The sequence below is a fragment of the Lissotriton vulgaris genome, chromosome 2_2 (assembly GCF_964263255.1).
Source record: "Lissotriton vulgaris chromosome 2_2, aLisVul1.2, whole genome shotgun sequence".
Classification (NCBI taxonomy): Eukaryota; Metazoa; Chordata; class Amphibia; order Caudata; family Salamandridae; genus Lissotriton; species Lissotriton vulgaris.
In genome coordinates this window covers 303,124,653-303,268,831 of record NC_141688.1, presented here as the reverse complement: position 1 = coordinate 303,268,831, position 144,179 = coordinate 303,124,653, and the positions used below count along the sequence as shown (strand labels likewise).

Genomic DNA, 144,179 nt, shown 5'->3' with positions numbered 1-144,179 from the left:
AGGTGGGCAGTTTGTGATTTCTTAAAATTGAATTTTTACCTTTCAGAAGCGAACCCAAGTATTATGGTGTTCACTCTTTTCAGTGCACGTCCAAATCATCGTCTGTAAGATAGATGTCATCGACATAAGATAATGCCTCATCATCGTACATTTGTAGTAACTCTGTTGCTCTGGCTGAAAATAAACCTGGACTATTCTTGAATCCCTGGGGGAGACGGCAAAATTGTTGCTGTGTCCCCATTATTGAGAAAGCGGTCAAGTACCTACTTTCTAGTGCAATGTTTTGACAGAAGAAAACGTTAGAAATATCTAATGTGGTTTTATATTTTTTCCACACGATGTTATTCATCAGTGCTGCACTGTGTGCATTTTGTACTGCAAAAGTTTTGCAACAAGAGTATAAGTGTCTGTAGTCGAAAACTAGACGATATGAATTGTCTGGTTTGGAGACAGGAAACAAAGGATTGTTCATAGATGAGGTGCATGTGTCAATCACCCCTTGGTATTCAAGTTGATCTAAGATCTCCCTGACCTGTTTTTTGCTTCTTGCTTAACTGGACACTGCCTCTGTGCAGTAGGTTTATTTTTTAGCTAGATTTTATGGTGCGGAGAGTGCTCATCCCATCTTATGTGATTTTTTAATAATGCTGTACCTTGGGCTACTGCCCATTTTCGGGCATATGTGTATTTTTTATGAATTACAATGTGATTTGAGAAGGTAGCATAATTATCTCTTCGCCATGTGGGCACTCCCTGACAAATTCAGGTGGCCAGTCTTTTTCAGCTAGAAGGATGTCATAACCTATAGATAAATGTTCCCAAAAGAGTGCTTTTATTTTTATAGTTATGTCCCCTTCTATTCAGAGTGTTACTTCATATAACTTATGGGGTACACTAACACTGGTGTCGGCAGTTTTAACCTGAATGCATTCATTAAGATCCACTGTCCCAGATGATCATTCAGGATCCTGCGAGCTATGGTGACCTCTGCCTTGCTGTCCAGCATTGTCTGGGCCCACTCCCCGTTTTTGAGTTGTGTCCTCAAGATCCTCCACATGTCTGATTTTAATACTTGCTACCTTCTTTTTGGTTAATTGAGTTTTCTTATTTTTTGGAACGTGTTGGTCGTCTTTGGAATTCACACGTTCTTTTTTTTGTTCTGATCTCTTCTTTCGGATTTCTGCGAGGAAGTCTGAAAGGTTTTAGAGGATCATGTATCAGTATCTTGATATCTATCAGGTTTTCTCAAAATTTTCCCTATTTCTGAGGTTATACCTCTTTTCAGAGGGCTCCTTTTGAGGAGACCTACCTCTGGACTGGGGGGCGCTTTTCTTTAGGAAACATCTGTTTGCTATTTCCCACTTCTTTTTAGGAGTAGTGAGGTTATTTTTAATAAAAACCTTTTCAGGATTTTTTGCTAGTTCGGATTCTACTGGTTTCCCTCCCAAACTATCTCTTCCTAATTCTTCATAGAATTTTTCAATAATTCTTGCAAGTTCATATGGTTGCTCTGTTATGTCAGTTTCTTTTAGTTTTGGCGGATTGCCACGGATGCTGCTTAACCTTTGATATTAGCTAATAGTATAGCCGAGACCTGTTTGACATCTTTTAGTAACTTCATACCAAGATTAAAGGCAGGTTCTGGTCCATATTCATTTTGAATCTGTCTTAGGACGTCTGGTATTACCGCCATAGACGGAACACCATGTGTTTTTGTGTAGATTGAAGCAAAAACTGTACCCCAAGTGTTGCAGTCCTCTACGTGTGGTGCAATCCCCATTGGTAAACAAATTGTCAGAATCCTGTGTTTCTCACGAGGTGTACTATCGGGAAATACTGCCTCTATGTGAGTAATTTTTTGAGCTAATCAGAACGAAATTTGTTCCCTTTTTGCGGGCAATCTACCAATGACTGATTGTGTAATCTGTGGTATAATTTTGTTTGTGTTCCCCTGATGAGGGGTGTGCTGTGGAATTCTTATAGCAGGTTGGACTGTTAAAGTCCGCATGACATATTGAACCAATTGTCTATGTATTTTAATTAATTGTTTTAGCTGACCTAATAGTTCTGGACCTGTCATATGTTCAATGGCAGGATGTGGTGTATAACTGGCTAATACCGGCGATGTTGCTCCTAGTCTACCTAGTGGACCGAGCCTGGTAATGTGATTTTGATGTTGTAGGGCGCCTTTAAACCAGAGCTGATGCTCTTCTTAAGTTAGAGGAATTTCAACGTCCTCGAAAGGAACGTATTCTGCTGGAGGTTCCTCTACTTTGTAGTAGTGGAACTCGTGTGTTACTGGATTTGCTGCAGGAAACAGAATCCATGAATAGAATATCTCTGTCTGCTGATATTCATGTGCCTCTATTACAAAGATTACTTTACCACCTCTCGATGATACTCCATTATTTATAAGCTTTATAGTGATTGTTTTCCTTATATTTACTGGGATGAGTATAACCTCTGGGTCATTTTGTTGGAGACTTGTGTCGTCTAAGACTGCCTGAGCTGCTGCTGCAACTCTCTCCCTTTCTTCGTCACTCCCTGACATTTTGTTGACTGAAAGTTTGCGGAGCAAGTTTAAAGGAAACAAAGATAAGGTGCCCAATATGTTTGGAACACTGTATCCTTCAACGTTGAACAAACCAAAAACGAATACATAGGATTTTCGTCCTACTCAGTTATTGCGGATATTATATCCTTTTACCAACTCCAGACGTCTATTGGAGTATTTTACAGGAAAAAGGGGTCTGTGTGAAAAGCACGACTAAGTTACTCTAGTATCTAGCTTTAAATTATCGCCTTACCAAACATTGGACGCCATGTAGTGTAGTTCCTATATTCCCAATAGGCTCTGCGCATTGGAATAAAATATACTATAGATTTGACATAGGACTGAGGTCAACTAGGTCTCTATTGAATATATTAGACTTAATTGTGAGTGCCAGCGAGCTCAGAGGTCACTAGAAACTTTCTCGAATAGACAAGAAGGGATTAGTTTATGACAACTGCATAAACATGACAACTTTGTTTCCCAAGAATAAGTCACTAGAGTCGCGGAGACAATAGATAGTTATTTCACTCAGTCAATCGTGCATGCTTCGTTTCACCAGAGGTACAGAGAAATAGAGAGACGGGTGTTTTCAATAAAAAGGTATTTATTGAACAGTCTTCTTTCTCATGCAGAGGAAATGAACTGCTACAATTGTAATACTGGTTGCAAAGTACAATGAGTACTGTACGAAGAGTATTATAAAATAATACTGTAAAAGCATGATATGGTTTCTAAGCCATAAAATATATAGAATACATACATTAATAAATAAAGACTAAAAAGTACTCAACTGGTGCTTCTAAAATACGCCTACCCCGGTGTACCTAACTTAGGTCTATTACAAGGGAAGAAGTAAGTGAGGTGTAGCTTAGTTTCAGTATTCTTTTGCCAAGAACCTATCCAAGAATTCTCTAAGAGTCTAATCAGCTTCGTACCTTGATTTTAGAATGAAGGAGGTCTGTTATCTCTCTCTATCAGAACTCGATTTCCCAACAACCCGCAAAGGTAGCTTGGAAAAACTGGAGCTGGATTTCTCGGCAAGAGAAAAGACAGCTTCTCTCTCAGTGCGTCTGCTGGAGGGTCGGGTTCCTTCGGCCCTTGCTGCGGCGAGCTGTGTTATGTAGGTAGATAGTCTAACTGCTCCAAACCACTGTGTGTTTGACTGGGCAAGTGTGGACATATTTATACCTAGAAGGTGCCGACTTTGATGTAAGGTTGGACATAATAACATCATCAAAGACTCAGTTCTTTGAAAACTCTTGGTTAAATCAATATTCAAGCAAGGGGAAGTCCCTAACTGCTGAAGGCAGGTTTTTCCAAGAAATCGTTGTGGATTTTCAGAACTAGTGGAAGTAGCCCTGCCGTATTTGGACTGCATAGGCTAAGCCTAAATATGGCTATGATTTCTATGCCTATATAAGGATAGGGTGATTTATACCTATATATGGGTATACATCGGGAATATTACTCTAGGGTCATAAATTCATATATAACAGCTAGACAATTAGGAATACCTAACATTCTTCCTACAATAATTATATCACTACATACTGCAACATGGTTTAGAATACAAATGGGGAGAGAAAAAGGACTTACCCAACTAATAGCTACACTGAATGGATTAAAACAAGGTTGTCTTTTAGCACCCCTTTTATTTTATTTTTAAATAAGTGACCTCCAGGATTCCTTTTTAAAAATTAACAATTTCTCCCCAAAATTATCATCCAGTAATATTTATATTTTGATGTACGCCAATGACGTTGTTATATTAGATCTTACACCAATCGACCTACAAAGAAATTACATGTGCTAACCAGCTACATAGAGGAAATTGTTTTGTGCCAAATATATCTGAAACAAAAGTTGTTCCTCTTCGAATAAGAAAGCCATTTACTAATTTTAACTGGACACTTGGGGGCAGACCCGTAGAGGTCGTTAAAGAATATTCATATCTGGAGCCAATCTTTACACAAACATTACATAATTCCTTCCATCTCCAGCAGAAGGGGCTTAAAGCAGACACCCATGTTGTCTCACTGCAGCGTTTATGTTCCTCATCCGGATATAGACATTTTCTCTCCCTTTTAGAGGTTTATAGTTTGAAAATATCTTGTATCCTACCATATGCCCTGGAATACATCCCAATTAACAATTGGCAATCAGTAAAAATAAGAGAAGGGAATATCCTTTGAAAATTGATCAAAGTCAACCAAGCAGTCCCAGTTCAAGTTTTACGTCCCGAGCTAGCCATATTCAGCTCTCATGCCAGAGTCATCTCTGTTTTTAGCAGAATGTATCTCATATAATTTGTTGACCTACGTAGAAGGCTAAAGAAAATTAAATAAAAAATCTTGAATCTTGAATCTTGATGTCGGGCAGGCAGGAGTGGAAAAAGAAACACATTGCACCTTTGAGACAGGAGGCAGGGGACTTGGGCATGCACAGGGACAACCGAGTGAAGCCGGGAGTTGGGCTTGCAGCAAATTGACAATGCAGGACACGTAGGAGAGGCAATGTCAGCATAACAGGCCTTGAAGGGCAGGCAGGCAGGGCAATGATCATTGAGGGCAGGAGGAAGGGGCAGCATGATGGACCAAAGAGGGCAGGAGGGAGGAGATACTGGCATAGGCTTGGACAATAGAAGACAGGAGGGAAGAGCCAGGGAGAGGGTCAAAGCTGATCATACGGGGCAGGCATAAGGAGCAGTTGCATCACAACAGACAACACAGTGCAGGCCGGAGGGCCAGCAACAGCTCAATGGACCATGGAGGGTAGTAGGGAGGAGTCAGGGACATGCATACAGACAGTGAAGGGCATGGGGGAGCAGTGATGTATTCTGAAATGTCATGAGTGATGTCATGAGTGATGTCATTGAACATGTCATGAGTAATATAATATGTGAGGTCATATGCAGTGTGTGGCAAGGGCTCAAGATATAGTTAGCTCAGTTAACAATAAATGGTAAATGTTCATATTTTTTTAAAGTTTCAAATTGTATGCTTTAACTGAATATTTGTCCTAACCCTAAGGCCACTTTAATTTTTGTTTTTTCCACTGCATGTCTATGGATTAATGTTTAACATAAATTAAGATACCATTATCAGACCTAGTATATATAATGATATGAATATATCTTTCCATTCCGCAAAAAAAAAATCCCGCATACCATCACTCCGCATTTTTAAGTCCGCAAAAACCATTACTCCTCAAGCCATAATTCCGCAAATATTCACAACGCATATGACTTCACTCCGTATGCAATTATAACACAAATGCATGTGTGGTGAAGTCATATACTTTGTAAAAGTACTTTATTTAAAAAAATATATATATAAATATTTATATATAAATATATATATATATATATAAATATATATATATACACACATATATATTTATTTTTAAATAAAATGAAGCATTATTTCTTTAAAATGTGAACTATAGTAATAATACACACACATATATATATATATATATATAAACACCCTAAAAACTAATTCCACCCTAGTCCCTTTAAATACCCCAGCACCCTTAAACACTAACCCATCCTGACCCTAAAGATACCCCTGTACCCCTAAACAACCCCTGAACCCTAAAAATACCCCTGTACCCCAAAACCCAAAACAACCCCTGAATCCTAAAAATACCCCTGTACCCCAAAACCCAAAACAACCCCTGAACCCTAAAAATACCCCTGTACCCCAAAACTCAAAACAACCCCTGAACCCTAAAAATACCCCTGTACCCCAAAACACAAAACAACCCCTGAACCCTAAAAATACCCCTGTACCCCAAAACCCAAAACAACCCCTGAACCCTAAAAATACCCCTGTACCCCAAAACACAAAACAACCCCTGAACCCTAAAAATACCCCTCTACTCCAAACCCCAAAACAACCCCTGAACCCATAAAATACCCCTGTACCCCAAAACCCAAAACAATCCCTGAACCCTAAAAATACCCCTGTACCCCAAAACTCAAACCTACCCCTGAACCCTAAAAATACCCCTGTACCCCAAAACCCAAAACAACCCCTGAACTCTAAAAATACCCCTGTACCTCAAAACCCAAACCTACCACTGAACCCTAAAAATACCCCTGTACCCCAAAACCCAAAACAACCCCTGAACTCTAAAAATACCCCTGTACCCCAAAACCCAAAACAACCCCTGAACCCTAAAAATACCCCTGTACCCCAAAACCCAAAACAACTCCTGAACACTAAAAATACACCTGTACCCCAAAACCCAAAACAACCCCTGAACCCTAAAAATACCCCTGTACCCCAAAACCCAAAACAATCCCTGAACCCTAAAAATACCCCTGTACCCCAAAACCCAAAACAACCCCTGAACCCTAAAAATACCCCTGTACCCCAAAACGCAAACCTACCCCTGAACCCTAAAAATACCCCTGTACCCCAAAACCCAAAACAACCCCTGAACCCTAAAAATACCCCTGTACCCCAAAACCCAAAACAACCCCTGAACCCTAAAAATACCCCTGTACCCCAAAACGCAAACCTACCCCTGAACCCTAAAAATACCCCTGTACCCCTTAACCCAAACCCACCCTTAAAATACCCCTAAACCCAAAAAAAAACCACATACTTACCTTACAACTTACCTTAAAACATATACTTTTACCAATCATGCTTTTACAATGATTTTCGTCATAAAAGCATGCGAGATAAAAGCATATAATATATAAAGGCATGCGTTATAAAAAAATGCGGAGTAAAGGTACCTGCGTTATAATGGTATGAGGAGTGAAAGTATGCGGAGTAAAAAATGCGGAGTGACGATATTTTACCAATGATATATGCATAAGCTGAAACCTGCACTGAGGAAAGTGATTCTCCTGAAACGTGTCTGCCAAAATGTTTCCGTTCTGACTGCTATTTTACTTCCGCCTTGCAAATAAACCAACTACACAACGTGCCTTCGCAGCAGAGACGGCATGACACATTTTGACAATAGTGCCTTAATCATAAGCCTAATCATCTTGGTAACTGGCACCAGTCACTTTTCAAGTATTTCATCTAAACTCCCATTGGTGGGAGTCCAGCTATGTCGAAAATTACGTAGGACCCTATTCGTAGCCTCACTCTCCAGACTATGGTTCCCAGAAGGCACCATCTCAGCCTGCAAGTAAGCTTCCATCGGGGTGTAACAAACGCCCCCGCAGGCCACGCAGTGCGGGGGGGCCCCACTCTCTTCAGTAAATGCAGGGGGCCCCGGTCCCCCCCTTAGCTCTTTGGTGAGAGCTGTGAGAGAGAGGCTTGCGCTGAAGCAAGCCTCTCTCCCTCTAAAGAAGGTGCAGGTTGTCTGCAGTCTGCTCTGAGCCCCTCACCCCCTCCCGCTGACTGAAGAGAAACAAAGTCAGAGATGTCAGGCCCGGAAAGAGGAGGGGTGGAAGCCCAGAAACGACATTCCCCACAGGGCTCTGCTCCTCTGAGAAGGGCCAAGGACAAGAATGGGGGTGGGGGCCCCAGAGAGTAGGAGGCAGCACAGAGCACTGCTCAGGACCCTGACAAGGAGGGGGGGCCTGGGGGCCCCAGAGAGAGAGAGGAGGCAGCACAGAGCACTGCTCATGACACTGACCAGGATGGGGGTGGGGGCCCCAGAGAGAGAGCAGGAGGCAGCACAGAGCACTGCTCGGGACCCTGACGAGGTGGGAGTAGTGGCCCCCAGAGAGAGCATTCTCCAGGGCGAAGCTCATATGAGAAGGGATGAGGCAGCAAATTGGTGCCCTCAGGTAAGCACTCTTGTTAGAAGAACCATGTGGGCGTCCTCAGGGGGGCAAAGGGGGCAGAGAAGGGTGCAAGGCAGAGGGGAGAAGGTTGCAAGGCAGAGGGGAGAAGGGTGCAAGGCAGAGGGGAGAAGAGTGCAAGGAAGAGGGGAGAAGGGTGCAAGGTAGAGAGGGGAGAAGGGTGCAAGGCAGAGGGGAGAAGGGTGCAAGGCAGAGGGAAGAAGGGTGCAAGGTGGAGGGGAGAAGGGTGCAAGGTGGAGGGGAGAAGGGTGCAAGGCGGAGAGGCAGAGGGGAGAAGGGTGCAAGGCAGAGGGGAGAAGGGTGCAAGATAGAGAGGAGAAGGGTGCAAGGTAGAGATGAGAAGGGAGCAAGGCGGAGGGGAGAAGGGTACAAGGCGTAGAGGGAGTGGGGAGAAGGGAGAAGGGTGCAAGGCAGAGGGGAAAGGGTGCAAGATAGAGAGGAGAAGGGTGCAAGGTAGAGAGGAGAAGGGTGCAAGGCGGAGGGGAGAAGGGTGCAAGGCATAGAGGCAGTGGGGAGAAGGGTGCAAGGCAGAGGGGAGAAGGGTGCAAGCTAGAAGGGAGACGGGTGCAAAGGTAGAGAGGAGATGGGTGTAAGGTAGAGAGGAGAAGGGTGCAAGGTGGAGGGGAGAAGGGTGCAAGGCAGAGAGGAGATGGGTGCAAGGTAGAGAGGAGAAGAGTGCAAGGTAAAGAGGAGATGGGTGCAAGGCAGAGAGGAGATGGGTGCAAGGCTGAGAGGAGATGGGTGCAAGGCGAAGAGGAGATGGGTGCAAGGCAGAGGTGCAAGTCGAAGAGGAGATGGGTGCAAGGCAGAGGGGAGAAGGGTGCAAGGTAGAGGGGAGAAGGGTGCAAGGCAGAGGGGAGAAGGGTGCAAGGCGGAGGGGGAGAAGGGTGCAAGGCGGAGGGGGAGAAGGGTGCAAGGCAGAGGGGAGAAGGGTGCAAGGCAGAGGGGAGAAGGGTGCAAGGTAGAAAAGGGTGCAAGGCGGAGGGGGAGAAGGGTGCAAGGGGGAGTGGGAGAAGGGTACAAGGGAGAGGGCAAGAAGGGTGCAAAACAGAGGGGAGAAGAGTGCAAAGGGGATGGTGATGAAGTAAAAAATGTGCACCACCCTGGAAACATTTCTGCGGACGCCCATGGCAACGCACACTACTTTGTGAGAGAGAGTGGAGAGAGAGTACAGTGAGAGAGAGAGTACAGTGAGAGAGAGAGTAGAGTGAGAGAGAGAGTGAAGTGGGAGAATGAGTGAAGTGAGAGAGAGTGGAGCAAGAGAGAGAGTTGAGCAAGAGAGAGTTGAGCAAGAGAGAGAGTGGGACAAGAGAGAGAGAGAGTGGAGCAAGAGAGATAGTGGCGAGAGAGAGGGGAGATCGAGAGTGGAGAGAGAGTGGAGAGAGAGTGGAGAGAGAGAGAGTAAAGAGAGAGTAGAGAGAGAGGGTAGAGAGAGAGAGTGGAGAGCGAGAGGAGAGCGAGAGTGGAGAGAGACACAGTGGAGAGAGAGAGAGTGGAGAGAGACAGTGAAGAGAGAGAGAGTGGAGAGAGAGAGAGTGGAGAGAGAGAGAGTGGAGAGAGAGTGGAGAGAGAGAGTGGAGAGTGAGAGTGGAGAGTGAGTGGAGAGTGAGAGTGGAGAGTGAGTGGAGAGAGTGAGTGGAGAGAGTGAGTGGAGAGAGTGAGTGGGGAGTGTGAGTGGAGAGAGAGTGGAGAGAATGGAGAGAGTGGAGAGTGGAGAGAGAAAAGAGAGAGAGAGGGTGGAGATAGAGAGTGGAGAGAGAGAGAGTGGAGAGAAAGAGTGGAGAGAGAGAATGGAGAGAGAGAGTAGAGAGAAAGAGTAGAGACAGAGAGACAGAGAGAAAGAGAGAGAGAGTGGAGAGAGAGTGGAGAGAGAGAGAGTGGAGAGAGAGAAGGGAGAGTAGAGAGAGAAGGGAGAGAGAGAGAAGGGAGATAGTGAGTGGAGAGAGAGTGGAGGGAGAGTAGAGAGAGTGAGAGACAGAGGAGAAAGATGCAGTGGAGAGAGAGCCAGTGGAGAAAGAGAGAGTGCAGAGAGAGTGGAGAGAGAGAGAGAGAGTGGAGAGACAGTGGAGAGACAGTGGAGAGAGAGAGAGTGGAGAGAGAGAGAGTGGAGAGAGAGAGAGTGGAGAGCGAGAGAGGGAGAGAGGAGAGAGGAGAGAGGAGAGAGGAGTGAGAGTGGAGAGAGAGTGGAGAGAGAGTGGAGAGAGAGTGGAGAGAGAGTGGAGAGAGAGTAGAGAGAGAGAAGGGAGAGTACAGAGAGAGAAGGGAGAGAGAGAGTGGAGAGAGAGTAGAGAGAGTGAGAGACAGTGGAGAGAGAGACAGTGGAAAGAGACTGGAGAGACAGTAGAGAGAGTGAGAGAGTGGAGATACAGTGGAGGGAGAGACAGTGGAGAGAGAGAGAGACAGTGGAATGAGTGGACAGAGTTGAGAGAGAGAATGGAGGGAGAGAGAGATAGAGTGGAGAGAGAGTAGAGCCTGACTGACTCAGAGTCTGAATACTGACTGACGGAGAGACTGACTGGCTGAGAAACTGACAGAGAGAGAGAAAGAGAAACTGACAGAGAGAGAGACCGAATGACTGACAGACTGACAGAGAGAGAGACTGAATGACAGAGAGAGATATACTGACTGACTCATTGAGAGAGAGAGAGACTGTGATGGAATTGGGGTCCCAGTGTGCATGAAGCTATGCAATGCCTCTTCAGATGGCTATTGCCTACTAATAAAAATGTATTATCAAAATGTGCTCTTTGTAGTTACATCTGCTTTTGAAATACTGCAGTGTCGCTTTGTCTGATGTTTTAAAACGGAAACCAGAAGGAGCAGTGGATGCACTTTTGTTAAAACTGAACGATGAGTGGTCCCGATGTTGCATATCATGACAGAAGTCTGCATCAGGAAACCCACCTAAAATTCTAAAATTGGGCAACCTTCCCTGATGTACTGCTGGCAGGGACCCTTTAATGAATGGACCAACACCTATGATAGCCTGCTGCAGACTAAGCCCAACCTTTAACTCCACCAACCAGTGTTACTTATAACGGCTGTATTGGTGACAGTGGTGTAACAATCGCCCGGCATCCACTGCATGCAGCATGGCGGGTCGCTGGCCTGAGAGCTTTTGACTGGCATGGAGGATCGGAGGGGGGCCCCCTCCATGTAGTTTGCAGGGGGGCCCCCTCAAGTTTCGTTACGCCACTGATTAAAACCCAAAGTGAGTGCTTGGGATTCTCTGACAAAGTGTGGATGGGTGCAGATTAAAATAATGTCCTGATGTTCGCTGCCGCACAAATACTTCTCCTTGGTCCCCAGACGCCTAAACTACATGTTACCAACGTCCTGCTGTGCCGGAGACTCCAATACAGTGATCCGACTGGTCTCTTTTTGTAATCACAAACTGTGGATAACACAGTGGCATTCCTCTGTCCTTGGATGCGGTGGGCTGGTGCAGATCCAATACCTTGGCACAAACAAAGGGAAACCTTTTGCCCTTGATGCTCCGGCCGCTTGTTAGACTGGTCCCTCTTTGCACCCCATGGGCTTAGCATGCCAAATATCAAAACAAAGATAACTTCAGCCAGAAGAAACAAGAGGGACTCAGCGGGGTGGTCAGGAAGCTTTATTTGTAGCTGCAGAGATGGCATGGCGCGTTTCAGCAATAGTGCCTTAATCATATGCCTAATCATTTCGGTTGTAGGCATCAGCCACTTTTCAAGTATTCCATCTCACTCCCACCAATGGGAGTCCAGCTATGTCGAATATTACGTAGGAGCCTCATCAAAGCCTCACTCTCCAGACTATGGTTGTTTTTATTTTTGATAATCACATTATTCTTGAAGTTTCAACATAAAGAAGTACATTTGTAGCAAGTCACATAATCCATTAAAACACCCCTGTCCCTCCCCCATGACAACACTGAGCATATCAACCTTTGCAGAATAAATTGCTGGTACCCTTCAGGCATAATGATGTATTGAGGTAGGGCCCATCAAGATGGTAACAAGCCAAACCATTTGCCCCATACTTTACGAAACAGCTCCGGGCAGCCCCGGGCCTCAAAGACGGCCTCCTCCTGTATCCCACACCAATCCACCCCCCTCCTCCACCTCTGCCGAGCTGGTGCTTCCTCCTGAGACCATTTAGCTGCAATGTCTCGTTTCGCCACTGCCAGTGCCGTTCCCAAGAAGCGCTTATCGGCTCGAGAGCCGTCCAGTCCATCAAACACTCCCCGAAGCAGCTGTCTCGGGTCATGGGGAACCACCCAACCCAGAGCATTCGTAAGCTCCCTTTCAACCCCTCTCCAGAATGGTTCCAAGGCCGGGCACAGCCACACCATATGGTAAAAGTCGGCCAGAGTGCCTGCACATCGGGCACAGGCCGTGGAGGATCTTGCACCGGCTCTAAAGAGACAGGCCAGCGTCAAATAGGCCGCGTGGAGGAAGTAAAGCTGGACCAGGCGTAATTTTGAAGATGTGGTTAGGGTTTTAGGTGTCATAAGGGCATCACGCCAATCTGCTTCATCTAAAGGGCCCACCCAGCCCTCCCATCGCTCTTTAAGGCGATCTAAGGATGTAGGGGAATTATTAATCAAGGCCCTATATTTTTGGGAAACCCCCCCCCCACCCCAGATTCCCCATCAGGACTTGGGCCTCCAGAGAACTTAACTCCGTAAGAGAAGTAGGTACAGGGAGGTGAATGTGGTGGGCGTGGCGGAGTTCTAAGTATCTGTATACTGGGAGTGTAGGAGTGCGTGTTGTAGGGGAGAGAAAGAAACGTATGTGGTCCCCTTCCCACATGTCTCCTAGTAGGGATATCCTCACCAGGTCCCAGCTGCGAAACCCCTCCAGGGAAGTGGTCTCCCCTAACCAGGTGCCACACCAGAGGGACGTTTGCCAAGTCAGCTTCCGATCCCAGCGCGCCATACGAAGGGCAGCGCGCCAAGCCATAAGGACCGATCTGGTGATTGAGGGCATGGATTGTGGCACCGGGAAGCCATACAGGAAGCCCTGCATTTGTGCGAAATTGAGGACAGTGAGATCTACCCGGTTGGTGAGGTCGGACCAACCGCCCGCGAACCAATCGTGGATCACAATGAGTTTGGTGGGCAGGTAATAGGCATAGAGGTTGGTGACTCCCATACCACCGTCAAAGGGGGAAACTCGGCAGTGGGACAGGGACAGCCGTGAAAGCCCTCTCCCCCACAGAAACCGGATGAGCATACTATCAAGTTCCCGGAACCAACCACTTGTGAGAGGGATCGAGGTGTTCTGTAAAATATAAAGGAAGCGGGGAAGGACCATCATTTTAAAAAGGGCGCTTCATCCCAGCGGATTAAGGAGGAGGGACTGCCAATTCCGAAGATCGGTTTTCATCCGGGTGACTAGGGGGGCGACGTTGAGTGCCCACTCTAGTTCAGGCAGGAGGGTCGCCCATACACCCAGATACTTGAATGACTGCCTCTGGAGGGGGATCACCGCCTGCCAGTCAAAGCAGGCATGTGAGGGGTGGAGGGGGACCAGTGTGGATTTTGCCGGATTAAGGCGGAGACCAGAGATTTGCTGAAAGGCAGAAAGGGCTCTCAGAGACCTAGGGCTGGAGCAAATAGAGCAAAACGTCATCCGCATATAGAGCAATTTTGTCCACCTGGCTCTGATCCCACTGCCAGCCTCGGATTAGGGGGTCTTGTCGTATTAACGCCGCCAGGGGCTCCATCACCAGCGTGAATAGGAGTGGGGAGAGGGGGCAGCCCTGGCGGGTACCTCTCCGGATCCGGAACGTATGGAGAATCTGCCGTTGACAAGCACACAGGCTCTAGGGCTGTTGTTTAGGACCTGGACCAGGCGGCAAAAGGGGAGGCCAAAACCCATCCTCTCCAGAACGTCTACCAGGTATCCGCAGTCCACCGTGTCAAAGGCCTTCTCAAAGTCGACAAGGAGAAGGGCCAGGTAGGGAAGAGCCGATTGAGATGGGCCATGGCGAGGGTGAGACGGCGGATACAGTGTCGGGTACCCCTGGCCGGCATAAACCGCATTGATCAGGGTGGACCAGGTCCTGCAGGAGGGGCCGTAGCCTTTGGGCAATGGCTGCGGCGAAGATCTTAATTTCAGTGTTTATCAGGGAGATGGGCCTATAGTCAGAACAGTCCAGGGATGGTGGTTGTGTCTTTGGGATGACCACGATAGTCGCCACGTCTGATTCAGACGGGAAGGACCCGTCGTCCACCACATGGCGGAAGAGCTCCGTCAGATGGGGAACCAGATCCTCACGGAACACAGAGTAGTATTTCTGGGGGAATCCATCCAGTCCTGGCGTTTTGCTGGGGTGTAGCAGGGTGATGGCTCTGTGTATTTCCTCCGGAGTGAGCGGCCCGTTAAAGGCATCCGCTGTCTCTCTGGGGAGACACTGAAGGCATAATCCGGATTCCGCCATCAAGTCCATGAGGGAAGCGACGGGGGGCGTGCGGTATAAAGGGCTTCGTGATATTTTGCAAAGGTTTGCGCGATGGCCTGAGATGTCACCTGGTGTGTCCCGTGGACCATGAAGATTTCAGGGATAATGCAGTGGATTCTAGGGTAGGAGACCAGATTGTGGAGCAGTTTCCATTTCTTGTCGCCCTATCCATAGATACGGGCTACTGAGGATCGCCAGAGCATTTTGGCCGACTCCAGGGAAAGCCGCCGAATCTCGTCCCGGCCAGCTGTCTGGAGGAATCAGCAGCATCGAGAGCAAGCTGCGCCCGTTCTATGCAAACAGCTCTGGATTCCAGCTGGGCGGACTGGGCCGCACTCTTTGCATGTACGAGCCCCCTGGCGACTCCACGAAGCACTGCTTTGCCCGCTTCCCAAAGTGTTCCCTGCGAAGGGACAGACCCCACATTGGCGGAGAAGTAATGTCGGAGCTCCTGACCGAGGGATTCTACCAGTTCGGGGTCCTGTAAATACCACGCATTGAGGCACCGGGTAGTCCTGGGGCCAGTGGATGGGGACCCAATGCGGATGGCGACAGGGGAGTGGCCAGAGATCCCCCGAGGGAGAATCTCCTCCCCTGACACCAGTTGGCAGTCTGTGGCGGACAACAGAATTAAGCCTATACGCGAGTGGGTGTGGTGGGCGAAGGACGTATGGGTATATTGTTCCTTTCAGGGGTTCCATACTTTCCATACATCGCAGCGACCCAGTGCCGAAACCCAGCCCAATAGGCTCTTCTCAGAGGCAAGCCGCTGCGCCGAGGAAGGGCCCGACACGTCCCAGGAGGGTTGGAGGACAGCGTTTAAGTCTCCCCTGACAACTGTGAGGCCTTGGGGAAGGGAGGAATCTACCTGTGTGAGGTGCCGAAGAGTGGAGGACAGGAGTGCCGGGGGTCCATAGGCGCAGAGGAGGTTCAAGGGGTCGCCCCAAACCAAGCCCGACACAGCCACGTACGTACCCTGTGTGTCAGTGACGGCGTGGATTATGGTGAAGGGAAGCCCTCGCTTCAGAAGAATGGCTACCCCACCCGAGCCCCTAGTAAAGCCGGAGTGCCAAGAAGTGGCATTGGGAACCCAGAAGGTGCATCTCCTGGAGGAGCAGGGCATCAGGCATGTGTCGGCGGGCTGCACGCAGCACCGCAGTTCGTTTGATGTGATCAAGTAGGCCGTTCACATTCCAGGAGAGGATGCGGAGAGGCGTGTCATAAGTATAGGTAATATGTAGGAGCGGAGTCTGGTATGCAGCAACTGGGCCTCGGGGGTCTCCCCCCACCAGGGGGAAGGATCCAGCAAAATCTGGGGCTTGGGCCTAGTTAAGGAAGACAGGGGCATATATGACAATTGCAGAGGATAGTAGGACTTGCGACTACTCATATGAACAGAACAAGGCAGCCCGCAGGCGGCCAACAACCAACTCTCGAGAGACAACGGTCTCTCCCCCCACCCTCGCCTCCCAAACCCCCCCACGCCTCCCAAACCCCCCCACCCTATACTTCAGAACAGGAAGCAACTTTCGCCCTAGAACAAGTCACTAATGCCTCGCAAGGAGGCAAACAGCTAAACTAAAACGGTTAGCAACCACGAGATCGGGACATGGCTGAGTTAGACCCCCTCCATGTGTATGGATAGTGTTAACAGCAAATTAGAGGAAGAAAGATAACCAGTGTCTGTGGACCAAGGTGCCTGAAGACAGAAGTGCAGCGCTATAAATATCCCAACCAACTAGTTCGGCAAGCTACGCGTGAGTCTGTTAGAGCCGTTCGGGGTATAAGCATCCGTGGATAGTTCCAGATTGGAGCTGTGGGCCCCGGCAGCAGCGTCGATCAGGGTCCGGTGTCCACATCCGAGCCACGGATCACAGGGCTTCCGGATAGATCTGAGTCCGACACAGCCCGTCTCAGAGTCTCACTAGGGCCGGGGACACTGCCCATGTCAATCAGGGAGGAGGCCAATGGCTGGGGATCGGGTCTCCGCTCCTGAGGTCGAGACGGGGAGTGTCGGAGCCGTGCCATCGGTGATTGGGATCCACCACCCCGGCGGCCGGCCCTCCTCCGGGATCCGGTCCTGCGTCTCTTGGGCCGCGACGCGGTCCGGGTCAGTCGCTCCGGGGCCCGCTGGGGTGGCGGGGGAGAAGCCCTTGGCATGAGGGGTCGTTCCTCCGTGAGCTAAGTCCAAGCAGCTTGAGGGGAATCGAAAAAGACGGTCTTATTCTGGAAAATTACCTTCAGTCGGGCCGGGAAGAGGAGACCATAGCGCAGACCGAGTGCCCTAGTTTTTGCTTGACCTATTCGTAAGATTTGCGCTGTGACTGAACCTCCCTCGAGTAGTCCGGAAAGACCATTATCTTGGGGGCTTGGTAGTGCAGCGGTCCCAGTTCTCTGGTCGCCCCCAACACGGCATCCCTGTGGCAGAAATTAAGGACCCAGAGGATGATGGGACGGGGTGCGCCAGGCGGTGGATTAGGGGCGAGGGAGCAGTGGGCCTGCTCCACCTCAAACCAAGGGGAAAGTTTGCCCTCGGGCATCCAAGAACGGATCCAGGTTTCCGCAAAGGTGGCGGTGTTGGTCTTCTCCACCCCTTCCGGAAAGCCCAGGAGGCACAGGTTGTTGCGTCGCTCCCTGTTTTCGGCATCTTCGGTTCGGCGGTGGAGCTCCGAGGTCTGCGATCGAAGACGGGCCATTTGTGACTTGAGGGATCAGCCTCCCTGATGCGCTCTGTGACCTTGCGAAGATCCTGCCGAATTAGGGCCATGTCAATCCGGACCTCCCTTATCTTATTCTCCACGGACACCTGGGACGCGTTGATCACCTGTAAGATGGTCGAGATGAAGTATTTCGGGGTTCCCAAGGCCTACACGCTCCAGAGATTACCCACTTACACAAGAACTGTTGGCACGGAAACTGTAAAATGCAAAGAACAAGTTTATTAGGACCCCATGGGGTGGTGGTACACTCAAACAGCACCCTTCGGTAATGCAAGAGGTATCACACCGAACACCGGTGTGACCCCGTTTATATACAATTTTGGGGCAATAAAAGATAGGCGGCATAAGTTAAGACACAGTTTTAGAGACATATATGGTCATGTATTGGAATACTGCCAGCTCATTGGAGAGTTTCAAACCCACTGGTCAGTTAGCGGCACATTCCTGAAGGTTTACGGGTCAGTGAGAACTGCGCATGTGTGGCTTGACCAGTACTAAAAATAGCCTGTTGCTGGGCAGATGAGAGTGGTCAGTGGAACGGACAAAGGACTAAAGGGCACGTCGGCCACGAGGCCGCTCATGGTCTAAGATGGCCGCTGCAACATTCAAAATGGCGTTTATCGTATATAGCCAAGTTAAAAAGCGAAACGTGTAGGTTCAGCTAATCGCTAATCCGATCGGGCCAATTACGACAGACGACCCTTTTAGCGTTTAGCTGAATCTACCTCATAATGAACATAGTCTGGATGTTCGTCCTCGATGTCTATTAACATAATTTTTGTCACCTCTGTGTGTAGCATCATTTTATCCTGAGCAAGAGCTCGTCTCGATGGTAAACAAGCTGATAGACACATTGAACATAAGGCAGGGCCACATTGGATACACAAACATATAAAGAACATTGCTCCCACAAGTATGCAAAGAATTGTCAACAGTTTCCAGCCCCAAGTTGCAATCATGGACCAGAACCATCCAGAAAGCGTCCAAGTTCCACTGTCCGGGTGTATTTCGGCAGCGATTTTATGCAGCTTGGAAATCGCATCATACACAGATGGAGAATTGTCAGGGACATAGACACAACAGCTGCTTCCGATGATTCTACATGCCCCCCCACGATCAGCCAAAACAACATCCAGCACCATCCGGTTTTGGAGGGTGACAATTCTAGAAATCTGCAGTTCTTCGGTAATATTCCCCAGGGCAACAGCAGTGTCATTCGCAACAGCCTCGACAACGCGAGTCAGCCGTCTGATTTTCCGGCTGTTCAATGCAGCCCCCACAAAGGAGAATAGTCCCAGATTGAAATCCACATATTGTTGTAATGCAGTGTCCGTTTGATCAATATCCTCTAGAGCAACAGTTCGCTTAACTCTATTCAGAACAAAATCGTGGTACAGAGTATAGTCGTTGTGGTACATCGGAGGGGCAATGAATACAGGAGGTAGCACAAACGATACATAACATGTGCCCAACCACCCCACTGGAAGCTGATGGTACCCCTTCGTTCCACAGATGAAGTAGGTGTTTCGGGATGCAACAAATGAAATGCCATTTGGGCTATCAAACGTGAGAGTAATATTACATTCGCTTTTCCCCACTGCAATCGTGCCCTTGTTTCGGATACATAAATCGGCTTTTGTGGCAATGACGTTTATGACATGAGCACTGGATACATTCACATTTCGCTGATTGCTATATATTCGTGGAGCGGATGCATTATCAGGCCTGTACTCTTCCCATTCAAAACGTGTACCCTCAGCCCGGGGAAACCCATCCTTGTCATGGGAACATACTTTATTCAAACGAAAAAGCACCCCCCCTTTGGTTGGCCATCTCAGAGTAAAGAGGAGGGTGTACCAGGCATTGCATGACCCATTGTGCGAAAACGGGAGTGGAATAAGTGGGGTGCCCCCTCTCTTCTGGTGCCCAGGCAACATTCCACACACCCAGCAGTTAGAGGTATTGGTCATATTATGCATGTGGTGAAGAATCTGAATGAAGCTGTTATTTAAGTACGTTTGGCGATGGCGTTCTTCATGGAATGGCAATGTAAAATGGAAATGTTCAGACGGTGCCGGGGTAGTCGGCAGCAAATGTTCTCGTACGGGCACCACAAGTTCAACTACCCAAGCTATAACAGCTATCACCACAATCGTGAAAACAAAAAGAAAGGCACCCAGTATTTTCTTATCACGCGATGCCGTTGATGCCATAGTTCAAGGAAGTCTGTGCAAAGTCTCAAACGACACAAATTGTTCACAGTTTTTCACAAATAGTCTCTGATACACGTACGTGTATACCCTAAAAAAAGAAAAATACGGTGCTGAACTCCGAGGTAGCCGTTGTTTTCTTCTCCGGGCCAAGACGGGTGTCGCTACTCTGGCAGAACTGATCCCCCCCCCTTGGAATTCCCGGTTTCCGTTTCACAAACCTGGAGCGGTTACCAACCAGTCTAAAAAGGAACAAAAAAATCTTCTTTATCGCGGTCGTAGATTGTAGCGCTCTCTTCCAGTAGTAGGTTGGTCCGGGAAGACTCCCTCCACTTCGGCCGACGTCACAGCTGGGCTCTTTTCTTTCTCCAAGATCTCTTTGTAATCAGTCAGCACAGCAGGAGTCACCAGGTCCGGAGAGACACGGCGACAATGGGTCGAATGCACCCACCGCTTTCTGTTCGTCACTCGTACTGCGGTGTGGGTCGCCAAGAGGACCTGCTCGGGGCCTTTCCACCTGGGCTCCAAACTGCTTGCTCTCTCAAACGAGCGGATCATCACATGATCCCCAGGACGAAGATCGTGGCCTTCTCCAGTGGAGTTATCAGGGAGCGCTTCTCGAACCTGTTGATGAATAGAGAGCAAATCATTTGTTAATCGTGCCAAATAATCATTCATCATAACACAAGGCACATCATGTATTAATCGCGGCTTGGGCACCCCCCAGATATTCATGGGGCGGCCAAACACCACCTCATAGGGCGTAAGGCCTGTTCGTGAGTGGGGTACTGATCTAAGAGAGAGCAGTGCTAGCGGCAATGCATCTGGCCACTTCAACGATGTAGACGCCACGATTTTGGCCAGCTTAAGCTTCAAGGTGGCATTGTACCGCTCGACCAAACCTGCTGACTGAGGGTGGAATACAGCGTGGAACTTTTGCTGAATCCCTAACCCCTTCAGTACATATTCCACAATCTTTCCAACAAAATGGGGCCCATTATCGCTCCACAAAAATTTGCAAACTCCAAAGCGAGGAAAGAATTCCTTAAGCAACACCTTAGCTGTTGTTAAAGCCGTATTGTCTTTCGTGGGGTAGGCCTCAACCCATTTGCTAAAAGCACACACCACCACTAAGACGTACTTCAAGTTATTGCAGCGCTCGAGTTGGATGTAATCCATTTGAAGCACTTCAAACGGTGCAGAAGGTGGAACGAACCCTCCTTTCGGAGTATAGGCCCCCTTTCCAGGATTGTGTTGCAAACATACCAGGCAGGTCTGCACTACTCTCTTTGCGGTGTTCGCAATCTCGGGATGTTCCCAAACTCGTGTTAAAAGCCGAGTTATTGCAAGAGCTCCGACGTGGGCCAGTCCATGAGTCATCTGGACCATCGCCTGTAAGTAAGCCGCAGGCAATTTCCACTTCTCCATGTCTTTGCTTCTCCAACAACCTTCGTCATCTAGCACCCCATCTGCTGCCCAAGCCGCAAACTCAGATTCTGTAGCTGATTTTTGAATATCCCGTATCTCTGCTCTAGCATCACTCCATCTCTCGGCCTGTGATTGTACCACGTACATAGGGGAGCTAGTTCGGGACATGGCCGTCTGCCTTGCTATGTTGTCTGCAAAGGCGTTTCCTTGACCCACTTTATCCGTGATCTTTTTATGGGCACTGCACTTCACTATTGCTACTTTCTTGGGGCAAAGCAACGCGTTTAAGAGATCACGCACTAACTCTCCGTGCATAATGTGCTCTCCATGTGATGTCAGAAACCCGCGTTCCCTCCAGAGAAGTCCGAAGTCATGGGCCACTCCAAAGGCGTACCGGCTGTCTGTGTATATGTTCACACATAGGCCAGCACTCAATTCGCAGGCTCTTGTTAAGGCTATCAGCTCTGCTGCCTGAGCCGATTTTTGTGGTATTCTAGCTGTTTCAACCACCGTCTTAAGAGTCGTGATCGCATATGCTGCAGAAGTCGTACCATCCGGCAGCCTCAAACACGATCCATCAACCCACAGTTCCCCATCCACATCAGGAAGTGGCACATCCTGTAAGTCAACACGACCCTTTGTCTGTTCCTCAGTCAGGAAAACACAGTCATGATGTTTTTCTTCCTGACTTTCCTCGGCCGGATAGGGCAATAAAGTCGCGGGGTTCAAAGTAGCGCATCTTTTCAATGTTATGTGAGGCGCTAAAAGCGTCAGCTCATATCCTGTAAGTCGTGCGCTCGTAAGATATTGGGTCTTTGTTTGGTTTAACAGGGCATCTACTGCGTGGGGAACTAACACCAATAGTTTGTGTGATAACACTATGCCCTCACTCTGTCGTATGGCTACTGCTGTTGCCGCTACCGCCTGAAAACACCCAGGCAACCCTCGTGCTACAGGATCCAAAATGGCAGAGAAGTATGCACATGGTCTCTGCTTATCCCCGTGTAACTGCACTAACACTGACAATGCGCACCCATCATTCTCGTGCACGTACAGTGTGAAAAGTTTCGTATAATCTGGTGTTCCTAACACAGGTGCAGAACAAAGAGCCTGTCTCAACTGCTCAAAGGCTTTCCGACATTCGTCTGTCCACTCAAGAGGCATCGGTGTAGTTTTGGACAACAATGCTAGCAAAGGTTTTATGATATGTGAAAAACCCATGATCCATTGTCTACAAAAAGATGTCAACCCTATGAAGGCACGCACATCTCTCTGCGTGCGGGGGACTGGTGTGTCTAAAATTGCCTGAATTCGATCAGATGTTAATGCCCGCCCCTCCTTAGACAACAGATGACCGAGGTAGGTCACCTGGGGTCTACAGTATTGAAGCTTTTTCTTGGAAACCTTGTGATTGTTGTGTGCCAAAAAGGAAAGCAACGCAAGCGTACTCTGTTCACATTGTGCATAGGAGTCGGCGGCGAGCAGAAGGTCATCCACATACTGGATGAGTGCCACGCCAGACTGCAATGTAAAGGAATCTAGTTGACGTTTCAAAGCCTGGCTGTAGATGCTAGGGCTCTCAGTATAACCTTGGGGAACACGACAAAATCTATACGATTTATTATTGAGCGTAAAACCAAACAGATATCTGCTATCCGGGTGAACAGGGATGGAAAAGAACGCATTCTTTAAGTCAATAACACTAAAGGTGGTGGCTGTCGGTGGAACCAAGGTAAGCAAGGTCGTAATATCAGACACCACCGGGTATTGGGGAATGACAATTTTATTTATTTCACGCAAATCAATAATAAATCGATAGATCTTGCCATCTGAGTCTCTTTTAAGAATCGGTAGAATAGGGCTGTTACAAACATTATAAGGGACCTCCTCCACCACCCCTGCGGAAATCAAATCCTGAACAATATGTGTCAGTGCAATTTCACCTTCCTTCGAGATCTTATACTGTGGCACTCGTGGTAGGGGGGCCCCCTCCTTAACAGTAATGTGTATTGGTGGAATGCGCATCTCTCCCACATCCGTATCTAACGCCGCCCACAACGTGTGCGGCAGAGAGGCCAGAGCAGGAATATCTAAAATGACACAAAATCTGTCAGGGTCGGGGCAATCGTCAGGGTCAGGGTAGTTGTCATTCAGAATAACCCGCACTCCTTCTGGAGCGCAGCGTATTGTTGCTCGAAAATATTTAAGCAAGTCAATGCCCAAGATATTATCTGGGGTATGGGGCGATAACAAAAATTGGCCAAAACTAAAATATTTGTCAATGCATAGTGCAAGGGGCTTGGACAATGGGCTGGGGGAGGGTGTGCCATCAAACCCTACACACGTAATCATTTCGCCAGACAGGGGAGCCCTCGGAACCAAGTTTTTCGACAGAGCGCTGCGAGTAGCTCCTGTGTCGACTAGAAACTGATCAGTAGAACCCAAAATACCCGCTGTTACATATGGACCTTGCTGATCTACTGACACTTCAACTGATTCCTTACCCCATCCTACGCAATCCTATGCATGCACATAATCCTGATGTTCCACGTTCTCTCCTTCCGAAATCTGATATTGATTCCGTCTATCAAACGTATTTCGTTCGTCCTGGCCACGGCCCCTCTCCTCAGCCTGTCTACGATCACCTCCACCACCTCTCGTTCCAGTATAACCTCCTCTTGACCTTCCACTACCTCGACCACGCTGACTACGCTGTTCACGAAGTACCGGACAATCGTCGGCCCAATGCCCAAACTCCTTACAATAAGCACATTGATCCTCCGCAATGTCCGTACGACCATATGATGCGTTACCTCCCCCTCGTCTACCTCTCTCATTCCCTCTACCCTGTGTTCCCCGAACCTGCGCCAACATCACCTTCGTTTTCAATTCCTTCGTCTTTTTCTCTACACTTTCTTTAGCCTCCACTTCCTGCTGCTCATAATACTGAGCCATAGTTAACAAGGACGCAGGGGTCGCCGTGGCCCAGGAACTCTCACTCGACTTCAATCGCTTTGCAATCTCTGGTAGGAGATTAGCCACATACTTATCTACAAACAAATGCCGACCCGTATCGTCAGTTAAAGATTGACCACTGTAATCATGAAATGCCTCCTCGAAGCGGGTAAAGAAATCTGAGACCGTTTCATCGGGTTTCTGTTTGCACGACGTTAACATGGTCCAATCTATCTTTTTGGCGGGAACAAGCGTTTTCAATTTATGCAAAATAGCTGCCGGAAGATCTAGAATTAGCTGACAAGGCTTACATGCTGGTTCTCTATCTAAATCTGCAGCATTTATCTCTTTCCATGTCCCCCCCCAAAATCGTTTCGTCATTATTTTTACGAATTTGCCTCCACATATCAGGTGGTAAAATTAGCCCAAAAAACAAATCTATATCTACAAGAGTCATCACACAAGACGATATAGCCCCCTCCACCCCCTCATAAAATGCCGCTGGGTTCTTTCGGAGATCAGGTAAAGAATTTTTCAGTGCCATGACATCTGCCCTATTCCATGGCGTATATACCCAATTATACACAAAATACCCTTTCGCATCCTTCGACAACTTATCATCATCCGTACCTTCCCCTTTTGGTGGAACATACAAAGGCGCGGCTTCACGCATAGGCATAACATGCAACGCAGAGCTCTTATCTGAACCACGGAGAGAACACTCCTTAACCGCCCCGTCATTTCCCGGCTCGGACTCCTTTTGCCTCCGCTTCCGTTCCTGCCTCAAATGGGTTGTCTCATCCCGCAGCTTGATCAATTGCTTGAACAGGTCGTCAACATCTGAAAGATCAAAGTCGCCTTTAGCTAAATTTTCACGGTACACCGACAACACTTTTGGCTCTAACGTATCAGAAAGATCTCGATATGCGCTTACAACCTCATCAGCCAAGGAAGACAAAAAATACATCACTTCAAGATCCGTCCACCCTGCTTTCTCTGATATCAATTGATCCTGAGTAACACTATGCTTATTCACTTTGCGAGCCCAACTACGTAAATGAGCGGACCTCTCCGCAGTAAACCTGAGAGCCGATACACCCTTCTTGCCCGACTTATCCCGTCCGTTATCGTCAGAGTCCACAGCTGGAGCCGTCGGCGTAACATACGGAGGCGGTGACCGATCTAACAAAGAAAAATCATCAACTTCATTATTAAGGACAGGATAAAGTGGTCGGCGAATAGGAAACTGACCAGCAGTTTGCAAATTACGTTCCCGTTCCTCCCTTTCTTTCTTCTCCTGAGCCTCCTTTTCCTCAAGCTGTAAAGCCTTATCCCGAGCAGCCTTGCGCTGCTCTTTGTCCGCCAAGGCAACCTCACGCTTCATTCGTTCACGCGCCGCTTTCTCCCACATTCGCACACAATCAAACATGTTTTGCCTAGACCTGCGCTGAAACATACATTGCTCCACAAATTGGATTTTACTCAAATCGTATGACCCGTGTAGGGGCCATTGCAATTCGGGATCGGCCTTAGTGTACTTATGCCACAATTTACTGTACATAATAGGGGGGAGGCCGAACTTGATATACATTTCCCTATTTGGAGTCCCCTCTGGGGGAGCCGGCTGTGATTCCGCTAACCTGATTGAGGCACCTTCTCCAAAACAACACATTCCTCGGAGTGTGCTAAAAACAGGCATGTTCGAAAAGTATCACGAAAGCGTGATACCAGAAAAATGGCACTTACAATTCTCCACACGATTGTGCCGCTCAAGGGAAGAAACAAAGTTAGAGAAACATCTCTACATGCCTGCCTATGTGAAGTGCACTACACATATAAGTTCAAAGATCACAAATTCACAATGTTAGCTAACTCAAATCAAAGTTCATAGAATTCGGCAAGCGTCCTCACCGGTCACAAAGCACAGATTTTTCAGTAAGCGTCCGAAGACTACCTTACCGAACACAATTCGTAGAACTTCAGTAAGCGTCCGAAGACTACCTTACCGAACACAATTCTTACCAACTACTCAACTGTCCAGATTCCAACTGCCAAGGTCTTGTAAGCCAAATCAGCCAAACGGCACTCTCTCAGTGATGCGGGCACTTCGAAAACTCAGTCGGAGACCGGCGCCACCTGGAAGGTCAGATCGGAAGGAAAGGAAAAAACACCGTGGCAGCCAAGACTCGGGTCACTCGTGGCAGCGCGCGCCCATGGCGGATTTCCAAGCCTTCGTCACGACCTCTCCTTCGGGCATCCGAGTCGCCGATGAGTCCCTTCGTGGTCGCCAATTGAAGTATTTCGGGGTTCCCAAGGCCTACACGCTCCAGAGATTACCCACTTACACAAGAACTGTTGGCACGGAAACTGTAAAATGCAAAGAACAAGTTTATTAGGACCCCATGGGGTGGTGGTACACTCAAACAGCACCCTTCGGTAATGCAAGAGGTATCACACCGAACACCGGTGTGACCCCGTTTATATACAATTTTGGGGCAATAAAAGATAGGCGGCATAAGTTAAGACACAGTTTTAGAGACATATATGGTCATGTATTGGAATACTGCCAGCTCATTGGAGAGTTTCAAACCCACTGGTCAGTTAGCGGCACATTCCTGAAGGTTTACGGGTCAGTGAGAACTGCGCATGTGTGGCGACCAGTACTAAAAATAGCCTGTTGCTGGGCAGATGAGAGTGGTCAGTGGAACGGACAAAGGACTAAAGGGCACGTCGGCCACGAGGCCGCTCATGGTCTAAGATGGCCGCTGCAACATTCAAAATGGCGTTTATCGTATATAGCCAAGTTAAAAAGCGAAACGTGTAGGTTCAGCTAATCGCTAATCCGATCGGGCCAATTACGACAGAGAGGTCTCCTCCGGCCGGGTTGGAGCCGACCGCCGCCTCACCACCGGGCCTCCGATCCGGCGTTGCAAACTAGTCCATCTTTGTTTGGGTCATGGAGCCGGAGGCCGGGGTGCCGTGGGGTTTGCCCATAGTTGTTGGTGACCAGCCACTAGACGCCGGGAGGGAGCGGGCGGGAGGCGATGCTGTGTCTTAGCCACCCGATACAGTGGTCAGGCCTCACCCCAGCTTCCAGCTATTACAAAACAGAGTCTTCCAGACGGGGTGTCCAGGAGGGGAGGGAGTAGCACTCGAGGTGCCAGGCAGTCCTCCCGGGGTCAAGCAGCACCCCGACATTCCACTCCAGGTGTGGTGTCATCCGCAGACGGGCCCCAGACCGGGACGCCGCTGGACCCGGACGTCCCAGGGACAATGGCGGGTACAAGCTCCAGGCTTGACGGGGCCCCGGGTAGTCCCCCCGGTAGCTCCCCCACACTCCGGCCCCACGGGGCCTTGCCGGGTTATAGGGTGTGCCCGGGCGCACCCCACAAAAGGAGGACAGATCGTAGGGCCCCCGGTGCACGGTCCCAGGGCTTTCCGCCGCTCCCCAAAGGGCAGGTACTGGGGCCCGGCCGAGGCGCAGGCCAGGAGGGCGTAACTGTGCAGTCAGCAGGGGGTGTAGAGTCCAGAAGGGAGCACCAGGTCCAGCCTCACCCCACGCGGCCGCCTCAATGAGTCTGACACCCTCAGTCAGCAGGCGTAGACTCCGGAGGGAGATCCTCACGCCCAGGCCACAGCCGCAGCGTCGCCATCCCTCAGGCGGTGCAGGGGGCCATTCGCCGCCTCCCCGAATGTCGCAAGCCCCGTACAGGCAGCCAGGAGGGGCAGAGGTACGTTCTCATTGGTGGAGCAAAGGGTTTCAGGGTCACCCTCCGCGGACCCCCAGCAAGCCGCACTCCTCCACGGGTGGCCCCGGGGCCCAGCCAGGCAAAGCGTGGGAAGACCGACGGGTGTCCGCGAAGGCCCTGGACCCAGGTGGCAAGTGGGGGCGCCGGAGCCTCAACCCCCGGGCCCACACCTCAGCGGGAGCACCCGCGGTGATCCGCTCGGCAGCACCGGCCTCAGCTCCACGGGGTCTCAGCGCCTCTCTCCGGCGATCACAACCGCCACTGTCCTCCAGGCCCAGATCGTCCGCGGCCCCCACACCCGGCAGCTTCACACTGCATAGCGCCCGGAGAAGGGTCAGCGGCCCCTCGGACCCAAGGTCTCGGCCCTCCGCCGCCGGGAGAATAGCTACGCGGGCCACAGGGGGACCAGGAGCACAGGTTCAACCGCTGCATGGGGACCGGCATGTTGAGAAGATCGGGCCGGGCGCGGCCAGAAGCAAAGCTGTCACAGGGCGAATCAGAGGCGGCCCCAGACAGCATCGGGGGGGATAGCAGGCAACACCAGGGTCCCCACACAGGCGATGGATGGCAGATAGGTAGGCTGTATAGGGCGGATGGCAGGTGGATGACGGAGGGGGTCCCGGAGCACTCTCAAAGTACGAACGCCATCTTAACACCGCTGGCCATGCCCCCCATATATATATATGTTTAAATGCATTTAAACATTGATTAAATATATGTAAACATTATTTAAATACATTTACACAATATTTAAATTACTTAATTACTTACCTGTAATGTGCCAAAGCAAAGGTAAAAAAAACTACCAATGATTTTATAGAAGTTTCTTTTCAGGCTCTTAAAATCGAAGATGTGTATGAATTTCATATTTGATTAGATTCTGTTTTATTTCAGGAAGGTGATTCTGTCTGCCTAAAGAAGGAGCTCACGCTTACTGCACGTCTTATATCTTGCAGCCTTTTTTGACTCGCTGTAAATCGTTTGTCCACTGTAAAAAGAAAGACAACCGGGACAAAATTTTTTCTAAACCACTTTAATGATTCTGGAGGAAAAAAAGTGTTTTTTTTGGGCAGATATCAGTAGCAGGCTGGAACATATAACACGTGAAAAGGCATGATCGTCGTGGTGTGTAAGGCGCTGCACCAGACTCGTAGGGCCACCAGGGAGACACACTCTGGGGGCTGCTGCCCATCAGCGGAGGATTTATTAGGGTCCTTTGTTACTATGAAAGCAGTAATCATCACATTTTAAAAAAAAAATAAGCACTGGCTGCTACGCACACATGGATGTGCAGACACAGACACACATACTTAATAATCTGAAGGGCAGGGCCCACTGTGCGCACATGACACTAGTTCTTTATCACCTAATCTGAAATAAAGCCAATGCTTTATTTTACATCTGTATTTCACATCAGCACAACATCTTGCACAGTGTCACCGGCGAGCAAGGAGCCAGATGTCAGGCAGGTTGCAAGCCCTTGATTCGCAATCGGCGACCACTGTCGGTGACGTGCTGTTTACTATCTGTAACAACAACATACGATGGAACAAATGGCACAAGTTTAACAAGAGAGAGGAGCAGGACGAGCAAAAGGTGAGACTCCGAGAGAAACAAATGCAGGCTTAAACCATTCTCCGCGTGGAACAGATGTGCTTTGCCAGGTCTTTGGCTCAGTGGACTGAAGCGGTCACTTCAGGATCCTGTGTTTGACCTCATGGTCATAGGTTCAAATCCGGGTGGGTCCCCTTAGCCTTTCATCCATCTAAGGTTGATAAAATGCGTACCATTGAGTTGGGTAACAACAATCATTTGTTATTCAGGGCCCAGTTATCCAGGGTGAACATGTTCTCTACAAATACACATCTTTAAGATCGTTGCAGCTGTGGAATGCCAGCGTCTCCTGGGTTAGGCTCTCACTGTAAGTAAATATGGGAAAACACATATAAGTTGTTGAAGTGTGAGAAGACTCTTCTACCGACTGAATAGCAAAGTTCACTCAGGTGTTCATGATACCCAAGACATTTGTACAGTGCAGATTTACTATGGTGATTATTTGCATATTTTCGATCATTCTAAACTATGAATGGGTTTTATTGTTTTTGTGAATAATCTAGCCCAGTCCCATCATAGAGTTGGTCCAGTCAGTGCACGGAGACGGCTGTGGTTGCAGAGGTACCGTCTCCACCCATGCCATGGCAGACCACCCACCCTACTTAGATGTAACAGTTGTAGCAGAATAATTTTTTGCTTCTCAGAAACAAGCCCCAAAAGCAGAGATTTATGTCCAATAAAAAAACAAACAAAACCAATGTCCCTGACGTGCGGGGTGTTTCCCCAGCCATGGAGACCACTGTTGTTTTTCCCTTCCCGGTTTGGCCCTGCCTCCCATGGTAGACACAGGCAGGGCAGATCTGCTTTGGGAGGCCCACCCTAAGTAGAGTGGGTTTAATGATGCATGGAAGGCAGAGCCCTGTTTGAGTTGGCTTACTGCCAGTGGAGGCTGCACCTGCAGTCAATCAGCTGCTGTCCACCTCGAAATGAACCCTGGGTGGAGTTCACTGAGTTTCACTCCGCGGAACTCCCCAAAGTAGCAGAAAAACTCCCCCGCGCTCTGCGGAGGTCCGCCAGCGGCGGAGTCTATCAATATTAAGTTGCATTTCTTGCACTGATTTTTAGTGTCAGGAGTTTATCCCGCGCTCTAAAATCAGCATGAACGGTACTACGCGTCGCGCCAGAGGGCGCTGCTGTTTCCCCCCACGTGAGTATTCATACTACTCGAGCAGCAGCTTCCTGAACGCGAGTGGCAGACCGCTCAGCTCAGGCAGTCGCGCGCGATGAGAAACGTCGCCAGGAGGAGGTCTAGTGCGTTATTCTTTCTTGCTGAGTTTTTTGGAACTTTGCCCTCTGTATGGAGCCCGGAGTTGGCAAAACTCTGCGAAATCTGCCGGCCGAGTGGAATTCTTCTCCCACCCCTACTCCAAATAATAGGGAAAAATAAGAGTTTTGCTGAGCAGTAGCACTCTAATTTACAACAGGACTTCCCCTCTGTAAAATGCTATCTATTTCTCTTCCATAATGGTGGGATGACTCTATTTATTAACTGGCACTAGTGCCCATCTTTACTGGGCATCTACAGGAGACGTGACAGACCCCGAAATGCCAATTAGCAGCAGGACTGCCACTCCACCACCTGCTAAATGACTCCCTTTGTCTTCCACTGAAAGGGCAATGACACGTCACTGCTACCAGTTATACGGTGGGAGAGGAGGCTATTTATTAATTGCCACTAGTGCCCTTGACACCTGTCACTACTGCAAGAGTTAGATAGTGGTAGAGGAGGCTATTTATTAACTAGCACTGGCGCCCTTTGTTACCCCGCATCCTCAGGAGATGTGAAAGGGTCCAGCAGTGGCCACAGCTGTATCTAAAAAGTGTCTATGAACCCCACGCACTGACTTTAGGAGTAAGTGGAAACTATTTCAGAGCGCTCAGGATTTTAAGAAGGTTGTTTTTTTACAAAGTAAACATATACGTAATGTAATGTAATGGTACTTGTATAGACCACGAATCACCATGAGGCATCACGGCGCTTGTACGAATACCGCTGAGGGACCCTTCCTACGTGTACGTTGATCCTTTTCTGCTGCAACACCAATCTCAATCACTCACTGAGTGGTGCTCATTGGTCAGACCTCATCAATCCTCCACATACTGAGCTTGAATGCTGAAAATGTAAGGTCAATTTATACTTGCATATTATAGATTCTCTACCCCTGCTCCCCTATTTATTGAGTCTTGCTCAGTGATCTAAATTGCACAACCTTTTCACTAATTAACATCACATGTGATAGCCAAGGTAGGACTTATACAGAGAAAGGTACCAGGTGTTGGAACGTTACTTGTCTGTTAAGTTAAATTGTAGTGGTTCAGCCTTCCAATGAACTAGGACAAACCCCTACATCCAGGTCCAGCTATAGAGCAGTGCGATCGGTGCCACTGCACCTGGCGCTGACTTGGGGTGGGGGCATCATGTGTATTGTTTTAAAAGCACCTGATTCGACGACGTTCCTTGTCCCAGCAATTTTCAAGCATCAATAAATAGGTCAAGATAAGGGATGAATGGCGTTACAACGCATACATTTACATTGCCGTACATTACATCGTGGTTTTTCCAACACAAGTAATTACAACGATTTGCGTTGGAGGGCGCTGGACTTAGGAGTAGTATAATTTACTATTCCAACTCCAGTCTATGTACTGTCGGAAAGGTGTTGGATAGTAAATTATACTATTCCTTGTCCTAGAGCGCCATCCGGCGCAAGTCATTGTAACGACTTGCGTTGTAAAAATTGCTATGAAATGGTATCGCAATGTAATCCCTGCGCTATAAACGATGTTTCCACAAGATAAGTTCTTCCTCTAGAGAGACCGGAGCTTTGTCTGGTAGTGGAAGCTGTGACTCATCGTAGCGCAGAGGGTTAATATGCCTGCTGCAAAGAACGTGTCCCATTCAGATCACAAAGTGCATATTCTATAAATAGGTCAATGGATTATCACTTTTGTCAGAGAGATCCTTTTGTTACTTGCAGAGTAACTGTGAAAATCCTAATATAGAACAGTGAGCTATCAACAATCATCAAAAAGCTGCATGCAAACTGCAATTACAATATTACAGCTACATGTTTTTTGCCAAGCCTTTCCTTATCCTAATATTGCAAAAAGGGTTCATTTGGGTAGAAATTAATTACTTTTAGTAAAGAAAACCCCTAACAATAGTGTTACATTTTTAAATTCTGGATTTGTGCTTTTGCAGACCAGGGACTCTTAAACTTTACTTCCTACCAGTATGGATGACATGTGACTCCTACACCTTGTAGTCCTCTGTCTTATGTAACATTTCCTATACACTGATTTGCACACATATGATTGACTCCGTACAATGTAGGAGTGATGTAAAGTATTCTGACACCTTAAACTAGTGAGAGTGGCGCTATAAAACTAAATGAATCTAAGAGACAGTGGTTCTGGAGACTTGGGGGGGGGCACTCTCAAATGGTAGTAATGAGGCAATCGTGGCAAGGTGGTCATTGGAGGGAGGCGCCAACAAACTTTGACGTACAGGGCGCCACCAATACTAAAGCCTGCCCATCCAACATTCATTTCATGTACAGCTTGTATAAATATCTTCCTCTGACTCTTCATCCAAGAAATGCACCTTCTTGATCCCTGTGGTTAACTGGTGGACTTTAGGATCTTTACGTGGTTTTTGTAGACCCTTTATTCTTAACAGAGAATTGGGTTTTCCTGAGCAGACTCAGCCACCAGAGGGTACAGACTAACCCCAAGCACAGTAAACTAGAGCACAGGCCTGACATTTCTTCTCAGATAAGAACAAACACCTCCCTGCTGGGCCTCAGTGATGAAGAGCCAGTGGGTCACTTTAGTTCATATAAACTTACCAAAGGTGTAGGTGGCCTGAAATCCCTTCATGTTCCATGAATCATCACTGTGGAACTGGAGCAGAAGGGAGCTCCCAGTGGAGGTCACTGGTGGGACGAGCTTGGATCCGCAGTATTTGCCAATAAGCGGGGAGGTGGTCTTGGAACCATCAAAAATAGACAAGGAGTCAGCAGCGCACGTTGAATCCGGTTCAACGGCAAAATATGTGAATGTCAATGAGACCTGCAGGGTGTAAAAGAAGTATGTGTTAGTGCTTAAATGGTAGCTCTGCAATACCAGCAAGAAGCAGTGAGCTATAAGAATGAAAAATATGTGACAGCTGGTCCTGACTACCTTCAACATGCCAGTAGTGGACAGTGTGAGATAAGGAAGGAGAAATATGTGCTAGACCTAATTTACCATCACTGACTTGCCAGCAGGAGTCAGTGTGACATGAGGAAGGAGAGGAATGCGTTGCCCCTTATTTACCAACACTGTGCTACCAGGAGGAGGCAGTGTGATATAAGAAACCAGAATGATGCACGGGTCCTTATTTACCATCACTGCAGCAGGGGGCAGTATGACATAAGGATGAAGCATGTGTTGGACCTTATTTACAACCACTGTCCTACCAGCAGGGCGCAGTGTGACATAAGGAAGCAGAAGAATATTTTGGCCCTTACTTACATCACAGTGCTACCAGCAGGGAGCAGTGTGACATGAGGGATGAGGCAGCTCCACAACAGCTTTGACACCCATTACCCTGCCACAATGCCCGTCAGCACTGCACACAACCACGCCACACCCCAACATATTCAGCTTTATTGTACTCCACTCACTACAGAGGACACACTCAAGGCCAAATATAGCATCCACTCCGGAGCCCCATCAGACTCCTGCCCATATCACATATTCCATTGAGGAGCCCCCTCCATAACCCCAGAGTTTCGTCGCACAATCAACTGCTTCGTCCAAACCACCACCTTCCCCAACGACTGGAAACACGGCAAGATTAACTCTCTACTGAAGAAGCCATCTGCTGACCTGACAGACCTCAAGAACCTCAGACCCATCTCCCTCCTCCCCTTCCCAGCCAAGGTCAACGAAAAGCCAGTACTGGACTCCTCGCTCACAATGAATTACCAGATCAATGTTGTATCCTCATCCAGCTTCCACACTCTCCACCTGCTTCGAAAGACATTCAGATGGATCGTCACAGATTGCAGAAGACAGTCCCCCATGCACTTATCACCAGCATACTCGTCTAGGGCAATGCACTTTACCCTGGCGTTACCCAGAAACAGCTCGAGAAACTACAGAACGCTCAAAACGCCGCAGCCAGACTGGTCCTCGACATCCCCTGCTACAGCTTCATCACAGAAAACCTTTGACAACTCCACTGTCACCCAGTCAACAAGAGAATCACCTTCAAGCTCCTCGCACATGCCTACAAAGCTCTCCACAATGTAGGACCAGCATACTGAAACCACTGCCTCTCATTCCATGTACCCGCCAGACAATTTCACCCCACCCAACTTGCCCTGGCTACCGTCCCAAGGATTCACAAGACCAGAACCAAGGGAAGATCCTTCTTCTACCTCTGTGCCAAGACCTGCTTCAGGCAATACCCGTCACTGACCCAATTCAGGAAGGATCTCAAGACCTGGCTCTTCACCTGAACCTCCACACCCATACATATCAGCAACCCGCCACACCACCATCCTCAGCACCTGGAGACCCTCACAGGTGAGTATCCACGCTATGCAGACTCCTGATTGATTGTTTTAAGTATTGCATTGGCCCGGCCCCTTACTTACCAACACTGTCCTACCAGCAGGAAGTAGTGTGACATAAGGAATGAGAATTTAGCGTTGATCCTTACTTTTAAGAGGGGTCTTTTGAGCTTTTATATATATCTACAGTTCAGGGCCTAGACACTTTCAGCACCCATAACCCAGAGCAACATATGATCATCAAAGTGGAATGGCAGACTAGGCCAATTTGTTTAACTTTACTCGGATTTCCTGTTGTGGAAAGTCATGATGCCATACCGCCCTCTCTGGCAGACCCTCTAGAAGGTTCTTCATGATTCCAGAATCTACCAGGTGTGCGGTTTTATCAGTACTAGAATTACATTGCCTTGCTCAGGCACTTACCTTGTATCCAGCTGGAGCCATGATGTAGTAGCCGCAGTCCATGCTGGCACGGTAAATGTTCGGATAGTAAGGGGATGAGACAGTGCCAGCAGAACTGGTGAATATGCCGCCACATTTTACTGTCAAACAGAAGAAAAAAACATCTTAAGTACTCTGCAGCGTATAGTGCTGGTCACCACTGTACAATGTCCACTCGCACAAAACACTGAACAGCTCTGCTTCAGCACTTAAACCACAACTGTCAGCCATACCGTAGCCAGGAGTAGGATTCTGACTAAGACCCACTGCACGCTGTTTGTTGCTCAGCTCACAAGCCCCAAAAAATATTGGTACATGGCACAAAATTGAAGATATTAGTGCACACCTTGGAACCAGCTGCTGTCATGACTCGGGGTCCTGGTCAAAAAGAACAAATGATGGTAAATAATAGAGATCATATCAAGGGCTCAGGGCAGAGCCCTGAGTCACCCCTTGCTGCAAATCAATATCTCGGGAATAATGCATGCCCAGCCTGACCTGGAACCTACGGCCTGTTAGAAAGGACTTTATCCATTTTAAGGCAGACCCCGATACACCACCTTTACTGAGACACTGTAGCAAGGTGTAATGTGCTACAGTGTCAAAGGCTGCGCTCAGGTCTAACATGATTAAAGCCATGGTATGCCCGCATCTGCTCCCTGCCTGATAGTTTCAGTGGCCCTTAAAAGAGTGGTTTCCGTTGTGGTTCTTGGCGTTCTGAACCTGTGTTTTAAATGTCATGTTTCTGTTATGAATTTGGTATCAGTGAACCGCAAATGGCGAATGCGTTATTCATGAGTATTTTCATCATGTTATACCAATGGATTCACTGTGGTTTTGAAGGTTTTGCATTGAACACTTGGGTTTCATCTTGTAAATAGCAGCCATGTTATTTTGTTGCCCTTACAGTAGTCTTTTCCCCATGGCAGAGCAAGCATTTAAAGGACATAACCTTAGCATGGGTTTGTGCTGACTTCTGCATGACCTGACGACAGCTGACCCTGTTGCTTGAGGCTAACCTCCCAAGCCAGTTCCTTGTTCAGCAGCTGGCGCAATAAAGTTCAAAGAGCAGGACATGTCCGATCTTTTATGGCACCATTCCCACCAAAAATATCTCCGTCCCATCTGTTGCTGCCTTTCCTTTAAGACATGTTCATCGATCTGGTTGAAGGTTTTATGGTGGGTTTGTCCGGCCTGATGGGACAGGAAACCAAGCATGTGTGCAATTCTTTTCTTAGCCTGGACTTATCCTGAAAGTGGTGCTTTGTGTGCACGTCCTGGGAGTGACTAATAATAATAAGGAATGTGTGTGCCTAGAGCACAATTTTCTGTATAAAAGGCCTGTGCGAAGGCCATGCAGGCAGACTCTCTCATCCAGTTGCTTTAAGAGTGGCTGGGCGACGGAGCCTCACAATTAATGATAATAAAGATGTCTTTTCATATTTCAGATTCTGTGTTGATTTCTTTGCCACTCTTGAATGGACTACTTATTGGTAAGACCCCTGAGAAGGAGTATTGTAAATATTTGGTTCTTCAGTTGGCGCCCAACTCAGGGGCATCATCATGGAAGTGAATACCTGGAGGAGAGTTTTTCAGAGAAAAGAACTGTGCTGGGGAAGGCAAGACAGGAATCTACTAAAAGAGGTACTCTGTGCACGGAGGTTCTGGGGGATTCTCTGTCTTTGCGGCCTGGCATATTTTTGATTTTTCTGACTTAAGACTCTCCAAAAGATGTCACTCCTGACTGAGCAACCCTTTTTGGCGCAAGTTTTTTTTAAAGAGACTGTTAGTGCAGTTAGAAATTGGCAGTTAGAATTTGGACATCTATTTCTTTGGTACAGCTGTGATAATTATTTAAGTGGGTCGCTCCCAGAGTCCTTAGTAGTTGACACTTTGCTGGTGCTTTTGTCGTATGCACCTTTGCGAGTGTTTTTGTTGTTGACGCTTTGCTAGTGTTTTTGTCGGTGACACTTTGCTAGCGTTTTTGTTGTTGCATGGATCCATTGCATTTGTGGTTCTTAGTACTTGATTCTTTGTTGTGTTATTTGACGCCTGCAGACGCCAAAAACCGAGGGTATTTGTTCTTTGCTGGGACTTGGTAAATCCCGTAACCCTTGAAGTTTGATGCTGGATTAGTGAGCTATAAGATGCCTGATCTTAGCGAATTTGAAGCTTTGTATTGGCCAACTTTGTATGCGCTTGAATTAGCCGGTTTATCTAAATAGGTTAGATTTACAAACATATTTCTTCCTTGGTGATTTTGTATTCGCAGGGAATTAAAATATGTAATAATACATAATAAGGATGCTTTACTCTGTATAATTTTATGAATGGATATGCAGAACGATTTTTGGTGTTCTGCCAGCTGCAGCTAGTGAATTGAGTGTATTTTTGGTTTTTACACTGTTGAGCAGTGTTTCTTGTAAATATGACTTACAGCTACATATAGTCCGGACTGTCCTGTTTTCGTTCTGAGTGTTGATTTGTGGGTTTAAATGTGTGTTTGAATGCGTGGTTAAAATGTGTGTTTACATGTCTATTTTGTTTGTGAGTTTTGTTGTACATTGCGACGACGCGATTTACAAGAAATGGTTGGAGAGCGCTGTATTGTGTGTCCTAAATGTTTTCAACACTTTCTGTTTATGTCTGAAATGTGCTCAATGTGTGTGGTTCACATTTAGTGGATATAAATAAGGCCCCAGCCAAGAACGAAATTACATGTTTTTGCAGAAATAAATGCATTTACAGCGTTTTCACTTAAATGCACTGTATTAAATGTTCACAGGCAAAACGTTTTTAGCTGCAATATATTTGCATAGGAATGTTTTTTCAGCCAGAAATTTTTTGTAGTTCATCACGGGTGGATTTTGCATGACGGCCCTTTTACATGACAGAGGCCCCAGAAAGTGACGCAGAATATGACGCTTTTTAAATTAGGCATATGCGCTCAGGTTTGTGAGTTAATGCATCTCAATAAGAGGCAAGGGATGTAGCGGGCTCTTATATGTAAAACAATCACAAACAGAAATAATTGGGTTTTATTAGAAGACAAAAATTATTAATTATGGAAAAATAATTCATAAAAATTAGTGCTACCAAAATCGTTTTCTAATATTCATAAAGCTTAACACTCATGCTATGACCTCTTAGCATTAAAATGTGATTTGCGTTATGTTGCATCACTAAAACGACAAGAATTCATTTGTATAAATTCGCTTGCCATAGGCGCAAGCAAGCTCATTTTTATAACGTATAAATTATTATTTTCAGATACCTGACTCTTGGATTATGTAATAGACTTTCTAGTAATACATATTCTGCAAGAAAATTGTAAAATATTTATTTTGTAATGCCCAAAATCAGAAAGTCGATTTTGAGTAAATTCACTGTTTAAACTGCATTTTTGCTTTCCTTAAAGTGTCTCAGCCTTAAGCAAATGCATGCATTTAGGTTTTGACATAAGGTTGTGCTTTCTTGTGATTCAGTGGGTTAATGTGCCAGTACACAGGCTTGTTTTAATATCAGGATTGGAGGTTCTACTTTCAAGCTAGGCCTACGGACAGTTTGCTTATTTAACACTGATGAAGTGTGTGCCATAGGATTGCAACAAGTAAATTACTCTAAAAAAAACTGGTCTGTGTGTCTTTAGCTTTTGAGACAAATTGACAGTGAATGTAGTCTAATAATATGGGAATAGTGATCATTTTAGCGCCTAAAAAGAGAAATTATTTTTTTAAATAGCTTGGATTATTGTTGATTAGATCCAGCCTACTGGCTTTGTCAGCTCCTCTGTGGCAGAAGCTGGGGGCTGGGAGAATTTGCAACAGCTGGCTCAGCGCGCTCGCCGAGATGTTCTCTTTTAAGTGTTTCCCCATAAATTATGGAGAAGGCCCCTCAAGTGTTGCCATTTACAGCCTTTTTCATTAGGCCTTTGTTTCCAAGGAATGCAGAATGACCTCTCTGCACGGGCTGCTAAGGATGAGGTTTCTGGTTTCTGGTTTCACCATGGTAACATGAAAGACCTTGATTTAAACAGGGAGATGAAAAGGGGTTTCTTTAAACATCGTGTTAAATGCTTGATACAATGTTTGTTAGCTGTGTTTTATTTTACAGAAAACGAAATGATGCATCCAGTGTTAGATAAAAATAACATGCAGCCTTTTTCACACAATTTTGAAGGTTATAGGTTACAGGCTTACGTTCAATACAGATTTGCTCATTAACAGTTAAGTAATAAACAGTTATTTTTTGTGTATGGTACAATGTTTTTGTGTTGTGTATTTTTCTGTTTTTGCCAACAGATTTTTTTCATGGATTGTTCTTAAGAAGAGAAGACACGTGAGTTTGGCTAATTGACAAAAGATGTGTTTTTGCGTCATTTCTTTAACAAGAAAAAAATGTACATGTTTCTGTTTGAGGTATTTACAGCTGTCATGACATATTATATTTTGACAATTGATCTACAACTGCGTTGTGCTCAAATGTCAAACGCTGGGTGTAGAGTTTGTATGGAGTTTGGACCTGACAATTTAGACAGGCCCAAATATTGGGTTTTTGACTGCAGGTTTAAAGTGCATAAAATACACATGCCATGGTGCTGCATTTTTGTATGTTTGTTCATGTTGTTACCATCACAAGTTCTCCTGTATTGGATGAATTTGGTATAATGATAAATTTCACAGATATGGTTTGCATACTGTGAGGAAGGATGGCAGCACTTTTACCAGTGCATGCCTACCTTTGGCTATACATTTGGCTGTATTGAAAATAAATAACTAAACAAATATAACAGGTTCAAAGTGTAACACCTGATGTTACGTACTGCACATTCCCTTAAAGGAATAGGCAGCCCTAAATTGTTATGTATCCTTGATTGGACCTAAGGATAGAATTATAGATCTGTGACTCACGGTGATCTAATTTTTATATTGCGTTATTTGATTATGTTTTGTTTCCCAAATAGCATATGGCTTTGTCCCCTTGAAAGGAAGCCAGGTTTAATTTTTTTCCTCTCCCTGAAGAGAGAACAGGGACATAGAATTAGAATTTGTGTAACTTTGGTCTTTTGTGTATTCCCCGTTCTCTTGGTGCTGTGTTACATGCCTGAGGCACCCAAGCACACTCTTGTTCTTCCTATAGTTTTTTCTTTTGTTGTTCCGCCCCTGACCAATGCCCCTGACCAATGTCGCATTATGCTTAGTTATTAGGCATTTTAGTTGTGTCCTAATTCCATTTCCCCTTTTCCCATATTCCTTTCACCAGTCAGCCCATTTATCATTATGGGTGTATTGTTTATGTGTACACTTCTAGACCGTAGTTATGTATTAGGGACCCCCATGTTATGTAAAATGTTTTTTTCCCCCCATGTTATGTAAAATGTTTTTTTCAGACTGACTGTCAAGGTAGTGATAGGCTGGTTCCAATGTCTATTTTTAATTTTTCAGCTTTCTTGCTGCTTTAATTTTTGGTGGGATTAGATGTGTTCTAAACATGAAAATACCAGGACTTTCTAATGTTTGTTCTTTGTCTTCACATTTGATCATTAGCCTTTTATATTGCATAGTGCACTTAATGCACATTTTTAAAGGGACTTTTCTTCATGTCTTTGATAATGTGAATGATGTTATCTTTCTATTCGAGATGTTCTAGATAAGGAATTTAGGAACACCTAGGCTTAGTCATTGAGGGAACACATGTATTTACCCCATTAGACAATGCCACTATGTGAGGAAATTCATTTTGATAGAATTCCTGTGTAGCTATAGATGACAGAGAATAATGAAAAGAACATACCTGAAGATTCTAAAGATACTGTTTTGCCCTTTTGCCTTTGCTCTTGTATTTTATGCTCATGGCACATTGTCACTCCCATGCAGATTGTAGGTCACCTGCTTGCCAGTCCTTTTGTTAAAACACATGAACTGCTTTTTGTGCTTGATTTGAAGGAAACTAACAATTGTGTTACATATTCTGCATCACTAGGGTCCTGCTAAGATCTTCCAGAGTTAAAGGAAGAGTGATTCCCTGCAGACCTGTGATCAACATTAAGCTCACACCCCATCAGTGACCGCTCTAAGATGAACAGATGTCCTGGCTCTACACTTCTTGCAAACAAGGAAGTCGCGAAGCGGGACAACGATCATCAGCGCAACATCAGTGGTACCTCCAAAGCAAGGCAGTTGATTTGCGAAAGGCGTTGCAGAAGAAAGGAGGAGCTGATTCGTTTATTTGTTGTTTGGGCTCTGTACCTGTTATGTGCTGGTAAACCTCTGTCAGTGTACATTCCCTTGAGCCATTGGCCCGAGTTTTGGCCACATTCACACCTCTTTTGCTTTGCACCAGTGGAAAGGCAGTGCACCCAAGGATCCACGTTTGGAAAAAGGCACTACATTCTGGTGCCCAGGAGAGAGCAGCTTGAGCATCCTCTGACACTAAATGATGAGTGTTGGAGCCTGAAAGTGCTGCTGATTTTGCTAAATAGTGCTTGGATCTGCACGAGATGCTTTGTGCCCTTGATCAATGAACAGCACATCATTTGTAGTGCCTGCCACCAAGAAGAGACACTGGTGCATTGTTTTGAAACACTGAGACTTTCGAGTGAGCTGTGAGTGTTTTCCCCGGACGGCACTCCAACTAAACAGTATTGTCTCCTCATGAAAGGCCTGACTTGAAGAGGCCCAACGCGAAGAAAAAACTGGAAGCGGATCTGATGGACTTTGGGTATTTTTTGTGAGCTTATATAGACTTGAAGTTTGGAAAATAATTTTTGCTGCTTTGCTGGCATTGTTTTAAAGTATTTCTGTTTAGTAAGAGCAGAATAAAGTCCACTCTCTGTGGAAGAGTATCCCTTTTTCATCTGAGAGCATTGATCAAGAACACCATTGTTTCACTTAAACATATAATGAATTACTGAAATGCGTAGGAAGCAATATAAAACGTTATTAGAAAATTCTAGGATTTGCTGTCTGCTTAGGACTGTGCCAGTATTACGCATTTGACCTTTTGTTGTTCTTTTTCCCTTGCTGAATTGTATTATGGTTTTTTGTTAAATTTTTGATTGGTTACCATTTGCCAGTTGCAGGGTCACGTAGGAGTACAAATGGTTCAGTTTGTGACCTGAGTAGTGGCAGTAGGCCTGCAGGACCTGCAGTGTCCCTATGACCTGCTAATAATCACAGCTGATGTACTCTACCAAGATTGCGTGAGCGACATTAGAAAATGGAGATTGTATTGAGGAATGACGATTTAATACTTTTATGTATTTTATTGGCTACTATATTTTGGTATGTTTTCCCCTACACTATTGACGTCTGCACCAACTTCCCAACATACTCTTTCTTTTTCTTCACATGAGTTTCACATTTTACCTGAACATGAACTGGTTAGGTCAGAGTTTACTGATAATTCCTTTGGTACAGTATTTACATCAACACCAGCTAGTGATGAATATAACCATGTATAGGTTATTGCCTATGTAAGGGCAAAAGGATGCTCTGTGGTTCTTGGCGTTCTGAACCTGTGTTTTAAATGTCATGTTTCTGTTATGAATTTGGTATCAGTGAACCGCAAATGGCGAATGCGTTATTCATGAGTATTTTCATCATGTTATACCAATGGATTCACTGTGGTTTTGAAGGTTTTGCATTGAACACTTGGGTTTCATCTTGTAAATAGCAGCCATGTTATTTTGTTGCCCTTACAGTAGTCTTTTCCCCATGGCAGAGCAAGCATTTAAAGGACATAACCTTAGCATGGGTTTGTGCTGACTTCTGCATGACCTGACGACAGCTGACCCTGTTGCTTGAGGCTAACCTCCCAAGCCAGTTCCTTGTTCAGCAGCTGGCGCAATAAAGTTCAAAGAGCAGGACATGTCCGATCTTTTATGGCACCATTCCCACCAAAAATATCTCCGTCCCATCTGTTGCTGCCTTTCCTTTAAGACATGTTCATCGATCTGGTTGAAGGTTTTATGGTGGGTTTGTCCGGCCTGATGGGACAGGAAACCAAGCATGTGTGCAATTCTTTTCTTAGCCTGGACTTATCCTGAAAGTGGTGCTTTGTGTGCACGTCCTGGGAGTGACTAATAATAATAAGGAATGTGTGTGCCTAGAGCACAATTTTCTGTATAAAAGGCCTGTGCGAAGGCCATGCAGGCAGACTCTCTCATCCAGTTGCTTTAAGAGTGGCTGGGCGACGGAGCCTCACAATTAATGATAATAAAGATGTCTTTTCATATTTCAGATTCTGTGTTGATTTCTTTGCCACTCTTGAATGGACTACTTATTGGTAAGACCCCTGAGAAGGAGTATTGTAAATATTTGGTTCTTCACCGTAGAATATCCTGCACGGAATCCCGACTGGGCAGGATGCAGGAGGCTGCATTTTTCCAGATGTGTCATTAGTTGTTCATTCACCAATTTCTCCGCCACTTTCGCAAAAAAGGGTAAAAGAGAAATAGGCCTGAGGTTGTCAAGTCTACTCATGCTTAGGCTAGGCTTCTTCCTCACTGGAAGAACAATGGCATGTTTCCAGCTTTCTGGCAGTGTGTGGGAACTAAACGAAACCTCCATCAGATGTCTGATAAACGGTTCCAGTACATCCAGGCTACCTGTCATTACTTTAGCCGGGGCCGGGTCATTAGGCGAACCAGACTTAATACCCAGGTACCTTAATAACCTAGCTGTAGGAGGCCTTCCGGCCTGGGGACATGTTTAAGTACATCAGCTACAGGGATTTAGATAGAAGACTAAGAGCCTGGTGTCGAAGAGACAGTAGCAAGCTATTAGGTAAAAGCTCACCTGTTTAGAATCGTTATAGTCGTGCGGATGGGATCATGTATGTAAAATGTGGCATACATGACATGACTATCCTAAAGGACGACACCACCTCCTCTGTCTAAGAGGGCCTGGGTCCGATTGGTAAGGAGAGCAATGGGTCAGTATCTTAGTTTCTGCTGTAGGCCACTTTTTTGGCCAGCGTGTTGGCAGATTTGGGCTGTATCTGTACTGTTCAGATGACGCCAGTGGTCTAGAGGGGAACTGAGCGGCCTTTCTGGAGGCAGATGGGTCTGTTACCTCCCTTTTACCAGCGGGTGGTGGTGTAATTTCCTGTCCCTCGCCAGGACAGTCCATTAATGTATGCAGATTCAGCAGGGGCAGAGGGACTGAGCAGAAGTGGCCTCACTTGTATACAGGTGTAGTTTACAATTGTGAACGAATCCGTGCACAGTGTTCTGGCAACTTTTGCATTTTTTTTATCACACTGAAGTTAAAGAAACATGGCTATTTTAGACAACCCCCACCCTTCTTTTCATAATACTTAAAACACTGTAGCAGTGTTTTGCGAAAAGGCGCCATCTTCAAATGTGGTCCACTTTTTCTTAGGATGGCTGGGCCTATTTTTAAACCAAAGAGAGCGCCCTGACACCAATTGACGTACCACTGCTGTAGAAGGCCTTTGCTACCTACATAACATGTGTATTGGTAAAGCGCACTTATCACCCAAGGGTCTCAAGACGCTGAATAACAGATATATATTTTTACCCAACTCAAAGGTACTCATTTTATCGACCTCAGATGAATGAAAGGCTGAGTGGACCCGCCAGGATTAAAACCTGTGACCATGAGGTCGAACACAGGCCCCTACAGTGGATGCATTAGTCCACTGCGCCACCTCCATATCCTGTCTCAATTAGAGTGCTTCAACATCAAGGACCATACCATTGTTGTTGTAGTCATTTGCTTCTTCCCTTGCCTGATTTAGAGCAGCCTGACACCAAGAACTATACTATTGTTGTTGGATGCTTTTGTGATCTCCCTCCCCTGACTGAGAGCGCTGAACATCAAGGACGTAACCTTGCTGCAGGAGGCCTTTCTGCCCCACCTCCTCATCTGAGAGCGCCCCATGCTAAGGGCTGTACCATTGCTGTAAGAGGCCTTTACAAACCACTACCTCGACTGGGAGCAGTCTAACACAAAGGATCTTCCCACTACTGTAAAACGCCTTTGCTTCCTCCCTCCTCTTTCTGAGAACACCCCCACACCAAGGACTGTACCATTTCTGTAGGAGACCTTTGCGACCTCCCTCCACTGAAGGAAAGTGCCAAGACACCAAAGACCGTACAATTGCTGTAAGAGTCCTCTGCATTACTCCTTCCTGTCTGAGAGTGACCTGGCACCAAGGAATGTACCATTGCAGTAGGGGGCCTCTGAGTCCTCCCTTCCCTGTCTACAAATGGCCTGATACAAGGGCTGTGCAATTGCCGTAGGAAGCCTTTGAGTCCTCCCTCCCCTGCCTGAGAGCAACATGACACCAAGGACCTTACCATTGTTGTAGGAGGCCTCTGAGTTCTCCCTCCCCTGCCTGAGAGCAACATGACACCAAGGACCTTACCATTGTTGTAGGAGGCCTCTGAGTTCTCCCTCCCCTGCCTGAGAGCGGCCTGACACCAAGGACCGTGTGTAGGAAAGTGCCACTTTTAGCATGGTTACCCGCCCACTTTTTGCCCGATGTGATTTTGAACTATAAGCGCACTGGGTCCCTGCTAAATGTGTTCCTAGTGCCAGATATCTTTCCTCAAAACTGTACCATGTTTGTCACAACTTCAGTTACCCCTACAAGTCCCAAGTAAATGGCATCCCTGGGACTTAGGGCACGTGTACTGAGGAGGGTACTCTGCGTCTGCAACTCCAATTGTGTCCTCCCAGTACCCATTCACCAAGGCTATGCACTCTGCAACTGCAGGCTGCGTGTCTAGGTGCAGGAAAATCAGAAGAATCAACATGACACACATCCCTGTGTGCTATGTCTCCCATGCACTGCATAAGAAATAGGTACACCACACCTTACTGCAGGGCTTCAGCCCTAAGGCAGGGTGCACTAAATCCTATTAATGGGCATACCTGCTTGAGCAGATAGGCCATACAATATCCAGTCTATTCTGTTTTGTTGTAAGTGAACAGGAAGACAAAAAGAGCACATTGGCTGGATCCTCGTCAAAGCGAGTTCCCTAGCTCTACAATGGCTTCTCTGATTTCACCAAACATCTTGTCTTAATATATCCTCCCTGATGCCAGCAAAAGATTTATTATGAAATTCACACAGGAGACCCTTTTAGAGGGTCTCCTGAAAACCAACAAAGCTCTGGTCTAGTTCCTGACTAGTTTTCATCAGTCTGCTACCACCAGACATGGTTCTGATGGCGCTTTCAAGAGGACAGAAGCAAAGCCTGCTGAGGGCAGCGGTGTTGTACATCTCCTCAAGGACAGGATGGCCTTCCTGGGTGAGAAGCTTCAAAGGCCATGCTACCTTTTAAATCCAGCCCAGGCAACTCCAGATAGTGTTGGGGGGGGCAACCCCCACTTTCCAGCTCTATTTTAGCAGGGGCAAGGCAGGAAAACCAGTGAGACTAGGAGGTGGGCCCACCTTCAGCTTTCACCAATCCTAAGGTGGGGCAGGCAACCTGGACCTCACCTTTGACTTTCCACCATCGTGAAGATGGGGAAAATAGACTATCGGGTCAGAGAAATGCTCACCACCAATGTTTGATAAGCATATAGAGAGTGTAGTCACCCTGCAGGTAAGCGGCCTATTGGCTACTACCTGGCTCCCCATTAACATTTAGTATTTAGGTGGCTCCCTGAGACCTTGATTACAGATTCCCAGTACCTAAAGAAAACAAAGGAAGAAGATGTGCTGCTGATCCGTGAACTGAGCCCTGCTGCAGAAACAACTGGAGTCAAACTCTGCCAACTGCAAAAGAACTTGGCAACTGTGGCTTGCCGTCCCCACCTGAAGCCTGTGCAGCCTCCAAGAACACTGGAGCCCTGCCAGCCTTCATCAATTTTTTCTTTTTTTTTTGCTTGAGTCCCAACCAGGCATGAACAAACAAGCCTTATTTAGACTTGAACAAAGATGGGTTCACCGCCTCCAGCTAGACACCATGGAGCTCAATGACGCTATTCCTTGGGCGACCGTCTCAAGATAAATCCCGTACCTAACCACTCCGTCCCGTTAGCCTGCCCGGTGCGTACCCCCAATAACCGCACTCTTGATAATCATCCTTGGCCAGTGCCTTTTGACCACTTTCCAACAATATCCAGTCACCAACTGCCATTTTAACAGACACTGACTGTGATTCCCCTGCCAATACAACTACTCCATCAACAGAGACTCAACTTCCCCCATCACCACTGACTGCATGAGTACCATCCAGACACTACCTCATACCCCTCTTATGATTTGGTGTATTCTCGCCCACTAGAGGGACTTCTCAAGCATCTGTCTAAATTAATGAGCCCCCCTCATTTCCCGACGCATTGGCACAGTGCCTTGGTTTGCATTTACAACCCACTTTCCCCACTTCACTTAGGCTTCCTCATTACTGAATCAGGCAACACTAGAGGGAATCCTCACCCCTGACACCAGCACTCCCGCCGAGACGAAAACCGATCTCCACCATCTGTTTGCAGGTACAGGGCCAGACCTCTGCACTGGGCTAGCACACATGCAGCCCGCGGGACACACGCTAGTCGGCGGTTCTGACTTGCCCGTTATTTATATTGACATCTATTATATTCACTGGACGGGTGTCCGCCCCTTTTGCTCCATTCCCCGGCCACCTTGGGGGACCCTCCCCTAGCATAATATAACCTACACTCCTTTCACGCTCCTACCAACATGGCCGCCACTTCAAGCCGTCCGGTAATGTAAACAGCACCTGGCTAGTGGATCCAGCTTGCGCATGCCCGTTAGGCGCGAGGGACGCGCCACTAACGATGCCATCCCGACGTCATCATGCTTCCACCCTCATAATGGTGGACACCGGCGTAATCCCTCACCAGCTGCTCCGCACCCTGACCAGGTGCCGCGAGCGTGAGGGGTAGGTGTTCCGCCGTTCCAGCGCCTTATTCAAGGTAAGCTTGTTGTTGTCGTTTCTAACCCCTGAGCCTCCTTGTGTAGAAGCGAGCCCAGCGCGAGTTCCCATACCCAGTGATGTTAACACCACTTCAATCATACCCGATGCGAGTCCACCGAGGCTTCACACTAGTTCCCCTTGCCCCGCTTGGCAGTGGCCTGTTACCTTATTCCACACCCTGCCCATCCCTGCCGGCAACCTTTGCAGCTCCCTAAGAGGTTGGCTATTTAACGAAGAGATCAAAGGGCAACAGCTGTTTTACTATCGGCCTTCTTCCCATGTGGGTGCAGTCTTTTCCCTGCTTCTCGCCCTCTCCCTTCGCCTCACGCCACCAACCTCAAAGGGCACACTCCACCAGCAGTAGGTTTCACTCGACTTCAGCGACATGTGAGCACCACACATGATTAGTCCGACATTCTTTACTTTTACATTTATCAAGAATGTTGTTCCCCTCACGGACTGCCTCATCTCCATGGTACCGGTCTCAACCTTGTGTTGTACACTTGCTAATGCGCTGTGCACCCAGCATTACACTAATGCTCGCCCTTTATTAGAATAATTGGGGTTCCCTCCTCCTAACATCCCAGTTTCCATTTCATTGCGTGATTCCTTCCGGCCAGTTACTTCTATTTGAGGGTTGTCACCATTGAGGCCACTCTCCCCACCAGCTTACAGGGTGTTTTCTTCCTGAATCCTTAGCCCCCCCTGAAACTACTGGTCCTATTGCCAACCCTGACCTACCTTCCAATCCCAACAGGTTCCAGTAACCAATTAGCGCTGGCATCACGGGAACATGCTGCGAGGCCTTATCCAATTCCCCTAGGGTAAGAACATTCTCGCTTTTTACGATTATTGGGTGTTTTGATGGTTACCCTCCAGTGTGAGATCCACCTGCGTCCGTTTTAGAAGGGATTTTGCGACCACATCTTGGTACAATTACTTTCCCTTCACACAGAAATTCCCCCGTCACCCCTCACAAAGTGGAGATTTGTCACCATAGTCACGATATACCTTGGGTGCATAATAGTCACTAATGCTTTATGTGACTTCACCTGTTCTTTCTTTGTTAATCCTTTTTTCCCCTACCTCTAGGTCGCCTAAATAGAGCAGGACCCCGTGGCCCTCTTTTTCTTCGACTGTGAGAGGTTGTATTTCCCGTCTACATATTGAATGAGCATTTAGTTCATATGTGTTTTTCTGTGTAGCACTGTATTTAGGTCCTGACGAATCGCCTTCCGGCGAGAAACATGTTGACCACACCAGGGGGTTGAGTTAAAGTTCTGTACACTGTTAAGGTCTCTAGCTCCCCTCTCACCCCTTTTAACCAGGGAACCAGCCACGTTAATAAAATTCAGTGTGGACTGTTTTACCCTTTTTACTATCACTCACGTTTACACTGACTACACTTCTTTATCTCCTCACTCACACCCACCATCGGCAAGGAACTAAAGAACCCCGCTAAAAGAGTACCTGCGGGTACTCCGGCAGACATTGCAGCGCCGGTCTGTCGAGGGGCAGTGAGTCGATGATGACACTGGATACCCTCCAGTAAGGGTGTGTTTCACACCTAATACTCTGGGTGTATGAGGCTCTCCAAGTTCCGACTGGGGAAGCCTTCCAGTCACAGTATTGACTATACCATCCCTTATCTCCACGCATTCACACCATCTCCGGGGAACTTTGTACTCTGCTGCTAGCTCAGCCTTCATCAATTGCCTGGCAATTGTAACCCGTCCCTGGCATGCCACCCGTAAATACCGCCAAGAGGTGAAGACCGTCACGGACCATGTCGACGCAATTCACCCCCTCAACCAAAAGTTGAAGGAACCAAGGCTTGGTGGTCACCAGGCCAGTAACCGACCCCTTCAACACATCCACCAGCCTGTAGCATCCTCACAGTACCTGCGACAGTCACTGGAAACAGCCCCACTCCTATGAGCTTGTACCCGCTTGTGGTGGCGTTAACTGCGTGAAAGTAACAACTTAGGCATGACTGCCTAGACTGCGACTGGCTACCCTCACTGCACTTGTAGCTGAACCCTAAGATCTCTGGCACCTCCAATCCATGTATCCCCGAAGTGCCTGCTGTGCTCTAGCCCTGGGACTTCCAAAGCTCTGAATCTCCTGTAGTAGAACTTCTCAGCTCGCTGAGTGACCGTTGTCCTCCAAAATGCCATGGCGGAGTGTTGCTTCCATCCACTGCAACAGTAAATGTGTTAGCCGTATGCCACCGTCTAACCCTATGCTTTTCTTCCCCTTGACCTCGATGATCTCAGTCTGACGGTAGCGGCCGCTGTAGCTTAAAATCCGTAAGCATTTGAGTCTTGAACTGCATTTGGTTAGAATACAAAGCATTTATTAACTGTTGAATGAAGTTCTTGGTTTCTAAAAATATATATATATATATATATATATATAAAGATACAGCTTTCTTTAGGGTATGACTCATTTATTGCCTCTGTGTGTGACAACAAATGCTTAACACTACCCTCTGATTAGCCTAACTGCTCGTCCACACCACCACAAAAAGAGCAATTATAATTATCTGCTTTTACCTCTGCACACCTGTTGGGAGTCTACTGGACTCACTGCAGAGTGTACTTCATTTTACTACACTATAAAGAGAGCCAGCTACCTACACTTGGTGGTTCAGCGGTGGGATAGTTGACTTTGCATCTCCTGGAACCACGGTGTCAATATATTTGACCATATGAGCAAATCTAAAAATTGTCAATATCTTGTTGAATTTCTTGATTGGCCTATTTTATCTAAATATTTTGTAATTAACTGGTAGGGACTTGGTTAAGATCCTGAAACAAACTGTTTGGAAATTAAAAAATCTGTTCTTTAGTTAGGACAAAGTATTTAGTGTGGAGTTATTTCTTTAAACTTCCTAAAAAGGGCCCAACTGTAGGAAAATAATGCCTGATTCTGATAGCCAGGTTCAGGAGCTCGACCTGACCACTTATATGGACTGAGCCATGCTCAACTGAGGGCCCCCTGTAAGGGCTATCGAATCAAAATCGCACAAGCCCTATGAAAGAATTTCTCAGACAACTGAAAGCTCCGTTTGAGAAAGAACACCAGGTGCATGGTAGACCAGTCCGGTGATAAAGCTAATACAAATAGAGATGATACTGAGGAAGGACAAGAGTCAGTAACCTCAAGTACCGCTGAGACCTTCTCAGATGAGGGCCTCATGCTAGAAATATTGAGCAGGTGACTGAACTTAGAAGCTCAGCTCATGGAAATAGAAAGACAAAGGAAAGAGACGGGGCCTAGGACCTATCTCAAGTTGCAGTATACAAATAAATAGGGAGGTGAAGGTTTTTATGACTCTAAAGCCTCTAAAGGGATTGTCCCCAAATACACAGATGCTGATGACATCACCACATTTTTGACTGCATTGGAGAGAGCCTGTATAGGTAGAAAAGTAGGCAGAAGAAAATGGGCTCCTCTCTTATGGGAACTATTTTCATGAAGATGGAGAGATAGACTCCTGACATTGCCTAAAAAAGAGAATGAACCATAAGCCCTCACAAAGGGTACCCTGCCTGAGGGCTTTGGACTCACCACTGAGGAGTATAGAATACGATTCAGGGAGACTCAAAAAACCCATAGTCAGTCCTGGGTGGAATTTGTTGACTCTTTAGTGAAAACACTAGGTAGTTAGTTAACAGGTAACAATGTGAATGACTATGAAGGGCTTTATAATTAAACTATGATGGAGCATCTTGTGAGTAATTGTTGCAATCAGAAGTTACATCAGCATCTGGTAGACTTAGGGCTACTTTCCCCTCTAGAGTTGGGGAAGAATGCAGACCACTGGGTCAAAACAAGGCTTATCAAAACTACCACTGGTAGGTGTGACCAAAAAGACCTCCCCCCTCCTCCCCAAGGAAAAGATGGAGACCAAAGAGATAAAAACAAATATGAGTCTTCTTCAGGCCCCCAAAAACCTTCTCAGGAGGGTGGGCCCTGACTCTCATCATAGCCCAATGGTGGGTATCAGGGTAATTACTGGGGTCCCAAGAAAGCTTGGTGTTTTGATTGCAAGGAAATTGGACACCGGGCTAGAGACCCTAGCTGTACAAAGAAAAAGAATGCCTATAGTCTACCTGCAGCAAAGACAGTTGTGAGGCTTTATATGGAATCACAGGTGAGCCCTGACCAGGTCAATATGAGCACTGAGGCAACTTGGGCCTCAGAGGGAGGGATGGATGTAACTACCCTGGCTGTCTGGTCCAGTAACCTGGAAAGAAACAGAAAAGAGCCAAATATTAATGTCCTTAGGGTGGAAGCACACAGGGACACTGGTGCTAGCATCTCCATGCTGGATGAGCCACTCATGTTCCCAGACTAATATCTCCTAGGGCAGACCTAAAGTGTCCTCAATAATGATAAACAGGCTACGGAACATCCAAGGCCACTGGTAACCTTAGATTGGGGACTGGTTAGTGGCCTCAAAAGGGTAGCGGTGTTTTCTGCTTTCCCTGTACAGTATCGTCTTGGAAATTATTCAGAGTTCTCAGAATGGGATGAGGTAGAGAGGAAAACTCATGCAGTGATGCTGGGAATACCTGCATGGGTGTGTGTAAAAAAAAAAGCACAAAGCAAAACTTAAGATGAAAAAGTATGTTGGAACCTTCCAAGAGACAAGGCAGAAACACTGGGGAAGCAGCTTCAAAACAGACACAAGATCAACTTGCCTCTCCTCAGGAAGAGGGCTTGTCAGCCCCAGATAGAACTGAGCCTCAGGAGCTTGTAGCTTACATGACATAGCTCTTAGAACCAGGGGGATCCTCTATGAAAGAGCTGTGACAAGTAAAGAAATCTGTCCCACTCTTGAAAGCCTGAGACAGCAAGCTGCTCATCAGGAAAAAGAAAGTGTCAGTGGTTCCCTATCAGGAAGAGGAACTCCTATACACCGAGGCCTGAAATCCGAAACCTAGTGCCACGAGGAGAGTAGTAGTACCTCATATGTTTCGAAAGTTTCCCCTAACATTGGCCCATTACATTCCCCTAGCTGGGCATCTTGGTCAGAACAAAACCTGGAGTTGGTTAGTTAACCATATCTACTGGCCAGGAATGTCCCAGAAGGCGAAGATGTTTTGCAACTACTATGCCACCTATCAGGCTAGTGGCAAAAGAGTTAGCCACCTGAAGCCCCCCTTAATTCCACTTCCAGTGGTGAAGTGTAACTTTCAGAAGGGTAGGGATTGACGCTGTTGGTCCCCCTGACCCTGCAACAGCATCAGGGAATAAATGTATTGTGGTAGTTGTAGATCATGCCACCAGGTACCCTGAAAACCCTTCCCTTAAGAACCACCACAGCACCTGCAGTGGCCAAGGCCCTCCCTGGTATTTTAACTAGGTTGGCTTTCCTAAGGTGGTAGTATCAGATAGAAGTACCAACTACATGTCTGCATGCTTAAAAATCACATGTGGGATGAGTGTGGGTGACCTATAGGTTAACTACACCATACCACCCAAAAATAAATGGGCTTGTTGAAAGTTTCAACAATACCCTAAAAGGCTTGAACATTGGACTCTCTGAAAAACTCAGAAGGAGATGGGATGTTCTAATACCTTGCCTGCTTTTTGCTTACATAGAAGTTCCTGGGTGTGGACACCCTGTAAGAGGACCCCTCTGCCTTGCCAAGGAAGAAAAAGAGAGATCCCTCCAGGAACCAAAACATAACATTGTGGATTATGTACTTGGCCTTCATTACAAGATGACTGAGTGCATGAACAAAAAATATCTTTAGACCGGTCCAGAGCTCCAGAAGTTCTGATATGACTAAAAGGCTGCCATTGTGGAGTTCCATCCAAGGCAGAAGGTGTTGGTTCTGAAGCATGTGGTACCTTGGCCACTCCAGGACAAATGGAATTGGCCATACCCAATCCTTGAGAGAAAAGGGGAGGTGACCTAATTAGTTCACCTTTGGACATGTAGAAACCCAATCCCAAGAGCTGATAAGCTTATTGAGAGGTTAGTTGCAGCCACATATCTGAGTTCCTTTAATCTCATATCTGAGTACTGGCAGATAGGACCGACCCCTGGAGCCAAAGAAAAAACTGCATACTCCACTCCAGATGGGCTCTTCCAGTTTAATAGTTTGAAGAATACCCCTGCCACCTTTCTGAGGTTGGTTAACAAAGTCCTTGCTGGATTGGAGGTCTACAGTGCAGCCTATCTTGATGATGTTACTGTCTTTAGCACCACCTTGCAGGATCTTATGATTAACCTCCAAAAGGTTCTGGAGGCTCTGCAGAGAGCCAACCTCACTATCAAGGCAAGTAAGTGCCAGATAGGGCAGGGTAAGGTTGTATACTTGGGCCACCTTGTAGGTGGGCGCCAAGTTCAGCCACTACAGCCCTAAATCAAGACCATTCTCAATTGAGAAGCTCTAACCACCCGGACCCATGTCAGGGTATTTCTTGGCTTGACTGTGTTCTACAGCAGGTGTATGCTGGGATATGGTCCATCATGGCCTCGCCAAGAAAATGGCCAAAAAGGTAACCCTTGACAGTGAGTTGTCAAATGGCTTTTGACACCTTGAAAAAAGTGAAGCGCTCAACACCCATTCTAAAAGCTCCAGATTACTCAGCGCATATCATAGTGCAGACGGATGCTTCTGAACATGGGATAGGAGCAGTCCTATCCCAGTCCAATGATGAGGCCACAACCAACCTGTTGCTTTCATAAGGTGGAGGCTTCTACCCAGAGAGCAGAGTTGGAGTGCCATACAGAGGGAAGCCTTTGCTGTGGTTAAGTCACTGAAGAAGTTGAGACCATACATGTTGGGAGAGGTGTGGCGCAGTGGCCAGGGTGGTTGATTCTGGAGCATGTGGCTCACAGTACGATTCTCTGTACTAACGGGAACTCAGCCCAGCACCCTATGACTCTGGGCAATAGCTTGCTTAATCTCCTTGACGGCCCGCCAGCGCCTTAAGACCCTTAGGAGTGATTAGCTCACACTTTACAAATAGCGGGTTATTATTATTACTTCCTTGTTCAAACTGACCATATACCTTTCAGATGGCTCATGCAGATGAATGTAGAAAACACCAAAATGTTAAGATGGTACATATCTCTACAGGGAATGGATTTAACAGTGGAACACCAACCTGGGACTGACCATGTCAATGCAGATGACCTTTCGAGGTTCTTCCACTTAGTCGATGAAGACTCTTTAGGAAAAGGTAAGCCTCATCCTCTTTCCTTTGGGCGGGTCATGTAGGAAAATTCCACCTCCTTTTGCATGGTTAGTCCCCACAATTTTCGCCTGATATGACTTCGACTGTAAGTGCACTGGTTCCCTACTAACCAGGTTCCTAGTGCCAGATCTCTTTGCCCAAATTTGGCACAACTTCATTTATCCCTATAAGTCCCTACTAAATAGTACCCCTGGCACCCAGGGCATTGGTACTGAGGAGGGTCCTCTGACGCTGGTGTACTGATTGTGCCACCCCAGTGCCCCCTCACCGAGGCTATGCACTCAGGCTGTGTGTCTTGGTGGAAGAAAATCCAAGGAGTTGACATGGCATATAGCCCTGTATGTCATGCCTCCCATGCAATGCATAAGATAGAGGTAAGCCACCCCCACTGCATTCTTTCAGCCCTAAGGCAGGGTGTATTAAATACTATGTTAAGACATATCTGCATAAGCAGATAGGCCCCTACAAATAATATTTAGTCTATTCTGTGATGCTGAAAGTGAACAGGGAAGCCATAGAGAATACATGAGCTGGATACTGTTCAACATGAGTTTCCTAGCTCTATGATGGCTTCATTGATTACTAAGGGGTTTGGTAGCAAACATCTTGCCTTAATAAATCCTCACTGATGCCAGTGATAGATTTATTAAGAGGTTCACACAGGAGGCCCTTTTAGAGAGTCCCCATAAAGCCTACCAAGCCCTGGCGTGGTTCCTGATTTGTTTTTGTCAGTCTGCTACCACCAGGTATGTTTTTTACCCCATTGGCTCAGAGCGTGTGCTCTCGAGAGGACAGATACAAAGCCTGCTCTGGTAGGAGGTGTTGTAATTCTCCTACAGAACAGGGTGGCCTTCCTGGGCGAGAAGCTTCAAAGGCCAAGCCACCTTTGAAATCCAACTCAGGAAACTCCAGATAGTGGGGGAGGCCTAACCCCCCTTTCCTGTTCCACTTTTAGCAGGAGCAAAGGAGCGAAAACTAATGAGACTAGGGGGTATGGCCATCTACAGCCTGGACCACCTAAGGCGGGGCAGATGAGGTGGACCCCACTTTTAACTTTCCACCATCCTGAAGATAGGAAAATAACCTCTCAGAGTCAGGGATATGTACACACCTCACGTGAGGTAAGCATATAGAGGGTGTAGTTACCCTACAGGAAGCAGTCCATTCGCTACTACCGGGCTCCTCCTTATTGGTTCCTAAATTTAGCATTTAGGTGGCTACCTGTAGGGAAGTGCCCATTTCTGCATGCTAACCCTTCTCCCAACCCCCTTTTTTGTCTGATATCTGATGCACTATCACTGGGTTTGCCCTGAGACCCTGCCAATCAGGTTCCCAGGGTCTATGTTCTTTTCCAAAACTGTACATTTGCTTTCAAAATTGACTTGCCTATAGCATAATTGTAAGTACACAGTAAAAGGTGCCACTAGCACCAAGGGCCTTGTGACCAGAGAGGTAGCGTGTATTGTGCCACCCTCAAAGACCCCTTCCCTAACACGTATACACTGCCATTGCAGGCTGTTTGTATTGGTGCAGACAAATCTGAAGAGTCAACATGGCACACATGCTGTGTGCCATGCCCACACATACTGCCAGTGGCATAGGTAAGACACCCTTCTAGCAGGACTCACAGCCCTAAAGCAGGGTGCACTATACCACAGGTGTGGGCATAGCTGCCTGAGCAATATGCCCCTACAGGGGCCTAGTCCATTCTTAGACATTGTAAGTGCAGTGAAGCCATATTGAGTACATGGGCTGGAAATTTATCATTACGACCTCCACAGCTCCATGATGGCTTTACTGAAAGCTGAAAAGTTAGGTGCCAAACGTCTCAGCACAATACACTCACACTGATGCCAGTGTTGGAATTATAAAAAACTGTACTCAGAGGGCTTCTTAGAAATGCCCCCTGAAAAACTACCAACTCCCTCATGTGGAGCGGACTGGGCTGCACCAACCTGCCACACACAGTCGTGTTTCTGACACCGTTGCGTGAGAGCCCTTGGGCACACGAGGGTCAGGGACAAAGCCTGCTTGGGCAGAGGGGCGTCACACCTACCCTTTAGCATGAACAGCATTCAGGGCAGTGAGCCTCAAAGGCTTACTGCCCTTTGTAATGCTAGCCAGTGCCTTTCCATCCTGTGGAGATGCCGGTCTCCATGACCAAGCCACACTTTTGGCGGCAAGGTTGCCGGGAAAATTAGTAGTCAGGAGAGGTATGTTCCCTCTGAAGCCAGAACCATGCCTAAAGTGTCCAGAGCTGAAGTGACCCCCTCCTTAGAAAATCCTCCATCTTGAATGGAAGGATTTTGGCTATTCAGGTCAGGAGATGTCCCCTCCACATCGGGAGTGGACATACAAACAGTGTAGTCATCTTAAATGCAAAGTAGCCCATTGGCTACTACATGCCCGTGCCTGTAACAACCCTAAATTCTGTATTTAGGGACATTCCAGAACCTTGATCCCAAATATTCCTAGGACCTAAGAAGAAAAGGACGAAGAAGATGCCATGCAGAAGCCTGGAAGATGATTACTGATTTGGACCCAGCCCTACCAGCCTGTCTCTTGCTCCAATACCAGGCGAAGAAGATAACACGTGGCCAGTGTCTCCCAAGAACCCTAGGAAGACTGCCACTCTTCAACAAATACCAGATCTCTAGAGGACAGCTCCCCTGCACAGAACACTCCAACTTCAAAAACCCCGGATCCAGGTGGATCCACGACCCCTGCCCACTGTGCACCCGATGCCTACGGCCCAAGTCTGAGTGGCTTACCTGTCCAGTGACATATTCTCAATGATCCAGGCTTCAGGTCCATTGATGGCTGACCTTTCCTGGACCCCATAAAGTCACCTGCAGCCTCTACATGGAGGAGCCCCCTGATAATAACCGGCTCCTACAGAGAAATCCTGACACCAAAAGGTACCCCTGCATCCTCAGCCTCCCCGCCTTGGGGAGCTCAACCAACAGTTCGACCTCCCTCGACATGCCAACTTACCTGTCCAGCCAGTGGTCACCTTCAACCAACCTCCTGGTCTGAGTGTGCAGCCTCTTTGTGCCACCAAGACTCCCCATTGGTGTGCATTGGGTGCCCGGACGCTGATTTGCACCCCTGCACCCATCGCCCCTGCGACGCTAGTGTTGTAGCTTAGGTGCTGCCTTGTGGCCCCCTCTGTGGTCACCTTAACCGCTGCGGTCTGTGCCACAGTCCCCTACCTGCAAGCTGCACCTCTTGTGATTGATTGATTGTAATGCTTTTATTTTTGATTTCATTAAAAATCATAAAAGGGTATACAAACCACCATAGCACATTATAAATTAAGTTAGAAATTCTTAAAAATACAGTAATATGTACACGACACAATCAAATACTTGAACAGTCATCAATGATTAGATTAAAAAAGTATCAGATTGTACAATAAAATATTATTGTAAAAATTTTAGAGCAATTACATAAAAGATACCTGTGCTGTTTGAAAATTGGGCAGGCCATTCATTTCTGGACTGCTCCAGTTAGTTTGTTTGTATTTTTTTGTCCAGTTCTTTTGCCGCCATTTTCCAGAAAGTTATAACTCTACAAGACAGTTGAATTGGCAAGCCTCCAAGACATTGTATAACTGCCCCTCTACATGTCCTTATTTGTGCCTTCCTTAATAACTCGCGGAGCAGTGTTTTTCTGATTTCTTGTAATGAGGGGCAAATGCATAGAAGGTGTAGCAATGACTCTTCTCCTTGTCCGCAGAGGCGGCATTCTTTGGTCGGCCAGCTAAACTTCCATTTCGGAGTTAAGTCTTTCGTAGGGAAAGAGCCCAGCCCGAGCAGCGTCAGGTAGTGCTTTTTGTGCTGTGGAAGTGTTTGGATAAAAACACTTGGGGCTTCAGCGATTGATATGATTGTATCAATCCCCATGCATGACTTTTCTTGGCAAAGGTAGTTTTGTCCATTAGCAACAAGACAAACCTTGACAGCTGGAGAGGGCAAGATGGCCGCTGTAGAGCTGTGCTGAGCAGTCGCACCTATTCCCTCTCCTGCCTAGTAATGGAATAATCTACGAGCAGGATGCTGTGTATCCCTGATGGCTTTTGATTACTGGTGGCTACGAGGACTGCAGGAATATAATAAAATCAGGAAGCAAATCCCCTGGTTTAGACCGACTTGGGTCTGGATTAAAGGAAAAACTGCAAGCCTGATGAGCGGGGTCGGAATCAAAAAAGGCAGGCTCTGGCGCCCAAGATGCCTCTACGGCCAGCAAGATAGGAGAAAGGACGGGAGAAGGCGAAAGATCGGCCAGATTCCCCAACGCCTAAAGCAGTAGCAGCGATAACATCGAAGGAGGATACTGGCGCCGGGAGAGCTCCTGGGGCTATTCAAAAGGCAGTACCCTCCTCGGAAAAGGGGGAAAAAACAAAGATGCGGGGAAAGGCAAGTGCAGAAGCCAGATGCTCTGCTGATGGCCCTGCAGAGCCGCGGAGCATGATCTCGAACCTAACAGCTAAAGGAGTGGCAAAAGCAAGAATAAGGATACAGGAATGCGGCAACCTACCCTGACAGAAGTTTTCGCCACAAAGGTCTCTGCGCTGCCCGATGACACAGATGATCAGCTGGATCTGAAAAAGAACGTCCTCGAGGACGCAGCAAGCACGGAGGCAGCGAGCACGGACGCAGCAAGTATGGAGAGTATGGTTGCCAGGCAACGGCCCGACCTCAGGTCAGAATCAGGCACAGATGCGGTGGAGGCTCACACTGCAGGACTGATGCACGGCAGAGGAGAGCCGATGCAAGGTATGGCAGGTGGAGCCAGTGGGGGGCTCAGGGGGCACCTATCCACAGACCCGGGGAGTGCTGATATGTTAGGGGCCTTACTGTTGATCGAGGCAGAAATGAACGCCCCAAGAGACTCAGTCAGCACCTGGGGCAGTAGTGTTAGCTTGGATACTAAAGATAACTCCACAAAAAGCACAAGCAAGGTGGCGCCAGAGAAGGGCGCTGGTGGTTCAATGGAGGCGGAGTGTTTTTACTCTGTGAATGAAGACTCAGACTTTGTACTTTCGTCCGAGGGGAGCTTAGAGGAGGAGGAGGAGGAGGAGGAGGAGGAGTCCAATTCAGGGTCTAGCACCTCAGGTACAGAATCTACACAGAAGAAAAGATATTCAAAATCAAGGAGACGTGCGTCTGGGTTTCCCCTCCACCGCAATAAGCGGCTAGACTGGGACTATTCTGCCACTTCACAGGTTTATCAGGATGAAACCAATGCTGGGGGTACTTTACCTGAGGCCTCACCTCGCCGAGACTCTTTTGAGATTTTGTTCAGCACTCTCAAACAGATGCAAGGGGAGGCAAGAACAGAAAGCCGTAAAGCAAGGCATGACTCAAAGAAAATTCAGAACACTCTGAGGAAGGTGAATAAACTGTATGATGAAATGGCCGTTAGAGGAACGGAGGTCGAGGAACGGACAGGCAAACTGGAGGATGAAGTTGGGAACTGTCAGACATTCAAGTCAGAGCAGGAGAAATTGGCAGAGGACATGCGCTGGAAGATGGAAGATTTTGAAAACAGGCAGAGACGAAACAATGTTAGACTGCTGGGTGTGGCAGAAGGGACAGAAGGGCAGGATACTAGGCAGTTTGTGATAAATCTGTTAAGGGGGGCCTTCCCAGAATCTCAGTGGCAGTGGGATAGAGAGGTACAGAGGGCACACAGGTTCCCATTTATGCTAAAGAAGGGTCGAGGTACGGGGGGTTCAAGGGGTGATGGTCAGGGGACCCTGCCTAGGGCAATTCTTGTTAATATCGGGAATTTTCTGCTGAGACAAGAGATCATAGACATGACAAGACCAGACAGCAGGAGGACATTTGAAGGCACCACATTCTTCGCTAGACCTGATTTCTGTCATGTCACTGTAGAGAGGAGGTGGAAGCTCAGACAGATGATTGCACCCTTTTGGGCCCTGGGCTCAGAGGCGTACCGCCTCTTCCCTGCTAGACTCAAGGTAGTTGTAAAGGGGAAAACATGGATGTTCTCCTCGGAGATTAAAGCTCAGCAATTTATGGAAGAGATTAAAAAGCAGAAAGGGGGTTAGGGGGCGGGTTTTACGGAGGCTCTGAAGACCGTATGGGATATTTTGCTGTTTATAGATACGAGAATTAGGGTAGCACAGCATAGGTTGGTGGAAGGTGGGAGAGGGAAGCTATTGGCACAACTCAAGGCGACCACAAATAGGTCTCTTGAACTATTTGCCTGTAATGGGGGGGGGGCAAGGGAGAGGGGGGAGCTAGGGGAGGGGGAGGCTTGGGGGGGCATAGGGGGGAACAGGGGTGAAACAGGTACACAAAGTTATGGTATTTTTTTTGTCACGACACACTTATGCATGGAATAAAAGACAAGGTGTACAGTGCATGAAAGATAATACAAGGCAACAAAAGATGCAGATTTTTCTCATTGATCCAACAGCTCTATTTGTAGGTCAAGTGATGTATGTGTATGGCATGTAGAATTGCCTCGATAAATGTGTGTGGGCTTAATGAAGTAAACAAGAGGCTTACCCCCACATGCATCAACCTATTTAGGAAGTGCAAACGGTGCGAATCGGTAAAGTCGGCCGTTTGCGCTTCTTAAATACGTTTTTGGGATGCATGAAACATTTTTTCAAAATTCGTTTTTTTTTGCATTTCCTAAAAATGCGAATGCATTTAAGGAATCGCATTTGTGCGATTCCTTAAATGCAATGCATCATTTAAAAAAAAAATGTGAATTTTGAAATAGGAAGTGCAAATTAACAATGCATTTTGAAAAGTGTCATGTTACAGACACACAGGACCCCCCCTCTGCACCCTTGCAATGCATCAACAAATTGCGATTTCCTAAAAAAAGAAATGCAAAACGGCATTGATTCCTATGGGCCTCTAGGCCCATAGGAATCAATGAAATGCCATTCCTTAATTACGATTCGCAATTAAGGAATCGCAAATTCCGAAATTTAAGAAATCCTAACATTTTTTAGGATTTCTTGATGCATAGGATTTTGCAATTCCTAAATAGCGATTCCTTAATTTTCGCTATTTAGGAAATGCAAAATCCTAGATTGATGCATGTGGCCGTTAAAGTGGCTGCATTTCTTAAAACACTGCGTCTTGATTTGGTTTGCCTGCAGGAAACCCACATAGAGGGTGCAAAAATATTCCTTCTAGAGCAACTAGGGATTACTGTATTAGCTAACTCCAAACAAGGGACCAAAACTAGAGGGGTGGCAGTACTGGGGAGAAAAGAGGATATAACAGTGAAAAGGAAGAAGGAAGATCAATGGGGGAGGTGGGTAATTGTGGAATTAATTTTTAAAGGGGAGACTATCACGCTGTTCACACTCTACGGGTCTACAGAGGATGATCCAGGTGTTTTTTAGTATCTGGATGTTGAACTGGCGCAGTGGCCCGAACCAATTGTGTGTTGCAGAGATCTTAATCTGCATGGTCCCTGTAGTTCATTTCTGCAACCTGGGAGACAATATCTAGGGAGGAAAAAGAAGACGTACAGAGCACTGTCAGGTCTGGTCTTTCATAACTCCCTGGAAGACACCTGGATTAAGTGGCACCCGCAACTAGATGGTAGTACAGTTTTTTCAGCCCCCCATAAAGTGATGGTCAGATTGGATTATTTTTTTATTTCAAATAGTTTGATTTCCGGCTCAAAAATTGAAAGACAACCCCGGATTATTTCAGATCACAGCCCGCTTGTTTTGACACTAAGGTTGGGTCGGGTCCAAAGGAAAGTTATATAATGGACTTTTGAACGAGCGCTATTGCAAGATCAGGCATATCGGACATACATGGAAACATGGATTAAGGATTTTTGGGATATAAATAGAGGGACAGCACCTCTGGGGGTGGTATGGGATTCGTTCAAGGCTGGAGTCAGGGGGGAGACACGGAGCTTTGTACTGTCTGCCCAAAAAAAGGAAAAATTAAAGCTAGAAGAGCTACGTCAAAACCTTTTGTAGGTGGAAGCAGATCTAGCAGTAGCTATTAGCCAGAACTCCCCACTGGAACAACACCTGCTTAATATTATTGCACTTACAGCAGAAGCCCTTGAAGTAATGGCCAAAAAAACAGCTGAGAAATATCTAGATAAAAAGGAGAACGCATACGAACTAAGTGAAAGAGTGGGCCATATCTTAGCCATTAGAACTAGGCAGAGAGTAGCTACATCTGATATTAAGGAGATCATAGATGTGCAGGGCAACTCTATAACAGAGGCAGTCCAGGTGAGAGAAGTCTTTGGACAATTTTATACAGATCTTTATGCCTCAGATAACACAGGGGGCGCGGTAGAGACAGAAGGATATCTGAGGGATGTACTCCCTCCAGAGCTCTCTATGGATGATAAAGAGGAGCTAGAAGCTACATTTCAATTGAAGGAACTTGTTTCGGCTCTTGGTAGTCTACCGTCGGGGAAAGCAGCGGGTCCGGACCAGATCCCGGTGGAATTTTTTAAAGCATTTCAAACAACACTATTAGTAGAGATGTTTAATATTATATTGCTGGCGCAGAAGGGGGATTCGGTTCCTGAGTCCTGGGAAGGGGCAGACATCATTGTGATTGCAAAAAAAGGTAAACCTCCAACGGCTCGAGGCTCATATCGGCTGATTACATTAATGAATGCTGATATAAAAATGTATTCTAAAATGCTGGCCAAAAGATTATCAACGGTTGTCGAGGGTTTGGTAAGCCCCTCCCAACATGGGTTTATTCCAGGGAAAGGTACGACACAGCATGTTAGGCAAGTAGTCACAATGTTTGATGCAGCAGGTACCCTGGGAGACCCTATGGCAGCACTCTTTTTAGATGCAGAGAAAGCGTTTGATAGGGTCTCCTGGGGCTACCTATTGTCTGTCATGAGGTGGAGTGGCATAGGTGAGGGATTTCTAAAGGCCATACCGACTTTATATAAAGATCCGAAGGCCAAGATTAGGGTAAACAGGGGGCACTCAGCAGTGGTTAAGATCAGCAGAGGGACCAGGCAGGGTTGCCCTTCGTCTCCTCTGCTATTTGCGCTTTATCTGGACCTGTTCCTGCGCAGATTAGAAAGAAATGCAGAGATTCCTACAATGGCTATAAACGGCTGCCTGATAAAAACACTGGTTTACGCTGATGACGTGGCCATTCTGACACCCAACCCTGCAGGGGCTATTAGGGAGGTGGAAGTGGAGGCGCATAGATTTGGACAGGTTTCGGGTTGTAGCCTGAATAGCTCGAAAATGCAGATTGTAGAAAATAGGTACTCTAGATGCAGTGATACTAGAGTTGTTGGTTCAGCGGTATATCTGGGAGTGGTGATATCGGCAAATCTGGATGCTGTAGTACAAAATAATATGGCCCCATTGATGATGCGGGTAAAAGTAGATTTAGAAAGGATGAATAATCTACATTTGTCAATAGTGGGCTGCACTAATGTAATAAAGATGTTGATTCTTCCAAAGTTTCTTTACCTTTTTAGATCTAGCCCTTTATTTTTTGTAGTTTGCTGGTGCAACGCATTGGAGGCAATCTTGAATAGATTTATCTGGGCGCAGGGTAAGACGCGTAGGGCTTATAGGTTTATCTCTCTTCCGAGAGAAAGAGGTGGATGGGGAGCCCCAGACTTTAGACTCTATTATATGGCGGCAGCCTTACAATATATGCAGGGGCTAATTGGAGGGGCGAATATTGACCGAAGGGTTACCAGCTACTCTACGGATGTGTACTCAGTAGTTCTAGGGGCAGAAGCGGGAAACTGCTTTCTAAACTGCATTGATTTTGGATATTTTAAAAGAACAAGGTTCAAGACGATTGCTGCAGCCATCAAGATCTGGAATGCCGTTTTGAAGAAGTCAAGACTGGGGAGATACAAAAGATACACTAGGCTCTATAAAAACAGGTAATTCCCTCCAGCAATATTCGCATATCTAACAATGGCAGAGTGGGAGGCAAGGGGGATCACACAGATTGGGGATTTTTTTAGCTCAGAGGGGGTGCTTCAGTTTGCTGATTTAAGAAACAAGTATGGTATTGATAATAGAGGCTTTTTTAAGTATCTCCAGATCAGGAGTTTCTTAGGTAGTAAGCAGGGAGGGCCAGTTGGATTTGGTAGGAATGAGATTATCGAGAAAATAAAGCTCGCCGGGGACTGTACGATCCAATCTTTTTATGCAAGCTTGGTTAAAGGGAAAACAGACGATTTGGAAAAATATTGTAATAAATGGATGGAGAAATTGGGTGGTGATCCAGTTTGGTTTCAGGAATCATTGGAATTGGGTTGAACAGTTCTGTGTTCATCTCCTCTGCAGTCCCAACATTATAAAACTCTATATTCATTGTATTTTACGCCAGCCAGGATTGCAAAGTGGGGTGGCACCACGGGTATCTCTTGCCCCTGTTGTAATTCCCTAGAAGCAGATAGTGTCCACATTTTTGCCACCTGTCCCCAACTGCATACACTCCTGAGAGATATAGAGGTCTTCTTGGGGAGGTCATTAGGCATCCAAATAACGCTTACTCCACCTTGGATCCTTCTTGGGGTAGGTTCAGATGGGGATGTCGCACTGCGGGAATTCATGTTTGTAGCAATGGCAGTGTATAGATTGACAGTAGCTAGGGCTTGGCTTGATAAAAACCCTCCAGTTATGCAAACCTGGCTGGCTAATCTGCTGGCTGCATACAACATGGAGAAGAATATTTATGCACGGGAAGGCAGGAGAGGAAGGACCCTAGGGGTGAGAATTTGGGAGCCAATTAACAAATGGAAGGAGGGACTGGGTCTCCACAGAATTTGATAAAATGTAAATACCCTTGTAAAGAAATTGCATATATGTACTGTATAAGTATGAAGGCTATGAAATTATGAAATATATGATGAACTTGAATAATGTAATGTAAAGTGTGCATAACTTGGTAAATACAAATATATTTAAAACAAAAAAAGCAACGAGACCTGTTTAATTGCGTTATTCGCTGAGGTTTTGAAGCCAGTGTATATGGTGATTGGAAGCTGTGCCTCCTTGAGCTGTAAGACCAGGAGGGATTCTTTTAAAATGGTAAAAATTGAATTCTTTAGCCTGGCTTGTTTTTCTATCTCTTCCCAGCAGAAGTGGGCCAGAGTGTTGTCTTCAGCTTCCATCATTTGCCAGTAATATTTGGCCATTGCCCCTTGTTTAGCAGGTATCTGATTTTTGAGTCCGTATTCCAATCGAATTTGAGCCTGAGAGATATATTGAGGAATTGAAAAAAGTCTCTTAAAAAGACTGGATTGTGCTAGATTTAGGACAGTGGCATCTTTTGTTTTAAAGATTTCTGACCCGTAGGATATAGAGGGGAAGAATTTAGCAGTGTTTACTCTTGTGGGTGCACCTAGCCTCCATTGACTAACATTGGGCTCAGTGACCTCTGCACCTAGCAGCCTCAATGCTGCTGCTGGTGCAGTACCTGCCTTAAACTGAACCATGCCAAGTGCTGGCCTAAATCCCTGAAGAATGGCACAGTAAGTTGTATACTTACCTGTTAATGCATTTACCCGTTTTCCTCTCATAGGATTGCATAACCTTTTCTCCTATTGCATTATACTGTCTATCTCTTACAACTGTTATGCTAAGTTCTATTATCACTGACTAACAACACCTAAGTACTTTTAGTACTGTAAACATTTTCTATTGCCTTGCAAAACAAATAATACTGCATCCTGAAAAGTATTATTGCTATTCTTGAAACTGTTACTTACCTGCAACTGAGGTCCTCTTGGTTCTAAAATAAAATAACAAAGCAATAACTTTTTTTAAAATAAAAATTAGTCTTGAATGCAGTTTTTGAGTGTTCGTAATCGTTTTTTGGCTGTGTGTGTACAACAAATGCTGAACACAGCCTATGATAAGCCTAAATGCCAGATCCCACCACCACAAATAGAGATTTATTATTATCTACTTAAGCCTCTGGGGAACCACTGGACTCTGTGCACACTATACCTTACTTTGGCATAGAATATACCAATCCAGCTTCCTACACTCTCCGAGACCTTGACTTCAGATTCCACGGACTTAAAGAAGAAAAAGGAAGAAGACACGCTGCTGATCCAGGAACTGAGCCCTGCTGAAGAAGAAACTGGCGCCAAACCCTGCCAACTGTGGACTGAACAACTGTGGTCTGCCGTCCCTACCTGAAACCTGTGCAGCCTCCAAGAATCCCAGAGCCTGTCAGCCTTAGCCAATTACCTGGAACCTCCTTTTGGACTTGTGGTACTGGACCCCAGTACGCCACCGGTAAAGACCGCCACAAGATGAAGATCGGCAGAGACCTTGTCGACACGGTTTGTTGTTCACCAATCTAGTACCTGACCCCTTCATGGCATCCAACAGCCTGCAGGATCCTCACAGCACCTGCGACCTATCCTGGAAATAGCCCGCTACTTTGAGCTTGTTCCCGATTTCTGGTGGTGTCAACTATGTGAAAGCAGAGACTTGGGAATGACCATGACGGACTGACCTCACCTCACCTGTAGTTGATCGACCCCAGTGAAGAACAAACTCTGCATCCCAAGAACTCCGGCACCACTGATCCAGAATTGTCTGCTGTGCCAGAGCCCTGGGACGTCCAAAACTCTGACTCCCTTGGGGTAGAAATTCCCCTGAACTCTGGGCTACCGTTGACCCCCAAAACTCTGAGGAGTGTTGCTTCCATCGACCACAACAGGACATTTGTTGGCAGTACACTGCTATCTAACCCAATGCTTTTCTTCCCCTTGACTGAAAAGGTCTCTGCCTGACTGTAGTGGCTGCTGTTGATTAAAACCTATAAGCATTTGTGTTTTAAACTGTATTTGGTTAGAAATTGACATGCAAAGCATTTATAACCTATTGAATGAAGCTTTTGGTTTCTAAAAATATATATTAAATACAACTTTTTTTTATTAACTAGTCTCGAGTTAATTCTTGAGTGTGGGCCTCATTTAATGCCTCTATGTTTGACAACAAATGCCTAGCATTACCCTCTGATAAGCCTAACTGTTCGCCCACACTACAATGAAAAGAGCATTGGAATTATCTACTTTTAACTCTGCACACCTATTGAGGATCAATTGGACTCTGCACAGTGTACTTCATTTTAGTACACTATTTAGAGAGTCAGCTTTCTACACCATACTATTGCTGTGGGAGGCCTCTAAGTCCTCCGTACCCTGTAGGAGAATAGCCTGACAAACAAACCTTACCACTGATCTAGAAGGCCTCTGAGTCTTCCCTCCCCTATCTGAGAGTCCTGACCCAGTCAGATCCGGTTGCTCCACCCGCTCCTGGCCGTCCTCGCATCTCATCCCCACTCTGTGCCCTGCCAACCTGTGCCCCGACCTCGCTTTGCTTGGTATCGTATTTACTGCCTAATTAAGCATCGTGCCCTGCCAGCCTGTGCCCTGACCTCGCTCTGTTTGGTATTGTATTTACTGCCTAATTAAGCATCTGTGCCAGCCTGAGCCCCGATCTCGCCTTGCATTGCTTTCTGCTGCTGATATCGTATTTGCTGCCTTAGTTAAGTTGCTGCCTTAATTTCTGCTGCTGATATCGTATTTGCTGCCTTAATTAAGTTGCTGCCTTAATTTCTGTTGCTGATATTGTGTTTACTGCCTTAATTGAGTTGCTGCCTTGGTTTCTGTTGCTGATATCGTATTTACTGCACGAATTAAGCATTTGTGCCAGCCTGTGCCCCGATCTCGCCCTGCATTGTCTTTTGTTGTTGTTTGGTGCCATTTTGTGTCCCAGCCCATCTCTCCTCCCCGCCGCTGCTCCCCCACGGCCCCGCCCCCGCTCCCTACAGCATCCTCAAGCAATCCCTTCCCCACGCGCCACCCCGCTCCCGCCTCCCAGCTGCTCCTCCCTCCCACTGGAACTTAAGGACTGACCAGAGCGGTGAAGCGCTGTGACTGTCCTGACCCAGTCAGATCCGGTCGCTCCACCCGTTCCTGGCCGTACTCGCATCTCATCCCCACTCTGTGCCCTGCCAGCCTGTGCCCCGACCTCGCTTTGCTTGGTATCGTATTTACTGCCTAATTAAGCATCGTGCCCTGCCAGCCTGTGCCCCGACCTCGCTCTGTTTGGTATCGTATTTACTGCCTAATTAAGCATCTGTGCCAGCCTGAGCCCCGATCTCGCCTTGCATTGCTTTCTGCTGCTGATATCGTATTTGCTGCCTTAGTTAAGTTGCTGCCTTAATTTATGCTGCTGATATCGTATTTGCTGCCTTAATTAAGTTGCTGCCTTAATTTCTGTTGCTTATATCGTTTTACTGCCTTAATTGAGTTGCTGCCTTGGTTTCTGTTGCTGATATCGTGTTTGCTGCACTAATTAAGCATTTGTACCAGCCTGTGCCCTGATCTCGCCCTGCATTGCCTTTTGTTGTTGTTTGGTGCCATTTTGTGTCCCAGCCCATCTCTCCTCCCCGCTCCCTGCCACTGCTCCCCCGCGGCCCCACCCCCGCTCCCTGCAGCATCCTCAAGCAATCCCTTCCCCACGCACCACCCCGCTCCCACCTCCCAGCTGCTCCTCCCTCGCTCCGCCCCCCTCCAGTCTCCACTTATGGCAGTACGGCATACGCGCAGCATTCACGCGCCGCGGGCGCGCCCTATGCACGCCGAAGGCATGCCAAAGGTAAGCTCGTCTATGCCCGTCCGCGCCTGGACCGCGCCCAGCGCCAGACCCCTGGACCCCGCAATCACCACTCCACCCGCCTAACATACGACGCCGCAACCCTCACTGCACTCAACACCGGCTGACTCCCCGATTGCCACCAAGCCGCCCCAGGACGCGCCCATGGACCCTTCACCTGCCAATCCTGCAAGTTCTGCTGCATCAGAACCCACACTGCAACCACAAACACCAAACAGAGCCCAAACAACAACCACCTGAAGTGCATCCTGCTCAACACCCGCTCGGTCCACAGACACGCCATTGAACTATGGAACCTACTCGACACCACAACTCCGGACGTCGCCTTTCTCACGGAAACCTGGATGAACGCCTTATCAGCGCCCGACATAGCCATAGCCATCCCGGAAGGATACAAGATCATCCGAAGGGACCGCATCAACCAAACAGGAGGAGGCATGGCCATCGTCCACAAGAACTCCATCCGCATCACGACCAGCTCCAATGACACCCTCACAGCCGCCGAACATCTTCACTTCCAGATTCACACCGACCCCAAGACAACACTTAGAGGCAACCTCGTCTACAGACCCCCAGGATCCCGCACACAATTCTGCGGAGACATCACTGACTTTATCAGCCCACACGCCCTCCCCTCTGAGGACTACATTCTCCTTGGGGACCTCAACTTCCACCTGGAAAACAACAAACAATAGCAACACCACCACCTTTCTGGACAACCTCGCCAATCTTGGACTCAAACAACTGGTAAACACCTCCACCCACTACGCCGGACACACGCGTGACGCAATCTTCTCCTCCAGCAAACACATCTCCTTCAACTACGCCACAGGACTCCACTGGACGGACCACAGCTGAGTCCACTTCAACTTCAGAAAAACCACGACCCACCACTACCCACAACAAGTTGCCCGCAGAAACTGGAACAAAATTACCACCGACCAGCTCACCACATCGCTAAACCAAACCCCCCCCCACCAGAGTATCGGACCCAAACCATGCAGCCATCAATCTCACACAATGGATCACCCGCTGCGCCGACGAATTAGCTCCCTTGAAAAATCACCACAACAAGCCAGGAAGCAAAAGAGCCACCTGATTCAATGACGACCTCAAAAACTCAAAAAAAAATGCTGCACCTTCGAGAAAGCCTGGCAAAAAAAAACAACCACAGACAACATGACCGCCCTCAAGGACGCCACCCGCAAACACCACCAGCTGATCCGATCCACCAAGAAATCAGCCTTCAAGGATCGACTCGACAACAACGCCCACAACAGCAAGGAACTCTTCAGCATTGTCAAAGAGCTTACCAACCCCAGCGCCGGCACCAACGACATCACTCCCTTTCAAGACCTCTGTGACTCTCTAGCCTCGTTCTTCCACAGCAAGATCGCTGACATACATAACAGCTTCGGCGAACAACTCACTCCCCTCACCACGGAACTGAAGCCCCCCACCACCACCCTTTGCGCCTGGACCCCGATCAGCACCGAAGACACAATCCGCTTGATGAACTCCATCCACTCCGGATCACCATGCCCCCACCACATCTTCAACAAGGCTGACTCCATCATTGCACCCCTACTCCGAGATATCATCAACTGCTCCCTCTACAACGCTACCTTCCCAGAAAGCTGGAAACATGCCGAACTCAGCGCCCTCCTGAAGAAACCTACAGCAGACCCTACCGAACTTACCGCCCCATCTCGCTCCTCCCATTCCCTGCCAAAGTCATAGAGAAGACTGTCAACAACCAGCTCGCCTCCTTCCTCGAGTCTAACGGCTCCCTCGACCCCTCACAATCCGGCTTCCGAGCCAAACACAGCACCGAGACCGCCCTCGTCGCAGCCACAGATGACCTCCGAACACTACTAGGCAACAGGGAAACAGCGGCCCCCATCCTCCTGGACCTCTCCGCAGCATTTGACATGGTCTGCCAAAGCACCCTTGTACAACGCCTCAGCAACGTCGGGATACAAGAAAAAGCATTGGACTGGATCATCTCGTTCCTCGCCGGAAGAACCCAGAGAGTCCGCCTCCCCCCCTTCAGATCAGAGGCCACCAAAGTCATCTGTGGAGTACCACAAGGATCATCCCTGAGCCCCACCCTCTTCAACGTCTACATGAGCCCCCTCGCTTCCATCGCACGCCAGCACAACCTTAACATCATCTCCTACGCGGACGACACACAGCTGATCCTCTCCCTCACAAAAGACCCAAACACCACCAAAACCAACCTACACGAAGGGATGAAAGACATAGCCGAGTGGATGAAGAACAGCCGCCTAAAACTGAATTCAGACAAAACAGAAGTCCTCATCCTAGGATCATCCCCCTCTGCATGGGACGACTCTTGGTGGCCACCAGCCCTTGGCAGCGCACCCAAACCAACGGACCACGCTCGCAACCTGGGATTCATTCTAGACTCCTCCCTCTCAATGACCAAACAAGTCAACGCCGTCTCGTCATTATGCTTCAACATCTTACGCATGCTCCGAAAGATCTTCCAATGGATCCCCACCGAAACAAGAAAGACGGTCACCCAAGCACTTGTCACAAGCCGACTGGACTACGGAAACACCCTATACGCCGGAACCACAGCCAAACTGCAGAAAAAACTCCAACGCATTTAGAACGCCTCCGCCCGACTCATCCTAGACATACCACGCCACAATCACATCTCCGGTCTCCTGAGAGACCTTCCCTGGATCCCCGTCAACAAGAGAATCAAGTTCTGTCTCCTCACCCACGCACACAAGGCCCTCTACGACCTAGGACCCAGTTACCTCAACACGCGCCTGACCTTTTACACCCCCACCCGTCAACTACGATCGTCCAATCAAGCCCTAGCCACGATTCCACGAATCCGAAGAGACACCATGGGAGGAAGATCATTCTCCTACTTAGCGGCCAAAACCTGGAATTCTCTCCCCACCCAACTCCGCCTTACACAGAACCACCTCTCCTTCAGAAAACAACTCAAAACCTGGCTGTTTGATAAATAGCGAACCCCCTCCCCCAAGCGCCTTGAGACCCTCTGGGTGAGTAGTGCGCTATACAAATTTTGACTTGACTTGACTTGACACCATGGGCTATATCATTGCTGTAGGAGGCCATTATCAGCCACTCCCTTGACTGAGCGCGGCATGACACTAAGGACCATACCATTGCTGTAGGAGGCCTTGAACCCACTGGCGGTGATGGAACCGTCTGTCACAAACTCCACCAACATCTCATTTCCGGAAGAGGTGAATGGCTGGAGCTCTCCCGTCCCACACGCTTTGCTGAGTAAGACTGGGGCAGCCTTATTGTTGCCATCGTAAATTGTGAGGTAGTCAGAGGCGCAGTTTGGGGATGATTGGAGATCGAAGGCATCAAACTGCAGAAGAATCTAAGAAGAAAGAGTAGGAAATTAAACATGAGACCTCCGGAGTGTCTAGAACCTTTTCTCTATCCTTGTTTAAAAAAGGGACTGATTTTCAGTTTTTAAAGTTAGCAGCAGACTCGACTCAGTTGGTGATTTTGCATTGACTGTCAGACAATACCTGCATCCCTTTACCTCGAGTCTTTAATTTAGTGACTGCTTCTGTCTGTGGCCTCTGTCACCACCATCCTTCCACTTCAATTGTGTATTCAAAGAGACATGGCACCCTTATGATGTCCCTGCACCTCCTCTTTTCTCACTAGGTGCCTCTACTTGAAACCAAACTGATTGCTGAAGCACAGGTACCTATTGTGAAGAAGTAACAAACTGGATTCTTGATTGCTTTTGCTAAGCTGTGGCTCTCCGTCAACACCATATACATAAAGGAGTAACCAAGAGAGCAAAGCTGGTGTAAGCTTCAATGCACTTGGTACAGTTGGCTCCTCACTGGACTAATAGTGAAGGTCATACACTTCTCTGGTACACTGCCTCAGGATTATCCATAACCTTTGCCATACCTTTGAATGTGAGGAATAGCACTCTTTACAATGCATGCGTTTTCTCCGCATGCCATTACAACGCAAGTTGTTACAACGGCGCGTTGTTACATCGCATGCTATTACAATGCAAGTCATTACAACAACTTGCTGTAGGGGGGGCGCTGGAGTTTGGAATAGTATAATTTACTGTTCCAACTCCAGTGTGTGCAACAGTAGGGAAGGTGTTGTATTGAAAATCCAACTAATCCAACACCTTCTGCCCCCTACAGCAAGTCGTTGTAACAACAGTTGTTGTAATGGCATGCAATGTAACAACGCGTTGTAACGACTTGTGGTGTAATGGCGTGCGATGTATCACATGCGTTGTAAACAATGTTTCCCAATTTGACTGATGCCAGCAGACCATGAAATGAATAAGGCTGCCACCCTTCACAGTAAATCTCACAAAGGATTTCCACACTGGGAATGGAAGCTCATGCTTTGTGTAAGGGTTGAACGTTAGAATATCGAGCAGAGAAATATCACGTACAAAAACATTGTAGCCAGAATATTAACTATTGCAACATTTGAGTATATATTGCTAAGTATTGATTAACTACTCTCCGCATCATGCTACATTAATATTATATATTGTCAAGATAAATGTCAAATTAAATATAGTAAGTCTATATTTTCCTATATATATCTTGATCATAACCATATTTCGGTAGCTAATATGTTGGCTATGATTTTTGTAACACAGTATTTTAAACTCGATATTCTTGTCCCATACACTCAGGGGATAATACCTGTCGCTGTGCACCCCAGTATTCTGTACATCCAAACGGTAAATTAATAGGTTAATCTAGGTGTGCCCATATCCTTTGGGGAACTACAATGACATTCTCTCTTACCTTTGTATACTGCGCCCATAAGGCATTTCTTGGATGCCAAATTTGAACTTGATTAAAGTCTAACTTAGTTGACCCAATCTTTAAGCTTTATTCCATCTATTCTGCAGTTCTCAGAAGCTCTGCAGCAATGGTGCGGACGTCATCAGAGAGAACATTCCAAGGACAGATCCTACTCCTCCTCGCTGATGGACACTCTAACAAGAAGGATCTACCTTTCAGCCAGGCAGGTCTTAACCCAGTGCCTTACTCAAAGCCCACTACTGGCAGCTCTGGGTTCGGGCAGGAGAAATTGGGACTTCATTTATCTGCTTCTTTATGAAAGGGTTACCTTATCAGAAGGCATTCGAATCAGGTAGACACAGTTGACGTTGTTTGGGTATGAGGAAGGATTATTGGATGACTTCAGTGTGCCGGTTGGGTCAGAGAGAAGAGTGCTACACAGACCTGAAATCAAATATGAAAATAAAAATGTTTTAAACATCATCTGTATTGAAAGTACACTATGCCTAAGCAAGTACCTCCCTCCAACGCCTCCTATCCAGAATTTCTCACTTAGTTTCACTAGTATTTAAACAGCATCTTATACCTCCGCCAAGAGGAAGCCCCTTGATCTAAACAATGATGTGACTAGTGCAGGTCTTAACAATGATGTAGAAGCACAGACATGAATATTAGTAGGTACCAAAAACTACACTGGACACATTGAATTTCATCAGGATCTGCCCTGGAGCAGATACAATGGCAATAGAGGATTTTTTTGAGACATAAGTAAAAATGAAACTCAACTTCTAATGCAAAGAAGACGTAGAACCCAATGGCAGGGTCATTTTCAGACATAGAAACCCAAAGGTTAAACTCCATAAATGGAACCAACAGAGGCATAGCAGGCCTCTAACATTAAAACCATCTGAAGATCCAATATTAGAGGAACGTTACCATAAAAAAGAGGATTGTGCTTGGATCTCGTCAGGTGATGAATAATGGGATCCAGTCAGAGAATAAATTATGGAATTCTATCAGGAATTTAATAATCGGATCCCACCAGTAGATAAATGCAAGGATCCCATCAGTGAATGGATACTAGGATCCCTGCGTGATATGAATTCCATAATCTTGTGAAAGGAAAAATGCTGATTTTCCAAGAAAGCGATGAATGCAAAGACTCAATCAGTAGATGAGTGATCGGATCCTATAAAAGTTCTATGATGGGATCTCTTTGGTGGATGTAGCTAGAATGCTATGAGTGTATGAATGCTGGGATTCCATTGTGTGTAGGTCAAAAAACGCATTGGTAATGGGATCCTATCAGGAAATATGTCCTGGTATCTTATCAGGAGATCAGAAAGGATCCTGCCAGTAGACCAAAGCAGACATTGTAGCCAGAAATAGTGGATCCTATTTACATACCAAGGCTGGGATTCAATTATTGCAGAATTCTAGGATCCACAGGATCCATGCTGGGAGATAAATGTTGGGATCTCATAAGGTAATACATGTTGGGATACTATCATGAACTGAATACTGACATCCCACCAAGGATAAAGGCTGGGATCCAGTCAGGAGATAAATGCTAGAATCCAATCAGTGGACGAATGCAGGAATTGAATAAAGGGATAAATGCTGAAATTCAAATAGCAGAAACATTCTGGAATCCTATTGGGAGACAAGTGCTGAGAACCTATCAGAGGATAAATGCTGGGATTGCATCAGGATGGGAAAAATGCTGAAATTTAGCCAGGGGATAAATACTAGGATCTCATCAGGAGATTAATGTTATGATTTCATCCTAACAGTAGAAAGAACAGGGCAACTATGGGTAGCAGGTTTTAGTTCTCAGCAGGGCATAGGACAGTTCTTGATGCCTGACTTAGGTGATCAAATATACTGACTGTAGGGTTTTTTACCAGGAAGAATGGCGCTCTGATGTGTGAGCATATAGTGTTTCGATGATACCCAGTAAGTACGGTGCAACCAGGTAAGAGGGGACACCCTATAACCCCTATATATGTGTAGGAACGATCCTGCAACAAAGCTTAAAAACCAAAGTCCAGGGCACACGTTTAGCGATTATGTAGTGAAAAAGTTCATTCAAGTGTGTACATTCGAAGAAATGTCAATGTAGTCCTTGTAAATAGGTTCTTTGTCTTTATTCTTTGTTAAAGCGAACAGAGCAACCAGCCAACACGTGTTTCGACTTCTTTAGGGCTGAGAAAGATACAATGGGTAACATAAACACATAGTTGTCTTTTCAAAGCATAGTGGAGAGTGATCCTCCATATGTTGCGCTAGTACAATAACACCTTAAGTGTGGAAACCCTACATTTGTTACACACCATATGTGACATGAAGATAAAACGAGTGACCATGGGTGTGAGCCGAGTGAAAAGTACACGTTTTACAAATTGACAAAGTAAGTGGTACAGTGCCACACTTGAGTATTGTGAACATCACGTATCTCGCAACAGTAAGAGAAAGGAAGGATGCAAGTAAAGGGGAAGGCTAAAAAATACCATTGAAGCGAAGGGTCTGAATGAGGAAAGAATAATACATGTAAATACGCAAATAGGATACCACAAATTGGGAACCCACGGAAAATTAGCAAGAGTGCACTAGATAGGTGTGGTGTTGGGATAGATACGTGGTGAGTGTCCTGGCGGGGCAGATATTGTGGCACATCTTGTTTTAAAACTCTGGATATATTGTCCCATATCCGCAGGCTAGACTTAATTAGTACATATCCAAAGCCCCTATCCAAAAGGTCATTATCTTCAACAAAGCATTTGTTGTTTTCAAGTGCATCAATGAGTCAACATCAGCCTGAACTTGGGATCATTAGTATATTCCCTCCTTCAACCCAGGGTCACTTGGCTTATATCTTCTCTACAATGGACGTACTGACATTCAGAGGAAGTGAAACTGCAGATTCTCGCTAGTCATCGCAATGATTTTGATTATACTGCCTGCACCTCGATATTAGAATAGAAATACTTCCAACATTCGACTCGAGGTCTCCTTTTGCAGTATTCACATGTATATGGTATTTTATCCTAGTTATTTAGAGATGTTGGCAACTAAACACAGTAATTAATTTCATAGGGGGTGCTTCAAAATAAACTAAAACAATAACAATGTCCCGTGATGTATGATATTGGTAGAAATTGAGCTGGAATCATTAAAATAAATATAATATTACAACCTGGGAGGAAAAGATGCTGTGACTCCTATGAAATTTCAGTATCTATCTGCAGGCATGCACTCCTTACCACACTGGTACAGGGTGTTGATTTTGGAAACATCCAGGGTGCTAAGTCCATTTCTCTGTCCGATTGGTGTGTCAGGATTTGGCTTGGGGACAATGGTTGGCTTTCCAGATGTGGTACTGAAAGCATACCTGGGCAAAGGAAGACATCACAAGTAAAGCCCACTGCTTATGTGCAATTCGAACTCATTATTCACTCATAAAACTCTACAGCGAGTTCAGGTGAGTCTACAGCAGGAACAGGTGAGTGTCAAATATTTAGTATTTGCTTAAACATTACATATCTAGACTCAATCTCAATGTTTTTCAAGCACTAGCCCGCTGCAGATTCTGCCCAGCTCAACTTCACTTTCTTACTTTTATCATCAACGGCAGTTGAACCCTGATGCTGCCCATGTACACCAACCCAGTCATGATTTTGTACTCCGCGTCACATACAGAGCATCAATCCTAACCTATCATGATCACTAACACAGACATGATAGCACTATTCCTCATCTGTGGACATTTCACTCTGTGAGAATATGTTGACTGACACACCTATTACTCCACTTCACGCTCTAAACTTCATCTACGCCAGTTCCACACTGTGGCGTCCACTACCAGCCCAGCCATCATTCTGTAGGCCAGCTTCACATGCAGAGAGTCAGTCCTAACCATGAAGGCACTACTTTTCCTCATCCATGAACATTCCACTCTGTGGGAACATGTTCACTGGCACTACCATGAGTCTACTGCCTTTTATCATTGTCATCACCATTCCACATTCCTCCATTGCTCCTCGTCCCTCTTAACAGCCACAGCCACCATTCTGGTGCTCCTCTACACATATTGAGCTCCTAATATGCACCATACTTTGTTCCCTGAACTTAGCCCACTATCAAAGGTGAATTAAACAACACCCTCTACTTTCCAGGTCCAGCAATCTCAGTGCTGAATAAAAAGATCATAACAAAATGTGAGCAGAATCACTGGGTATGAATAAGTGTTTGGAAGATGTAGGGTTTTAAGGGTGGCAAAGGGCATTATCTTTGCCATCCCAACGGTACTCCATACGCTAAATTTAGACATGATCACCAGCCCAGCAGTCCTCTCTACACAATAAAAGGAAACAACATCACTGCGATTTCATTTAATTACTGAAAAACTGTAGTACCAAAGCACTCACAAAGTGGTAAAAAAGAACACATTTAAGTCTTCACAATAATTCATATTCACATTACTGTGATTCTAAATTGAAGACAAAAGCCAGATGATTGTAGACCATGAATCTGTATTAGAACCAGGAGAAACAGCGACACACGTTTCGACACAAGCTGACTACTTCAAGGCTGTAAACATGTGTATACAAATACAGTAATTTTCAATATGTTCTAAAGGCATACACTATCAACAAAGACATTCTAAATGTTGTTACATTTTAGTATCAAATTACTAGGATGGAAGAAAACCATTGATCATGCCCTTGTGTAGTGATAATACAAATCGTTAAATTCATACATTATTTAAAACTAAAAATAATCCAAGTATGAGTATATATGTGCCTGGAGGCAGGTACACAATTGAAGCCCCAGAACACTGGTGGAGTGTTAAATCTATACTTTCTGAGTATATCACACATTTATACTGATGCTTGGATTATTTTTTAATTTTATATAATGTATGAATTAAACGATTTCTATTACTTCTTCTCAAGGGCATAATGAATGGTTTTCTTCCTTCTTAGTAATTTGCCACTGAAATGTAACAACATTTAAAATTTCTTTGTTGACAAACAGTGTATACATTTTGAACATTTTGAACATATTGTAAATTACTATATATGTATAAACATGTTTACAGCCTTAAAGTAGCCACCTTGTGATGAAAGGTGGTCGGCTGTTTCTCCTGGTTCTAATGTATATATACGGTCTACAACCATCTGGCGTATGTCTTCAATTTAGAATCAACTGTAATGTGACTACAAATTATTGTGATGACCTGAAACTATTATTTTTTTACTACTCTGTGAGTGCTTTGCTATTACAGTTTTTCGTATTCAAACAAAAGTACTTGTACGAATGTGTCTCAAGCATCCATGAGAGAAGGCTACTTTTGTACCAATATAGCACCAACCAGGTACATTTTGATATTTTATGAAAAAACTTGCACTCAGTGTGTTTGACAAAACGACTACTACCTATTATCACCCTTCCTTTCAAATACTATATGTTTTCACCTAGGTTATGAGGGTCATTATTCGTTTTTTCCTGTCCTTCAATGCTAGGTTTTTCCTGACTGAGATGGACAGGAAAAAAGAAAGGTATTACACCGTCCACCCTAAATAGGGCAGGCATTGTAATGCCATTCATCAGATGGCTGCTACTTCATTGGGCTGTTAGAGGAAGAATTTTATCAACAGAATTAACAGGGGCTCTGTCGAAGGGATACTTAGGGTCCGCCCATCTTTAGGGTTTGGCAGACAGGGTGATCCGTCAAGTTTGCAAAGGAGAACCCTGTCATCCAAAAATTTAAATCAGGGTCACTGTCTTTATGTAAAAGCCTTTGATGAGAGTTTTGAACATAACGGGCCCAATTCGCAGAACTAACTTAAGACAAAATCCTAAACTTAATACCATTTTGGTATTCACAGAAGGCACTTACTCATTTTGGTTTTCACAGAAGGGACTTACTCATTTCGATATTCATAGAAGTTAGGAGTCCTAACTTTAGGACTCCTAATGGCTTCTGTGAATACCGAAAGTCTTAAAGTTTGGATTTTTCACAGTTTAGTAGTAGTAAAGTTAGGACTCCTAACTTTAGGACTCCTAAACTGAGAAAATTCCTAACTTTAATACTTTCGGTATTTACAGAAGGCATATAGGAGTCCTAAAGTTAGGACTCCTAACTTCTGTGAATACCGAAATGAGGGCCTTCTGTGAATACCAAAATGAGTAAGTGCCTTCTGTGAATACCAAAATGGTAGTAAGTTTAGGATTTTGTCTTAAGTTAGTTCTGTGAATCGGGCCCAACATTTCTTAACTGAGTATCAGAGACTTACATCCCATAATGCATCACGGAGGAGTAGTCGTACTCCAGGCCAAGGTTGTTAGTGTTCTCTTTGTTAAAGTTGCCGATGTTTCCTGTTAAAATGAGAAGACAGTAAAGATGAGTTAGTGATGACTGAGCCTGATGGGGCACATTTTAATAAAGTGAAGATCCCAGCTCACTAGGGGGCAGTGCTCCCTTGTGCCATTGAAGGAGTTAGAAGTAGTCCAATGGCTAAGTTGTCGAATTTGAAAAATGGGGGAGGGGTTCAAATCTGGTCCTCGGCACAAGAACAAAAAGCATGTGATTTGAGGTAAATCACTTAATGACTTCAGTATGTGATATGAAATTGTTAAATTCAAAATTTTAACCCCACTTAATAAAGGGCACCATCTTGCTCCTGAGCAAGAATCACACGAAATAAACACCAGTGCCTACATACATGTAGGAGGGATGCACTGGAGTTTAACCCATTGGCCGCGGCGGTAATTCCGCCGTGGCGTTAGGGGCAGGTGGGCCGCGCGGCGCCGCCATGCTCGTGACGGAACCACTCCGTCACGAGCCGTGGTAGCGCTGTGCTTTTGACGGAATGGTTCTGTGACGATCCCGCCCGCTCAATAGAACGCGCTGCGCAGGTGAAAAATCAGCGCTGCGAAGGCGCGGTGGCCGGGCCATGACGGAACCATTCCGTCACCAGCACAGCCCCACCGTGGCTCGTGACGGAATGGTTCCATCACGAGCGCGCAAGCCAGGTTTAAAGATAACTCACTGTTGTCTTTTTGAAGGGAAACATCATGTTTTTCTCCTTATGAAACTTTTTTGCCTCATAAAGTGATCCGACACCCTTGGTAATCTCCAGGGTTCACCCTTCACATTAGATTGTATTGTATTGTATCGTAATTGCATTTACATGGCGCTTACTACGCTTGACAAGGCACTGAAGCACTTTATCCCAGGGAGCACACTGCTCCGGGCACCCAAGGTTTAGTGGTTTATCCAGTGGTTGTTGGTTATTGGGATTAGTCTTGTGCTCTCAAGAAAACACTTCCATGCATTTACTCCAGTTTCTGTGAGGAAGAGAAAACTATAGGAGTTAGTGGTGCTCATTTCGGAAGTGGAGGTGGTATGTGACCTTTAATAGATGACTTGTGGGATTAACTCATGAAAGAGGAGATTAGGTATTGTTAGTTTGCAGGAATTACTTTCAAAGCAGAGGTGACTGATTTGAAAATGTTGAATAAAATGACGACATTAGAAGTAATGCAATTATAGAGATTAAGGCAAACATTCTTGTGCGTTGAAGTAGGCTGTGCTCAGAGAGAGGAGACGTGCATTCGAATGAAAGGGAGAGAGGGGAGTTTTTTATGCAGAGTTTGGGAATACAGAAGATGATTTTTGAGATGCCACGAAATAGGAGGCTGGAACAATTGTGGAAAGAAACACCATTATTTGCATGCGAGATAGAGGAGTGAGAAAGAGTGGTCTCAAGGCGCTGTACATCTCACCCAGCCCTGGGCACAAAGATCCACACCTGCTTTGTATCGGTTTTATGCTACTTTTCTAATGCAAACTCGGAACAAAGGTTTCAGATGGTATTTACAATCCAACTCAAATCGTGATTTGCATTGAATTGTAACCCAAAGTAACAAAAGGGTGTGCTTTGCGCTGCCCTCATTACTTTGCATCAAAGGGCCATCAATGCGGGATGCAGAGCCTTTACTAGGCCTGTGTGCTGCATTGGACAGCACACATGCAAAGTGGGAAAAGTCTGAAAGCATAGCTTTGTATTGAGGGGGAACCTTTTCAGCACAAACACTATCGCTCCAACAACGCAGACACTCTAGCACTATGGCGCAAGGGTCTCTGTGTTGGCACATGTCTGCCTAAAGTCTGCCTCCAGCCTTGGGAGGGAGCAGAACAGCGCCACATCTCAGTGTTGCATTCACACAATGCAGCGCAACAACTTAACATTAGCATTTCTGTATAAAACTGGACCCCTTGTTTCTAAAGCGGGCACTGCAATTAGCAGTCACTGTTCCTCATTATGGATTTCAGGAAAATGTTAAACATGAGACACAATTCATCCTGTGCCAAACATTTTTATGTAGGTAAAGAACAACTGTTTAAAATGAAACTCTGCTCCAGTTGATGACCTCAGCAGATGTAACTTTTGTGAAAAGGACACCAGCCTGCTCATGACTGTACAAATATTGATCACCGTAACCAAGGGTCAGATTGGTGGAAAGTGTGTGTAGGTGGGTGTCTGTAATCAAATCTAAGCTGATCCAATCAGGTGTCTAAATCTTTGCCAGGTGAGCCCATCATTTGTACTCAGTTTTGCTTCTCCGTAGTAAGTGAAGTGCAGAGGTGTCACTGACCAGGCGAGACGTTCTCCCTCATGATGGTCACATAGTTGTCGCGGTCGCTGCGGCTCTGCTCGTGGTAGAAGCCCAGGGCGTGGTTCAGCTCATGCTGGATGGTTCCTTTCCACACACAACCCTGCGAGAGAGATACCTGCTGTCCTCCCCCTGTCTTCCCAACGTACGACCAGCACCTAGGGGAGAAGATGGAACAGGGAGACCCATAAATCACTGCAATAGCACCTTCAGAGAAACAATATTACAATCTTACCTCATACAAGGCATTGGCCTGTGTGTCTGCCCTCCAACTGTCTTTAACTGCAAGGGAGGAGGGATTCTAGGACAGTGACAATGTGCAAGCTGGGTTGTGATGAAAGACCTTGTATGCAATTGAATGCTGCTTCACCCTGCACCAGTCTGATTTGTTTCTGACCCCCTCCCCCCCCGTGATATTTTCTCTCAATGGACTCCACATCAGTCTGTGCTGCCCCCCTCAGAATCGGTCTTTAGACTTAATCTCAATACCTTCCTGTTTGATACCTCTCTCACGGTTTTGTAATCTTACAGTTCTCTCCTCACTTTTGCAAACTTTTTGCTAGACCTGGGACACCTCACTGGGGGTAGCTGTGTGCTCTATAAATGCCATGAATTGAATTGAATCTTTGAGTATGGTCTGCCTGGGGAGCACAGATCTATCAGCTACCCATGGTTCATTCTGTTCAGTCCCGCATAACTGGGATCCATACGCAGTCAGTGTTCTAGTTGTGTGTGGCATGTTACATGTTTGTTGTGAATCTGAGAAAGCATATGCATTGAGAGTGATGTCCTTAAATGATGGGTCCCTCCAGATGTCTTTATATTTTGTGCACTTGTTTCTGCCTTTGGAATCTGTGCATTTAGACCTAATGGATAGATGAGTGGAACTAGAATATACAGTAAATCTCTTTCCTGCTAGGCCCAACCTTTTTGTCCAGCAAAAGGCCCTGAGACCCCCTCCTGCCTTGTGTTGTGATGAGCATCGCATAGAGAGACCTGGCCAGTCAAACATCAAACATATCAAAGCCAGGCTGGTACACTGTAACAGTTTGTCTGGTACCTTTGTTGCACTGAACAAAATAATTAAAAACACAATTATATTGAAAGACTGAAGACCCATTCCTGGCCGTAGCAGAGACCAGCATAACATCCCCTTATAGAATAACATTTTGCAAGGACTCCAACTGCACTGCCGTACTACAGGCATGCTAGGGTATTTTTTTATGTTGTATTTAGGCCACATGACAAGACGTCTGTGTTTAAGTGTTCTCTGTGTTAACTCCCTTGCTTCCTTTTCTGTAAATACAATTCCCAATCCCATTCACAATTAACAAAATAGCATTTTTACTGGATTTGTAGTTAATTGTGTGCAATTGCTTTTATTATACTGTGAGTTTCAAACCCTCAACCACCTCCCGGAGTAACCCTTGGCTACTCAGCCTTGCTTCTCCTAAGCAGTCACAAGTACAACAAGGAGTAATTCAGTTGTGGTGCGATGGAGACTGTGGTCCGGGGATACGAGTGGTAAATCATGTGGCACAGTAGGCACCAACCACCGATACTGCCCAGTAAGCACATGATTAAACTCTTAACAGTTTATTCAAAACAACTGTAAGAAAAGCATCATATCGAGACCTCAGTCACCACCCTCAGGACTGTCAAGGATGGCTTCTTTCAGCTAGGGAGTTACAGCTTCAGCGAGTGAAACACATCTGGTGCTGATTATATTTGAGGAACATGTGGTTCACTGACAGAAATACACCCCATGCTAAAATATTGAGAGGAACAGTAGACAGACCAGTGGTGGTAGCTACAACACAACACTACGGATTGCACAAAGTGTTAAAGGATCCTGTCATCAGAACCTCTAGGGAATGAACATAGCATACAGAATCCAGCCAACACACAACACCAGGGATCGAACAAAGTATACGGGATCCAGCCATCAGAACCTCTTAGCTATTTATAGTCCAGTGGTGCCCAGCATTTAAAACCTAAAACAGTAGATGGGGATGCATGGAACTGCAGATCTATCACACAGAGTCCACGGACCCTTATGGTATGCTGTCACTAAGAGGTCAAAGGCCATTTGGTATAATTTCTCACAGAGACGTGAAATTCTATGGATTTTCCACCGCAGAGTCCACAACACCTGCAAAATGTCTCACTGAGAGTCTACTGCCCATCGAATGTCTTTCACTGAGAGTCCACTGCCCATGGAAAGTCTTTCATCGAGAGTCCACTGCCCATGGAACGTCTTTCACTTAAATTCTATTGCTCATGGAAGGTCATCTCCCACTGATAGTGTCCAGTCATTGAGGGTCATAACTGAGTAAAGGATCTATCACTAAGACTGCACAGACCATGGACAGCCCTTTAATGAGTGCTCCTTCCCCAAGGAAGAGCATCTTCCACTGAGAAGCCACAGCCCATGGAAGGGCTATCAATTAATGTCTGCAATGCATGTTGGGTCTTGCACTCTGAGTCCGCAAACCAAAGAGGGTCATCATAGGCAGTCCGGGACCCATGGAGAGACTTACACATAGAGAACACAAACCTGGGGATACCTCAGTGAGAGGTCACAGAACATGGATGGTTATTTCCTGGGGCAATGAAAACCATGGAGGTCTCTAAGTGGTAGTCAGCAGTTCAATGAGAACTGCGATGGAGAAGTGTGGCTCAATGGTTAGAGCGGCAGACCCTGATGCAGAGGTCTGGCCTGGGACCAGGTTTCAATTCCCGCCTTGGCGGGTCCTGGGCTTAATTTCCTCAAACCTGTTAATTCTCGCCTCGGTGCAAATTCTAACCATGGGTCCCACTCTGTAACTCTGGGCAATAGCTTGCTTAATCTCCACAACGGCCCCAACAGCGCTGGGATGCCTGGCTTCACCTTGGGGGTGCCCAGGAGTGGACATTTCACAGGGAAAAGTCAGGAAGGGTTCCACAGCGGTATGCGTACAGCGCCAGGAAACCCTGACTGGGGTATAAGTGCACTTTACAAGTGCAAATTCATTTAATTTTATTTCAATTCAATGAGGGCTTTCAGCCGATGCAAGGTCATTGCTCATTTAGGGTGTTGCACCAAGTTATCAAGTTGTGTTTTATATTTACCTAAAACGATATAGAGAATAGACATATTATTCTAAACTACACATCTATATAAATTGAAGATATTCATATCAATATATAGTCTTGTTTGGGTGCATTGTGAATCAATTGCATTGCTGAATTTTGTAAAAGTAAAAATTTGTAGATCAGAAGTGCAGGGAGACCGGTTTAGACCGAGTTACAAATATCCGGTTAACGTAATATCAGTGACTGGACCAAGATCTTCTAGCAGTCAAAAGGCAGAGGAACACCAATCTCCTGGAGTACTTTCAACATAGAATATCTAGTGGATATCAGTTTGGAAATGTGAAAAATAAAAGATACATTGGAATTGAAAATCACTCCCAAATTGTTGGCTGTTTCTTCTGTATTTGATGGAGTATGGAAGGAGCTAGGTCACCAGTGAGAGGACCGCACTTCTGGTTTACCTATCTGAAGATCTCAGTTTAGTGGTATCACTCATTTGGGAGAGCAGCTCTATGTAACCGAGGGGTAAAGGGATTCCTTGAAGCTAGTTGTCCTACTTTACATTTAGCTTTAGCGTAAACATAATACGTCAAGAAGCTGAACAACAACCGCCTTTCATCTCTGTAGGAGACTTTCTCAAAGTTACGAAACTACACTGGTGAATTTAAATATTTTTTCACCACTACCTTTTGCCCCATTCTAAGCAGCTCAACTATGTTGTATAGGGATATAGTGATCTACCATGTATCTTATATGAGCTACAGATCATGCACGTTAATTTGTCTTGTCCTTTTACAATCAGGTAACATTGCTGGTAACACTGAGGGGCACATTTACAAGCTCTTAGCGCCATAAGTGCCTCACTTTTAAAATGGGAAAAGGTGATGTACCAATGGCACAGCAGGCTTGTAAATAAGTCCCTGAGTCTCTAGGATTGAGCACAGCCTGGTGTGATCCTGAACTAAGGATCAGTCCGTTGGGTGACCGGTGCTCTTACCAATCCACAGGCAGGATCTGGAGATAATGAGTGTTTTACATTGAGCCCTGTCTGCTGTGACACTGGAAGTAAGATCAGACCTTACGGTGTCCTTTGCTCTTACCCATCCACAGGCAAGTTCTAGAGTTAATGAGTCTATGTAATGGCGACGGACCTGGTGTGATGCTGAATTTAAGATCAGACCTTAGAGTGGCCTGTGCTCTTACCCATCCCCAGGTAGGGTCTGGAGGTAATGAGTCTATCTGAAAGAACCCTATCTGGTGGGATGCTGAATGTAGGATCAGTCCTTTGGATGTTCTGTGCTCTTACCCATCCGCTGGCAGGGTCTGGAGGTAATGGAGCTGTGTCTTGTGTGATGCTGAAAGTATGATCAGTCTTTAGTGTGCACTGTGTTCTTACTCATCCGCAGACAGAATTTGGAGGAAATTAGTCTATCTAATTGAGGCTTATCTGGTGTGATGCTGAATGTAGGATCAGTCCTCAGGGTGCCCTCTGCACTTACCCATCTACAGCAGGAGCTGGAGGTAATGAGTCTATCTGATGGAGCCATACCTGGGGTGATGCTGAATGTAGGATCTGTTCTTAGTGTGCCCTGCGCTCTTACCCATCCACAGGCAGGCTCTGGAGGTAATGAGTCTGAGTGATGGATGTGGTGTGAGGATGAATGTAGATCAACCCTTAGAGTGCACTGTGCTATTACCTATCCACAGGCAGGATCTGAACGTTATGAGTCTCTCTGATTAAGCCCTACCTGGTGTGATGCTGAATGTAGGATCCGTCCTTAGAGTGGCTTCTGTTCTTACCTTTCCATGGGCATGGCCTAGAGGTAATGAGTCTATCGGATGGAGTCCTATCCAGTGTGATTCTGAATGTAGGGTCAGTCCTTCAGGTGCCCTTTGCTCTTCCCTATCTTTAGGCAGGACCTGGAGGTAATCAGTCTACTCGATGGAGCCCTATCTGGTTTGATGCTTAATGTGGTATCAGTCCTTAGGGTGTCTTGTGCTCTTACCCATCCACAGCCAGAGTGTGGCGGTAATGATTCTATCTGGTGTGATGCTGAATGTAGGATCAGTCCTTGGGTGTCCTGTGCTCTTACCCATCTGCAGGCAGGATTTGTAGGTAATCTGGTTCCACCGTGCGGGTCACAAATCGAATGCAAGTCACTATTGCAAACTCACTCATTGCATTATTAATGGTAGCTACATCTTCAGCACCTGAGGGACAACAGAGGAAAGAGGGAGGATGACATAGGTTCAAGCAGCCTGGCAAGGTATCTATGAAAGACAATGTTGAGCATTGGTGTAATAGTGAACTCACTGTAAGAGGGACTGAGGGTGTAGGGTACAAGGACGGTCCCATCGCTGGATTTGGGCCAGAAGCAGCTGTTGTTTGGACATATCCTGGCACTGCGGCCTGGTTGGATGGCAATGTCTCCCTCGTGGACCAGCTGTGAGCTGCCTACAACAGTAAAGCACAGTGATAATAGCCAGTGTCTGTCTTAACACTAGAAGGACCAAGAGCTCCCAGAAGAGAAGGGTGTTGATTTTATGCCTGAAGCACAATCTCTAGAAAGAAAATGCAATAACCTCTCGTGATGGTGGAAGAAGCAGCCATTTTGGGTCAACCACCAAACCTTGGCCCAAGTATGTACTTAAGAAAGCATATTACCCTAATGACTGAAAAAAGGCCTCAGCACACAGGCAATGACAGTGAGTGATTGCAGCTGTTAATGTTTACTGGGGATGGTTTCCTGTCTTTTACATTCCTATAGTGTTGTCATCTTGTCATATCAGGAGTTATTTATGGTACCACTAAAAGCATTTTATTGACTTGCCATAATAACATAGGGCCCGAGTCACAGAACTAACTTAAGACAAAATCCTAAACTTACTACTTTTGGTATTCACAGAAGTTAGGATTTTTTCTTAAGTTTGTCTTAAGACAGACTTAAGACAGACTTAAGTTAGGATTTTGTCTTAAGTCTGTCTTAAGTCTGTCTTAAGACAAACTTAAGACAAAATCCTAACTTCTGTGAATACCAAAAGTAGTAAGTCTAGGATTTTGTCTTAAGTTAGTTCTGTGAATCGGGCCCATTGAGTATATTAAGACAGAGAAATCAAGTTAACAATTGCAATGGCTATATGTCTTCTAAGCACTTTATGACTTATTTCAGCAAACACCAGCAATGACATCACAAATGTTGTCAGAGGCAGCCATTTCACCCTGTCACCACGCTAGGTTCTGTGTAATTCTTCGTCCACACATTTGTATTGTCTTTACATCTAAACTAGGATTGTACATGTCATTATCTGTGTTACAAACAAGTATGAACCAATGTATAGAATTCTTTGACTATTTACTAATTGAACTAGATCAACGAGCAGGATCGATTTACACAATTTGTAGCACACAATGGTAAGATACATTTTCATTGATATGGTTGTATTAACACAATCCTTCAAAGTATATACGAGTGTGGATCAATCATATGCTTTGATTAATAATAGTAGTTCTGTTCTGTTGATATGATATATATCTGTATGTTGTTACCAGATGTTTCTATGCTATGAATTTGAAATGTGGGAGGACTTTATTTCCCAGAATGTATTTCTTTTTAAGTGTGTTATTCCACTCCTCTGTATGTTTTTAAAAGGATGGTGTCTGTTCCCAGATATACTACATTTGTAAAACATGATCCAATGATTATGTATTGAGACCAGGTGAAAATGGCTGCTTCAATCTACACTACGGCTGCAGTGGCAGGCCTGGGACATGTTTAAAACTCTACTTTAGTGGGTACCACAAGGAGTGCTGCTGCCCCGTAGTAGAGTTTAATGTACATGCCCTTGGTACACCTAGCACCGGATACTAGAGACTTACAAATAAATTAAACATGATAATTAGGTGTAGGCCAATGTTATCATGTTTTAGATAGAAAGCAGAATCACTTTACCACACAGGGAAAAATGGTACAGAGTCCTCAAAGCCAACTAAAATGAGTTCAGAAGAGAACTGCAGAGGAAGACAAAAATCTGGGGTGACCCTACAGGAAGGGCTATGTCTGGCACCTTGGTCGTCTTTGGTAATGATCTGGAGGACGTCTGGGCTCAGGGTCACATGTAACAAAGTCTATCTCCCAGAAGCCCGAAGTTTTCTCTTACCTTGGTTCTCTTTGGTGATGATTTCGAAGACGTCTGGTCTCAGGGGCTCCTCTGAATGATGGGTGTCTGAAAGAGAAGGCACATTCCCAGGTTCACATCAACTGCTCGTGCACTGGAATAGGCAGCTTCAGAAAGTAATTATAGAATGCGTCTATGCACAAAATGTGTATTTCTGCCAACTCACAAACATGTTCATGGCCAGTGGCGTAACGAAACTTGAGGGGACCCCCCTGCAAAGTACAAGGAGAGGGCCCCCCATTCTCCACGTCAGTCAAGAGCTCTCAGGCCAGCGACTCGCCATACTGCAGGGGCTCACCCCAGCCATAAAAAAAGGATTCTGGTTCCTCCATTGGTCACATCCGCCCTTTCATTGCGCGATTTACATACATCAGTAATTACTGCTGTTGCGCCCTCCAGCAAAGTTACTTAACAATGCCTCCAGCTGGCCCACCAAACACATCCTCCTACTTGATGACCCAACTTCAAGCGAAGCCAGCTCAGTTGACCACCTCCAAACACAGACCCCTGCCTTTGTGCCTCTTACTAACGCATCTATTGACTCTACTCTCACCCCTACGAAACCCGCAGTTAATGTTTTCCGCCCACCTTTAAAACCACCCATCGGATGTCACTGTGAACGTGTGACTGCTACCCACTACTCCCCTGTCCACCACCGACAGAAAGACTGATGGCCAATCCCCATATAACCACTGACTACCAGTAAAGACAGAGCCTTTCAGCTGCTGCCCTCCCCAATGCCACTGTAGTAGTTTAAAACATGTTAAACAATCTCTTCAACTTACCACCCGAAAATAGTTCTTCCTGCTAGCCTCTATGGCATCAAAGCCGTTCCTGCTACTTTTCATCCTCTGCATGATGCACACAATAATATTAAATGTACAAAGGGTCCGATATTTATTTCCTCACACCAACATTAATTTACACTATGTACCCATTAAACCTCCTGTCAAAGACAAATCCGATCCCATTTGTAGCACCACTCAGCAAGTACCCCAAGGGCAAACATCAGAGAGAATGCACGATTCATGTAACTAAACCTAGAGTGACAACATAGCATTTCCCCACCCACTGTCAGCCCAGCAAAGTCAGCAACCGCACAGTAGCCATCAATACCGGCAACATCTAAGGCGCATTTCCACTTCCTTTCAAGGGCAGTTCCTGATACATATACCTATAACTTCTGGGCGGCATCTACCACGGACCACAGCATTCTTTGTCTCCCTCAACTAATCAAATGCTGTTGGTGAACACTTCTCTTCCCCCTTCCTTTCTAATAATTAATGAAGGATAACAAAATAATATATAGTATTTTCTTATGCAAATAGTGTATCAAGCACTTGCTGCCCGCAGTCCTCACCAGATCCCCACGTATCAATATTCTGCTATCGCACCATCCTTTGAACCCTATTATTATCTGGAGATGTGTTTTTATCCCATCCGTGAACTGGTAAAAGCAATACCTTGCACAAAAACAAGTCCCTCTAAAACCTTTGCTACGTATACAGGCTCCCAAAGCACTCACTTGTTTTACTAACTGTTGTTTTAAAGCAAACAGGTAACTCATTCTAGGATTGGAATTACGGTTTAGAAGTGTGGAAGTTAAGACTGAGAAGTAGGATGATTTTTTGCATGTCGTCAGACACTCATTCTTACCTGCATGCACACAACATGCAACAATACAATTTAGCTTAACAAATTATTCAGAAATGTACCGGAAGGTAAAGAAACAGCCCATATTATTTTTACCTGCATGCACACAAAATGCAACAATACAATTTAGCTTAACAAATTATTCAGAAATGTACCGTAAGGTAAAGAAACATCCCATATTATTTTTTTCAAAAAATAAAGACAAACGTCCACTTTATACCCCATGACATAAAAGCCTTAGCGTGCACAGCTTGTCTAAATCCATGCTACCTAATTCAGCCCTGCCAAGTACCACGCATCTGTTGTTAGACTAAGGCATTTCAGTGCGGTGATCTGCATCACCGCACTGAAATGCAAAATCACGCATAACAGGCATCGCGCCTCCTTGGGTACCAGTGCTGCTAATCAATGCTGGTGTAGTATTATTTCCATATGGCCGCTATCTGTTTTCTGGTACTTCCCCTGTCTCCTAAACGTGATGTGGTAAATTTCGTTATGCAGTACAGCTGCCTGTGTGGTAGTCCTGTAATGAATGTCTCTTTTCTATGCCCACAACTTTTTGCCACATTTCCATAGTGTGTCCATAAAGTTGGGTCTCGCGAGGATTTGTTGCAGGCTTGCGCGTACCATGCACCGGCAGCCCAACTATATCAGCTGCTTCGAGTGGGACATCTGAAAGGACTGGTTCCTGACAGGAGCTAGGGGCTTGAGAAGGGCACCGGAGCTCTGGAGTGGGTGATGTTGTGACCCGGGATAACCTCCGCCTCCTTGCGGGGAGCGATGTGCAAAAATGGCCGCTCTGAATTGAGGAGCCGGGATCTAAGATTCCAACACGATGACACAACAGCGCTGAAGTGCCCAATTTCATTGCTGTTTTGATGTTGGCGGAACGGAAATAACGGTGAGTAAGTATTAAAGGAATAATATCCGGGAGTCTGTTTCTAGGCTGATTCCTACTTGTTTTATTTGGCGTTAAAAGCTACTTTCTGCAGCAGACATACCGGAATGAAAAACAAAAACATTGATAGTGAAGGTCCTGTAACTCCTGTGACCTAAGTGTATTGGTAACTCTTACCTGTGTCAGAGCGTTGATTTCTTCAGATGCAAGATAGATAAATAGCTGCACTGGTTAGGGGTGTTACATTGAGTAATTGCTAAATGCGTGCCATTGGTTTCCGAAAGTTTTACTGTACTGTGGTGACATTGTATTGATACCCACAATACACTCTCAAAGTGCATAGACATAAACTCCCCTCCCCTTACTGCCATGAATGATTGCAACTCAGAGGGTAAGCGCCTCCAGTCATCTCTCATAGTTCCACCTGTTACTGTGGTCAGTCACTTCGCAGCCATCCAATTCCTGTTGGTCCTCCCGTGGTCCTCAATGCTCCTCTTTTGACTAGAGTCCATAGATAGTCATCCTCTAACAGTCTACTATATTGCCACATCTAGCCTTTCAAGTTTGGCTTCTGCCTGCTGGTTGCAGACCCGTGAGGCCCAATTTACACACACACAGAAGAGGATTCAGGTCCCCGTCCGTCCAGCAGATGTTGTATTAATGCACCTACAGACCTTGCTACGCAGATAAGCTGATTGCGCCGAGAGTCTAGGTACCTACTGTGGCGCATGGAGCTGTGGCCTAACTCTAGCCTGGTAGCATCAGAGTCACCACTGCACATACTGCTTTAGGCTCGGATCTCCCCTCCTCTCACACTCTTGGCTAAATGGACGAAACACTTCAGCACAGGGCAGTCTAGGCCGCATAGTCCTAAAACATGTTAGATCCCAGTTGCACCCTACAGAAGATCAGACAGAATATCACTGAGGAGGCACTAGAGGGTAGGTCACTGGGTCTTATTGTGATTTTAGCATCCAAGAAATGGACCAATTACTCGTAGATGAAAGCAGCTCTTTTTGGAAGGTTTAATCTGACCACAGATTAGCATTTTAAAATAAATTTGCAGCATTTCTACGAGGCCTGATTGGACCTTGTAGAGTTACATTTACATGTAGCTGATGGAAAACTGCTTGGCGCATGTCAATTTGCAAAGACACCTGGCAGGCTGGTCACCATGAGAGTGCAGAGGAATACACCTCAATTAGAGCACATTTTCACACTGATTCACTCATAGATGCCAAGGTTTCAGATTGGTAAGTGTGATGTTTTCATAATTTAACTTTAATAATGGGTGACATTCACATAGTCTGACTCTGCTCAGTTTTCAGTAGCTTGCTGTTAGTGCACTTTAGTTCAGCAACTTTCTTAGAGTTTCTAGTTGCTCAAATGGGTGTAATTTCTGATATTTATATGTTTCCCTCCTCTTCATTGCTTGATTTTGCTCATGAGAAAGTGTCACTCATAGTCGTTGAAATGTCACTCATAATTACACTGAAATTATGAAAATGTCACACATAGCAATCTGAAACCTTGGCAGCCATGCTAATTCTACCACACATAGCACATTTGAACATCTCAAAATTCCATGCCACACAATTCAGCTATAAATAATTTAACATTACAACATTCCATACCACATAATTACAATCCTAAAAATTAAAAAAACACATATCTCCACTTCACTCCATACCACATAATTCAACATCACATAATAACATTCCACACAACTTAATACCACTCCAAACCACATAATTACACTCCACACAACACAATTCAACTACACATAATTCCACTTCACCCCATATAAGTATACTTCCCACACCATATTTATACTCAACTCCAAAACACATAATTCACCTCCACAAAATACAATTCTGCAACATGCTGCATAATTCCACTCTGCTCATTTATACACCACACCATGCCACATAATTCCACATGCCACACAATTCCATAATTCATCCCCACACAATTCATCACCCAACATAATTACATTCCACATAATACCACTCAGTTCCACATAATTTACCTCCACATAATTATGCTCTACTCCATATTGCATAAATACGCTCCACATGAATCCAGTCTATGCCACGTAGTAATAATCCTCATAACTACACTTCACACCATGCCTCATAATACCACTTAAAACCATTTTCACTCAACAGCGCACACTTCCACGTCACACAAATTCAACTCTACACATTTCCATTCCACACCACATAATTCAACAACAAACTAGATAATTCAAACCAACAACACAATTACACAACACATACATCCAATCTATACCACAAAATTCCACATCATGCTACAATATTTAACAGTACACCACATAAGTAAACTCCACTACATACCACTCCACAACACAAAATACCATTCCAGATAATCTCACTCCATGACGCACAATCCCACTCCACATAATTCCAGTGCACTCAATACCACACAATTACTATCCACCTAATTACACTCCACACCATGCTACAATATTTCACTACACAGATCCAATCTACACAACACAATTCCACAATTTACAATTCCAATCCCAACCATATGCGACTTGCATATATTCAAATGCATATATTGCAAAACCATATATTGCAAATGCTTGTTTACCTTCCAAAGTGTCCCAGCAGATCCTGTTCCTGGAGCTGCAAACCTTCTCCTGTCAGCTCTGTGCTGCCTGGTCCCTTCTCAGAGAAGCAGTGCTTTGTGGAGAATGCTCTCCTGAGGGCCCCCAACCCCATCCTTTTTCCGGGCCTGGCTCATGGCTCTGACTGAAGAGAAACAATGTAACTTGTTACTTTCTTTCTCTTCAGTCCTGTGTCAGTGCGAGGAACTCAGAGCAGGCTGCACACTGCAGCTGCTTTAGAGCAAGCCTCTCACAGCTCTCTACAGAAGAGCTGAGGGGGCCCCCTTCACACACAGAAGACTTGAGGGCCCCCGCACCGCGGGGGCTGCAGGGGTGTTTGTTACGCCTGTTCAATGCATGCCCATTGTGTGTGTTTGGTGGGGTGCGAGGGGGGGGGGGGAGGGGGAATACCAGAGCCCTGCAGGTTCTAGGACATATGTAGCAAACTGGAACAATGTGCAAGCCCATCTTTCTTATGGGACAGATGCTCTTAAAATGCGTGACTATCTAAATCATTTACCAAATACCAGTTGTAAATACACAATATAGCCGTCTGATCAATAAACCGCCCCATTTCTGTCACCCAGCCAATAGTGCTTAGGGTTTTGCTTCTCAATGGATCTTTCTCTCATTCTCACTTTCCTATCTTGGCAACTTATTTTTGCGCATGCCGTCTGTGGTCTGAATGCTCCTCCTTTTGACTCATAGCAGCATTATGTTCATGCACGAGGCGCACATGCACATCTTGTAAATACACAACATCTGATTTAAACAGATTCAGTAGATAGTACACGATTCAGCCGCCACCCTCGCCAGAGTATAGTGCTTTGTTACATACAGGAGCTATGTACTTACGATTTTTCTCCAGTTCATAGAAAATCTGTAAAAGAGAAAATTTACATTTTAATCACCCAATGTAAGTATAGGAGTTATTACTTCGTTACCTTATTTTAGAACTAAGAGTAACTCAGTTGCAGGTAAGTAACAGTTTTAAGAAAGGTAATAATTTTGAAATCCAGTAGGTATGGTGTTGTAAAGGCATAGAGATACTTTACAAGAGTATAAAAAATAAGCTTGTAATGTCCAGCAAGCTTAGAAAATGTAAGAGTTAGATATTTAGTGCAATAGGCAGGTTTGCAATGTAATCGTGAGGAAAGAAAACAGTTATGTACCTTTACATGTAAGCACTCAACTTAGTCCTCCAGTCTTCAGGAGTTTAGATCAACACTGGGCAGTAGTCAGACCCAGGTAGGTGCTGCACCACCAGCGTCACTGAGGTGGGCAGTTGAAGAGATCACTGGACCCAATGTTAGTCAATGGAGACTGTGGGCACCCACAAACGGTGCTTGTTGCAGGTAGGTATCCGCAGTGCTAGGGCACAGGCCTCAAGGGTTAAGGCACGCACAAGGGAGGGCCACAAGGCAGCCCCCAAGCTTCACCACCATCAGCAAATGGACAGCTGGGTGCAGGGTGCAAATCAATGTCTGGCACCCAATGCAAGTAAAGGGGATGTCAGTTGCATAAAGAGGCTGCAGGCTTGGACCAGGAGGCTGGACAAAGGTGAATACCAGCAAGGCAGGTAAGTTGGGATGTCGATGGAGGCATCGGCTGGGCTCCCAAAAGTCAGGGGGTTGAGGGTCCAGGAGTGCCTTTTGGTGTCAGAATTTCTTACCGGAGCCGGTCGCGGTCAGGGGGACCCTTTGTGTTGAGGCTGCAGGAGTCTTCGTGGAGTCCAGGAGAGGTCAGTCACTGAAGGAGTTGTAGACAGGATCTCTGGGGAGACTTCACTTGACAAATGAGCTACTCGGGCCAGGGGCTTTGGGTACAGAGTGAACAGGAGACATGGATATGCCTGGATACAGTGTATTCGTACTCAGATTTTTCTGGGCAGGGCCGTTGTCCTCTAGAAATCTGGTCTTTGATGAAGAGGGGGCTGCCTTCCTTGTGTTTCTGGAAGTCAATGGCATCATGACAGACATAGTTTTCTTCGCAGGGTCTTAAGCTGGAGACGAGCTGGTAGGGCTGGGGCCAAGTCAGTCATTATCTTCAGGCTTTCCTGCATGGTGTATTCTTTTGTCCTTCTTCATAGGTCACAGGAATCTGAGGATCAACGTTTCAGGGGTGCCCCTAAGTACTGAATTTAGGGGCGTTAATAGCACTGGCAGGTAGCAACCAGTGGACTACTTACCTTTAGGGTGACTACATCCTTCGTATTTCGGGAGGGGGCTTCCACTAACCTGATTGGTTAAAATCCTACCATTGAAGATGGATGATTTTCTAAGGAAGGGGTCACATCGGGCCCCATCACCCTAGGGGAGGTCCTGGCTGGGAGGGACACACCTCTACTGCTTACTAATTTTCCCACCGGCCTTGCTGCAAACAGTGAGACTTGGTTAGGTGGGCGGGCATCTCGACTAGCAGAAGAGGGTCTGGCTAGCATAACAAAGGGCAGGAAGCCTTTGAGGCTCACCACCCTGAATGCTGTTCTGTCTTGGGGGTAGGTGTGAAGCACCTCCATCGAGCAGGTTTGTATTAGAGGCGTAACTTAGGTGCCCACAACCCCTGCGTTGCGGGGGGACCCACACTCGAGGGGCTCCCTTAGCAGAGCCAGCAAGCACTACACATCCGTCAGGTATATTTGATATTGAAATTAAATAGTAAAGCGCATCGCCATGGTTCGTTGCACCTCGCCGTGGCCTCTTCATATTGGTGCACAGTGCGCAGATGTCTCTGCGTCTGCGCGTTTTTCACCCTTAGGGTGGAGCACAATTTAAAGTGCGCGTCTGTTGAGGCGAGCCATCACTGAGGCCAGAGATGACTGAGAGGGACCGCGTGGCCGCAGGCCTTCATTTAATTATTTATAGCCTCTGGCTAGCCTTGCATTTTTGCCCTGTCTTCTGACGCCCACCCGCAGGGATGCATCGTGAGGCGGGCGGCGGGAATAAAAGTAAAAGTTCATATAGGCCCCGGTTCCGACCGTCCTTCTGAGTGGATACGGAGACCATGACGATTGCTGCTGTGCCAGGATGTGGCACCTATCCTGATTGCACCGGCGGTTTCTTTGAGCTCCTGCCTCCGGTAAAGCTTTATATGTTCCAGTCTAGGCTTTTTCCCAGGGCACTGTTCCCCTTTTCCAGTCTGTTAGCCTGAGGAAGATTCCCTATGGTCGCCTTCTGAGCCATATCTAAATATCTATTTATTCCTGAGACTCTTACTCTGATTGTTTACGCGGCTCAAGCTCTACAAGTTAACTGTGGATGGCAGCCCTTTGTAAATGAAACCTGATTACAATCAATTCGGAGCCAATACGTTATTAATGACTACACGTAGTGTTCTTATTGTTTGCAAGTATTTTAGTTTTACAAGCATCTGTTGCGGTCTTCCTTTCCTCAATAAATTTTCATACAACAATAAAAATGTAACGATATAGATCGGAATTTTGTCTAGTGGAAATTTTGACTGATTATTATGTTGAGCAGAGAGTTAATATGCCAGCTGCAAAGTGTGTGTTGAATGCAGATCAGGGAGAGCATGTAATGTAAATAGGTGAGTGATTTGTTCGAGACATCATTTTTTTTAAACTGTCAGTGAGTTTTTATGTTAAAATCGCAGTGAGCTATTTGCTGTCATAGAAGAGTTGCATGCAAACTGCAAGGTATAGACTAGTGTGCTATGATTTCCCCCCTCCCCCATCTTTCATTATTAGAATGTTGCAAAAAGGGTTCATTTTGGTAAAAAAAATATCAGTTCTTAACATTAAAGTGAACCCCCTAACCACGGTGTAAGTTTTAAATTCTGAGTTTGTGTTTTCCAGACCAAGCAGTCAAACTATACTGTCTACCAGTATGGATGACATGTGACTCTTACCCCTTGTAGTCCTCTATCTTTTGTAACATTCCTATACACTGATTTACACATTTTGATTGATTGTCTCTGTGTAATTTGTGTGTGATGTAGAGTGCTCTGACTCCCTACACTGGTATGAGGGGCGCTTTAAAACTAATTAAATGCATTTCAGCAAGAGAGTGGTTATGGCGACTTGAGGGGCTCTGTTAAAGCGTGGTATTGAGGGAGTCCGTGGTGGAGGTGGTCATTGGGGGTGTCAACAAACAAACAAGCTGGCCCGGGATATAATAATATACATACAGCTGACAGCAAGTGGAGTGCTCTTCTGCAATGGCCACAGTCATACAACTAAATTGAATTATCTCCTGTCTTGGTGACTCCAAGCGTTCGTCCAATATTAGCAGGCTTGAGAGCAGCAATAAGCGCCCTGGCTGGCTGTAACCTCAGCCTCAGTCTCCTGAGCCTTGTCCGACACCGAGTGTCCTTGCCCACTGACCGACCAGATTACAAGGGCACTAGGTTAGTTCCCTTCCATTTCTGGTGCTTTTTTTGCAGGTATGTTTTAAGATCTTCTCAAGAGTCTCTTGTTGCTCAAATGGGTATAATTTCTGATAAATGCCATTGCTAAGGCAGCAATTACCAACACTTTTACCGACAAAGCTGTTAAAAAAGCTTTGTCACAGAAGGAAATGGTTTATGAGGTGAATGAACAAATAGGTCACCAACTGGCCATACGCACAAGGCAACAGACCTCTGTTAATCTGATACGAGAGATATGTGATCCTCTGTTAGGCCAAATAACCGACCATGAACTTATAAGAGATGCCTTTTGGCGTTTTTACCGGGACTTATACACTGCGGAGGTAGGGGGTGTTCTATTAGATATCGAAAGGTATTTAGATAAGGTAGATAATGAAAATGTGACTATGTAGATCAGGCAACTTTAGAGGATACACTGGACACGGAAGAAGTTTTAACGACACTAAAAAGTTCGGCAAAAGAAAAAGCAACAGGAATGGACTGTATCCCATCTGAATGAATATGTCATCTTTTTCGATCAAATTAGTAGTATTTTCACAGATCTCATTAGACATATTTTTAAAGGTGGCCAGCCTCCAAGCTCTTGGTCTAGGGCTAAAATATTTATTTTTCCCAAAAAAACAAGCCTCCTGAACAACTAGGCTCATACCGACCAATTGCTCTCATTAATGCTGACTCAAAGATCTATAAAAAAAATCCTGGCCAACAGAATTGCACCCATCAATTATATAAAGTAATAGCCAAGTGCCAACACGGCTTTGTGCTAGGGAGATCCACTATAAATAATATTTAGAGTGATCACACTGTTTGACTGTATGGAGGATGCTGGAGACCCTATGGCATTGGTTCTGTTGGATGCCGAGAAGGCTTTTGATAGGGTCTCCTGGCAATATTTGTGGGCTGCCATGTCTAGGGTTGGAATCAAGGATGTGTATATCCAGCCAGTGCAAAAAATGTACATTAAACCCATAGCAGCAGTAATGGTGAATGGGATTTTAACTGAAGAATTTACAATATCACGCGGATAACGACAGGGTTGCCCATGCTCACCACTTTTATTTGCCATATACATCGATCCCTTCATTTGTAGAATTTAAGGATACAGGGAAATAAAACCTATTTGGTCACAGGATTATCCGTCTAAATCCCTAGCTTATGCAGATGATATAGCTGTGGTAACTGCAGATCCTAATCTGGCTATAATAGCCATTGAAAGTGAGGCTGACAACTTCGGATTAGTATCTGGATACGCACTGAATCAAGGGAAAACACAGTTAGTATTGAACAACAATGCGAATATGAATGACATCCATGTAATAGAAAAGGCTACATATTTGGGAGTTTGTATTTCATCTAAACTTGATAATATGGTTACTCTAAATCTAAAACTAATGATGGACAAAATGCAGTTAGATCTCCAACGCCTAGATAACTTGCATCTTTCTATCATTGGCAGAGTTAATGTGGTGAAGATGGTGTTTTTCCCTAAAATTCTATACCTATTTAGAGCGATTTGCCTAGAATTTTCAGCTCAATTGTTTAAATCAATAGAGCGTATGTTCTCTAGCTTTATTTGGGCGTACTCGCAACCTCGGCGGGCCTATAAATTCCTCACTAAAGATAGGGGAGAGTTAGCGCTCCCAAACTTAAAAGCATACTGTTGGGCCTCCGTGTTATTATATAGCAGAGAGTTAATTCAGAACATGGAGGGGGCGGAGGAACCCGGGGACAATACACCATCTATCTTCCAACTGGTCCTAGGCAGTAAGAGTATAGGATATCTCTGGCGTCATCTACATGACAGCTACCACAAAAAAGTTAGATATAAAACGCTTTATAGTGGATTTAAGGTATTGAAATCGGTAAGAAGAATGCTCGGTATAGGGCGAATATCATTCAATACCCCCTTAAGTGATAACCCAATCCTCCCGGACATTTTCAGAAGTAGCTGTATAAATAAATGGAAAGAGGTGAGAATTGTTCAGATAGGGTGTCTCCTTTCCATTACAGGAATACAATCTTTTGAAGAACTAAAAAAAGATTTCATGGTGGACTGGCGTGATTTTTTCAAATACCTCCATAGCAGAGATTTTATTGTCACGAAAGGTGGGGGGAAGGGCACGATTCCAGAAAGTGGGTATTGTGGAGAAACTAATTCACATTAAAACAAGCACTATTGGGGAAATATACTCTCTGATGAATGCAGTATTCCCTGACGATATGGAGAAAATTGCACGGAAGTGGCAGGAAAAAGTAGGAATGTCTAATGATGAGTTTAATGATGCATACTTCATGTCTCAATCTATTCTCATGGCAACAAAATTATAAGCACAGTGTTTTAAAACTTGTTTTTTTTTATATTATACTCCTGATAAAATTTCTAAGTGGGGAAGTGATAAGGGGACTTGCTGACCAAGATGCTATTCAACGCTGACAGCATACATATTTATTCAACATGTGTCTAACTAACACCATTAAAGAAAGAGATAGAAAAATTCCTGACTGAAGTACTCCAAAATGAAATAATACTGTCTAGTGATGTTATCTTATTAGGGGCGGCAGATCCAGTAATGCAAGGGTAGGTCATGAACTCATTTTTATTGCTATGGCAGTTTGAAGAATGTGCATTGCCTCAGCATGGTTGGATCATGTGGCCCCTCCTTTCAGCAGTGGCTAGCTACACTGTTAGCAATCTCCAATATGGAAGCTGCCATTTATAAACAGAAGGGTAGGAAACAGCATAGAAGAGGGGTGAAGATCTGGTCCCCCCTGTTAGGCTGGTGTCAGTCCCAAGATAGCCTGTAATCTACAGAAGACTATCTCTTAGTCCTGATAATACTATGTTCAATGGGGTATTCTTTTTAAGCGTGATGTATGTAACAGTTATAAAAATTGTAAATGATTGTATTCTGTTATAAGTTGCAGAGAAGGTTATAACGTATGACGAATTAAGGATCTGTATATATTCCTGTCTGACATGGGAGGGTGGGGGGTGGGCTTGGGGAGGGTTTTAGTTTTTGGAGAAAAACTGAATAAAGATATTTTTTTTAAAAAGAGTTTCTCGTTGCTCAAATGGGTGTCATTTCTGATAATTGTATGTTTCCCTCGTCTTCATTGCTTGATTTTTCTCTTAGTCGTTAAATGTCAATTATAATTATTTATTTTATTTATTTATTTATGAAAATTGTAAAGCACAACAAATGCCCAAGAACGTCTCGGCGCTGTGAACGTGGCAGATAAGAAAGGGAAAAGAGGAATTATTGATTGAACAACCAGGTTTTTATTCTTCTCCTGAAGGCGATGAGAGTAGGATTGGATCTGGTATCCAAATCAAGGGAGTTCCAGAGTTTGGCAGTTGAGACAGTGAAACGGTGATCGCCCCAGGAGGCGGTTTTGGTGCGTGGTACATACATCAAGAGGGAGTTGGTAGATCGAAGTGGTCGGTTGGGGACATGAAAGGCTAGGGAGTTGAGGAGAAAGCGGGGTCCTTGCTTGCGTGAGGTTTTATAGGCAATACACAATGCCTTGAATTTGATACAATTTTTCACTGCAAGCCAATGATAGCTTTTGATGACTTGGGCAATGGGTTTAAACTTAGGAGTACCCGAGAGCATTCTAGCAGCTGCGTTCTGCAGTGACTGCAGTTTACGAATGACTTGTTGCTGGGCGTTGACAAAGAGTCCGTTGCAATAGTCCAAGGAGAACATTACAAAAGCTGTGACCAGTGCTTTTCCTGAGTTGTGGGGGAGGATTTTTTAAATAGTTTTCAGTTTATAAAAGGAGGAGGAGACGATGCTGTTTGCATGAGCGGCAAAAGTAAGTTTGTCATCAAGTAATATTCCTAAGTTTCTAACCTTGGTGTCAGGGTTTGGCGGAGGACCTAGCTCGGTGGGCCACCAGGAACTGGACCAGGTCGGGTTGAGCTTGCCAAAAATCATGACTTCCGTCTTTTCGGAATTTAATTTTAGACATTTAGTAGTCATCCAATATCTGATGGCGATCATGCCATGCTGGAAGTTGGCCGCTATTTTCTCTCCGTTATTTTTTTATGGCCAGGACCAACTGAGTGTCGTCCGCGTATGATGTTAGGCTCATCCCATAAGACTTGATGACTCTAGCTAGATCAGCTACGTAGACATTAAATAGCGTTGGGCTCAGGGATGAGCCCTGCGGGACGCCACGCGGTAATGTCATCTGAGCGGAGCAGAAGTCGGCCAGCATGACCGTCTGGGTACGATTGGAGAGAAATGATGAAAGAAGGTCACTGGCTTCATCCTGGATGCCTATGATGTTGACACGGTTGATCAAGGTTTTGTGATCGACCGTGCCAAAAGCAGCTGATAGATCCAGCAGGATGAGCACAGCCGTCCCTCCTTGGTCAAGAACGGCTCTTATTTCGTCCGACGCTTTGATAAGGGCTGTCTCCGTACTGTGATACTTGCGAAAACCAAATTGGGTATCGTCCAAAAGATAGTTATCTTAAATGTATTGGGAGAGCTGTATGTTCATTAGTTTTTCTATAATTTTGGCTGCAAATGGCAGACTGGCAATCGGTCTGTAATTTTTAGTGTCTTCTGAGTCAAGATGGGGTTTTTTCAGGAGAGGTTTGACAAGGGTATCCTTCCAGATATCGGGGTAGATACCCGTGCGAAACATGGAATTTAATATTTCTGGAAGTAGAGGGGCTATAATGTCGACCACCGGAAGTAGAATGGCAGGTGGATAGGGATCATTTACAGAGCCCGATTTGACAGTGGTCATAGCTTTGGTTACTTGGGTGGCCGTGACCATTTGGAACTGTCTGAAAGTTGGCCTTGAAACATCTATGAGTTGAGAAAGTGCAGGTTCTTTAGTACGATCAGAGAAGTTGATATATAAGTTATTAACTTTGTCAAAAAAGTAAGTGGTAAAGTTGTTACAGAAGGCTTGCGAAGGAGCTGAAACAGTTTGGGAGGGTAAATGTGAAAGTTTGGAAACAACCCGGAAGAGTTGTTTGTTGGAATTTTTAGCTTGTTCAATCTGAGTTGAATAGTATAAGCTTTTTTCTTGGTGAATCATTGCTTTGTATTTAGAGAGTTCTTTATTATAAAGAAGTTTCTCGTCAGGGGAATAGGTTTTTCTCCAGTGTCTCTCTCGATTTCTACATAACTGTTTTTGTTCCCTGAGAGCACTTGTGAACCAAGGGGCTGAGGGGGAGTTGCGATTTTTGGACTGGGATTTCATAGGAACTAGTTTGTCCATGACGGTGGCTAGCCAGTGGGTGTATTCTTTGGCAGCTATGCTTGGATCATTAGAGATCTCAGGTTGTAGGGTGGGCAGGAGATTCTTGAGTTGTTGATTGTCAAGATTTTTCCATGATTTAATTACACTGAAAATATGAAAATGTCCCACATAGCAATCTGAAACCTTGGCAGCTATGGGTGGTTGAATCTTGCGCACCGTCGCTTGGCTGCAATACATCAACATTTTTAATCAGGATGATTGTCACAATCATCATGATTAAAAATTGGGATTTATTTCAGCCACGCGACGGTGCACATGCCACAACCATAATCAAAGTTGATAGCATAATACAGGCCTCCAGTCTAGAAATAATGGGCGGCCGCGTAGTCACCAAAGAAACATACCGTACAGCATAAAGCCTGTGCATTGTGACAATTTCTGATGTTTTACCTGATTCACCGAAGCGATAGGCTTAGAAGAGGTAGCTCTACATCTTCGCTTACTTTTCTGAAAAAGGTCTTTCTCAATGATTTTTGCTTTTTCGCGCTCTGAAAAAACAGAACGTGTAAGGCTGGGATATGCCTAAAGCCTTGCACAACCTTCAAAGTTGGGAATGTTATGTGCACTTTCTTACACTTCCGAGACCACTTGTGCCTATTGCATGCCTTTGGTGCCTAGGCGGGCTCTGCGATTGCAATCGCAAATGAAATGTTGCACATCAGCAATCTTAGAAACTTGACAGCAATGCCGCAGGTACGTGCGCGCATTATTTCAAGCGCTTGTTGACAAATGCAGCCGGCTTTCTGTGCTTCTTTGTATCTTGGGGGTATTTTAAAAAACAGGTGGGTCTCTTCTGACAGTCATACTAGCTTTTGGTTTTGCTGTGAGGTTACTACACAGCTCCTGCCTCAGCCTGAGGATACTGCAGTATGGAGCCTGTCCGTGCCTGAGTCAGTGTCACACTAAGGCAGCTATGATGGACATGTGTGTTGTAAGGAATTAGTTACTTACCTGTACACTATAGTTCTCCAGTATTATCTTATACTGGCGCGCCTAAGGCAAGCCCGTCTGCGCCCGTCCGCGCCGGATCCGGGCCCAGGGCCACGCCCCCTGGCTCTCTTCCACTCTCATCCTATAGAACATACACCTCCTGCCAACTTAGGAGCTACCGACCGCCACAGGATCCCCTATGTTCCACATTTGACCCGCATTCATTGGTGGGAAATGCTCACCAATGCTCAAACTGTGATGCTGTAATTGCAACTTATCATACCCTCCCTCACCGGAAACCCAATAAGACTCTTAGTGACTATCTTATGGCTCTCATTAATGTCCGCTCACTGGGTAAACATCGACATGAGATAGCTGAGCTCATGGAGGAAAAATAATTAGACATTTTGTTTTTAACTGAGACCTGGTTGGACAATGCTTGGAACCGGACTTGGTTATTGCTGTCCCCCATGGGTTCTCAATCCATAGATTGGATAGACAACGTCAGAGAGGGGGAGGTATAGCCATAATTGCACGGGACACATATATGGTCAGAACTGACGAGATACCGCTTCTGTCTTGTGAGGCTCTTCAATTCTCTATCAAACTCACTCCCTCCATAAATTTTAAAGGTATCCTTCTTTACCGTCCACCAGGACAAAGGTCGGCTTTCATTTCTGACATCAGTCACATTCTTGAAGTATCTGCCTTGGATGGATCATTAACCATACTAGGCGACTTCAATTTTTACTTCGATAAAACTGAAGACAGTGACACAGTTGCCCTCCAGGCATGCCTAACCACATTCGGGCTTTCCCAATTAGTGAAAGCCCCAACTCATGAAGGTGGCCATATCCTGGATGGTATTTTTTCCAATTTAGACAACCTTCGGGTTTCTGCAATTTTCCCCATTATATGGTCAGATCACTTTGTTATAACGGCCACTTTAACCAGCCATCCCTCAGGAATAACTATGGAGAATGATAATAACCGTCAGACCTTCCTGGACTGGAAAAATATTGACAGCAATAGCTTACAATCAGATCTGATTAAAACTAGCCCGATTTTATCACTTGATTCTAATCTTGCTACTACCCAATATAATGAATGGGTTGCATCTGCTGCCACTCGTCTGGTCCAGTCAAAACAAAGCTCTCGAAACAGATCAACTCCATCTGCCCCTTGGTTCTCGGATACACTAAGGACACAGAAGCAGCTGTGTCGGAAGAATGAAAGGAATTGGCGCAGGCACTACTCTGAAGAGGCCAAAATAATTTACAAGCACTCGGTTATCATATACAAAAACATGATCCTAGATGCTAAGAAGAAGTACTTCTCGGAAAAAATTGAACTTTCTAAAAATTCAAATAAAGCATTGTTTGAGACAACTAAACAATTGGCTGGTTGTTTACCTAACCTTCAACCTCCCTCCTCCCAACTGTTCTGTGATGCTTTGGCCAACTACTTTTATGACAAAGTTAATGATATTTATGCGGTCTTTGCTAGCTCCGAAGAAACGCATGTAGATATTCCTTCTGAGAAGGTGAATCCCTCCACAACTGGTCCTTCTTTATCTCAGTTTAGGGAGGTCTCTATTACTCAGGTCAGGGATTTTTTGGCACCTATTAAATCAGGCTCTGCCCTGGACCCATGCCCTTTTAAAGTATTGCTACCAGTTTTGGAAGTTTTGCTTCCAGCAATTACTAATATATGTAACACTGTGATTACCACTGGAGTCTATCCCGCTGACCTAAAAAAGACTTTACTGAAGCCACTCCTAAAAAAACCAAATTTAGACAGGATTGAGCTCAAGAACTATCGACCGATTGCCAATTTGCCCATCTTGGCCAAAGTTGTCGAAAAGGCCTTGAATGCCCAACTGTCAGCCTTTATAGAACACCATCATTTATTGGATGATTCTCAGTTTGGTTTTCGCCAACATCATGGGACGGAGACGGCCCTGATCAAGGCCACAGAGGATATCCGAATCATTCGTGATGCGGGTGGCACTGCGGTCTTGATATTGTTGGACCTTTCAGCAGCATTCGACACGGTCGATCATGCGATTTTGATCGACCGTGTCGAAGATCTGGGGATTAAGCATAAGGCCAAGGCCCTACTGGCATCCTTCCTTGCCGGAAGGACTCAGGTGGTCACCATAGGGCCTTTTCAATCTACCACCCTGTCCCTGCCATGCGGAGTCCCCCAAGGCTCATCCCTGAGTCCGACACTTTTTAATATATACGTGTCGGACCTTGCCAACACCATCAGAGCTCATGGGATGAGCCTTACTTCCTATGCTGACGATACCCAGTTGGTCTTGGCCATCAGAAATGATGGACAAAAAGTGGCTGACAACTTTAATCTGGGCATGCAGGCTATAGGAAGTTGGATGGCCGCCAACTGCCTTAAATTGAACTCGGATAAGTCCGAGGTGGTCATCTTTGGACACTTATCCCCAGATTGGTCCTCTCGTTGGTGGCCACAGTCCATGGGCTCACCGCCTACTCCAGTCAACAAGGTAAGGAACCTGGGTGTCATGGTTGATGACAGGCTTACTTTTCTTCCCCATGCAAATCAGATTGCCTCGTCCGCATTTTATAAGCTACGAATCATCAAAAAAATCCTCCCCTTTCTCCCTACCTCAGCAGGCAAGACCTTGATCACGTTCTTGGTATTATCCACCTTGGACTACTGTAATGCCCTATTTTTGAATGCTCAAGAGAGAGTCCTTAACAAGATGCAGACTGTTCAAAATGCCGCTGCCCGACTGCTGGGTAACATCCCCAAATTCCAATCAGTCTCGAGCACCATCAGAGAGTTGCATTGGCTTACCATTAGGAACAGAGCTAAGTTTAAGGCTCTGTGCATTGTCTATAAGGCACTGCACAACCAGGGACCGGCCTTTCTGACTCAACAACTCATCCCCTACCGGCCCGCTAGGTCCCTGCGGTCTTCTGATCTCTTCCAGCTGGAAGTACCCCGTACCAGACTGTTCTCATGGGGTGACAGAAGATTTCTTGTTTCCGCACCCAAGCTCTGGAACTCCTTGCCGCTAATCATAAAGAACAGTCCTTCTTTGTGCTCCTTTCGGAAACAACTCAAAACATGGTTATTTGACCAATAAGTAGATCCTCCTTTAGGGCTGAATTTAGCAGATATCAGCGCCGAGATGCCCAAGGGCCATTGTAGAGCTTTACAAATGTTTAAATAAATAAATAAAATCTTTCATAGATTCACATGCTTGTATCTTCCCCGTCGTCATGGTGGGAGTCTCTTGGTAACAGAATGACCAAAGCAGTATCATAGAGAAGAAAAAACTGCATAGAAAAGCCAATAGGGACTGTATTATTTGGTAACCAGAACTCCTCATTGTTTGGTCCAAAAGTCAGCCAATCAGCATTACTGCCCTGACCTCACACTCCCCAGCAGAACCTTCCTGCCTCAGATTTCCAGCCTCAAGTGCGAGACATGGATAAATACCGAGATAACAGGTTCTACCTGAGAAACGGGGAGGTGGGAGGGCGCATGTGAATCTATGAAAGATAATACTGGAGAACTAGTTTTCAGGTAAGTAACTAATTCCTTCTCCAGTATTACATCTTTCATAGATTCACATGCTTGTATCAGAGTAGCAAGTAGTACCCAAAACCTGGAGCGTTTCCATGGTAGAACTCAGTAGTATGGTTCTGCTGCGTAGATACCTTTAAAATATAATCTAAACATACGCAGAGCCGATAATAAGAAAACGAAACAACATTAGAAGAGTATATGACAAGTTCTTCACCGTAAGACTTATTAAACCATTTATATTAAAATATATATACGGTACATCATACAAACACAGAGTAAAGAATACTTTATTGGAACAGACGTCTCAGAACAGCGTGTCCCACTGCTGTGTCCTCTTTCCACGCAGTGTCCAGACAGTAGTGCCTGGTAAATGAATGCACACTCCTCCACGTTGCGGCTCTGCAGATGTTAGGCAGAGACACTCCTGCAAACAATGCCATAAATGTCGCCATCTTTCTTGTGGAGTGAGCAATCACTATGGAACGCAGCGGCTTTCCAGCTTTTTCATGACATTTAATGATTGCCGATGATATCCATCTGGCAATACTCAGTCTTGACAGAGGCAGCCCTTTCCTCTGACCCTCAAATGCAACAAGTAATTGTTTCGATTTCCGAAATGTCTTTTTTCGCTCAATGTAGAATTTCAAACACCTGGATATATCTAAGGAATGTAGAGCCCTTTCTGCATCAGAAGAAGGATTGCTGAAAAAGTAGGCAAAATAATTGGTTCATTAAGATGAGACGAAGTAGGAACCTTGGGTATAAATTTCGGGTTTGTCCTTAGTATCACTCTGTCTTGTCGAAATTGGAGAAAAGGCTCTTCCACTGAGAAGGCCTGAATGTCGCTAACTCTCCTTGCCGAGGTGAGTGCTAGAAGCAGAGCTGTCTTCCATGAGATAAATTGCAAGTCTACCTTGTGTATAGGCTCGAATGGCGGCCTCATAAGTTGTACCAAAACTGTGTTGAGTTGCCATGGTATTGGCAGCCGTTGAATAAATGGAAAAGCTCTAAATAGCCCCTTGACAAATTCCTTCATTAGTCTGTGAGACCAAAGAGACGGCTCACCCGGCGTCCTCCTGAATCTTGATATTGCCGCCAAATGCACCTTTACTGAGGCATGTGAGAGACCTTCTTTTGATAATGACAGCAAGTAAGGTAAAATACTTTCAGGTGGTACTGTAAGCGGGTGAAGATCTTTACCAGTGCACCAGTGACAGAAACGTGTCCATTTCGCTGTGTACGTTTTGTTCGTAGACGTAGCCCTAGATTGCGATAATACATCCCTGCAGGCTTGCAGTATGATCATGGCCTGGAATTCTCGCTCATGAAGTTCCATGCAGACAATTTTAGAGATGTCAGGTCTGGATGTACAATCTGGCTGATGTTCATTGATATGAGGTTCTGGTACGTGGGGAACTGTAACCTTTGAAAGTTGTAGCAGGTCTGAAAATCATGCTTGTCTCCACCAAGCTGGTGCCACCAGAATTATCTGACATGGTTCCGATCTTATCTTGCGAAGCACTCCTGGATTCAAAGGAAATGGTGGGAACGCGTGGGCGAACATTCCCGTCTAGTTCAGATGAAACGCATTTCCCTTTGAATTTTGTTGGGGGTACCTGGATGCAAACTGTTCGCACTTTGAGTTGTCCCGAGTTGCGAACAAATCTAACGTTGGTGTGCCCCATTTATGAAACACTTTGTGAAGCTGGGTGTTGTTCAGCTCCCACTCGTGCGACACATTCTTCGTGCGACTTAGGACATCTGCTCTTGTATTGAGATTGCCCTGAATATGTTGTACTTGGATAGAGATGTCGTGTCTTATCAGCCATTTCCAAATCCTTTGCGCTAGTATGGAAAGCTGTTTGGACCATGTTCCCCCTTGTTTGAGGAGATAAAACATTGTTGTGGTGCTGTCTGTCTGCACAAGCACCGACGATCCCTGAATTCTGGGGAGAAAAGCTTGAAGCCCCAGAAACACCGCTTTGAGCTCCAACATATTTATGTGAAGTTGCCCTTCCCATTCCGACCAGAGACCCTGGATTTCCAGCTCCTGAAGATGCGCACCCCATCCTTGCAATGAAGCATCTGACGTCATCATGTGTTTGTGGCTCTGGAGTTCGAAAGACAGACCCTGATTCAAGTTCTCCCGAACCTTCCACCATGACATGGCCACCTTCATTCGATGAGATATGATGATCCGATCTTCGAATGTTCCTTTTGATTGAATCCACTGCTCGTCTAGCTGTTCCTGTAAAGGTCTCATCCGAAGACTGCAGTTTGGAACCAGTGGGATGCAAGATGATATCATTCCCAACAAGGATTTGTATATCCTCACCGAAGTGAACCTTTTTGCTTGCAGAGAGGTTGATAGGCCTATAATTTTCCTGATCCTTTCCTCCGAAGGATATGCTGCCCCTTCCTTTGTGCATATCCATGCTCCTAGGAATTGAATGCCTTGTGCTGGGACCAGAAATGACTTTTCTAAGTTGGTCCGCAGGCCTAACCGTTGAAACAGGCTGATGCAGCAATGCAGGGATGTCTTGGTTTTCTTGAAGGATGGACCTGTCACAAGCCAATCGTAGAGATATGGGTAAATGCAGTGACCCTTCAACCTTAAGTGGGCCGCCACCGGGGCCATGCATTTCGTAAATACCCTCGGGCCGATTTGAGGCCGAATGGCAACACTTTGAATTGAAAATGGTGACTCACCACAACAAATCTCAGATACTTTCTGTGCTTTCGATGAATTGGTATATAGAAGTATGCATCCATGAGATCCAACGAAGCCATGAAGTCCTTTCTCTTCAGCATAAGAAGGATCTCTTGCAGCGAGAGCATCCGAAAGGGAATTTTCTTTATGTAGTGATTTAGATCCCTCAAATCCAATACCTGTCTCCATTTTGTTGTTTGCTTCTTTTTGATGAGGAAGAAATGTGAATAAAAGCCTTTCCCTCTGTGATCCCGAGGTACTTCCTCTTTAGCCCCCTTTTGTAGGAGTGATAGGACCTCCTTTTGCAGCTCCTGCGCATTTTGATGGTGCTTGAACACTGGGGGGTGATCTGGTAGTATTTGCACAAACTCTAGGGTATGGCCCTTGTTTATCACGTCCAAAACCCACTTGTCCGATGGTATGGACAGCCAATTTCTGAAGAATAGAGACAGATAGTGGTCGTTTTCGGGAACTTGCTGAGTGGAGAGCGCCATCACGGGATCATTGTCATCTGTTAGACTGCTGATTTTTTCCTCTGTTGGATGACTTGCCTCTGGACTGCTGCTGAAAGGAAGAGTTTGAAGATCTATATTGTTGACCCGTATTGTATTGCCTATAGCTCTGCTGGTTATAGGGTTGATATCTGTTGGATTGATAAGTAGATCGCTGATTGAATTGGCCTCTCATACCTCTTCTGCGAAAGGACTGAAACCTTCCTTGTTGAAGGGACCCCAGTGCTCTGGCGGTATCTGTATCTGACTTGATGCCATGCAGGACCTCATCTACATGTTTGCCGAATAGTTTTTCGCCATCAAAGGCCATGTCGATAATCTTCGCCTACACCTCCGGCCGGAACGAGGTTGCCTTCAACCAACCCTGCCTTCGGAGGGAAACTGCTCCCGCCATCTGTCTAAAAGCCATAGAGAGACATCCATTGCAAAATCAATAGATTCCAAGGCTGATTTCGCTCATCACGAAGGATAGCAGCTGCTTCTTCCTTCTTGTCTTCCGGGAGTGCAGCTAAAATGGGCGCCAAATCCGACCACATTTGTCTGTTAAAGCGGCTGAGTAGAGCCATAGCGTTGGCTGCTATAATAGTAGAGGCTGCCATCACGGCAAACCTCTTTCTAGCTCCGTCCATTCTCCTTCCCTCCTTGTCTGGCGGCACCATAGAGGTAGAAACTGGGTTTTTGGAGTTCCTTTGCGCCGCTTGTGTCACCAGGGTGTCCTATCAGGCAGGCTGGAGAAGACTCTGGAGCACTGTATTTCTTTTCGATTCTAGGAACCGAAACCGCAATGGAAGCCAGCGTCTTCAAAATTTTTAGACACTCATCCCAAATATGTTGGATAATTGGGATTGATCGTGAGGTCTTCCTAGCGTTGTCTTTGAAGTTGTATAAGAAACATTCCGTTTCTTGAACCTCCATCTCTAGACCGAATCTTTTAGCTGCTTTCTCTATTATGTTGTGGAATCCTCCAATATCTTGAGGAGGAGAAGTGGATGGCACCGGGGTAGGCGAGGGAGCTGACGGCAAAACATACTCATTCTATTCCTGGCCTCCATTCCAGTATCCTGTGTGAGATCACCTTCCTCAGGTTGATCATCATCGTCTGTATCCTTCAGGTCATCTCTGATTGTCACCACTGGTGGTGAACGTAGAGACTTTGTTGGCTGTGTATTTTGGGCCCTCGGAGTTTGGGGTGCAGGTGCCCGTGTGGATGACAGAGGCGCATTTGCCTTTGGAAAACGACGATAATAGTCATTAATCATAAGCCTCAGGTCAGATACCAGAGATGCAGGCATAGAGACTGACTCTTCTCTTGCTTCTTCCTGCTGTTCTTCATCCTCACCGTAGTCACCAGAGTCCTGGAAAGATTCATACCTTGAAGACTTTGACTGGGCCCGTTCCTTAAATGAAAAGACTTCCTCCTCATCTGTGTCCTGGCTCTTTATTTTAAGTTGTGATGGTCTATAGGCTACTCCAGACGACTCCTCATCATCTGAATCTTGCTCCAGCAGGTTGGACGGAGGCAGAGAAGACCTTTTCGTCCACGACGTGAGTTCCGCTGACTTACTTATCGTCGACGATCCCCTTGACGATTGATATGAACGGATGGAGATTAAAGTCTTCGACTTTGGCGATTTAAAGGCCTTCGCTGCCGAAATCACACTCAACGTCGACGCAGTCATCGTCGACGCAGTCATCGTCGACAGAGCCATCGTCGACGGAGCCATCGTCGACGGAGCCGTCGGAGCCATCGTCGACGGGGCCGTCGTGTTGTCAGAGCCATCATCAATGGAACCCTCGACTACAGGAACTCCGTCGTCGAGGTCGTCGACGCCGTCGTCGACGAGGTCGTCATCAACGGTTTCCTCGACGACGGGATAGTCACACTCGTCGACGTAGTCGTCGTCGACACCGCTGTCCTCGTCGAAATAGTCATCGTCGGCGCTGAAGTCGTCAACGGGGCCGATGTTTTTACCTCCGATTTTGAAGCAGAAACCCTTGAACTTGACGCCGGAGCAGAAGATGCCCCTTTCTGACCTGACGACTTCTTGAGAGGAGTATGAGGTAGAGAAGACGCCTCCTTCCCCTTAGACATTGGGGCAGATTTATGTTGGTAATGCGCCATGCAACTGCAGCGTAAATGTGGCGCATCCCTACGACCCATTTACAACGTGACGCATCTAGGCAGATGCTTCACGTTGTAAAGCCCTGCGCCACTTGTGGGCGTTCCGGCGCAGGGTGGGCGTTCCGGGGCAGGTGCGCCTCGCAAAAGTGGCTGAGTGAAATCTATAAGATTTCACTCAGTCACTTTCAGGCCAATGCTGCGTCAAAACCCTGCGCCTGCTTGAAGCAGGCGTAAGGCTTGACGCAGCATTGGACAGATAGTGCACCCCCGAGCCTTGCTGTAGCTGCGTCGCGCTTGCGACACAACTCCAGCAATGCGCCACCTTTACGGCACAGATGCGTCACGCATCTGTGCCGTTTTTGCCCCATGGTGCGCCACATTGTAAATGCGGCGCACCATGGGTGGCGGAGCAGCGGCGCAAAATAACTGGCGCATCCCTGGGGATGCCCCAGTTATCATAAATCTGCCCCTTAGAGTTTTAGGCTCCACCATTTCTTTAGAATGTGAGGCCTTCCTCTTTTTTGGTGTTTGAGCAGCACAATCCTCATCAGAATCTGTATCTGATGCGGCCTTCCTTTTTTGAAGCCACAGCAGCAGACGAGCCTCTCTGTCCCTCAAAGTTTTAGAAGAGAAGGTTCTACAATATTTACAATCCTTGGCAATATGCTGTGGATGAAGACAGTATAAGCAGTCCTTGTGAGGGTCTTCAGAGAAAAGCCTAGCCTTTCCACAGGATCTGCAAGATCTGAAAAGCCTCTTTTTAGAGCTCTCAGCCATTATAAGGTAAAATAAATGACCAACAATACCTTATTCAGAAGAAAATTCAGTTGAAAAAGGCCAAAAGTTCAGACTTGAAATACCAAACTGAGCAGAGCTCAGGGAGACTCCTTCCTCACACGAAGGCGGTTGGAAATCTGAGGCAGGAAGGTTCTGCTGGGGAGTGTGAGGTCAGGGCAGTAATGCTGATTGGCTGACTTTTGGACCAAACAATGAGGAGGTCTGGTTACCAAATTATACATTCCCTATGGGCTTTTCCATGCAGTTTTTTCTTCTCTATGATACTGCTTTGGTCATTCTGTTACTGTGAGACTCACACCATGACGACGGGGAAGATACAAGCATGTGAATCTATGAAAGATGTAATACTGGAGAACTATTCATGTTGGGCTGCCTCACATCCTGTTGGGTCGGGTCCCACGTGGACAGAGAGGCCCTAGAGTCCTGGTGCTCTCCTGATTGATTGCCGGCAGGGAGGGGGCCCAGTGTGGGCAAAGGCTGGCAATCTTAGGGGGGCCTCTGCAGCAGACAGCAATCTTTTGTTACATAATAGCACATGGTAATGTTCAGATTAAGTTTCAGGATGTGTTTTAAATATTCCTTTTACCCCCACATACAACATGGGGGTTTCCAAACTGGTCATGATGTGTACAACAAGCCATGTAATGTGCTTAGACCGTGTTCCCAGCTGCCCTGTGTTATAAAACACTCCTAATAGCTTTTGACAAAACACACTAACAGCCCATAGGTTGGCAAAAACATTTGATTTCTGTTTCCTGGCATAAGGTGTAGGTATGTGTTTTTTAATAATGCTTGGCCCTCAGGGTTAGTTTGTATCAAGGTGGTTCTACGTTGCCAGCACTGCGCCCTGTGTATTGTGGTGCAGTTTCTATGCCCTGCAGGTGTGCATCTTCAAGGATGGCGTTGCTTGAAAATGGACCATTGGCCTCTGTAGAAGGGAAGGACACGCACAGTACATGACCTTCTACTGTACAATGAAAGGCCATACCGGGCCATTCCATGACGGAGTTTTGATCGTCTTCATTGCATAATTTTGCTCGCAGGAAAATAGTCGTTGAAATATCACTCATAATTACACTGAAATTATGAAAGTGTCACACATGGCAATCTGAGACCTTGGCAGCTATACCCGCAGCAGCCCCGTGTTCCAGCCTCCAAGGACCCCATCGTCTCTATAGTACACACAGGCGTGGGTTGCACCAGTGAGTTGCTCATAAAAGTCCTGCCTCATAAATTAAATGCTGCGTGCCACGTTTGGTGGGTGCAGGTTACCTGAGCTTCAAGGCCCAGCAGCAAGGGGGTTGAAGGCAACTGTCTTGAGGCCAGAGACTATTTGCATATTTACATACCTTTGTAAAGGGGTTACAGAGGCTTCGCTTTTTCTGGTTCCAGTACCCCCTGAGCCCCCACTCTGCCTATTCCTAACAATTGTATTTTACATTTACTGCCCTAGTGTGAGAAGGCATTTCATGAAAAGGAATATAAAGTAAGGTTGCCAAAAGAAAAATGCGAGCCATGTGCTGTTTAAAGAGCCTGGAAAGACCTTGTCTTGACACTAAATAGGGTTATAAATAAAGTATGTATTGATTTGTAATGGGACTTTTCTGTCTTTGTTCACTTTAATTATCAGTCCTGGATCATCCAGGCAGTCCTAGAACACAATTAAAAGTGCTTTCTATTCATATTTGTTGTTCGAAGTATGAACAGATAAGTGCTGAAAATACAGCTTTAGGTGACTGTTTATTTGTGTCCCGTCTGGGACATCAAAATAATGAGCTGGCAACCCTAATCATAAGACTAGAAGTTTGTTGCTGGATCAGCACATGATTTATTTCCTCCACCCTCGATCCCTGATAAACGTCACAATAGCAATAGTTTAACATATACATCTGAAAATCCTACGCCGCCGTTAATAACATGCTGCGTTACTTCAAGTGTCTGGGAATGCACCCTGCATTCAGACAACTCACTCCTCATTCTCTCCCTTCACCTTTATGCTCACTTGCACTCACAGCAATCACAATGCACTCATTGATCACCATGTACACCCACCATTCACCCACTCACCCTGCACTCATAGTGATCACTCTGCACTCACAATGCACTTGCATTGTTCACCCTGTACCTCACCCTGCAGTCATACAAGCACACTACTCACCCTGCACTCAAGTGACACTTCACTCAGCTGTCCCCCTCACTGCTCAGTCTGCAATCTCACTTAAACAAGGCCATCACTAACCATGATTCTTTCATCTCACTCTGCACTTACATCCGCACCCAAATTCATATGGTGATCTCACTCAACATGCAGTCACTCCTCTTACCCTACTCTCACACTGTTGCATCACTAACATGCAGTCACATTTGCACTCCTACCACCCACAAAGCGCATAGGGTTAAGATGCCTGCTACAAAGAACGTGTACCATGCGGATCACAAAACTGAGTGTGAGTAAACTATGAGTAGCGCTATAAAAAAATTAAATGTTTGTCAGAAAGGTGCTATAGAGAGATGAGGTGCATTGCTGGTGAGTAGTAGTGAGGGAATTCATGGAAAAGGAAGAGGGAGGGTGCGCCAAAAAAGACTGTCAGATGCCATCCAGAGACTTTTTGAGGCATGGGCAAAGTGGGCTTCGGCCCAGGGTCCCAGACTTTCAGGGGCCCCCTGATAAAACCAGCTCTGTTCTGTAGAGTCTTGCCCTTATGGCATTAAATGATTCTTGAACAGATTGTTTTAAATTCAACTTTCCTTTGCTTTTTTTCAATATTGCTGATGTGTGTCTATTACAGACATTTTGTAGAGTAATGTTGTGTTTCATGCAAGATCCATAAAATGTTCTTTTGGATCAAATCAGGACCTCACACATATGAGAAATGGGAGAGTGTCACAGACATTATTTGCAATAATATGCTGCTGTGTTACAATATTGAAAACACACATCACTGTCCCTGAATATTACAGGTAAACACATTTAGAATTTTGACTAGTGTGTCTGTGCACTGTCGGTGACTTGCCCAAAGAGGACATGAAAGAGCTGAAATAGGATCATGAATTCAAAACTGTTCGTACATGGGTCCCCAAAATATGTTTGGCAGTTGGCCCCTAATAGCCATAAGATGTTCCTAGTGCCATCTGCTAATATGATAGCCCTAATTACCACGTGGTCTGGCATGTCTAGGTCCATGGAAAAGACATTTAGTGTATAAAGTTTAGCAAAAAAAAAATTGTAGCAAAGGTGCAGAATGTTTAAACTGTTCATAAGTGTTTCTGTGGTGGTGCACATACAAAAGGGGAATTCGTTTGACTAAAAAGATTTGATTTATGTATGCTGCTGGTTGCCGTACTTGTTATTGTTTTACCTGTCACTTTGAAATATTTGCACCTTCATGCACAAGTACAAACCAAAAGGGTCTTAGTTGACTAAAGTGGTTTGATTGTTGTATGCTGCTGCCTGCTGCACTTGTTACTGTTTTGCTAGGCACTCTGAAATAGTTGAGCCTTCAAAAAGGGAATTGTTAGTTTAAACTGGTTTGATTATTGTATGGTGCTATAGTTGTTATTGTTTACCAGTTGCTTTGAAATATATGTGCCTTTATACACACACCAAAGAAGGAATTGTTTGACTAACCTGGCTTCATTTTATGCATACTGCTGGACTTGTTTTTATCATGCACTTTGAATCTATTTTCATGTTGATGCAAGAAGAAAGTTATTTGTTTTACTAAACGTTTGATTCTTGTTTATTGCCGGACTGGTGATTGCTTTATTGTGCTCTTTGAAAGTATTTGTACTTTTCTTTTGCTTTACCAACTACAGTTTGTATAGATTGTCATTAGGTACTTGCTGAAATGTTTTGTTTTTATTCTACATGCAGTGTTATTTATGATGTTGCTTGCACTTGTCTGTAATATGTGTGGCTTAAATCTTGTATTTAGCATTGTTTATTTTACAGGAATGATAAATTAAAACAGGCAAACATCTGCATCAATGTTTTGAAGCATCCAAACAGTTTTCTACCTCAGCCTTGTTTGCCTGCCTGTTTTATAATGCTTACTAATAAAGACATGGTGGTAGAAATTGAAATTGCTTCCTCAGTTCACGTTATTATCATGCACAACCCTTGACAGTCGCTAGTGTGTGGTATGCAGATAATTCACCAGTCTATTTCTCTTGCCTTTCGCAGGATTCTGAGTTATATCTTGTGTTCTTCTCATGTATATTGTCAGTCGAGTTTTGATGGAATTGTTGGTTTGGGTTTGTCTTTCAAAGTTTCATGTTATTGTCCATTAAGGTCAATTCTAATTCAGACCCTTCATAGTTATTCTTCAGCCATAGGCAGTTCCTGAGACATTCAGACCGCTCTTTGGCATTTTTCTGATTGCTGCAGTTCCTGAGACAATCGGATCTCTCCTTGGCATTGTTCTGATTGCTGCCTCAGTTAAATAATCTGCTTTTGACATTATTGTTACATATGATATAGCTTATAATTTAAGAGGGTTTCCCGCTTTCTCATTAGAACTTTGAGAAAGACAATATAGATGCATTTCATTTAAATGTTGGAGGTTTCAAATGAAAATATGCCAGATTTTTAGACAGTGGGGCAAACTGGTAGGTGGTGAGTCGGGCCGCCGGGGGGGCCCTCCTCCATGGGTTTTGCAGGGGGGGCCATCAAGTTTTGTTACGCTGCTGCTTTGTTTCTGACCCATTAGAGTACAAGGTTCCCACCTGAGTGGGTCAGAAACATATCTGGAAGTGGCAGGCTTGTGCAGACCAGTTAGCTGCTTACTCGCGAGTTGGTCATTTTTCAGGGGGCATCTCTAAGAAGACTCATAATGTCTTTGAATGGACTTAGACACTGTAGGGGCATATTGCTCGTGTAGCTATGCCTTCACCTGTGGTATGGTGCACACAGCCTGACCGCTGTGAGGCCTGCTAGAGGGGTGACTTACCTATGCCGCAGGCAGTGTTTGATAGGCATGGCACACGGAAATGTGTGCCATGTCGACTCTTACGTTTTGTCTGCAATCAAAACACTCAGTCTGCAATAGAAGCGTATATGTGTCAGGTGAGGGGTCTCTGAGGGTGGCACAATACATGCTGCAGCCCTTGCAGACCCTCTCTGGTCACAAGGTCCTTATTACCCCCGGTACCTTTTACAAGGGTCTAACAATGATCTACTTGACAATTGTCAGTCCGGCTTCATCCAAAACTGCAGCACTGAAACAGCCCTACTGCAAGTGGTTGATGATGCGCTGGGGATACTCGACTCAGGGGGGTCCTGTCTGCTAATTCTCCTTGACCTCTCCGCAGCCTTCGACACTGTTAATCACAACACCCTCCTCAATATTCTTCAACAGAGAATGGGCATGGAGGGCACTGTGCTTAAATGGTTTGCATCCTTCCTCTCTGACAGATCTCAAATGATCAAAATAGCGAACAGTCTTTCTTCTCCTGTGGCGGTGGGTCAAGGTGTTCCCCAAGGCTCTATACTTGCACCCACACTGTTCAATCTCTACTTAGAACCACTGGGAAACCTCCTAAGCAAATCCGGGATTCACTATCATCTCTATGCTGATGACACTCAACTCTACCTCAAGGTTGCCTCCACTCATGATCTCTCCATCCTAAGATCTACTCTTGACTCCATTCAAAACTGGATGTCATCTCATCAATTGATTCTGAATCCCTCCAAAACTGAATTCCTCCTCTTCTCCTCCTCACTCTCTCCTCCCCCGGTTCAATCATGGATGGATCAGATGAATCTACTAAACAACAAACCCATCATTGTCGACAGCGCAAAATCTCTTGGTGTCATTCTAGACAAAAAACTCAATCTAACTCCCCACATCAATTCTATTGCAAAATCTGCTCGCTACCAACTGCGCCTTCTTTGGGGAATCCGTCGCTTCTTCCCGGAGCAGGACCTTATAACCCTGGTGCAATCGCTAGTCCTCTCCAGACTAGACTACTGCAATTCTCTTCTTACTGGCCTCCCCAAATCTCACCTGTCTCCACTTAAGTCTGTCTTCCATTCAGCAGCTCGTTTCATCTATGGGGCCAAAAGAAGCGATCACATCACACCGATGTTATCCACCCTCCGCTGGCTTCCCTTCGAGGCTAGAGCTATCTACAAGACCGCTTGTATCACCCACAAAGCCTTGCACTCCTCCTCTCCCCGCTACCTGGTGAATAAACTGAAACTCTCTGGAGGCTCTAGACCTTCACGCAATGCCGAGAATCTACTGCTTGAACCTCCCACTTTCAAGAAGGAAAGAACAATGGCCCAATCCTTTTAAGGCAACGCAGTGAGAATCTGGAACTCGTTTCCGCCTGAGCTCCGGACCACCGCCTCCTCCCGGGCCTTCAAAAGGGACCTCAAAGTTAAACTTCTCCAGAGACACCTCCAAAAGTAATTCACGTCCTCTTGCTATTTGGAGGAAGACTCCCCACTACTGATATTTTCTACTTTCCATGACCATGGGAGTGCCTTCCCTGTGTTTTCCTGTGGTGGGAGTGTCTGCCTTTTTGCAGTATTCTCCATGTACTTGTGTTCGGTGCCCTTTTGTAACATGCACACTACACTTTGCCCATGTAACACACGGTTGCTACCTCTCACATGTTTTTACCTTTGATACTTGCACAAGGGCCACCTTGCCTACGTAACGCCTGTTCTTGTGCCAGCACTTATTGCAGTATTATACCTCAAATTATACTCTGTTTTCTCTTATAACTGCACACTTGTCACTTTTTCCTCTTGTGCACTTTTGACTACCTCATGTATTTTTGGTTGTTCTCAATTTTTACTACCTCAAGTATTTTGTTTGCTCACAATTGTCACTATTACCTCTACTACCTCATGTATTTTTGGTTGCTCACAATTTTTACTAGCTCAAGTATTTTGTTTGCTCACAATTGTCATTATTACCTTCATTACCTCATGTATTTTTGGTTGCTCACAATTTTTACTACCTCATGTTTTTTTGTTTGCTCACAATTGTCACTATTACCTTATGTAAGTAACGTATGTTTTAGTAATCTGCTCTTTTGTAATGTTTCTCATTATGTTTCATTTCTGTTCCTAATGTGAAGCGCTCTGACGCCTTCGGGTAAAGTCCGCGCTATATAAAAATGCATAAATAAATAAATAAATAAATAAATAAATAAACATGTGGGCTGAGGTGAGCCAATTGTGAAAACAAAGGTATAGTTTTGCAAAAGAACATCGGCACTGTGAAGGGACCCAGGGCAAATTCAGTCTCAGTGCATCAGAAATCAGGCAAAAAGTGGGGTGTGTACCATTTAAAAAGGGCACTTTCCTACAGCGTCATAAGAACAAACGCACTTCAGCAGCACAGATGCTCCGAAGATGTACAGAGTTCTCTGTAATGTAACGGAAGGGTCTATGAAGTTGTCCTTGAGTTAGCACAAGAAGCCCGCACTAATCCTGTTGTGGGTGCACTCCTCTTCGAGCACAGATCGGAATTTAAACGTGCATGCTAATTCCTGCCTAACAGGTTTTTACCCTCATAAAAGTGTCAGAAATCGTGCAGGCACATTCCTCGAAATCTATGTTTGAATTTCCAAATATACTAACATCTTCTAGCAAATGCGATTTAGGCCTCGATCCCCCCGCCACCTGAGACGGTAAATACAGAACATTAAATGCACTGTGTAAACTGTAAACACCACACTAAATACCCTCCCACTCAATACCGCTGCTCTCCAGGAGCTCGGTTTGCTGCAGAAATCACATGGGCCAATCAGAGGCGTGAACACCTCGGGGGGATGCAGGCCCAGAATGAGGGCCTCGGCCCTGTAAAGTGTCCTGGGAGGTTTACTTACAACAAACGCCTCCCCCAAAGTCTCACTCATGATAGGATTTGTAAAATAAGCCCCGGTGGAAATCATACTTTCAACGTCACTTCTAATTTGATTGACACTTACACCTGTCCAGGTGAGCTGACCTCTAATCACAGCTGGATCCCAGTGGCGCCCCCGGCCTGCTGGACCGATGCCTCACAAATGCTCATAGAAGACCCTCCTGCGCCTGTCATGTGCCTCTAAGAGATACTCTCGGTGTCTAGGCACTCTGCTCAGAGGCGTAGTTTACAACGGTCCTGCGGCCGTAGGTCCCACAGGTGAGAGCCCGACTTTACTCCTGCTGTCGCGGTCTATTATGTCTGTCTTATACTACGGACCATGTGCACAGGAGGGGACATTTTTCTGGCTTTCATTAGGGCTGTGGCACTCTTGTTACGCCGCTGACATTGTAGAGCCTGTCTCAAGGCCTCTAAGCGCTGTAATAACTGTACCCTAAAACGTTGGCGGTGGTGTTCTGTCACCCGAGCTGTAAGTTTACAAGAGGCTCCTTCAGCTGTGCCAGGGGGGACGCCATGTCGTGTCCACTGGTGCAGGAGATGTGAAGGCCTCAGATATCTAATATTGTCACTGACATACCCTCCTGTACAGGTGCGCTCTCTATGAAACACACCTGAGAGGCGTTATATGTACACGGGGCTGTGTAACACTGTGACTGATATACTCTGCTGCACAGGTGCACTTACATTGCAGCACACCTGAGAGATGTCACATGTACATAGAGCTATGGGATGCTGTCACTACATACTCTCCTGTACATGTGTGCTCTCTGTGCAGCACACCTGAGAGGCACTACATGTACAAAGGGCTGTGTAATGCTGTCACTGACATACTCTCCTGAGCTGGTGCGCTTCAAACCTTTGTTCCATGGTTACTTCGGTTCTTGGCTCTGCAGGTTCCTTCACAGACTGCGTGGTACACCTGAGAGGCTTTCTGTGTACATAGGTCTATCTAACACTGTTACTGCGGCTCTCACCTGCACAGGTGTACTCACAGAGATGCACACCCAGTAGTCTACAACTGCACAGTACCATATATAACACGGTCACTGCAGCTCTCACCTGTGCCTGCTCTCAGCTTTATATACTATTGGTAAAGGGGTCTCACCTGTACAGGTAAGCACCAGCAGGTGCTCAGCAGACACACTGCGACCAGGGCCCATCCTCTGCTGTCCATCCTCGGGTTCTGGGCAGTGCTCAGGTCACCAGATGCTTTGTTGACCCCGGAAATAGTCCTTAATTTACCTGTCAGAGGCTGCGCATCCTCCAATCAGCGTCCAGCCTCAAGGATGACACCTCTTTCTGCACAGGTCACAGGGTGTGCCTGTCCGGGAGAGGAGGCCCTGGGATCGCCTTTAAGGTGCCAAAAGCAAGATAATAAGCAGCTGTTAAGTGTGGCAAAGTTGGTTTGTGACAGACCCTGCGCCGTGATATATTCCTGCTTGAAAAACGTTCATTTTCGTTCTGTAAGAGGGCGAATCTGTGATTGGACACAGACGCACCTCCCAGGGTTTGGCTCCTCAAACAACAACAAAAGTCCTCGAGGCACCGAAAGACCCGGATTGGGGAAGACAATAGGAGAGACAAAAAGTGCATCTGATGAGCTGGACTTGCGTCTGAAGAGTAGATTTGATTTTTCAAGCTTTGTCGATGGATCAGAGTTAAATAGTTGTTGAAGGAAGGCAGCGTGGGAGGATGAAAGGAAGAGTTGATGGACGAAAGGCAGAGTAGTAGGATGAAAGGAAGGAAAAGTGTAGGAACGAAAGGCAGAGCAATATGATTTAGGGCAGAGCAGTAGGCTCAAAGGCAGAGGGGGAGGTTAAAAGGCAGGTTTTGGGATGAAAAGATGCGTGGGAGGATGCGTGGATGAAAAACACGGTATGTGGCTGAACGAAAGGAAGAGGGGAGTGAGTACAATAGCTGTGGAAGGCTACTTGGACGCAAAAAAGGTGCAAGGCCGTGGATGGGTGGAATGAGGGGTAAAAGAGTAAAATGATGGAAGGAAGGGTGTATTGTCGCACCAGGGACATTCGATTTACGCCCTCATGATGGAAATCTGGTGCCCCTTCCTGAATTCCATACCTCAATCTCAGCTCAACACCTCCCTAATGGAGACATTCAGATAGTGTATGAGAGCCCACCCACTGCCTGCCAGCTTTGCACCAATAAGCACCTTCTCTTCACCTCCAGTCATTTGTTTTCCTTCATAGAGCATGCTGTCTTTGACTTTTTAGGGGTGGGTGTAACTGGTGACGTTTTCTCTAGCCTAATTAGTCGTAATTACTGCAAAACTGCTCAAACTTTGCATAAGTACATGACAAGCATAATCCAGCCAATAGCGCTATCTTCTCACTGCAAAATGCACCGTTGTGCCCAAAATGGGCTCGAGGTTGCATTTTGCACTAAGAAAATGGTACTAATTGGGGGCACGAAAAGATCATTCACATGGCTGTGGCTGTGCCTGGCCTCACAGACATGGAGTAAGACAAAACGGCGCACGTGGCTGCGTTGCGCCATCGAGGCGCTCCATGCACGTGTGGCGGGTTTTCCTATGCAACACCTATGGGCTTTGACGCTGCCCCAGATTTACTTGATCATGTAAACCTTTGGCAGGGCCAAACCTTACACCTCCCCAGAGCAGGCGTAATGAAGAGAAAGTACGTTTCCCGGTGTGGGCTCAACGAGGCATCCTTTTTCAAGGCCTTCACCCTTCTACACTCTCACCTTCTCTGTATTTTTTGTGGTCTTGATTCGGACCCAGGTTTGGGAATAAAATGCAATTTTAGCCTCCAGGATCTTTTTAGGGATTTCCCAGGTTATTAATTTTATTCCAGGGGATGTTTCTATCTACTCCGTTGAACGCTGTGGAGTAATCGACAAAGCATGCATGGTTGTTTGACTGGGTAGCCGGCTCGACCAGGTAAAACACGGCTGGACTGGGGGTTAGGCGCCATCTTGGGAGGGGAAGTGCCGGCAAGAGACGCCATCTTTGTTGGCGCTCTAGCTGCTGCTGCAGACATAGCACGATTGGGTGCTATTTAAACGCCCCCATGATGACGCGCAGCGGTGACGCGCAGCGGGCGCACCATAGGCGCGCCGGAGGCTCGCCAGAGGCGAGCCCATCTTTGCCCATCAGTGACCATCCGGGACCTGGGGCCAGAACCCCTGGTCAAAATGTGCTCTACTCCAGAGGTGAACTATTGGAGCTCAATATGGGTAAGTCCCATCTTGATCAGGATTGTATACATCTGCTGGCTCGGGAGGGCCTGCTGATTTCACCCAAGAGGCACAAGAGCGCGGCAGCGCGACTCTAATACTCATACTCTAAACTATGGCCGTCTGAATACGCGTTCTTTGCAGGGCCATAAGTTGGAGGTCTTTTCACTTCTGGAAGACGGTGAGCTAGATGCCTTTGCGCTCACCGAAACATGGCTGGAGGATTGCTCGGCGCCGGACCTAGTGGCGGCCCTACCAGATAATTATCTGGCACTCCATTTCAATAGGGAGGGAGCTAAGAAAGGAGGTGGAGTAGCTCTTCTCTATCAGGCTCGTCTCCGTGCCGAAAGGTTTCTTTCCGAAACCCTAGGGGGAGCAGAGGTTATGGGGGTAAAGCTCAGGCGGGGGGCGGTATGTGTGGTGTTTTTGGTGGTATACCGACCGCCTTGGGCGTTGCCAGATTTTCTGGTTCTTTTTACTAGATTGGTTCAGGATCTGCGCTCGAGATATGACAAAATGGTTGTTGTTGGGGACTTCAACTACCATTGGGAAAAATCCCCCAAAGAGGGACAAGCACTACAGATTGAGGAGGCTATCTCCTCCTTGGATTTCACCCAACAGGTGAAGGGACCGACACACGAGAAGGGACACGTGCTTGATTTAGTCTGGACCACCATGCCAGCCCAGGGTGCTACAGAGATCTTGCCTTGTGCCTGGTCTGACCACTTTTTAATAAAGGGCAGAATTTTATTGAATGGCCATCTGTCCAAGCCTGGGGAAGGTTGGAAAATGGCCCGGAAGTGGAGAAACTTTGATGGGGAAAAAATGGTCTACCTCCTGGAACAGTCTCCTGCAGTAAAGAAGCAGGATGCTAACATTGATGCCCTCTGTGGTCACCTTCGGCATAAACTGGGGAGCGCCATTGATTTTGTGGCACGTAGGGTGAAGAAGGTGGAGAGAGGAGCTGGGGCCCCTTGGTACAATGATTCTCTACGGGATATGAAACGTGGGGTGAGTAAGAAAGAACGGGCATGGCGCAAAGAGTATGACGCCATTGCCAAGAAAGAATACATTTCATCCATAGCGAATTACAAACTAGCCATCCAAACTAGGAAGGCTGCTTTCTTTGAGGAAAGAATAGTTGCAGCTAGAAATCCACAGAAGGAAATCTTTCGGGTCCTGGCGGAGCTCAGGATAAATAAAGAGCAAAGTACTGAGTTCACCCAGGAGGATTGCCAGAGGTTCCAGGATTTCTTCGTGAATAAGATCTCCGATATTCTGGGAGAAATTGCTGCAACTACACCCCTCGAATGTCCTTGCCCACCGGACCTCACTGCCCCGCCAGATATTTCACCACTAGTTGAGTTCTCCCGAATTTCTAAACAGGAACTATTCACGATCACGGACCGAGTCAAATCGGGTTCCCTGGTGGATCCATGCCCTCCTGATGTGTTCAAGTTGGCATTGCCAGGAATTGAGGAAGAGGTTTTGCATTTGCTGAACACCTCCCTTCACACAGGACAGGTCCCTCTAGCTTTTAAAGAGGCTCGCCTGATTCCTCTACTAAAGAAACCCGGATCGGACACGAAGTGTTTGAAAAACTTCCGACCCATCTCCCAGTTGCCTTTCCTGGCTAAGGTGATCGAGCAGCATGTGTTAGCATTACTCTCAGGTCATCTAGGGAGCAACAACCTGCTGGAGTCCAATCAGGCAGGGTTCCGTGCTAACCATAGCACGGAATTAGTCATGCTATCAATCCTGGATGAATTGAGAACTCGGGCTGATGTAAAAACACCGAGCGCCCTGGTACTACTGGATCTCTCCGCGGCTTTTGATACCGTGTGTCATGAACAGCTTCTGTCGCGGTTGAGATCTTTTGGTATCAGGGGTACAGCACATGCATGGCTTACATCATTTCTGCAGGGCAGGACACAAAGAGTACAGTTGGGAGACTTACTTTCCACCTCTGCTCCCATCACCTGCGGGGTTCCACAGGGATCCGCCCTGTCACCCCTACTCTTTAATATCTACCTGCAGCCATTAATCAAACTCCTGAATAGGATGGATTGCCTAGTATACAACTACGCCGATGACACCCAGATTATCATCCGGCTGGATGATGGCCCAGGAGCGTCCACCAGGTTGCAGGACATACTTAAAGCCACGGTTAACTGGATGTCCGAGAACTCCTTAAAAATCACCCGGACAAGACGGAAGTGTTGCCCATTTCCATCTCGGGCAACCCCTGGAGCGAGAAATTTTGGCCTGTGGAGCTGGGTTTGCCACCGAAACCGGCGACTGCAGTCAAAAGTCTGGGCCTATATGTGGATGACAAACTATCCATGAAAAAGCAAGTCACTGCGGTAGTGGGTACTTGTATAGGCCTGATACGACAATTAAGGAAGATCTCTGCATTACTCTCATTCTCTACCTTGAGACACGTGGTCTCAGCCACAATCCTGGCTAGGCTGGACTACGGGAACTCCCTGTATATAGGTTTACCCCAGCGGTTGCTGGATAAACTACAGGGGGTTATGAATGATGCAGCCAGGTTGATCTATAAGAAACCCAGGACTGCCCACTCTTCCCCCCTGATGCAGGAGCTACATTGGCTCCCGATTCGGCAGAGGGTTGTATTTAAAGGACTGTGCATCGTACACAAGGCGCTGTATGGTAAAGCACCAAGATATTTGAAATCCCGCCTATTCCCATATATACCGGGCAGGACTTTGCGCTCGTCGGACGCCACCCTCTTGTCCCAATCCCATTTCAAACTGGCCACGGTGGGGGGACGTGCTTTCTCCAACACACTCCCAGCTTTGTGGAACAAACTGGCCCCAGAACTTAGGAAGGAAAGCAATTTGCTATCCTTCAGGAAAAAACTAAAAACTGTACTTTTTAAGCAAGCATGGAGCAGACCCTAGGCGCACTTCTGGGATCAAATGAATGCCATACCTCACTATGTAATCTGGACAAACAGCGCTTAGAAACCCCGGTGGTTATAACACGCTATAAAAGTTAAATAAATAAATAAATAAATAAAATAAATGATGAATCTGTAGTAAAAGCCCCTTCTCCGTTGTCTGATTGATAGATGGGGAGAATGACCTCACCTCTGGCCCAGTTTTCTAGATCATTTAGTAGGAGACTTGCATATGCCATGGCTTCAATGTCCAGCAGCTCAATCATTCTATTTTTTGGTCGAATCAGTAATATCACCCTTTATAGTTCTCGCCTAGTCCGTGCTTGGGCTGTCTCTTTGCGACAAGCTGTATTCAGAATATGGCAAACACAGGGAGATTATGAACGGAGCGCTGAAACTTTTCAGACACTCACCCCCAGTCACAGATCTGGGTTGAATCGTTCTTTAGCTCAGACCCATCTAAATGCAACTCAGTCATGACCCTGTACCTCATGGGAACAGTCCAGCCTGAACTGCCAAGCCTGGTTTTCCCTGAACCGGAAACAAGCATCCTGGGACCCGTTTCGGATAACAGCCCTCTTCAGCCCGGCTAGCTTGAATCCAGTGGCAAAGTGAGCAAGGGACCCACGTCTGGGCATACCCTGCCAACTTAGGGCGAACAAAGCAAACACAAGGAGATGATGGACGGAGAGCTGAAACTTTTCAGACACTCACCGCCAGTCACAGATCTAGGTGGAATCGATGATTATTCTTTAGGTCATTTTGCCACCCCAGAAATAAAACAGAATTATACTTTTTTTATACTTACCTACTTGGCCTCGATTCTGTCTCTGAGTGTGTGTAATCAGACCTTAAATTGAGACGAACTGTTTGACCACACTACCACAAAGAAAGCTGTTAGTGATTATCAAATTTGGTATCTGCTATACCTCTTAGGATCCCCTGGACTCTGTGCACACTGTACCTTACTTTGGTATAGTACATACAGAGCCAGCTTCGTACCCCGCCTACATTATCCAACACCTGAACTTCCACCAACCATCGAGAAGACCATTCTCCTCCTCATTTTTACTTGCCCATAGTCCCCACATCTACTGAAGCGAAGGACGCACCTTCTGCCACATCACTGGAACAGCCTCCTCCCGCCTCTCTGGACCATCACCTCATTGATGGAATTTCGAATGGCCGTCAAAACCAGGCTGTACGAATAAACCTTGGTGGGCCGCAAGCTCCTGTATACCCTATTGGGTGATTAGCCACTCTTTAATCAATCCTCATTGGTTGATTTATTAACAGTATTGGTGATATGTGCTCCTTCAACTTCAGACCCAGCAGTAGCACAGCCTGTGCCAAGTCTTTAGTTAGGTTGATTTATTGTGCAGTTGCTGCCAGTGCCAAATAAACATAGATGGATAGACTTCCAGATGGTCTTCTAACTAAGTTTGCCTTTTTAGCAGGATGCTGGACTTCTGCAATACCTGACATTAGTAGTGGTGATAGTGTCCAGGTTTCTTGTACACAAAGCAGGTCGCCATTCTGCATAAAATTCAGTGCTTCAATGTTGTTTAGGGTAGACTTGAGTCCAAATATGTTCCAAGATATAATTGATAGGGGCTTTATGTCACAGTGCTGTGGTACACGTTTACCTGTCAAGGTGCACCTCAATGATGCAGAGACAATATGGACCCACCTCTTAGTACCCTACCTGCTGTCTGGATGTTTTGGAAATCACAGATTAACCAAGAAAGACTGGGAGGAGTCCTTCCAGGATGTTATCCGTCTGGTTAGAACGTCTGTTGTTGATCTTTAAGGAAAAGCGAGGGGGGATTACTACTATTCACCCATGTGATGTGTAATTGAGATGTGGTTGGGGAGCAGTAGCAGACGGATACTGAAACAAGAACACAACAGAATAAATTCCTCTATATACACTTAACAAGAGCATTCATATGTAACATCGATATTGCTTACCAAATCATCACTTACGGTAAAACATCACTGGAGTGTGAAACAATATCAGACTTCACTTCTGTTCACAGGAACAAATAAGGGGACGATGCGTGTCCTGGGCCTTCATAGTCAATATTCCTGCGATTGTCTCAGATATGGTTACTGTAGGTTTTTCAGGAGTGAATGAGGCTTAACTGTTCACTTACACAATGTGGAATGCCTTCTTCTACCACCAGTTTCCCGTTTTTATTTTGTATTCCCAGGAATGATAACTGGTTTCCGTGTTCTCCAAAAATGTCTTGCAAAACAATCTAGCTCACAAAGGGCCTCTTTTATGAGAAACTAGCAGCCCGTCCGGGCCTTGTCCAGGAGCAACAGGCTTCCCCGACCCCGCCCGGCCTGTCCCCTGCCTGCTCCATACCCCGCCCAGCCCGCCCCCCGTCTGCCCCAACATGGGTCCCCTTACCTCAGCCGCCGCTCCTCCCGCCTGTCCGCTGCTCGCACCGCTGCTGGCCTGTCCGCTGCTCCTCACGTCACCGCTCCTCCCCGCGCCATGTCCGCCGCTCCCTTTCCTCAGCCGCCGCTCCTCCAGCCTGACCGCTGCTCGCACCTCCGCTGGCCTGTCTGCTGCTCCTCATGTCACCGCTCCTCCCCCGCGCCATGTCCGCCGCTCCTCGTCGCACTCCTGGACGCCGCTCCTCCCCGCGCTCCTTCGGAGGGACTACTTTTTTTTTACTGTAAATTTTTTAAATAAGGTTTTTTTAAAAATGTATATAGCCTATAACCATCTACACACCCTGACGATTCCAACGGTGTATCGGGTGTGTGGATTGGCGCTGTGGTTCCCGAGTTTACCTACCTCAAAGGCTGAAAGTTCTTCCTTTATTATAGTAGTATAGATGACGCATTGCTGCGTGAAAGCAGCGATGCGTCACTTCTCAGTGCGCACTCCTTGCGACATACCTGATGCGTCATATTTAATCTATGAAGCATCATGTCGTAAGGAGTTACAGATAGGTCAGTATTTCTGATGTATCTGTAAGCGCAAAAGTGACGCACTCCAGTAATGCGTCCTTTTACTTGGAGCAAGCCCCATGTGAAAGGGCCTGTGTCAGTCTTACACCTGCTGTGAGGCAGACGCAAGATTTTTACGCAACAGCGTCCTAGAAGTGACGCAGTAAAATCTCATAGATTTCACTGTGTCACTTCTACAAGGCTTTTTGCGGGGGAACGCCCCCCATGAATACATTATACCTGATGCAGGTATAATGTAGCGCAGGGGTTTACAAAGTGACGCATCTGCTTAGATTGTGCGCAACAGGAGGCATGTTTTACGCCGCCGATGCGTCACAAAAAAAGACGCATCAGAAGCTCAAAACTGACGTATCTAAAATCAAAGTCACTGTAGTTCTCGCATCAAGGCCACTGCGGTTCTTACAACACTGGAAGAAAAAAAAACAAGTGTCCCAGCCAGTATTACATGGCCCTATCAGTGGGCAGCATTAAAGCAGTGTCCTGCTTATATAGGGAGCTTAACGCAGACGGATTGCGCCCACTGGAAATGCTCGCCTCCTATGGCAAGGGGACTGGTGCACACTAATCCTGGCAAAAGACTAGGATAATCTACTAGCTGGGATACCTAGAGTGTCCAGAAATGCAAGTTTCAAATTGATAAAGTATTGTGTCCTTCATGGAGCATACTTAACCCCAAGCACATAAGCATATATTTCCATAGAGAAGAGGCAGCTTGCCCACGCTGCAGCGCAGTATGCGTCCATATCATACATATGTTCTGGTACTGCCCCACCTGTGTGAGTTTTGGGAAGGAGTGCTACAGACAGTGCGTGAGGTTGTTGATCAAGAGCTCCCCTACTCTCTAGTCCACTGCCTGCTGGGGTGGTTCCTTCTCAGGGCTGCTAAGCTGCGCGTGCAGGTGTGCCTTAAGGGGTTTCTGCAGGAGACTCACTGCATTCCTAGGAGAGTCTGTGTGTTTAGGTTAATGCAACTGTTTTATCATGTTGTCGAATTTTAAATGCTGAAATTGAACTGAAATATAGTTTTTCCTTTACACACTGTGTAAACTTTAAAACTTACCTGTAGGGCTGTTCTGCTCGGCCGAGCTAGAACTCTCCTTTTAAACCTGTGTGGGAATTTAACGGGAGCGGGTGGCACCAACTTCCGGGTTCTCCAACTTGCCATCTAGAGCCGCCATCTTAGGGAAGGGTTGCTAAGCTGTTAAGAATGCACTCTGCTCATGTGTGCAGCGGGCGCGCCGCTGGCGCCGAGCCGTCCGCGTCTGGGTAGTGGCCAGCGCCAGCCATGCTGCCGGGCGGTAAGAAGGCTGCAGAGGCAGGCTGTGCTATACAGGGATTGACTTGCGAGATATTTACATTCATAGATGTCCCTGTAGAGCCAACTGGGACGTTTTGGTCAGCAGTACCAAGGTATGTCGGAACTGTGGGTTTAGGCCGATTCCAGGCATCGCTACGCCTGCTCATATCAGTACCTCCTCCTCTGAGCCCACAAGGGTCCCCTCCATTACTGTAGCTCTGATTAACATCAGATCTCTCTGGAAACATCACGCCGAGGTTTTTGATCTCCTCGACTTGAGCTATCTGGATCTTTTGTTTATCACAGAGTCCTGGCTTGATGCCTCGTCTCACCCCATTGTCACCCTTGCTATGCCAGCTGGTTACAACATTACTTGAGCGGACCGCCCAGAAGGGAGGGGTGGGGGGTTAGCAATCTTCTACAAGGATAAGTGGGATTTGCGGAGGGAAGATGTCACTTCTTGTGGGGCCTGCGAAGTTCTTGACTTCAGCATTCGTTTCTCGAATCTTTTACCCTTGGGTCTTGCTTATCTACAGGCCCCCTGGGCATGCAGGTCCATTCTTGCTAGCTTGTGGGGATGCGATTGTAACTAGGGCCCTGAAATTCTCTAAATATGTCAGGCTGGGGGACTTAAACATCCATTTCGACCAGGCTCAGGCTACGGACACGTTAGGCTTTCTGGACACCACAGCGTCACTCCATCACTCAGCGTCACCACAGTATCACTTAGCGTCACCACAGTATCATTCAGCCTCACCACAGTATCACTCAGCATCACCACAGTATCACTCAGCGTCACCACAGTATCACTCAGCGCCACCACAGTATCCCTCAGCATCACCACAGTATCACTCAGCGTCACCACAGTATCACTCAGCGCCACCACAGTATCACTCAGCGCCACCACAGTATCACTCAGCGCTACCACAGTATCACTCAGCGCTACCACAGCATCAAGCAGTGCCACCACAGCATCAAGCAGTGCCACCACAGCATCACTCTGGGCCATCACAGCCTCACTCTGGGCCACCACAGCATCACTCTGGGCCACCACAGCATCACTCTGGGCCATCACAGCCTCACTCTGGGCCACTGCAGCATCACTCTGGGCCACCGCAGCATCACTCCGGGCCACCACAGCATCACTCAGCATCACCACAGCATCATGCAGCACCTCCACAGTAGGAGGACACCTATATTCTACAAAATGAATCCTGGACAGATAATCTACTCATATACCTCAGATATATTGTTGGCATTCTACTGTTAATGCATGGCTCTAAGGAACAACTGGAAGAATGCATTGGCATTTTAAACCAGCATAATCCCCACATCAAATTCATTCATAAGATCAGTCAATCATCCATCAACTACTTGGACATTCTCATTGAATTGCAACAAGTTCGTTTACACACAAAAGTGTATAAAAACTGACTGATTGGAACAATGTGCTTTATTTCCAAAGCTTTCATCTTCCCTCTTTAAAAAATCACTTACCATTATCACAATTATTATTTTTTTCAAATCAAATCCACTTTATTCGATTGATGAAAATCATAAAAGTATACTATACAGAATCAATTCAAAATAATACATAAAATATCAAACAAGACAATTTAAAAACAGACTAAAAATGTTAAAACAATTTCATATTTCCGATGGGATAGATTACATCAAGTAGTGGGGATGGTCATTCGGTTGCTCAATCTAAGTTTCCTTTGCCGGGTGACAGCAACAAAGAAATTTGCCACACTAAACATGATCAGTGGGGAGTCCAGTAATTGCAAAAACAGTAGAGCTGGTCTTGCCTGTAGAAACCCCTTTCCTTTTAGGAGTGATACAATAAACCTTTTCCTATTTTCCTTATAGAAGGAACAGAAAAAGGTAAAATGCATAGTGTCCTGAATTGAAAATCCATCACACTTACAAGGGTCTGCATCCTCTGGCCTACGCCACCCAACAGTTTCACTCAGGATGAGAGGGATCTGATTAAAACGGAATTTTGTTAATACCCATCGGTGCAATGGTTTAGTCACTACACTAAGGTAAGGTTGAATGGTAAGGCATGTAATTAATAAATAGTGAGCCCTTACTGTTGGCTCCCTCAACTGTACAGATTCCCGCTCCTGCTCTCTTAGCCTGAGGAAGTTGGTCTTTACCCAGTTCAGGCAGCCTTCCCTAACCCTTCTGGGTTTGTAAAAATCTCCGGGCGCCCCAGCTTCACAGAAGTTGCTTTTATAAAGGACAGCCATTTTTTTTTCCTTTTCCTTCTCAAGATTATCACGATTTATCAGAACGAAGAGATGCACCTCAGATGGGGATACATGTGAGAACAGTATTGAGGAAGTGTCACAACAATATCTGCAATAAGGTTATCCATTGGAAGTTTTAATGATGGCAACGCAGAAGGTGCAACATATGCAACGTGATCAATTGCTCAGAAAGATGATGAAACCCAAATAGCAAAGAGAAGTGTTTGTCAATAAATTTGCGACAGCAACACCCGCAATCAAATGCAGTGTGCTCAACAGATGGGAGATCATCGAACAAGTAAAGGAATTCAAAGATGTATTCACCTATAAACCCATGTTTGCACACTTAAGATCTAAAAATTTAAGAGAACTTCTGAAAAAAATACACTCCAACAGAGTGGTTACTCAGACTCTGGGGATGCACAAATGTTTTCACTGCGGTCACTGTGGCAATGTGTTCGCGGGAAGCAAATTTGCGCACCCACATACTGGTAAAGCCATCAAATTGAGACACACATCAAACTGTAATTCTGAAATGGTGATTTACGGCAGTAAACGTCCATGTGGGTTAGTGTTCATTGGCAGAACATCAGGAAAGATAAAGGTTAGGCTCACTGAGCACAAACGCATTATTAGAACAGCCAACACTAAATCTGGTCTAGCTGCCCATTGGGTAGACAAGAAGCACACTGTACCACAAACCAGATTTAGCATTTTAGAAAAGATCACAGCAGCACCACATATGAACACCAATCAGCAATTGGCGCAAAGAGCAACGTACTGGATATGATATCTTAACAGCCTTTTACCATTTGGTTTGAATGACAAGCTAGAAGTGGCCTGTTTTTTGTAAAACCTGATAAGGAATCATAGATGCATGTGGAATGCGCAATACAAGTGTACTGTTTCGCGCACTTTGTAATTGAGGAAATGTTAGACAGTTATTCATGCTGTTGCACAGCTGACTCACTACATTTTACCTTTGTTGTTATTCTTCTTTTATGGCTCAGTAATTTCAGGGTACCTTAATGAAGTAAGAGCTTATCCATTAGTTTTTAACATCGCATAGCTCATGGGTCAATCTCATTTACATTAATTTTGACATTGTTGTGGAGGGAAACACCACAACACATTTGGTTAGATTTTTTTGTGCTAGGCTTTTGGAGATTAGTGAAAGCATAGATTGAGTGATCACCATTACTTTGATGTGTGATGGTATAGTAGTACACAGAATCATTAGTATTATCACTTTGACTATTTTATTTTCCACAGAATGGGTGGACATCGCTCAACAGTTTTGTATTCAGTTCAAAGTATTTTCCTTTGCAGTCTGTCACCATAGTCACATGATCAGAAAGTCTGTTTTCCCCTTTTAATTTTAACACGTCACGTACACGCTTCGTGCAAAGCGTACACATAAGTTGTGTTGCTTCGGGACGGTCTGCGAATCTTGGTGCTCTAGGAATAGTAGCACAGCTGAATGGCTGGCTGGCGGCGTGTTCAAAGTTTCAATGGGTGATAGAATAGGAAGGAGAGAGATTGTAATAAGGGCCATTCGCTTTCAGGATCTGTTTTGCTTACATAGTTTTGGGCAAACTCCTTGCACAGCACTATTGACTTTGCGTGTGAGGATCATCATTGCAGCAAGTGACTCAATGATTGTGACTTGCAGAAGACAGATGCATAATGATGGTTACAATCCTTTAACGGTTATACGCACATTTTGTTTTTTTACATTAGTTTTTTCCCGCATTGACGGTCTATATTGATCACTTAGGTGAGAGCGCATCGGTTTTCTAGGAATTTGTTATCTTCACTAAAGAAGGGGGTTATGGTGTTGGTGCACTTCACTTGGCACACTGAAAATCTGTTTTAGACGCATGTGAAATGGGTCACCATGGGTTTGGTGCACTACTAGCCGGTTATGCACTAGTTGTTAGGTATTCATATACTTAAGGACAGCACTGCCTTGTGAGCAACAGCCTGAAGACACAAGTTGTTTTGGAATGAGGGTCTTTGTTCTAAAAAGCTCACAGATTTACTTTGAAATTGTATCATATTATGATAAAAAAAAAATCTTTTTATTAAAGCTGAAGGACCAGGAAGCGGTCCACACAGTCGCACATAAGGGTTACACAGTCGCACCAGAGATTGTACAGGGTTCACATCATTACATCAGTTCCATGGCAGAGAGAAAGTAAAGCAGTTTATAATTTACACATCTACCTCAAGTACTGTCTGTCTAGGCTGAGGGGGCTCACAGATATGGCCTCTGTAATCATTCCATTTAGACTAAACCACCCCCATTTTTGCGGGCACCCCCGTGCCGTATACACCGTTTTTTCCTGTAGCATGCACCAATCCATGTCTCTTTTCCACTCAGTGAGTTTTGGAGGCAGAACTGCCCCCCAGTGTATTGCAATGTTACGCTTCGCCACTGCCTGTCCAAGCGTTACCCAGAGCCTCCCCTTTGCTGGTAGGTCCGTTGGCTCCCAAATGTTCAATAAGCATCTTTTCGCCACACAGCGCAACTCTGCCCCCCAAACGTCCTGCATACAGCGTATCACTCTTCCAGTAGACCTGCAGTATTGGGCATTCCCACACCATGTAAAAAAAGGAGCCAACCATCCAGCACCCCCTCCTACAACAATCTTCCTCACTCCTACCCATCCTTTTCAGCTCGGTGCAGGAAATATATACTCTGAGTAGTATTTTGAGTTGGATGAGCCTTAACCTGGAAGATATAGCCACCTCCTTAGGGGCGGCCAGCGCACTCCCCCATTCCTCGTATCGTATCGTATCGTATCGCATCGTAAGGGGTGCTTGTAAAGCGCACTGACACCATGGGTTTCCTGGCGCTGGTTGGAGGTAAAGAAGACAGAGAGACTAGCCAGATTGGGGGAAAAGCCAAGTTTTTAGAGATTTACGAAAAAGAATCAGGGAGTTAGAAGTTTTAAGAGAGAGGGGAAAAGAGTTCCAGAGCTTGGCGGCCAGGTAGGCAAATCTCCGGGCTCCAGATCTGCAGAGCTTATAAGAAGGGACGGTCAAGAAATGGAGGTGAGAGGATCTCAAATTGCGGGATGGGCAGTAGGGTCTGATGAGGGATTTCACAAAGGCGGGGCAGGGGCCAGCTAATGACTTGAAGATAAGGCAGCCGATCTTGAAGGCTGCCCTAGAGATGACAGGGAGCCAGTGGAGTTTGACCAGGAGGGGCCTGGCGGATTGCCACTTCGGAATCCCTAAGGCCAATCTCGCCGCCTGATTTTGGACCACTTGCAGTCTAGCCGTCGATGTTTTAGGCAGACCATGGTAGATCAAATTAGAAAAATCTAGGCGGGAGAGGACGAGGGCCATGATGACCTGCAGGAGGGCATCAGGTGTAAGAAGATATGCCACTTTCCTGATCCTGCGCAGTTGGTAGATGCAGGACGAGACCACGGTCCCCACCTGCGGCCCTAGGGATAGGGCGGAGTCAATAGTGACCCCCAGGCTCTTTACCGAAGCTACATGAGTGGGAGAGGGGCCCAGTTCCGCCGGCCAGAATTGTGGCCCCCAGAAGGAGGCGCTCCTACCAGGAAGAAGGAGCTCCGTCTTCCCGGGGTTCAGCTTTAACTGATTATGGCCCATCCACTGGAGAATGTGGGACATGACTGCCTGGAAGTTGGAGATAGCAGAGGGGGAATTGAGAGAAAAGATGAGTTGCAGGTCGTCCGCGTAATTAAATACGGTAACGTCCCACTGCCTCAAAGAAAAAAGAAGGGGGCGAAGATAGAGATTGAAAAGAAGAGGAGACAAAGAGGAACCCTGGGGGACCCCGCAGAGCGAGTGCTCTCTGGGAGCCCTGAAGGTGCCCAGGCTGAGGGTCTGAGACCTGCCAGTCAGGAAGGATCTGACCCAGGCCAGCGCCAGGCCCTGGATGCCAGCCTGCTCGACACGGCGGAGAAGGATGTTATGATCCACCGTGTCGAAGGCGGCTGACAGGTCTAATAATACCAGGGCCTGGGGGGCACCCTTGTCGACACCGTCTCTCAAGGCATCCAGCACGGCCAAGATCACTGTCTCCGTAGAGTGGCCGGGTCTGAAGCCCGCCTGGTTGTCCTCGAGAAAGTTGGAACTCTCGATAAACTGTGAGAGACAGGTGGTGACGTGAGCTTCCAAGATTTTCGAGAAAAAAGGTAAAAGAGAGATAGGACGGTAGTTTGCCGGGACGGCGGGATCAGCCCCCGGTTTCTTCAGGAGGGGTACCAGCATGGCCTCCTTGAAAGAGCCCGGCACCGTCCCGGAAGAAAGAGAAGAGTTTAGCAGGGGAAGAATGCAGTCGGGTAAAGAGTGGCAGATGTCCCGGATTATGGAAGGGGGGCAGCAGTCATCTGGAGATCCCGACTTAATGCGGGTCGCAAGAGTGGCCAAAGAAGAAGAGTCTAGAAGAGGGAATTGTGTGAAAGAGGAAATATTGTGAGGGGTGGAGATAGATCCAGCGCCAGGAGACGTGACAGGGATGGTGTCCTTAATCAATACGATTTTTTCAACGAAGAAAGTGCTAAGGGCATTGCATGCTTCCTGTGTGGGGGCCTGAGTAGGGAGCGTCCTGGGGTCGGAGGTAAATTCGTTAAGGACCTTGAAAATTTCCTTAGACTGACAGGGGGCAGAAAGGATTTTACCTGAGGCATACGTTTTTTTTGCAGCCAAAATGGCGAGTTTATACCTATTGCGGGCCGCCACATAGGCGTCTCTGCTTAAGGGGCAGTAGTCCCTCCTCCACTTGCGCTCAAGCTGGCGGAGTTCCAAATGGAGAGCTTTTAAGTGGGGGGTATACCATTTGTGGAAATTACTGTGCCAGGATTGAGGGAACTTAGTGAGGGGGGCAAAGATGTCACTGGCTGTGGTAAGCCAGTCTGCCACAAGCCCATGAAGCTCATCGGTACCAGTGTCCTTGGGTGGCAGGGGATAAGTTTGGGACAAGTGAGCCAGTAGTTTGGAGGGATCGACAGCCTTCCACTTGCGAGCCGTGCCACCCTCCCGCGGGGGGACCTTGATCTGGCCAGCCGCCGAGAATGTGGTGTCGATCAGACAGTGGTCCGACCACACACAAGGTGTTATTAGTGGGCGGGAGGACGTGACTCCATGGGTCCAGATATGATCGAGGATGTGGCCACCCTTATGGGTGGCCAACCTGCCAAGTTGGATGAAATTCAGGCTCGTGAGACCCTCGAACAGTTCGGAAGCATGTGGGCCAGCGTCCTCGTGCTGAAACCAATAATTAAAGTCACCGATGATGACGGTGCGGGGGGAGCCGGTAGCAATGTTGGTCAGCTGATCGAGGAAGGAAGAGGGGAAGGACAGCATAGAGTGGGGGGGATGATATAATAGCACGAGAGTGACTGCACCTACCTCGGTCCCCAGGCTAAGGACCAAGGTGTCAACTTCCGGCAGGGTCATGGCCGCAGAGGCGATGATCTTGAGATCCTTGTGGATTACCGCCGCCACCCCTCCCCCGGTGCGACCTCCTGATCGGTTGGAATTCAGCAGAAAGTAGTCGGGGGTAGCGTGGCCAAGATGTCTGGGAGAGAGTCGTCAGTAAGCCACGTCTCTGATAACAATAAGACGTCGGGGCTTTCAGACATGAGTAAGTGCAGGATGTCGACTTGGTGCTTGACCATTGAACGGGTGTTTAGGTATAGGACCCGAATTGACGACTCGATGGGAGCCGGGGCGATAAGTAGTGGAGTCGGCCCAAGATTAGGGTTTGCAATGCCTGCGATGCCGAGTGATGTAATGCGCGTCCAAGTATCAGGGGAAAGAGGGCTAGCCGAGGCATGTAGGCACTTAAGGGCGGTGGGCGAGTAGGATATAGAAGTGGCAGCGTCCCTGGCCCCTGGGCCCGTCCGGCCGCGGACGGGCGCAGACGGGCTGGACTTAGGCGCGACTTTGGCGCGCTGACGGCGTGCCCGCTGCGCCCGTCCGCTGCGCTCCCTGTAGAGGGGCACCATTTTATAGGTCAGTTGCGGTGCTGGTCCGAGCGCTGCACTGCTCACCCACACACCCTCCTCACCCAAGATGGCGGCCACCAGCGCGTCCCAGCAGGGATTGATCTCCTGCGTGGGCGCCCGTGTACCTGAAGCGACGAGCTGCAAGAGGCGAGAGGGAGACTGCTGAACACGCAGTCAAGGTTAAGGTGAGCCCTGCATAACAAAAAGGGGGGTTAGACAAGCGCGAGCGAGCATGCACAATAAGTGAAAATAAAATGCTTTTAAAAAGGCTTTAAAAGAAGCGTGACAAGCGCGTTGCACAGCGCGAGTCTGGCAAGTTTACTGGAGTCCGACTGACTCTCACATCCAATCAATTGGGTTTCCCCACATAATAGTTTTTATAGGTCAGTTGCGGTGCTGGTCCGAGCGCTGCACCGCTCACCCACACACCCTCCTCACCCAAGATGGCGGCCACCAGCGCGTCCCAGCAGGGATTGATCTCCTGCGTGGGCGCCCGTGTACCTGAAGCGACGAGCTGCAAGAGGCGAGAGGGAGACTGCTGAACACGCAGTCAAGGTCAAGGTGAGCCCTGCATAACAAAAAGGGGGGTTAGACAAGCGCGAGCGAGCATGCACAATAAGTGAAAATAAAATGCTTTTAAAAAGGCTTTAAAAGAAGCGCGACAAGCGCGTTGCACAGCGCGAGTCTGGCAAGTTTACTGGAGTCCGACTGACTCTCACATCCAATCCTCGGCATCGATCTCCAACCCATCCGCCCCCCACTTCACTTTTAGGCCCAAGAGTAAGTCGGGGAGGTTGTTGATCAATTTTTTATATGTGAGGGAGATTGCGAGTTCCTGCATGTGACCGTCTAACAGCCTATTCTCCAGGGGGAGGCTTGCGGGGGAGTCGTACCATTTGGAATGTTTTGTTGGAGGGAGTGTCTGACCTGCAAGTATCTGAAATACTTCGTTTGTGCGAGGTCAAGCGTGTCCTGTAAAGATGTGAAGGATTTGACCCCGCCAGAGCCCCAGAGATCTTCGACCTGTGAGATACCGATAAGATCCCAGTTTCGGAACCCCTTGGTGTGACCCAGGTGGCCCAGTCGCTCAGAGGCCCAGAGAGGGGTGGCCATAGTGAGGGTATTAAGCC

The 144,179-nt window shown here is 46.2% G+C and overlaps 1 protein-coding gene across 1 annotated transcript; it reads right to left on the bottom strand.

Annotated features, from left to right (window-relative positions):
• Positions 1-29,297: 29,297 nt before the first annotated feature.
• Positions 29,298-125,591, bottom strand: LOC147729356 (embryonic protein UVS.2-like). Its single transcript, XM_086959839.1, has 13 exons — positions 125,496-125,591; positions 97,052-97,076; positions 90,996-91,061; positions 89,152-89,292; positions 88,931-89,048; positions 83,745-83,920; positions 81,380-81,461; positions 78,344-78,471; positions 75,409-75,524; positions 73,429-73,654; positions 35,435-35,553; positions 33,299-33,521; positions 29,298-29,362 (listed from the first exon to the last, which is right to left on the bottom strand). Exons 1-13 carry the CDS (start codon positions 125,562-125,564, stop codon positions 29,298-29,300), a joined length of 1,554 nt encoding a protein of 517 aa, XP_086815965.1. The 5' UTR covers positions 125,565-125,591.
• Positions 125,592-144,179: the final 18,588 nt, after the last annotated feature.

Bases quoted from the DNA above. Each gene is read 5' to 3' on its own strand.
- LOC147729356 (XM_086959839.1), bottom strand. From the start codon at position 125,564: ATGGACAGCAGAGGATGGGCCCTGGTCGCAGTGTGTCTGCTGAGCACC. The intron at 91,062-97,051 runs GTAAGTACATAG...CTTCTCTTTCAG, and splicing joins CTATGAACTGGAGAAAAATC to ACACCCATCATTCAGAGGAG. The intron at 35,554-73,428 runs GTATGGTCCTTA...TCTGTTTGACAG, and splicing joins CAAGGCCTCCTACAGCAATG to TAAAATGTGGCGGCATATTC.